The sequence below is a fragment of the Alexandromys fortis genome, unplaced genomic scaffold (assembly GCF_014885135.2).
Source record: "Alexandromys fortis isolate MF-2015 unplaced genomic scaffold, M_Fortis_MF-2015_v1.1 scaffold_18, whole genome shotgun sequence".
Lineage (NCBI taxonomy): Eukaryota > Metazoa > Chordata > Mammalia > Rodentia > Cricetidae > Alexandromys > Alexandromys fortis.
The window spans coordinates 4,248,648-4,392,826 of record NW_026067897.1 but is presented as its reverse complement, the minus strand read 5'-3'; the positions used below and the strand labels follow the sequence as shown (position 1 = coordinate 4,392,826).

The 144,179-nt window shown below is 38.4% G+C and overlaps 1 protein-coding gene across 3 annotated transcripts; it reads left to right on the top strand.

Moving 5' to 3' along the window:
* The first annotated feature begins 58,062 nt into the window (after window positions 1-58,062).
* Triqk (triple QxxK/R motif containing) lies at window positions 58,063-112,500 on the top strand. Of its 3 annotated transcripts, none has more exons than XM_050119160.1 (5): window positions 58,079-58,169; window positions 66,218-66,369; window positions 91,521-91,599; window positions 103,493-103,578; window positions 109,059-112,500. In XM_050119160.1, the coding sequence occupies exons 3-5, from the start codon at window positions 91,539-91,541 to the stop codon at window positions 109,170-109,172; spliced, it is 261 nt and encodes an 86-aa protein (XP_049975117.1). In that variant the 5' UTR covers window positions 58,079-58,169; window positions 66,218-66,369; window positions 91,521-91,538; the 3' UTR covers window positions 109,173-112,500. The 3 variants fall into 3 exon arrangements, with proteins under 3 accessions (XP_049975108.1, XP_049975117.1, XP_049975127.1); XM_050119170.1 differs by lacking the exon at window positions 66,218-66,369 and adding an exon at window positions 60,146-60,304 and having other exon boundaries at window positions 58,128-58,169; XM_050119151.1 differs by lacking the exon at window positions 66,218-66,369 and having other exon boundaries at window positions 58,063-58,169.
* The last annotated feature ends 31,679 nt before the right edge of the window (window positions 112,501-144,179 follow it).

The window sequence follows — 144,179 nt, the reverse complement described above, 5'->3', positions numbered from 1 at the left end:
GGAAATGCCTAATGTTCCAACCACTGTAGATAGGATCACCTGCCAGCACACAGTCACCAGGACACCCCTAGACAAATGTCAGCCAATCAGGGGTCCTAAACATCAGAAACCCCTCACCCCCACCTTTACTACTATACAAACCCAACTCTAACTGAGCTCGGGGCTCTCCATTTATTCCAATACGTTTTACATGCCGAGAAACCGAATTTGCAAACTTGCATAAAATAAAGGCTCTTTGCTTTTACATGTGGAACTCGGTCTCCTTGTTGGCTTTGCAGATTTGGGCTTAACACCTATTTATCTAACACAAGCTGCCCTGGTTCCTCCTTTAGGCTCCTTCATATCAGTGTCTTAGCCTTCTTCCTGAGTTCTTGAAAACTCCTAAGCTTTTCCATGGTCTGGGCCCTTTTCCTATTTAAATAAAAAAGATCTGAACCAGTCCCCAAATCTTCTTGTTCATTTTTACTTTTTTCTCTGATTTTCTGCCAACTCTTTCCTCTCCCCTCCTCTCTCTCTTTTTCTGAGCAATTCAGAGCACGTAAGAATCAGCCCTGAAAATCTGCAATTTTCCCAAGGGTGGAATAAATGGGGATATTAGCTAGCACAGGCAGAGTGTTCTGTGACAAGAATCAGAAAGCAGAAAGGCTGAGAGACAACACTGTTGAAAGTGCAATTCGGGTCATAAGAAAGACAAGAAAGATGGGAAAAGACCGGTATTTTAAGATGCTTGCCTTCTAGCAAGGATCACAAAGTTCCCCACTGAGAGGGTGGTCCTGGACTTTTCCTGGTGCAGTCCTAGGTGTATACAGCAAGCTCTGGACCCAGTAAGTAAACTGGCTCCCAAATATGCCCTTTTGTGTTTAAAGGACAGGTCACACATAGACACACAGGCACATAGACATGCTGTTACATACATACATATATGCACATACTCAATTAGTATAGCAAACCTTTACTGTGGAGAACTGATTTTCTGGCATGTTGGTATTCATTACCTACTCCAGAAGTGATAAGAAGATTTATGGAGAGCAATGGCATGTAAGCAATTAGTACTCAGAGCAGCAATGCAGCTAAGACTCTAGCTTATTATTAAGCGTAATGGGGTCATGGCTTCATATAAAACCTTCTAGAGAAGTCCAGCCCTTGAAGAGAAGAGCGGAGCGTACACTTACTGGACAAGGACTGCTTTCCATTCCACTTATTTCCAAGTCTTTCAGAGAAGCACATGGTACTAAAATTTATATTACTCCAGGGCTTCTATACCCATGAAGATGTAAGACTGGTTGATTTCTGAGGTCCCTACAAAGATTAGCAATGTTTAATCAAAGGAAGTTAAATAATAATTTGTCTTCTGCATTTCTTAAGGACAAAGAAGTAAGAAATTGAGCAAACTTTTGAAGCTGGTCATGTCAGTGCACATAAAACACCAAAGGGACAACTTTCCCAAGTTCCTTGTCCACAGAAAGGAGAGCATCAGAACATGTAAAATGACCTCCCGACTGTTTGTGCCTTTTAGATGTGGGAGGGCAGGGTGTTCAGGGCTCGCCCTCCAGATGCATTGCGTTTTAAAGCACTTCCCTGCAGGAACTTTTGAAGTTTGGCTGGTACTACTTTACTCACTGACTCATGTTTAGATTTCAGAAACAAATGATCAAGCGGAAAGTCATTCTGCAGGAAACCCCCCCCCCCCCGCAACGCAGTCCATAAACCGAGCTGCAGCCCTTGCATCTTTCACCATCTGGTCCACAGTGTGAGATGATATTAGTAGCATGTCAGGGAATCTTCTCCTCCTCCTTTCAAGAGAGAAAGAGAGAGAGTGAGGGAGGGGAAAAAAGAGAGAGAAAGAAAAAAAATAATCCCAATCTATAACACGAAGCATATGAAATGAAACATCTGCCTCCCTGAACGAGCCGATGAACTTTGCAGTCTGCAAGCTGCTGGTGTTTGCCAAGCACATGTTTACATTGCTGACTGCTGTAAATTTTCAAGATGGTGACATGAAATTGATTTACTAAAATATCTTATTCAAATTTTTTAAAACACATGTTTCATTTTAATTTTTTTTTTGCCATTTTCCTTCTTTAATGTCCTTGTTGCTGATGAAAGGGTTTGCCAAACGAGACAGCAGGATATTGTTGAGAGCCCCAGGATGCTGACATGTTTGATCAGAGGTAAATGATATAATAAAGTCGGCCGAGAACTGGTACATGCCTCCTGATATAACCCTAAAGGCTAATGATAACAACAAAAGATAGAATATAGAGACAGGATGGCGTTACCCGTGTTGTCAAGGAAAGTTACTTCTGCTTGATGACTGATTATAAACTCCACAAACTAAGTCATACACAGTGAATAAAGAGAAATATGGTACTTCAGACAAACAGCATACAGCTTCATAAGGAACTTCAGTCTGACTAAGGAGAGGGCTTAATCCATCTGTAAACACATTTCTTTGTGAATGCCACTATCAAGATACAAGTTTGAAACAAAGAATTCTTCCTCTATACAATTTAGTACCCACAAATCTTTGTTCTGTTTCCCTTTCTTTCATAAAGTCTAGATAATAAACACAAAGCAAGCATTAACATCATCAGTGGAGATATAACTAATACTTGTTCCCCTCTCTACTCTTGATCAGGGTGACCTATCAACAATCCCCAATACAATTCACCACAGAAGACAGTTTCTTGCTGGACATGCATTCTAACAGTCTATGCATGCCATGTTCTACTATATTGCCTTGGGTCTAATAGCTACTTTATTATGCTCCCTGCTCTGTTTTTCCCTTCATGAAACACAAATTAAATCTCAGTCTTATAGATTGATGTGGGAGTGATTTCTTATTAATAAAGAAACTGCCTAGGCCCCTTAATAAGGCCCACCCTTAGGTGGGTGGAGAAAACAGAGGAGAATTCTGGGAGAAGGAGGTTTGGTGGAGGAGTCGCCATGATTCTCCTGCTCCAGACAGATGCAGGTTAAGATCCTCCCTGGTAAGCCAGCTCGTGGGCTACACAGAATATTAGAAATGGGTTAGAACAATATGTAATAGCTAGCCAATAAGAAGCTGGATCTAGCCGGGCCAGGCAGTGTTTGAAAGAATACAGTTTCCGTGTAATTATTTCGGGCATAAGCTAGTCATGTGGGCGGCCGGGTGCCGGGGACACAGCCCTGCCGCTCCTAATTTCAACAATAGATAATATAGGCAAGGAAAAGAAACAAAATAAGGCAGAGCTATAGAGTGGGCAGGAAAAATAATTGTAAAGAAATTGTAGGATCCCCCCACAGAGACCCCAATATGACATGCTCTACTTTACTAAATGTACTCTAGGAAGATGCTTCTGCTTCCCCTGCCTCTGCCTGGTCACACTCTGGACTCTCACCAGGGATCCTCCCATTGGCGCATCTCTCCAGAGATCTCCCTATCAACCTCTTTCTTTAATGGGTACTTTGCCGGAAGACATTCTGTCTTGTCCCCCTCCACTTCCTCATGTTGCCCTGCTCTCCTAAGCCATACTCTGACTCAGCTGTGTCTTTCATCCAAGAATGATGTGGGAAGTCTTTCTGTACGTGTTGCTTTTATTGGTTAATGAATAAAGCTGTTTGGGCCAATTTTAAAAAAAAGAAATTGTAGGATCCCAAAGGAGAGGAAATTAATCTAGATATGGATGCCATAACAGGTCTATAAAAATAAGTAATATCTAAAGAAGGATACAAAAGACAGATGTGTTTTGCTATCCAAGTAGAAAGATAAAAATATAAAGGTTTTACGTGAGCATATAATTCAAAGGACAGAATGAAGAAAGAGTAGGAATCACTGGGAGAGTCAAAAATAACCCAGTGTAGCTGTGTACCCTGGCATATATGCAGAATAACTCACTGTAACTATATAGCCTGGTACATAAGTAGAAAAATGCAAGCGATAAGTTTAGCAAGCTACTCATTCAAAGGTGACTGAAAGCCATGGAATATTATTAATGTAAATATTGTATAATTAGGCATTCAATTGTTCAACCATCATTGGTAGACCTTCTGTTGGAATAACAAGTAAGGAAATCAGCACCAGGATCTAGAAGTAGATGGTAGGTGAGTAGGATGATGTTCTAGGAATGGAGACATGGAGAAGCATGAATTAACATTGGAAGTGGTAAGGTTGGATAGGGTTCAGCCTTGAACCATGCGAACGAGGCTGTATCTACGGCACTGCTATATGAAGAAGAGAGAAGAAACAGAGTCTGAGTTACCCCTGCCACCATCATTCTTCGCTGGAGTCAGCAAAGCATTGCCCCTCTCCACATGTGCTTCCTGAGACACATGAAGCCATTCCCTCCAGGCAACCCGGTGGCAGCTCAGTGAGCATGTTATTTGAGGGCCAAGGTGAAAACATCTACGTGTCCCAAGGACCACTATTATGGAATCTGCATACGCATTTGTCAATATTACATATGATTTTGATTATAGCAATTCTACTAGTGCACTTGTTTTTCATGTTCTTTTCTCCTTCTACACCAGTGGCTTCTGAAACTATGGATGCTGTACAATAATATGAGTCTTCCTGATCTTATAGAGTGGGCAGGCATTGAAGCTGTAAGCTGTAGAGCAGATTATGAAAAACCTGAATAATGAAAGAATTTGGGAAATTTGGGGAAAATGCAGAAATTGTTCTTTACCTGATTATAAAACTTGACAAAAGAATTATGCTGAAACAGAAAGAAGCTTGGCTATGATGAATAAAGTTTCTGAAGAACCTATGGCTTTAGGGTTGACTGCCTATGGCATTATAAATCAAAATTAGAATTGTGAGGAACAACAATGGGAAGGGTACGACAAGGGAGTAAAACCCACTGAACTATGCTTCTGAAGTGAAAGCCTCAGAAGTTATTTTATGATTAACTCAGCTAAGAATTAAGAATATAGTGACTGGCATGGGACTTGGGAACTGGAAAAATGTCATAATGAATGAAGATGTTCTGATTTCAAAGAATCTTTATACTTCTTGTGATCTGCTTTGCCCATGTAATCATTAACCTGTGGCTAGAAAAAAAAGAATCATTTTCCTTGTCTAAAATTTAAAAATTTACAATAGAAGACTGAAGTTTGAAGCTTAGAAGAGGAGGAGGAAGAAGAGGGAGAGGAGAAGGAGAAAGAGAAGAAGAAGAAGAAGAAGAAGAGCAACAACAACAATCACAACAACAACTTTCCCTGCAGCTGATAACTTGCATCAGAATCCTGTGTTTGTGTACTCATTTTGCCTTCCAGACATCACAGATTCAAGACTCACTTCCCTGCTGAGGCTGGTCCTGGCAATCAATGCTTCCAATAATTTCTTGAAACTCTTGAAAAGCATCAGATATAAGCAGTAAGTTAAACCATGCTACAATATAAACCAACATGGTAGCAAAACATACTGAAGTCTAATCCATAACAAACCTGGGTTCTTTTTGTTTACAGCTGGTCTTCAGGTCTGGCTTGAATACTACTCTGGCTTTTGCCATTCAAGAGTCATCATTTTCCAAGAGTAATGCTTAATGCATTGTGCCTGGTAGTCCATTATTTCTCACAAGTTTCTGAGACATCCTTTAGAGTCCTATTCTATATGTCTTACCCCACCAGCTTGTACAGAGTAGGTAATCAATGAGTGTTTGTTAGGTGAATTTTGATGCTCCTTGAGGTCACATTCTATAGGAAACACAGCTTAGAATAAGCACACAGCCTATTTTCTTCAACAGTCACCTGAGTGCCAGAGTTAAAAGTGTCCAATCAACCTGGTGATTCTTTGTTCTGTAAGGAGCCAGCCTCCACCTGAATGCCTCAATATCCTGACATTGTGCAGGTCCCATAGAACCCATCCCTAGGAAAGAGATGTATGTACTCTGCGTCCTCTGTAATCAAAGACTGCACTTTTGTTTCCCAGCTGCCCAGACCTGAATAGTCACCCAGAAACTATATTAATTGCAACATGGCTTGGCCTATTAGCTTATGCATATTTCTAGCTAGCTCTTACATCTTAAATTAACCCATTTATTTTTCTGCGTACCGCCATGTAGCTGTGGTGTTACCTCAATTTCCACATGTCTTGTTCCCTTGGCAGCTGACTGGCATCTGCTTGACTCCACTTAGTCTCTCTATATATCTCTTTGTTCAGATTTCCACCTGACTTTACTCTGATTAGCCATTGACCAAATCAACTTTTTTATTAATAAATGATAATAAATCATATCCATAGCATACCCCTCACCAATTGAATCTAGCCAATAGAATTCATTTGTCTTGTAAAGGTTACAGGTCATGTGTTTAAATGTCTAAGGAAAGCAAACCACAAGGTCAGTCCTTCAGAGAGTGACTCATTGCTCTCAGAGATAGCATTGCCGCAGTACTGTCCACAGTTCAAGTTTCATTTGTGTGCAGAAGGAGTGGGGTGGGGAAGGTGTGTGTGTGTGTGTGTGTGTGTATGTGTGTGTGTATGTGTGTGTGTGTGGTGGGGGAAGTGTCCCTGACAGCATTTCCATAGTTGATTTTAGGAAAAGCTTATTCTTTATCTTTTACTTTTTTTCCTATCCAAAAGACTAACACAGCAAGGAATTGAACAATAACTGGAAAGGATAGAAATGACCAATAAAGCGGCTATGTTCACCCACTAGGATTTACTCTATTATGTTCTGGACAAGTGAAAAGTGTGCTCTAGCCAATGTGAGCTGGAGGGAAGTGGTGGGAAGAACAGGGGTGTGGATTATTTGCTAATGATCAAATGTTGTTGTTTCTACTCATAGCATCTTTTGATTTCAAAGACTGAGTTTGGTATTTATGTCTTTTCTTCTGCTTAAAGAAAGCCTTCAATGGCCATACTTCCTTGATCACATCCAATAATGTCTTAAAGCAGTGGCTTTGTCTTTCCATTTGTGTGGAAATGTGTTTATATCCTCCAACTGAGAAGTTCAGTGATGGCCAGAGGAGACAAGCACATAGCTTTTTATGTAAGCCAATCAATGGCCACACCTGTGGCAGTGAAGATGCTAATTTCTTTTCACACAATACTGGAAAATACTTTTCCATAGCAGCTCAAAGTTCTGGTGTTTCCAAAGCTTTCCAGAAAGTCCTACAGATTTGAGAGAGTTGCCCCTTGAGTTTGTTCAGGAAGGAAGGGTTGTGATTGACAGGAAGACTATAAGATTCCCACTTGACTTTCAGCCAGACCATCTATTTCTTAACTTACATTTTTATTACTTTGAAGAAAAACTTGAGGGTGTGTGTCTGAACTTTAATTGAAGCTACCCTTCTCACTGAGTGATGTAAATGTTGCAGTCTGGACAGAATAAAGTTGAAACACCATGTAGGACTATGTAGCAGAAAATTTCCGAATCTGATTCCGAGCAAGGCTGCTTGCCAAACTTCTTAGTCTCTTCTAGGCTGCAACAACAAAATATCATGAATTATGTGGTTTACAAATCTCATGCATACAGTTCTGAAGGCTGAGGAGAAACAGAGAGAGTGTGGTGTGCCAGCTCTGGAGAGGGCCACTATCTGACTTATACTTACCACATGGTGGTATTATGAAAAGATTAGACAAAGTAATTATGCTCCATAGGGACTGTTATATCATTAATAAAATTAAGTCAGGCTTGCAACTTTTAGTAAGTAAGTGCATGTTACATGCTCACCACAGAAGTAGCATTAGCTGTTGTGGTAAATGGAATACATGACAAGCTCTATGTGGTAGCAAATGTCTTCTAGCAACATGTAATCACTTGGGTGGTACGATATAAAGGCGTAACTTAGGAGAGTGCCATACCGGGATAACCAATGTTGAGGTCTTCTATTAACAAGAGCTTGTTTTTAGTCAAGAAGGGCTTGTGTTCATCTTCAGTTTACATCTCGAGTCCGTGCAAACCGTCAGTCCTATGCTGCACTTTCCTCCCGCAGAGCCTCAGTGTTTGCCTGAGGATTGGTGAAAATGAATCAGAACTCCTTGGAGAACTTAGATTTCCGAAAAGTAATATTGAAAGATTTAGAAACTTAAAATCTCTGCTTTGCTTTGCTCTGGACTTATGTTCTCTGCGCATTTTAATAAGTGATGCCTATTTTTTTTATTACCGCAGTGAATTAGCTTTGCCATTCTAGCAGAATCCTTCCACAGTTTCATCAAGGAGCATTCATTTAGCATCATCTTTCAAGACTAGCGATGCTTCAGATACCGTATTGAAAAGGGAGTGTATTTAAAGAAATGACTTTGATATTTTGAATGTAATCTATATATAACATTTCATTCTCCCAAGGAGAGAAAAACGTCTACAAATTTATTGAGTTTATATACACTAGTAATAAAATTGGTATAATTAAGCTTTAATCATATAATTAAGTTTTAATTGGTATAATTAAGTCATTTTTACACAAATTTGAAAATCCTTGTATAAGGCACCAAAAATGTTTTTAATGGTGTTGTTTTGAAAGAATTTATTGAGGGTAATATTTGACATGTAAAATGTATTAGTCTCACTAGACGTTCAAAGTAAAAAGCAAAAATGAATGTCAATTTTTTATAGGGCATATGTTTGCCTGGATTATGAATGATTAAAATTTCCAGATAGACTCAAGGCTTGTGTCAATGTTAACGTTGAGTTCATGTACACCCAACAAGCTGAGGCAGGTAATATTTCTCCCACAGCATTGTTCGAAATGGAGTGTGCTATCAAAGGTTGAAATGTTGAATTCACTGAAGCAGAGAGCAGAGTGGCAGGGACAGACCAGGTGAAGAGAATCTTGGAACTAGGAGGATGTTGGTTAAAGGTAATACACGTTTAGTCATAAGATACATAAATTTTGTAGTTCAAGACACACTTCAAGAGGACAGCAGCTAATAGGAATCTATTGGATGCCAAGAGGAGCATCTCAAGTGTTGTCACAAAGGCAAAAATAAAACAAATCCAGGTAATTTAAATCCGTGTGGGATGGTGGGTGTGTCTGAGCTTGCTCATGACCATCATTTTGTAGTATATCTGTGTCTCAAGATGGGGTTCAGATCCATATCCGCTACCTTTATTTTGCTGACTGAACACTTAGGGCGAGAAAGGTTTCAGGAAGAAGACACATGTGAGTTCGAGGTAGCAGGAAGGGCAGATGCTGCTTTCTTACACTGACCAAGGGGCAGGAGAGGCCAGGGCTGTGGCCAGGGCTTGCTCTCCAGGTCTATCTCTCGGTGATCTGTTGCTGCTGTCCAGGCCCACCTCCTAAAGGTGCCCGATCCCTTAAAGACCACATTGTGAGATCGATACAATATTTCAGATAGAAAGTTTAAAAATTGAAGTAAGTGGTTTATTCCACAGACTCTCTCTCCTTCTCTCTCTTCCTTCAGTCCAATCCTATGGCTTATTTCTCTGAGTGTCTATGACACAAAAGCAAGTAAAGTTGCTTGGAGATTATCCCAGATATTTCCAAAATTTGAGAAAGAAAAGAGAGCTGAATCCTCAGTCAGAACCATGTATATAGCCACACACTGTATTAATTGTCAGGGTTATCTCCTGACAGAACAGGAAATGACCCTGATTCTATCACCCAATATTCTAGTCTCAATAAGAGAAAAGGGACAATATAAACATTGCCTGCAATAAGCAGAAAAGGAAAAAAAATCAGTGAAAATCAATAAAGAAGTGGTAAATTTCATTTTATAAAACCAAATTTAATTCCAGATAAATTAAAAAGTTAAATTGTGTAAAAAACTTTAAAAGGATATGTAAAATATAAGTGGACATTGTTTTGATCTTTGAATATATAAAGCCTATATAAACATAAAATAAAATTGAAAATCCCTAAATAAAATTATCAACACCTTGTGCGTTATAAACATTAATAATCTCTCCAATAAAATTGATCATGTCAAAGCACAAATGGAGATATCATGAAAATACTAAGTGAAAATAAAAATATGAAGGAAACACATTCATAGAAAAGATTTAGTATATATGAATAACTACTAAATTACCCAAGTAACAAAGTTAACTTCCTTATAATCAAGATGAAAAGTTAAATAACTACAGATCCAGAAAAAATTTTTAAAAGTATACAGTCTCACAAGACAGTGATAAGAGGAACAGTTTTACTTGAGGCAGAAGTGTGAGTCGAGCCTGTAAGATGGCTTAGAGGGTAGAGGCCTTTGCTGTTAGGGCTGATGATGAGGCTTTGATCCCCAGGACACATAACGTGGATCAAGAGAACAGGTTGAGCATAAATCAGACCTCCACATATGCACACACATGGTTTGTATGCATGTCTACACAGAGAACTGATTGCACATAAATCAGACCTCCACATATGCACACACATGGTTTGTATGCATGTCTACACAGAGAACTGATTGCACATAAATCAGACCTCGACATATGCACACACATGGTTTGTATGCATGTCTACACAGATGGGGGTGGTAGTGGGGTAAGGAGTAGAAGAGGAAGAAAGAAACCTACTTTTCAAAAGTATATAAAGAAGTAATTGGCCAGGAGTCAGTACTGTTCACATTACAAAACCTTACCGGACCTGGAGAGATGGTTCAGTGAATGAGATCACTTGTCTACTGAGCAGGAGACTGACCTTCCATATTAAAAGCAGATTATGGCCATTGGCCTGCCTAGGTTCTGTTCACTGACCATTCCCCTACTCCAGGTGTAATCAGAGATTCTGCCTCAAGAGAAAAAGGCAGAGATGCAGGACAGCAAACTCCTTTTGTCCTTTGCTGGCCTCTGCATATGCCCACACCTTGTGCACCCACTCACAGTCATGGACACGCTTCACACCACACAGCCCCATTTTCTTCTTTCCTACTAAGGCTTCTGAAGTAGGACCAATGATGCCAAGAATCACCATGGTGATATTGATCACAATTCAAACGCATTATAGCTGAGCTAGAAGATTCTTAGTGACATTAATTACCTTATTTTATTTCATTTTAAATAATATTTTTATTTATTGTTAAAAATTTCATACATGCATACATTGTATCTTGATCTTATCCATCACCCTCCAACCCCTCCAACAACTTGGTTGTTGGTGTCAACAACTCAACTTCCTCGGGAATTCATTTCATGTTTTCAAGATATAATTATAATTTCTATAATTGTTAAAAGCTCACTGAGTCCAGTTAGAGCTGACTATGTGAAAATGAATGTAGGGGCACCTACTGGGTAATGTACCTACAGCCTAACCACCTCCCTTGCCATCACCTGTCAGGAGAGCCTCAGCTAGGTTGTGTTCAGAGTGCCTTCCACTCCCTGCTTGACCACTGCTTGGCTTGATCTTATGCAGGTCCTGTGGGTCCCGGCTGCAGTGAAGTAACGTGCATAACAGCCATGCCATGTTCCGTTTCTGTATTTTAAACATCTTCTGCAAAGCCTTTTGGTATCACAAATAATGAAATATAAGATGGAAAAGTAAATAAAAACCCAGAGGAAGACCAAGAATGTAGGAGAAGGGTGCAAACAAGAAGAGAGATTTGTTTGCGAGCCTTTTCCTGTGCTTTCAATCAGAGATGTGGTCAGCCATTAGGAAGAAAACACTGAAGTTTCTGAGAAAAAGTGACACTTGGCCATGAACTCACAGTTAGAAAACTGCTGAAGGGCTCATGCATCTCAGCACAGCCTGGGCAGGCATCTCAGCGCAGCCTGGGAGCTAACATCATGGATGGCTCCCCTGAGACAGTGACATCATTCAGGGCCGTTGGAAAACAGGCATGATGGAAACCTGGGGGAATTCAGCTCTCCTTTCTCCCTTAAACTTCAGAAATTTCTGGGAAGATCTTTAAGCAACTTGACTTGCTTTTGGGTTGTAGACACTCAGAGAAATCAGCCTTTGGGTGGGGTTGAAGGAAGAGAGAGAATCAGTGGGCTAAACCACTTTTTTCAATTTTTAAACTTTCTATCTGAATTATTGCATTGATCTCATCATGTGGTATCTTTTGGTACTTTACCAGATGATTTTCTGATTGGCATTTAATTCAAGCAGAGCAGCTAGACTGATTTCCTGTTTGTTTCCTCTGGGTTAAAATATGACACAGATCGAAGAGCTGTCTACCAGCTTGTTTGTCTTCCTTCTTCACACTGAAGGAAAAGAATTACTGTTTGGTTTTAGGATTAACAAGGATTGATCTGGTAACTATAAACACAAGGACAATCTAAATGTGCCCAAGAATAAATATAACTTTGAAATCAAATATTGGTTTGGTTGTGTAGAGCTTAAACTATCTACAATGCCAAAGGAATAAATAAAGGCTTCAGTTTAATGTACCATCTACCAAACAAAAACAAACAGTTAAAGCAACAAACTCGTGTTTTAATCAGACACGGTGGAGTTAAGAAAAGAGAAAGACACCAGCGTGGAGCCAGTGAACATAAAACATGGGCCCTGTGGGAATTGGTAGTCACCAAGCAGCGTGGGGGCCGTGGAAAGAAAATACCAGGAGGGAACACCGCAGGAAGTACCACTCTGTTTAAAGTAAATGCAGAGGATTCTTGCTGAAGGTAGCTTTGGCACATCAGCCATGCACTGGAAATGGTCACAGATGAACAACCTAAAGAGGCATGATGGGATCTGGGAAGAGATGAACTATGAGAGTCAGTGGGGCCTAGGAAGAGGTCGGGAGCCTCTCTAAACCTCAGACAACCTAAGAACTTATACCAGTGTTAAAGTATTAAAATCAAGATTTACATCTAATTGTTTCCCAATTTAAGTAAAAGCATTGTCTTGATATTTTTAGCATACTCAAAAAATACACACAATTTGTACTATTAAATAATACGATACTGATAGAAATATGTCCGGAATCTCAGATTTTTCAAAGTCTCTATTTGCACAGTGGAGCGTTTCCAGGTCAGTGCTAGCGGTGTTTGAGGGTTCTGAGCCCGTGTTTACACATTAAACAGGATCTCTCTGGCACACAAGCCGATTCCTTGCAACCTGGCCTCGGTCCATAGTTTCGGAGAAGCTTAATGGTACCATCCACAGGACAGTATTTCTGTAGCATGCTTCCTGCAACTAGCTGAACAGCTGAGATCACTTACAATTGCCTTACTTTAGGATAAACAAAAATTCAAGAGTTTAGCTCCTGGACCCTTTTCCAATCTGTCAGAAAAATATCAGTGAAGTATGCCATGGCTTCGTAGTGCTCTCCGCACTGCCTCTCCAGGTCATTCACATTTCTGCCTAGGGTTTCTGCCTTCCTTAAAGCTCACAGCAGCAGCTTCCAATGTTCTGACGAAGCATCTATTCTGCCATGGCGGACTTTTCTCTCTGCGCACTCCCGGTACCAGAAATACCAGCAATCAGCACCCAGGGACAGTGTAAGAGCCCAGATGAAGGGGAAAGCTATGTGTAAAATCAAAACATGGTGATCTCACAGAATCTGAGGAGAAGGCATCAGGGCTTGCAGTTAGTTGAGGAGGGAGAAAGAAATGCTGACCCTGGATACTAAGAAGTTAAGTAGAAATAAGGTCTAGAGGGTTGGGGTGAGCACAGTCAAAAAGTGAGAAGAAAAAGTATTTTGAATGTTTTCATCATAAAAATGGTAATCATTTGAAGAAATATGTTTAAGCTGATTTAAAAATGATACAATTATACATGCTTGGATATGGAGCGCAGCAACACGTGTCATGTTTGTTTTTATGCATCAGGTAACGTTAATGTAAAAATATATCTGCAAGTGGGCACAGCAGTAAGGTAAGGCCCTGCTGGGGTGCAGGTTCGGGATCTTTCTCTACAATGAGGGAAAAGCAGATGGGAGAGAGAAATCAGCTCTTCCTCACTGCCATTAAAGAATTTCAACTTAATTTTTAAATAGTTTTAACTGCACACATTGCATAAATTCTGTTGATGTTTTTTAGGAAGTCAATAAAAAATAGACTTCAGTATAACTGTGAAAATATAGATGACTTTTTACACATTCTCTCTGGTGTATTTTAATAACAATATGATTGAATAATATATATATACATATATATTTCATAATTGGTTATTTTCAAATCTAATCTCCAGCACAGTACTAAAATTCAACTAGAAAAATAAACCCTTAGGGAAGCTTGTTCAGTTTTACGAGTCCTCTTGACAACTGTTATTCCATTCCAATTACTAGTGTGAGATAGAGTCTGTGCTCACCACAACACCGAAAGCTTAATGCCTGCCTTGCAGATGTGCAGGCGAAGTCCAGGGTAAATATTCCACTAAGCGCAGTTTTCTTAGCAGGCTCCACTCAAGTTGTTCCTGGTTTAAGAGTTTATCTAAAAGACACATTCTGAGAAGCCTCTTCCTCGTGTAGGAATTTTTCTGACCTGTTTACTTTGGTATCACAGAGCAATGTTCTTGATACAGATTGGTTCTGTTGGAAAGAGCTTTGCCAAAGAAAGCAGACAGGCAACTGTTTGTACAGTGCATATTTTTTTGTGTTAAATATGGCTGCACCTGTGTAAACATAAACTTTCTTTCCAAGAAGTACCCACGCAGCTGCAGAGACTTTCAGACCTAGCTCGAGCAGTTGTTTTTATTAAACCATATAACGTATTTAATAGCTTTTGGTCAGTTGTCGTTTTCAAAAATTATATAAGAAGGCTCATTTATTTTAATATAAACCTTTTATTGTATTTTCTACAATCCTAATATGGGGTTGACTTTACTTCTTATTCATGCTTCATGGTGACCTAATTATACAAGTTAGATTTAATGAGCCGAAATGCTCCAGTCTTGCCCAGAAAATGACACAAGAAAGAACATATTCTTTACTTATTAATGAATCCATCCATTCTTAACTTCTTTTATTTTCCCCAACGTACAGTTAATAAATGCAGTTCTTGTCTACATAGCATGTTGGTAAACACCTGTCATATTTTAAAGTTGACTTTCATGAGTATGGGTCAGGTCACTTCCTGTGTCAGCCATGGTAGTCAGAAGACGGTCACGCAGCACTACTGGGCTCTACAGAAGGTCTGCGAGAGCAGCTGTGTGCAGTGAATTGTTCATCGATACTGAATTATTCTAAAGCACTAGAAAAAACCTTTAATTTTAAAATTTACTGTGTTTACTTATTTAAGCAAACTCATGTACTGCTTTCTCAATATGTAAGTTATTCCCTCTTTCATAATTTTCCCTTCAATCTTATTGAGGTATAATTGACTAATAAAAATTACATGAATTTAGCAGGGTGGAGGTGGTGCTGTTGCTTCCTTTAATCCCTGCACTCTGGGAGGCAGAGGCAAGCAGATCTCTGAGTTTAAGACCAGCCTGACCTACAGAGTTCCAGGACATCCAGGGATACACAGAGTAATCCTGTCACAAAACACAACAAAAAATATATAAAGTTAATATGTAAAAAACATTTTTACATACATTTAAAAATGTTTTCCTCAATGAAGTGTCCATCACTTCAGGTAGTTACAGTTTGTGATAATGTGTGACTGTGTGTTTATTTATGATTTTATTTATGTGTGTATGTGTGTGTTATGAGAATATTTAAGATTTTCTCCCTTAGTAACTTTCAATTAATAATATACACTACTGTTTACTAGATTCACCATGATGCAATATAAAATCTTCTGATCTAATCTTATAAATTAATGATTGTAGACTTTGACCAACACTCTATATTTTACCTTACCCCATGAGTATAACTATAAGTATACTCTATGAATTCTACATATAAAGGAAATGATGCAATAGTATAAATTTATTTTTTATTTTCAGGGCCTGACCGATTTCAGTTAGCATTCCGTATCATTCAATATGTACTAAAGTGCATTTTCTCATTTTAGAGATGAGTAATATTCAACTGCATATATTGTGTTTCCTTCCTACCATGCTGATGCTGATGGACAGTCAGATCCACTCATTCCTCGCCTACCATCAATAAGACTGTCTTAAATTGGAAGAGTTGCTTTATCTATGAGACACTGATTTAATCTCTTTCATACATGAAGGAATTGTTGAGTCATTTGATAATTCTACATCTAAGGAAACTCCATATGACCGCAATGATGGGCATTTCTACCCGCAGTGTACAGAGGCTTCTTCATCTTGACATTTTATTGACAGTTGCCATCCTTTCTTATTATTATAGTCATTCTAATGGCTGTGAAGTAATGACTCTCTCCCCTCTCCCTTCCTCTCACTATTTTCTCTTCTTATTACATAGCCCTAACTGACATACAGTTAACTATGTAGACGGTGCTGGATTTGTGCCACTTTGCTTGCCTCAATTTCCCTTCCCATATGCTCATTATCGGCTGACCTCCATGTCTGGCTCTCGCCTTGCCTGTTTCCATGACTGTGATGTTGAGCACCTTCGACATGATGGACAGTTGTCTGTCCTCTCAGAAGAAACATCTACTTAAGTCTGTTGCATATATTTAAATTACATGATTCATTTTTTTGTGTGTACATATGTTAGGGCGTGTTTGTACCTGTATTCAAGGATGCATGAGAAGGACAAAAACATTTAAATGCTTCCTTTTACACTTTATATTTTGAGACATTGTGTAAATTGAGAACTCACTACTCTCTCACTTGTAATCTTGAGGGAAATATCAGGACCACATGGTCTCTACTGGCCTTAAACTTGAACTCGATCCACTGGTCTCTACTGCCTTTGTGTAAAGGTGGCATGGGAAAATGAAACTGCTCCTTTTGGTGTATCTATATACAGAATTTTTCTCTGGGACTGCTCAGTTTAGATATCCAGGCTCCTAAAAATGACTTTTGCCTATGGGTGATTTTCAGAATTGATGTTCTCTTGGGAGAGGAATGGTGAGCGGTAGAAACATCTACTCAGCCGTTTTGCTGGCATGTCCCTTCATATTCCCATACCTCCATACACTTTTTTTTATTTATTTTATTTATTTTTTTTCGAGACAGGGTTTCTCTGTGGCTTTGGAGCCTGTCCTGGAACTAGCTCTTGTAGACCAGGCTGGTCTCGAACTCACAGAGATCCATCTGCCTCTGCCTCCCGAGTGCTGGGATTAAAGGCGTGCGCCACCACCGCCCGGCCTCCATACACTTTTAAACTTTCCACCACATCTTCAAACATATTAAAAATCATTTTTGGACCTGTAAGAAAATCAAGAAAAAATACTTAAAACATGTTTTCAATGATTTTTATACTCGAGAAATTCAGTATATATAAGAACAACAATCAGGCAGTGGAATAACTTCTCTGCTTTAGCATCTAGAATTGATTTGGTGCGTCTATGCATAGTTGAGGGTATGATAATCTGCTTCTTAGAGAAATAGCCTACTCTTCCGTGTCTCAGAACAGAACTATACTTTTAATTTCATAAAGACCTCAAGCGGAAATGACAATTCATCACTTCTCCAAGAATGGGCCTGTCACCACTGCTGAGTCTCCCAAGTTACACTCTGCTTATAGTAACACAAGGGTAGTATTTGATGATTTTCCAATGCAGGATAGTATAAAATCAACTATGTACTTAAAAAAAAGTACCTAAAGCACAAAAAAGAACCAACCAAAGAGTTGCATTGTAACATGGGGAATATATTTTATTGATATAGTTTATATTCTATACTACAATTAACCATTAAGAAAATATTATTAGGTACAGCAAAAGAAAGCTTCGCCAGCGTAGAGAGACACCCTACCAAATGGGTGATGATCTTTGGCAATTGTGCATCATATTAGGGATTAATATCTAGAATACAGATGAAGAAATGCAAAAATCAAATGCAAAAAGACACTTTTCAAATCATCCAAGTTGATAAATAGGCCACTGAAATGAACAAGACATACAAATGGCCATCAGGTATTTGAAAAAGTGTCCATTATCCTTAACTATCAGGATACCTACCCCTAAGAAAACAAATCACAGCAAATAGTGTTAAGAATGTAGAAAAGGAAGTACATACCTTTTTTACTGCTGAAAATGTGAAGTTGAGCAGCCACTGTGGAAATCTCAAAAAGGTACACGCGGAACTATCAAATGACCCAGCTCTCCCAGTGTGCTGTACATACTTAAAGGATTTTATTTGCCAGAATATCTGAGAGAGTTGCATATCCCAGCAGCTATTATGGAACCAGCTTATGTTTCTGTTTGCAGAGTGTCAGTAGAATGCTAAAGATGTACACCCAATCACACAAAATAATGCTCCTAAAATACTCCTCCTCCTTATCGTCCGTGTGGAGTGAGATGTTGTTATATCCTTCAACTAAACAACAGATCATTAGCAGATCAAATGTAGACACAAATATGTAATCCAGCTGTTTCTGACTGGCCTAGATATGAGCGAGCTCAAACATTCTCAGCTGTTTCCATTTGCTTGTTTAGAAGAGTAGAGTCACCTTACCATACACGTATAATTACTTGCAATAGCACAAAATTAATAAAATTGTAACAACACATAGTATTGCTTTCTAAAATTAGTAAGCAAATATTTATGAAGTTAATAACAATTATCAATAGACACAGCCACATGGGAAAGCAATGCTACCTATAAGAATTTTAAGAGTATTATCTTCAGAACAAGAATCTGAAAACTGCTATTATACATCACGATTTTCTATTTTAAAAATTAAAATATTTGAAAACCTCAAACACTGTGCTGACTTTTAGTTTTTGAAGATTTCTGTTTTATCTTATAGGTGTGGTTCTTTTGACCATGAGTATGTATGTGCACTGTGTGGGGTAACTATGGAGACTAGAAGAGGGCTCTGGGTCCCGTGCATCTGGGGTTCCTCATGGTTGTGGGCCTCCACGGGTGCTGAGAAGTGAATCTGAGGCCTTTGTGAGAGCAGCAAGTGTCCTCAATCACAGACCCTCTCTCTTATAAATAAAAGTATAAAATCTAAGAGCACATGCTAAAAGTTGGGTCGTCATAAATTATGCCATTGTTTATATACTCCAATCTCCCATTCACAATTAATTTTCATTTTATAAAATTACATGGCTATCATAACTTGCTGCTTTCATTGGGGCTTAAGTAAGCAGTGATACTGGCTAACTGTGTCACTAATATAAAAATAACTATAATATTACCGAGAGTATTACAGAAAATACCTAATACAATTGACCTTTGTTTATCTTAACATTTCGTTCAGTTCAGTATCATGGATTTAAACTGTGAACCAAGGTTAGCTTGGTAAATTACTTCTCTAAGACTGGAGAGAGATTTTGGGTTTTTTTTTTTTTGGCTCTCAAAATGACAGAGGATTTTTGGCATAAAATCTCTAGCTATGTATACCAAAATTATGATCTTTTCATTATTGTTAATGTTTTAACAGAGATTTATATTAGTGTCTATATGTCATTGTTATCATAATCAACAAACTTGTTCTCAGGCACAGAGTATAATAGGAAAACTCCTGAGAGGAAAAGTCATAGTCATTCATAAATGATTATGGGTGGAACTGTGCTCGGCCCTTTGGATCGGGAGATGGCCCTCGCTCTGGAGCATGCATTTCCTCGTTATTTGTTGTCTTCACTAGGATACTCTCAAATCAGATTTCCCAATAGGAACGCTGTCTCAGCCTTTTTGGGGGTCAAGCAAAACCTTTCTACAATGAGATCATCCTCCATATGTCTAAGCGTGATGCTCAACATCTTGTCTGCTTTTGCTCGCATCACTTCCTATGTTAGCCTTTTCCACATTGATTGCAGTTTACCATTGACTTATACACAGCAGCTTTTCAGTACTCCCTCTGTGATTATACTGGCTCCAGATGTTCTCACACTTCTTCGGTGTTTTCCATTACTTTTCGTTTCTATAAACTTTCATCTGCAGAATACATTGAGGGCATCCAGAATAGACCAAATGTGTTCCAGACCAGAGTAGTGGATGGTTCTCCGGGTACAAAACTAAAGTTCTTAGTTCTATATTATTTAGATTTACTTTTCTTCATTTTTAAAATTTTACTTTGATATGTATTGTAAAGATAATGGCACACAAACTGAGGAATACATGTGCATCAGACACTGAGAGAAACAATTAATAAATGGAATCTCCTGAAACTGAAAAGCTTCTGTAAAGCAAAAGTCACAGTCAACAAGACAAAACAACAGCCTGCAGAACTGGAAAAGATCTTCACTAACCCCACATCAGACAGAGGTCTGATCTCCAAAATACACTAAGAACTCAAGAAATTGGCCATCAAAAGAACAAATAATCCAATAAAAAAAATGGAGTACAGACCTAAACAGAGAACTCTCAACAGAAGAATCTAAAATGGCTGAGAGACACTTAAGGAAATGCTCAAAATCCCTAGTCAAAGCTATTCCATCTTACATCTGTAAGAATGGCCAAGATCAAAACCACTGATGACAACTTATGCTGGAGAGGATGTGGGGTAAAGAAAACACTCCTGCATTGCTGGTGGGGGTACAGCTCCTTTGGATAACAGTGTGGTGATTTCTCAGAAAATTAGGAAACAATCTACCTCAAGACCCAGTAATACCTCTTTTGGGTATATATCCAAAGGATGCTCAATCTTACCACAAGGACATGTGCTCAACTATGTTCATAGCAGCATTGTTTGTCAGAGCCAAAGCCTGGAAACAACCTAAATGCCCTTTGACGAAAGAATGGATAAGGAAAACGTGGTACATTTACACGATGAAGTACTACACAGCAGAAAAAAAACCCGACATTTTGAAATTTGCAGGCAAATGGATGTATCTAGAAAACATCATTTTGAGTGAGATAACTCAGACACAGAAAGACAATTATTGTATGTACTCACTCATAGGTGGTTTTTAAACATAAAGTAAAGAAAACCAGCCTACAAATCACATTCCCAGAGACAATGAGAACCCTAAAAGAGACATATATGGGAAGTAGAAAAAGACAAGATCTCCTGAGTAAATTGGGAGTATGGGGACCATGGGAGAGGATTGAAGGGGAGGGGGAGAGGCAAGGTGGAGAACAGAGAAAAATGTAGAGCTCAATAAACATCAATAAAAAGCATAGACAAAAAGAAATACATGTGCATTTCTTTAAGTATGTATTGATATATGTGAATGTGTATACAATCCTCGGTTTCAGTGGCATGACTCTCAGAGTATTTTTAACGCAGTTGATTATATTTCTTGTGTTTTCTTTAAAACCGATCTCGTGGGTTTTTGCGATCCTCTCAAATTTTGTTTTATTTTTACTATATACCTGAAATCTTTGCTTCCCAGACACTAAGCACTTATTGCTGGTTATAAGTATTTTATTAAGTGTTGGTTAAACATCTTGAAGCATTTTTTTACATTTAAAATGGATGATGAGAGTTTATCAACAAAGTTGGTCGAAAGCTGAAATTGGTTTATTGAAATTCAAAAGTATTAAGTCTGAAAATCATCAGAAAGGTACAAACTCAGAAGTCTAAGCTTATTTCCCACAAATATTATTGCTGATAATTTTGGTGTGACTTTTCTGTGGTGGCCGATAACTAATTTTTGGCTTTAGTAATGATCTGAAAATTTTTACTGCAATTCATCCTAAACTTGAAGAACCTGTCATAGATCACCACCGCTTTCCATGCTATACACAGAGTCGTCAGTTGTGATCAATTATTCATCCAGTATGCATTTTCTTAGCTCTGAAAGTCTTTGTACAGGCAAAACTGACTGGAAACTTGTATTCTCAAAAACACAAGTCTCAAGCATTTTTGATAATATGTAGAGTTTAACTAAGCATTTTATCACAGTATTTGGACATAGGCATGATAGATTGTAAATGAAATGATGAACCAGACGGTGTTGGCGCACACCTTTAATCCCAGCACTCCAAAAGCAGAGGCAGGCAGATTTCTGTGAGTTCAAGACCAACGTGATCTACAGAGTGAGTTCCAGGACAGGCTCCAAAGCTATGAAACCCTGTCTCAAAAAAAAAAAAAAAAAAAAAAAAAAACATCAAACCAAAACATAATGATAGAGTGAGATGTAACCTCAAAGGAGACATGATCCCAATTTCTGCTTTTCCAATATAGGAAACATTAATTAAAACATTAGTGAGTTATTAGAGACAGCAGGGCAATCTTCGTATTACTGAGTAGCAGGGCTAAAACTTAGAATCTCCACTTCCTAATTTATCAGACTTTTGTTATGCTAGGGCTGGAACTAATATTGCTTAGACAATATATTTCACTCATAATTTATTGTTCTGTTCTCTGCCTTGCTCAATTACACAGTCCTAATCTCTCCTAAAGGTTTAGAAGTTCTAAGACATCTATTTATCTTATATTGTAGACAAAGCACCATAATAAAATTGTACTGCACAATAATTTTGAAAGAATGAGCTCAAAACTCATCATAATCATGATTATTCCAAAAGAGGCCTAGAAAGATTAGATAGCTTTTTAACACAAGTAAGCTTGGAGACAGTGGCGCCTGCAACTCTCTCCAGCTGCTGTCAATAGTTCTCTTCCCCAGTGTGAGGTAGGAGGCAGAGAAAACCCGAATGATGGGGGTGTGTGCGCCTTGTCCAGGTGACTCATAGACATCCCTCATCCCATAGTCTGTGCTGCATCTTTCAATGCCAGGACCTCAATTAGTAATAAGCAATAATAATTCTCTCACTGTGTAAAATAAATTTTGTTAAAATAAATGAATGAACAAATAATTTAAAATAAACGAAATTAAAAGGGTTGTTTTTTTTAATAGAGTCTCAATTGTCTTTTAAAAGATAAAGTTATTGGAAATTCAACTCATAGGAAATGTAGTTACATTTTATTTAAATAATTATAAAGTTGTATCCCTGAGCTCATATTTTGGAACTCATAAATGAATCCTTATATCAAGTTTATTGCTATCTGAATGCTTCAGCAATTTCAGTTTCAGGATATACTGTAGAACCTTTTTATGTTTAGAGCCGTGTAGCTAAACAGCCAAGTACATTGTCCATCCATGCATGATGATTAATTTTTTATTGAACAAAGCCTTCAAATATAAAGCATTAGTTGATTATGTGTAACCAAATGATGTTAGATGTCCAGAGGCAATTACCATAAAATATTAATGCAATTTTATCTCATGAAAAAGATAAAAATATACGGCCACATACTTTTTGATTCAGTTCCTTCATTTTTTTTGCTTATTAAAAATGTATATCAGAGTTTCCAACTCAATAGCTTCAAATATGAAGTTACTTTATTATTTTTTTTTTGAGAAGCTCTAAGTTTGCTCAAGCGCATTTGCGATCGTAGGAGTCACCCAAAGTTCCTACGGTTAAGCTTCCTGTAAGCCAAGGCCAGCTCGTGTTCCTTCCTTTAATAATACATTTAGAATTCTTATTAGAAAATGTGCCACAGTGTCGCACTCAGAGATAAACTACGTTGCAGTAGTCTCTTGAAAAGAAGATAGAAATAAGTTGCTTAATAAAGTCTAAATCATTCCTTAGGTTAGCTAATAGAAGCACCCGTGGTTATAAAATTAATCAGTCCCTGCTATTACCGCAAATTGGTGAAGATTGTATTGACACATCTTCATCTGCATGTCTCATCAGAGGTGTCCGTGCCATTTAGCTAGGAAACCCTGGAGGCTTCCTCTGCACAGAATCTTATAACACTTCAATTAAGGGACACCAAGCTGCCAGGCAGACAGCAGCACATTTATTTTGTGAAGACTCCTTAAGATGTGCCACAGGCCTATCATTAAGAGAATATTTTTCACAGCAGGTTGCAAAGATCCTCGTGCCATTAAAAGGAATTGAAAAAGCATCAATTTGTTGCTTCCACCTAACGCAGATATTTTTCATTGCTGGAACAGCCATTAAAAACAATCTGTTTTATTGCATTCTGAAAAGATCACATGAAGTACACATAATGATTTATTCTAAGGGTGACATTAGGATTAAAACCACTGTGAAAATGTAGTCTTTGAAATAAATATTTAGGAAAACAAAGTCTCAAATATGCTTTTCTTTTTGTACACCAAATTATTAGTAGTCATCTCTTGATACCTTCGATGAGCGTGTGAAGCTGCCGGGAAGAGAATAGCTTTTTGAAAGGATGGGGACACGAGAAGGCACGTCACAGAAGAATGCATACCTTCACACTGCAAATGGAAAGTCTTCGGAAATTAGCAAAGCAGAAGAGAGCTCTGTGGAACCTAACAGAGCCAGTGCTTCCTTGGGACATCGGTGTGGGGATCTTTAGGAGGGAGGGGCTCAATGCCATTAATACATTGTAAAATTCTGATTTAAGAACTAATTTTCAGTCCCTAAGTGGCAGGAGACACTTGATTTTAGTTGGTACTGAGGCTACTGGAGACTGTGGTACCTACTTGATGCTGTAGGAGACAGTCCACTTTCTTTTGAAGCTTCTCTTATTATCATAGTTGGCCACCGTTGTACAAAATGAGGAAAACATTGCACTATGGTGTCTTCCTACTCTTACTGTTTACAAAACTTTAGAAGCTTTTAAACAAAGTCTTTAAGGAAAAATTAAAAGAATAGTTCATTCACCCTGGTCAGGGTTAGACAGAATCTTCAGGTAATTTTCTAAACAAAGCCAATAACAAAGCAGAAACAGCTTCATCAAAATATGTTTTATTCAGAACTTCTCTCTATCTAGTCTGACTTCTCTCACAACAAAATGTTGACCTCTTGAACACAGGTGCACACCACAACAAGCTTTCTACATGTAAATCTCCATGTCAAGTCATGTCCCTAAGAACAGAGTGAAGACAATCATGCTACCTGCTCAAGGTGTAGGAGCTGGTTTGTTATTCCTGAAAGGTTATGCGTATGAGGAGAACACGCAATGATGCTTCCGTAAATGTACATGTATAGAGATACAAAGGAAAATCTATTATAGGAAATACATTCACATCAAAACTCCATTGCTTCCAGAATATGTCTGTATCGTGACGTGAGGGCTGGGTAAGAGTGTGAGAGGAAACTGACCTTTTGCATGGAACTGCTCAACAGAGTTACAACTGAAATCACAGATGAGACCCAGGACAGAGAAGCATTGCAAACAGGGTGTTACTAACTGACAGTCTGGGATTATTGGATTTTAAGAGGGGACTCTGATTTAACATGCGCTGTGCAACTAAACATGTAATAAAGCTTACGTTCAGGGGATGGATCTATTCTCTCCTTAGGGGATTTCCTTCCTCTCCTCCCCCTTTATTGTCTTATTAATTCTTTTAGGAATAATGGAACATTATTAACTTGGCAATTTAAAGTCTCTGATCCTCAATTTTCTCATGGGTAATGAGAGGATAAGAATTTATTTCACGGGATCACTTCCATCATTTCCATTAATTCATTCATAAAAACCTGATAATCACAGCTACACCTGAGGCTGAGGCAAGAGAATCACAAGTCAAGGCCTGTTAGGACAATTTAGTAAAGGTTTTATTTCAAAGTACAAAGGAGAGTGGGACAGACTGGGCATGTATTATAGCTCAGTGATACAGTCTCATTAAGCCTTGGGTTCAATCACCTCAAGTCTCTAGAACTGTGTAGAAAGGAGAATAGGAGGAGGAAGGAGGAAGGAAGGCAGAATGTATTCCTAAAGAAAAAGGGAGGGGTAGAGATGGAGGTGAGGAAGAGAAGCCAGTGAAAAGAAAACAGGACCTAGAACTTCTGCAGACACTCTGGCCTTGGAAGTCTGTACAACTAAGAAACAAAAGAAATGAATCCTCCAACAGGTTCTAAGCTGAGGAGGTAATGGATCTGACATCCAAACAACACTCGCATTTGACTGGATGAAAATGGAATTCTAGAAAGGCAAATGGGGAAAAGCATTGGCTTCAAAGAATAGCTCACGTGCTGAGTTCGTTCAGTATCTGCAGGAGCTAGTAAAGTCGGCTGCAGTTCCTTCGGCTTCTTGTGTTACACCCTTATCTCCTTAGCCTTCCTTTCTCCTCCATCTTAGTAGCCATTAGCATGTCTTACGGGAAAACCTTAGGGAATAAGATCGCAGTATTCATAAACAAAAGACCATCATACACATTCCGCCAAGCTCCTGGGAAATTGGTGATGTCTAGAAAGACAAAAGGAGGCTTCCACACTGTTCTGCTAGAACCTAAGGGACAGCAGAAAGGAATCCTGGTATTCATGGCAGTGTTGGAGGGGAGGAAGGAGAAATTAGGGGTCACCTGACAGATGAGGAGACGTCAGGGTGTTTGGGAAACCGGAACAAGTGACTTACAGGTGGGAAGGGCAATGAGGCAGAGAGTGATGGATAAGCACCAGGGCACCAGGCTGGGAAGTGCACATGCTCTGTAAAAAGTCCTTTCTCAATAAAAAAGAAAAACATAAATATATAAACATTGCAAATGTGAGGATATTGGTACATCAAATGCCTACAGATATATGTACATACTGCAAACGCTACTTAGTATAAAATTATTACTCCAAATCAGAAATATTATCAAAATATTTGGTTTAAATGTTTTAAGGCAAAAATATTAATGAAGTTACATTTGAAGAGAGATAAGACAAAAGTGAAGAAATTCTTGGATGCAGTGTACAGAAGAATCACAATCCTGATTTTTAATGAGAAGAACAAAGAACATTTTTACTTCTGGTTATTAGATTTATTAAGCTATTCTGAGCCTATTAAAATTGCCTCACTATACTTTGTTTCTTTCAGCTTTATTAGGCTACATCATTTAACAAGTATGTTCAGTGTATATTTTGATAACTCTGATATCACCGTACTCTGTGAAACACACAATCCTGTCATCATGTAATTCTCTGCCCCCCATCTGCAGCTGGTTTCTCTTCCCACTGCCGTCCGCAGGTCAGCACTGACAGACTTTCTGTGGCTGTGCATGAGTTTTCTATGAGTAGAATAACACAACACAATTCCAGCTTCTTCCCTTCAGTGTAATTATCTTGAGATTCAAGATTCTGTTTCATGTACCATTAAGTACTTTTATGTTCTGCTAAACAGTATGACATGCTCTGACTACCTCACAAATTGTTCAGTTCACCTGCTAATGGACACTGGGTCATTCCCACAGTCTCTCTATCACTCTGCTGTACAAGATGAATATGGATATATGCTTTAATTTCTCTGATAAACATTTGAGCATGATATGACAGAATTAAGTTTATTTTCATCATTAAATAAATTTCCAAGATAGTTCCCAAAATGATTATACCATCTTCTGTTTGCATTTGTTTTGTCCCAGGTTTCATAGATAAACATTCCACAATTTAGCCTTGTCAAGACAAAGTTAAAATCCACCTGGAATCAGAATTTCCACATTATAAGGAAGGAAACCAAAGTTTAGGGATGTCAGATAAACTGCTGCTGCGTCCATGAAACAGGTGGAAGAGCTAGATGCCAAACATGGATCTTGTAGAGCCTGAGAACCCTTTAGGAGACCCAGGCCGGCTCATAGGAATGGAGGGTCTTGATAACTTTCACTTTGAATAGATATGATTCTTGTCTATGCATTTGGTAGCTTTTGTTTGCTTTGGAGAAATGAATAGAAGGGTAAATTATTTTTAGTTTAATAGATGGCTCTTTGGTTTACAAGGTCAAGGTGAAGCTTTCTATGGTTGACTAGAATTCAAACTGGGACTGGGAAGAGATATACAAGACCCCGTGATAAACTAACAATCTCCTTAATTTAAGAGAGTTGCTCTAATTCAGATGAAGTGCTACTTAAATTTGTAACCATATCCCTTGTTTCATCGGTTTAATGGCTCCCCCCTACCCCCATTGTTGATTTTTGTTTCAAGGAACAGATAAAGATTCAAGGGCTGGCAGGGGGAAAACAGCTGGAGAAGAGAGGATGGAGCACCTGGAGGAGGTTAATGGATGAAATGCTCTCTCTTTGTTTCCATTTTTAATAAGACAAACACATTATGTAAAATTTAAAATGTGAGAAGTGTGTGGAGATGCAAGAAAAGCAGCCTCCAAGAGGCACTTGCGGTTTCTGATGCTGCTGTTGGCACCGCTTCCTCTAACAACTGACCAGCCCTTCGATGTCTATAATGATCCCTCTCAACGCTTGCCGCAGCCTAAGACAGGGCAGAGGCAAGGCTGGAATCACTGTGCCTGCCTAAGCATTTCAGCACTGAAGCTAAGGCAAACTGAAGACCGTTTGCTCCTCAGAGGAGAACTAGGAGGCAGGGTAGACGCTACTTAGGTCTTAGCAACTAGAGCTGCAAGGGGTCACCGACAGGATGACCACACCTCATTCCTGTTACTGCCAACAACTGCCATAGCCTCTTAACGAATTCACCAGTGGAAACACGAGTAAGTGTTAAAAAACAAATAAACAAATCCAAACATGTATATCGTAAGACCATGCCATGTAATATTTAGTAGAGAATTGCAGTAACTTCTTATCCACCCATTATGGTAAGTGATTGTGAATCTTACATTTTTCCTGTGGCCATGCCCTGACCCTTTTTCCCTCTGACCTCCCTCATTGCAGCGTTATTGAACTAAAATGTCAAAGCTTGCAGCAGTGGGACAGTACATTTAAAATGAACCTCCAAAGACAGACAAACTCGAGTGCTTTCTTTCCAACACAGCCCCGGTGTCCTGCATTCCCAGAAGCACAGTATCAGCTGCCGGAGTGATGACTGTAACCAGTGCTCAAAGCGGCCATGCTGTCAGGATGGCGAGCTTTTGAGAAAGACACCGAAATAATACAAAAGCACAACACTCAACATAACCCATAATCCAAGAGTCCATGACTGAGGCTCTTTTCCGCGGTATGTATTTCAGCTGCTCTACGGTATTAGTTCTAACACAACACAGCACACTAAGTGGTACAGTAGAATAATTATTATTAAATATTCATTGCTTAATAATAAGCCAAGTAGAAGACATGCAGCCTGTCTGTTCTTTTCAAATGTAAATGACTAAATGCATATTTGTTAGGGTTTGGATGTTTTCTCCACTTATTTTTGTGAGTTTTGTTTAGTCCATTCTAAATTGGCACATGATTGTATATATTTATGAAGTACAGGGTAATATTTCAGAACATGTCTAAAAAAGCATTATGATCAAGTTAGGACAATTAGCATCTCTCTCATCTTAAACATTTATCATGTCTTTGTGCTGAGAAACTTCCAAAGACTAAATGTTTACTTCGCAGTTGTTCCCAAATCAATCCAAACAACAATGGCATTTCAATCTTCCAATCATATATCTCAAAACTTTGCAGGATTATTATGAAGTTAATCTGTAAAGATTAAAATATTTGACTAAAGGAGAACAAATTGGAGGCATGTTACCTCTAAAAAATACATGTGATAGGCACCATAAATGTAAATGTACCAATTTCCCCAAATTCACCTTTAAATTCAGTGCAGTACCAAAACAATCACAAGTGTGTGGATGCACCTGTAAATAACTTTGTAAATGTCATGGAAAACTCACATGGCTGAGATTGGTCATGGCATTATTTTCTGTTTTAATTAGTTACATTTTGCATTTCTAGAAAATTCGAATTCACTTTCTTTAACATCATCCACCATTCACTATCTTTGTGACCCACCTTCTTAATGTTCAAATGTCCAAGTATTTCATAAATGAAAAAGTAGTTTGATAGTTTTGAAATTCAAATAAGGATCATATATTTTAATTGGTAGATAGTCCATTTCTTTTCCACCAACCGTTTTGTTCCCCATATTTTTTTTTTTATTCGAAGAAACCTAAGTTATCTCTCCAATAGCATTTCTCAGTCTGGGATCTTCTAATTACGTGTTATACTCTTTTCCATTGTCCTCTGTCTTTTGATTTTCATGTAAATTGCTAATTTAGATGGATTAATGCTAAGACTTAGGTAATTTTTAAATTTCTTTTGGCAAGGCAATTTTCCAGGTTCTACAATTTATACTCATGCGCTGCCCCATTGTTTCCCTTTTTGATACACTAGTATCCGCGCGTGAGCAGTCTGCTGTCACCCCATAGAAGAGCTTGCAGGATAGCGAGAGCTGACAGCAAACTAGCAATACCTCATCGTTAGCGGACGCTACTCTAAAAGGCAGCGCTTCTTCATCTGCCATTTAATCGCCCATGGTGCAGTTTGTCTAGAGAAGGCAGCACGAATGCCTCATTACCTTAGCTGAAAGAAATGTGACAAGCAGGAGGTTCATTCCCCTGGATGTGAGAACTCACTCTGAAATTTAGTAACTGATGCGGTTTAGAATTGATGTAGACCCACTGTACAAAGTCACTGAATGGAATAAAGATCCACTCAGCAAAACCCCATCAAACTTAAATTCTAATAGAAACAGTTAACATACCAGCCAAGAATGTAACTATTTACAGCTAAGAGACATCTTCTCTCTCCAGTCATGCCCTGATCTTTCCCTACTTGGTGCATTTGGAGTGTCTTCTTTAATATTTGGGTTTTTAAGTTCGATGTTACATTTACAAAATCAGTGGGGTTTTTTTTTCATACCCATTCTGGATCTTTTTGTTGTCATTTCTGCATAATAGCCCAATGTGCTAAATGCATGCCCAAGCCCCATTGGCAAGATAGATAGCAGAGAATGCAATTTCTTTATCTCCTGAATTTCTATGTCTACTGTATTGTGAATTTGGTACATGAAGATGTCTGTCCATAGGGAAACTCCAGAGATGCCATGCTGCCAGACTACGAAATAAATTTGGGACCATTAGTTATTCATCAGAATACACAAAAGAGTAGAATATTGCCTTGTGGCATTAAAAAAATTGCCTGTGTTCAATTCCCAGCCCACACAAGGCAGCTCACAATTGTCTCTAGCTCTAGACCCAGGGAGTTCAGTGCCCTCTTTTGGGCTCCATGGGCACCAGGCACATACATAATACACAGATATACATGATGGCAAATCACGATACACATAAAAATAAAATAAAATTTAAAAGCTACATGTTGAAACTGATATAAAGAGAAACAATGGTGCCTAGGAGATTTCTTCTCAATGAAAGCATAATCATTCTACTTTTTCTGAACTTTGTTCCTCAAACTTAGTCACTTGCCTTTTAAAACAGGATCTTTTAGGATTGGCACTATGTTCTATAGATATTCAGCATTTTTTTAACTGAGCACCTATTTCAAATATGTTATAGGCACTGACTTTGTATCCATGAAAATAGGCAATTTTCATAGCATTTCTATAAGAGAAATAGGAAGAAGACAATCACATAAAATAATATGTCTGGTCTCCTGAGTGCATGATTTGAAAGGCTCTGGGACGGAGTGATTGAGAGGTCCTGTTTTAGGCATACAAGCAAAGAAGGATGAGAACAAACCGGTAGAGAGACCCGAGACGAGGGATGAACAAGGAACGCTGCTAGCAGAGGAAAGATCCCTGTCAGTAACATACTCAGCATGGTTAGCACTACGTCAGTTCACAAGAGTTCACGCTCTGCCAAAAGCATTTTTCACTAAAGTAGAAAAAAAAAATAGATAGACCTTCAGGATTCCACACCAACTTCACCACTTCTGCTTTGTCAATTCTTTAAGCCTTGAGTCACACAAAGTTGAGCTTCCTTGCAGATATACTCAGTTTTATTCTTGTAATATCTCTTTCTATAGGAAAATCAAAGGTCTGATATTTCGCTGCATGTGCAGGTCACCCATTATTTTACCCAGAGTAAGCGCTTATGCTGTGTGCAGAGCACAGGGGCCTCTCTTTGGACCTCTTTCCCTTGAAATCCCTTTCTTCTCAAGCCAAAAGCTGAACGAGTATTAGGTCTCGATGAATGCTAGCAGTTACCATGCGGATTTTGCAGAGAGAGAGAGAGAGAGAGAGAGAGAGAGAGAGAGAGAGAGAGAGAGAGAGAGAGAGAGAGAGCCTTTAGACTGTTAGAGTAAGTGTATTTGAATTTTCATGAGGACTTGCAGTTGCAATGAATAATTTAAGGTTTGACTCTGTAAATTTCCAGGTGTCCCAGCCACCGTCTCCAGCCCCTCTGCCTTTGTCAGTGTCCTCTCACCAGTTATGGGCACACAAGCTCACGACATGCCCCCTGCCAAGCTACACACACTTTGTTTTGAGCCACTCTGTGTTTCTGTGTCTCTAAAGAACACCACATGGACTAAAACTGAACATCTCTTACCCAACCAAATACTCAAGTGGGCACACCATAAGAAAGGACAACCAAGTCCTAATTTATGAAAATATGTCAAATATGATTAAATAAAAGGTACAGATTAGATATTTAAGGCATCTAGATTGCAAATTAAGTGTCAAAAATCACCAGGAATCACTGGCTACTCACCATTTACCATCCTGATATCCATTCATTTTTTTAATAATTTTTTTAATTAATTAAGCATCTTCTATCTAGAGAACACGTGCTAAGCTTCTGATATTATGATGATATCATCAAAGAATTTCTCAAAGCATAAGCATATGAAAACGTAGATAATATAAACACCTAAACTGCTGTATAATTTGATGATTGCTCTGTTAATCATGTAGGCCCTTGGTTTAGGGAGTATGAGGGGGGCCAAAACTTAACCTAACTTGAGCAAGAGAAAAGCATCTGAAAGACAGCATTTTCCTTTGTCTTCAATCATAATTCTAGTGTTATGAAATTAGAGCTCTAAGCACAGAATAAGATAATTCCCTTTAATTCTGTCATTAATTTAATTCTGTCATAGGATAACCGTTGGAGTCACCACCTCTTCTGGCCATTCCCAGAAATGCTCACTTCCTCCTCCCCTTTCTTAGCTAGTGTTTTTTTTTTTTTTTTCCAGGAATAAGCAATGACATAATCTTAACTGCATAGCAATAATATCAAAGTGTTAGGGCATTCCTGGAAATAGGACATTCAGAGATTGAACGACCAGAGACTGAACGGGGCGACGATTTCACTTCATGTACTTGAAAACCCCCAAATTATGTTTCAGAGGAGAGACATCATGTCAGTTGGGAACTTTGCCAGACTTCCATAGGGGGAAAATAGTCACTGGTTTAGAAGACGCTGTTGGCTTCTGCAGCAATTTCATTCAGAAGAGTAGATGACCACGAACAAAGGCTCATTCATGCTACACTTTTGGAAATCGACTCACAAGGAACTTTCATGTGATTTGTTTTACATAAGGCAGGGTCTTAAAATACATCATTTTTCTTAGCCAGTTCATACTTGGAACATTTATCATTAAGAATTTTTTATTCAAGGCCACACACACACACACACACACACACACACACACACACATTCTTAGCGTTTCTTTCTCATTCTAGCAGGACCTTCCTGGGAAAGAGCCGAAGTGCTTCAAACACCCTCGTAATGGTACAGTAAATTACATTTTCTCCTTTGGAGCATTGTAATAGATTTCTCTACAGAGTGATTTATCATACAACAATTAGGAACCCCAGGGAATTAGATGACCATTTTAAATTTTATCAGCTTGTTTCAATAAACTGCTAATGTGACCCTAATGTTTGGGAAGCACTTTGATATAATCAGATTTTGGTTGTTCAATCTACTGACATTAATGGCTGCCTCATTAATCATGGCATTCTCCCCGAGACCTTGGAAGCTGAGCTAAGTTCAGTGGACCAATTCTTAAAACAGGCAATGCTTAGCAGGGAAACGTTCTTACTTTAACTACACATTGTGTTTTGTTATTCCTTAGCAGAGTAACTGGAATCATGAAAAGCTCATAGAACAACAATTAAGAAGCACTTAGACTCAATTCCCAAGCTAGTCAGTCAGGTCAAGATCTTTCTTAATCATTATCTATAATAATTTTTATTATCTAAAACTATAGATCTGTACAACAAGATCTAAAATTGGCCTACTGATGGATGCATAATGTGTCTGTTCCTAAGCCCTGGCAGAATCTGATGGTCTGTGCCACTCCTATAGAGACAAAATCTGCCCTGCTGTTCAGAAACTCACAGCTAACCCTCAGTGCTCTGTCCTGAGAAGCAGGGGAGCTGTGATTTATAAGTTTTTGAAAAACCATGTGTGAAGGTAGAGGCTGATTTTAGTGCTTCTGATTTGGCTTTTATTTTAATGACATCCTCCCAATCTTTTAAATGTCAACAAAGCTGAAAGAAACAATAAATATTGTTTTTATAGAAATATCACTAAGTTTCCCACGTGGATTACTGGCAGAGAATGGTTGTGAAATATATGTCAAAGCTGTTTCTAAAGTTATGGCTTCGTTTTATTAATGTTTCTTGTTAAATTTAATAGAATACGTACCTATTGGAAGCAGTTTAAAAAGCCTAGTGTGGTTAACTGGAAAGGAAAAAAAATCACATCTTCAAGTCAGCCTGAAATGCTCATTGCTTTAAAAACGATTGTTTTTCATTTCAAGGAAATCTCATCATTCCACGTGTGGTTTGTTTTCTGGATTTATGATATTCTCAAAGATTAAACTATAGAAAATACAGCTATGAAAGTAAAATATAAAATACATAAACATAGAAACAAGGTTCTTTTTCCCCAAAGAATATTTTAAAAATGTAGTACGCCTTAGTCACCGATAACATCGTAGTTTACTTTTTATTTATAATATATAATCTGAGTACACATTCTAGGCAGAGAATTTTAACAGAACTCTGATCCCATTGCAAATATTCCAGTGCAAAGAACTTCTCAAGTTGATGTGGAATTCCATTGTATATAATGGTTCAGGTTCATCAATTCGTGCATTAATATCTGTGGAATTCTTTCTGCTTATTAATGCTGTATATTCTAGAATCTGTATTATAAAAATAACTTGGTAAGCTAATTTAATAAATTTTATTATTGGAAATAAATTATATCTATTTTACTTCACGTTCTGTACTATGATTGCCTGTTTCTTAAATGACTAAATGTGTCCATAGGCTAACAAATTCTACAGAATGTGAAAATATAGCCAAATATGGCCTTCAGTTGAAGACGGTTGTTTTAGGATAGAGTCTTTGTAGAGAAATATTTCTTTTGATGAAAGCAAAAGTGAAGGTCAGCTGTCTTACAGACTGATAAAAGGGCTCAGTTAGAATCATTATGTGTCAGGTTGAACTGTTTACCACTCTCTGAAAATGCTCTTTCTGTTGAGAAAATATGGAGATCGTGGGGAAGCACTCTGCATTCTGCAGGGAGGGGCACCCTTGACTGGCAGGTCCAGCCCTTGTTCCAGTCAGTGTGTAGCCACTGCTTATCCAGGGCCACTCTTTCCCTAGGTAGATTCGGGTTATTACAAGAGTCAGGACTCCTCTTAAGGACAATATGGGCAGAGGCCCTCCCCTCCACAGAGTATTCCAGAACTTTATTAGGCCCGTGCTACACTATGATACTCTTTCTGCCTAAGTACTGTTCTCCCCCTTCTTTCTGAGATGTTAGATGTGTCCTGGGGTCTGAAGGCTGTCTTTCCAGATTCCACCCCTTCTTTGTTCCCAAGTTTCTGTCTAGTAAATTTTAACTGTGGCTTTTACAACCTGGGGGATCACAGCACAACAAACATTTCTCACTCATTTCCGCAGTCTGTGTGTGTGTGTGTGTGTGTGTGTGTGGTGTGTGTGTGTGTGTGTGTGTGTGTGTGAATACTCTCCTATTGAAAACAAAAGTCATTGCTCTCAATTTGTAACTTTTTCTGCAAACACGTAGAGTAAGTCCCTTCAATCTCATACCTATTTAATTTCTATGAGGATGAGATGTTTTTAATGGATGCAACTTACTACTTTGAAAAACAGTGCTGATATCTGTCAGACAAGCTTTAATACTGTTGTTTGGCTCAAGTTAGGGACCTGTGATATGTATGTATATTGTAGAACTATGCAGATTATCTATTTTATGGTTCTGGATTCTACCTAGATTATATAATATAAACTATAGAGGTACAGGCTCATGACTATTAAACACCTTTATCTTATATTCTGTTAATTTCTATTAGAGTCTTCTAATATAATTCTTCTCTGATTATTCCTTTTGTCTAATAAATCTAGTGATAGTCAAATCTTTTCTTTGATCATGCATTCTCCCCTGCAAAGCAAATAGTATCCACAAAGAGAAAATGTTAGTATTTAAGTGTGTAGATGCTCAGCTACTCAACCTCTCTTTCCCACAGTGACTCCTAGAATTTTACCTTAAAGTTTGAAAGATGCCATTCAGATCACTGAAATCTTTTGGCTTTATCTCTAAATTTACACTCTACATGCTGTAGGAAGGTTTTTACGGACTCTATTCCATATGGTGTCTTTTTTTCAACTGCGACAGAACCATCTATGAATGACAGTGGAAATTGCATATCTGAAGCTGCCACCAAAGTTCTTCTAGGGAGACAATTGTCTTTGTTTAGCAAAATACTTCGATAGGTCTTTTATAGAGTAGCGTCTGAGCCTCTCAAGTCATGGGCTTTGACATCACATTTGAAAGTGACAAGTTACATGCTCTGCCAAAGAACTGTGTGAAAACCAGGGAGTCTGACAAGTATGAAGGAGAGAGACAGGGGGAAAGAAGAGGCAGATAAGAGTCAAGGGGCAGAGAGGAGCAGAAGCCTGAATTTTATTTTTAAAAGCCAAAATGTGTAATATTTATCAGTATAATTGGACCACTTAGGACAATTACACAGGGCTCCCATTAGGGATGTCATCTGGATGCTGCAGATCTGTATCTTACATAATTCCTATCAACTTTGTAATCCCCCAGTATCTGATATGGTCTCATTTTACTAGTAAAATGAATAAGATTGGGGCACTCCATTTTATGTATTTATACTTTGAGACACCTATTAGTGGACATGTTTCTAAGTAATACATTCTAATAAGTGGGGGATGTGTGGAGATGAAAGGGGATGCCATTCCAAAATCATGAATTATATTTATCTCTTTTATCCTTGTGGAAAGATTCAATTGCATACATATAATGTTTCAGAAGGAAATATGTTCTAATAAGTCACCTCTTTAAAAACAAGGCCACTGCTGAAGAAGTCAGCAATCTTGGCTTTTCTTCTTCTCCATGTCTCAGAATAGACTCCAGTGGGTGGATCACCTACGAGCACTGTGCACCTTCCCATGTGTGAGTGATGACTCCAGGCACCTTTCATAGCTACTCACAGCACTTGGAACGGTGCTTTGAATTTCAAATGTCTTCTTCTGTGCTTGATGTGCCTAATTATGTCAGCACCGGCTGGAAGGAGATATTGACAAGACAGTACAACACAGCTACGCTCCCTACATAATTCAAATTCAGTGGCAGGCTTCCACTTCCATCTCCCCCTTCCACCTTCATCAGCCTGAAGTCGAGCAAACATAGTTTTCTGTATTAAATGCACACACACGCACACACACACACACACACACACACACACACACACAAACCCAAAAGGGCATGCAGGCCAGCTTTGCCATATTTTTTTGTTTCTTTTTCTTTTTTTTTTTTTTTTTTGTATCAAGGGTCTCTAGTATCAAAAGTATTACCAAAAACTAACAACTATAATAGCCACAGGAAGTGCACGTTATGGTGGATTTCAATGCCATTTTAATTTAGAGCTCTGATGAATAATTTTGATTGCTTGCTTTCTTCTCCCTGGATTGAAACACTGAGCCATCTCATCCTCGGCTGTCACCTTTGGAGCATAAGGGTCTTCTAATCCAACAGTGGCTCAAAAAGTCGTGTTTCCTGGAAGCATTTAGTTTGTGCCTTAGAATATCAACTTTGGTTTTTTAAACCATGGTTGTGTATGCCTTCTGTGTCTTCCCTATGCGATGTAACACATATCTGTAGGATGTCCACTAGGCGTATGATACTGGGGAAACAAGGCACAGGAGACACTGATTTACTCCTTTGGAACGACCAAGCTGCTGAAAGCCACTGACAAGCACATAAAGAGGCTGAAAGATATGACAACAAAAAGAGAGACAAGATTTATATAATGTGACAGGATCATCTCAAAGAGCAACCTATTCTCACATTGGACATTCGGCTTTTCCACTTACAGGTTCTTTCGTATTTGAAAATAAAATTTTACGCTCAGGCACACACACACAGACAGACACAGAAACACACACACACACATATATATAGCATAGTATATACATAGCACATCTATATGTCAATTAGAGCATCACTATATATCACTACTGTACAGATATATCCCTGTCTGCTACACTATATATATATACATACATACATACATACCTATTATATAGATGGTGTATATTATTAGATAGATAGCTAATGAAATAGTTAAAGAAAACAAGCAAAATCTCCAGCTGAAACTGCTTTATATAATTTGTCAATGATCTATATATTTAAGAACTGAGGAGATAAATCTCTTTTCTTATCTATAAGTCAAACACTTTTTTTGAAGGAAATTAATAGCCTTAGATTTCTTTAATGCAAAGTATCAAAATATGAGTATGATTTTAAGATGGATCTATTATAATGAGCATGATAAGACGTCAGACTAGGAATTGCCAGTGGGTTTTATCCTCACATAAGTCATTAAAATGTGTATTATTTCCTGGAAATATACTCAAAAATTTTAATCAAAAGATTAGTCCCAGGAAACAAACAGTAAAAAAGAGTTCTTGTGTAGACTATGAAGGGTTTCCTAGTACTACAGAACTATTACCGGGATTTCTTTCCTTACCAAACATGGTTACACTAATATATAGTATGCATGTGTGTTTCTTATTTTGAGCCCCAAATTTAAACAATTTTGTTATTTTGGTTTAAAGATTCATCAGGCCACCTCATGAAAGCAGGACGCTAATATAGGGAGAAATGAACGCTTTTCAGCAAGAATAGGGATGAATGAGTTGCCAAGCTCTCTGATGAGCGGAACACAGCCTTTGCCATTTCACAAACCACCAAGTGGCCTCACTGCTTCCGAGACTGCCAGAGGCCCACCCTTCCTCACTCAGCCTCCATGTCCACCTGGCTGACTTCCTTTGTGTGTTTGCGCTTCTGCTTCCAAACAGGACTGAACCACTTCTGTATGTGTGCCTAGTCATTCTCACCCAGGGGGAGGCTTTGATTAGTTCACGATGTCACTGTTGCCAGAGGCAAGACTTTCACATCCTGACACCTAAAAATCCCCTAGTTACCCTGATGTGAAGTATCCACCCAATTAAATTCCAGGGATAAAAATAGTGGGTCGTGTATGGAACATGATTATCCATGACTGGAATGTAGCTGTCTGGTGTCCTTTTTTTTTTTTTCAAGAGAGTTAATGAATTTACTAATACTTGCTTCTAATCCTTGCCACGGTATATGACCAGGAACCTTTGTCATTTTCTGATTTTCCAAAACAGTACTCTTGGTTCAAAGAAAAGGTAAGCTGTCCTCCAAGGCTTCCATTCTTCTAAGTAGCAAATAAATATACAAAATTGAAATTAAAAGCAAATATATCATCTTCTGCACCAACCCAAGTGAAAATTATTTAATACTAGCCTATTTATCATATTATTTATGAGATAAAAATGGGGTTTGAGGCTCTAGGGATTCCCATGGTTTGACTCTATCAATATGTAATGAAAAATAATCACTTTCTTTTCTGACTTAATCAAATGAAGCAAAAAAAGTTTCACTGAAATCAAATGGGTAGTTTTTCTTTTTTCCACTGTTACAAATATGTTTGGTATTAACATTCTGTTTTGATTGGACATAAATATCCAAAGTCATGGGTTTCTATTATTAATTTTAAAATAAAGTAACCAATTTGCCAACATTTGCGTGCTTACTATGTGTGAAATAGTCTCTTAAGTTATTGAAGCTGCGGTGCTGAAACTCAAACACAGGCACCCCAGTGTTCTAGGCAAGAGCTCTACCAGTGTGTTATACCAGCAATCCCATGTTAACGTACCCGGTGACCCTTAGTTTATAAATGAGGACACTATGCCGTAAGAAGGGTAAAATACTTAGATCCACGCACACCTATCAAGTGTTACAGCCTGACTGACTAAAGCCTCCCTGTAGCACAGGGCCACGCTGAATTTAGAAAGTAATGCTTAAAAGACTGGGTCACTGTGACCTTGAGGACGTTTTTGCTTGTCTGTGTGATCTTACTGAGGTGTGAGTCTTTCTTTTCAGCTCTTTAGTATCTCAATGTTCACAAGTTTAGCAAGTAGAAAAGAAGCTAATTAAAAGCAGGAAACATTTGAGTAAGTTAATCCTGAAGCCTGACTTAGAGGAAGATTGGGTTCTTCTCCCAGTATGATTCTTTTTTCCTTTTTCTTTTTTCGAGACAGGGTTTCACTTTGGCTTTGGAGCCTGTCCTGGAACTAGCTCTGTAGTCCAGGCTGGTCTTGAACTCACAGAGATCCACCTGCCTCTGCCTCCCGCGTGCGGGGATTAATTCTTTCAGGTTCCCACACTCCTGCAAATGTGTTCTCCTTCCATCTTTGGTATTGCCTTGTGTCCGCTATCTTTGCTTTTAGAAACATCGTCTCATCTGCAAATCAACACACCTACCCCATGTGATTTTAGTCCTGTTGAATTCTCTCTTCAGTTACTACAAATTACTAAAAGATAGTGGACTTTTAGTGAATTCGTGTTTGAGAATAATATATATCATGGAATAATTCATTAAACTACTTCACATATTTACTTATTGTGGTGAGAATCTTAAAAATCTAGATTCTTAGTAAATTTGAAATATAGACTATTATTATTATTGTTTTATTATTAGCTTGCATGTGTATGTATGCATGGTGTATGTTAATGTTCACAAATGAGTGTTGGCACATGTGCACATGTATGTCTATTCATGCAGAGGTCCAGGCTAACTTCGAAAGTCTTCCTTTATTATCCTCCACTTTACTTATTTGAAGTCAGGGTATCAAAGATGCAACCAAAGTGTTTGAGTTTGGTCTGTATGTGATATAGATATAAATAATTTGCATTGGTATGGATTTTAAGGTCAATTTTGTTATATGTATTTCTGATCTTGATTAAGGTATTGTGATTGCGTAGCTCATTTAAAATGTAAGGTATAATAGGAAATATAGGTTGTTAATGGATAATCATCGATAATAGTAAAGCTTGTAGTCATGTTAGTTAGGTTTTCTAGATATATAGAGATATACTAAAGTTAGATAGGCATTCTTCATATCTTTCAAAGACTGCAGAATATGGCATTTAAATGTTTTAATAACTTAGGGCTTTTCATGACAATGAGACACTCTGCTCCTGGCAGCACCAATCTACTTCAGGAAGAAGATGGGCATCAAAGAGGATCCTTATGGAGTTTGATAGCCATTTGGGCAAGAAACTGCTCTTGCCTGGACTATTGCATAAACTGGACACAAAGAACCCGCAGAGAGAGGACTGCTGAACTTGCCTAAAGGTGAGATGATCTTTCAGGGTTCCTGATTCATGAAAGAGTCTGCAAGACATTCTGCAGGACACAGCAGATAGTGACTGAACTGTCTTTGAAATTTCCTGCTTCATGGAAATATCTGCTGGATACTATGGGCCTGAAGGCTGAAGATGGATGCCCCAACGGTACAGAGGAAATTTGGGTGACTGTCCAGGCAGCGAGATGTCTCTGTCGTTTATTTCTTATTTGCTTAGGTAATATTATATCCTTCTGGATTCTTTGATGGAGTTGAAGAATGAATAGATAGGTATAGTTTTCCTTAGTTATGATAAAAGATAAAATAGATATATTGTAACTATAATTCTTGCTTGATAACTGTTTTGCTATATGTAATTTTACTATGTTAAAATGAAAGCTTTTCTTTTTTGTTTAAACAGAAAAAGGGGAAATGATGTGGAAGTGATTTCTTATTAATAAAGAAACTGCCTAGGCCCCTTGATAGGCCAACCCTTATGTGGGTGGAGTAAACAGAACAGGATGCTGGGAGAAAGAAGCTTAGTCGAGGAGTCACCATGGTTCTCCCACTCCAGACAGACGCAGGTTAAGATCTTTCCTGGTAAGCACACCTCGTGGTGCTACATAGATTATTAGAAATGGGTTAAGAGGCTGAAACTAATGGGCCAGGCAGTGTTTAAAAGAATACAGTTTCCGTGTAATTATTTCGGGGCATAAGCTAGCCATGCGGGTGGCCGGGTGCCGGGGACGCAGCCTCGCCGCTCGTACTACTACATGTATGGCCATTTGCTCTGAGCATTGGAATCACCAGCAGGCTGCAGTGAACACCAGGCCTTTGCATGGGTGCTGGGAGGGCTAAACCCTGGTTCCATACTTTGGGACAAGTGATTTTCCCACTGGGCTAGTTCTGCAGGCCTGGGGCAGACACTCTTGACTGTAACTGTCATGCTCTGCTATTGATCTCACAAGCCTGTCCTTCCTGGAAGAAAGGTTGTGCTTTCTGCCTAATGTTTCTGATGTGGGATTCCCTCTGCATGCTCTGAATATCATTGGTTAATAAAGAAACTGCTTTGGACCTATAGCATAGCTATAGCAGAACAGAGCTTAAATTAAACAGAATGCTGGGGGAAAGAAGGACAGATTCAGAGAGAAGTCATGTAGCCCCACTGGAGACAGATGTCGGAACTTTAGCGGGTAAGCCACAGCCACGTGGCGATACACAGATTAATAGACATGGGTTAAATTAATATGTAAGAGTTAGCCAATAAGAAGCTAGAGCTAATGGACCAAGCAGTGATTTAAATAATATAGTTTCTTTGTCGTTATTTCGGGTCTAAGCAGCCGAGCAGCCGGGAACCAACAAGAAGCCTCCTTACAACACATTTCTTTATTGCTTATCTGTCCATCCTAATGTCCATATTCTCGTGGCTGCCATTCTTCTCTATATAAATTTGACCTTTTAAGATTGTATAAACAAACAAACATGTGTTTACTTAGACAGACAGAGCGACAGGTAGATAGCAGTGTTTGTCATTTTCTGTCTTCATTCAGAAAATGACATTGAGCAAAAAGTCCCTTAGAGTCATCTGTGTTTAAAAGGATAGCTTCCTTTTAAAACAATGAATAGTATTTCAATGTATATGTAAACCACACTTGCTTTACTCATAGGAAATAAGATCTAGATGGAATGAGATACATTGAGATCCTACTGTATGCCAGCCCCTGTTCTTGGTGCCGGGAAATCTACCAGGGAACAGGACAACCCCAAGTGTGTATTCTTTGGGAAAGCCTTTCATCCTTCTAGAAGAGAAGTAATGACTCCTCGTCCCTGGTGCTTCCTCCTGATAGAAGTGAGTTCCATTAGCACAGCGAAGCAGTGCCTCCAGCTTCTGGCATTTCTTTTCAGAGGAAGGTGTTTCTTTCCAGAGGAAGGCGTTTCTGTGAGGTGATCTGAGGAGCAGCACCTGGATATGATGGGGGAAGGTCATTGGCTAATAAAGAAACTGGCTTGGCCCATTTTATTGGTTAGAACACAGGTGGGTGGGGTAAACAGAAGAGAATGCTGGGAGGAAGAGGAAGTGAGGTCAGAAGTAATGCAGCTCCTCTCAGAGCCAGACGCCTCAGACAGAGAGGCATGCTCTGCTCTCCCGGGCAGATGCACGCAATGAAGCTCCTCCGACCCAGGATGGATGGAGGCTAGAATCTTCCCGTTAAGCGCTCCTTGGGGTGCTTACACATATTATTAGAAATGGGCTAGTCCAGGTGCGAGAGTTAGCCAAGAAGAGGCTGGAAATAATGGGCAAGCAGTGTTTAAAAGAATACAGTTTGTGTGTTGTTATTTCGGGCATGAGCTAGCAGGTGGCCGGGGTGCTGGGGATGCAGCCCTGCCGCACTTATTTCAACATGGATAGTCCATTCTTCTGTCCCAGTCAGTTCAGAGAGCTATGCCCTGGGAATGCAGACATTGCTCCATAGTGATGGAGTGTTGAATGCAGAGGAAGCAACCATTCCCCTGCGTAGGTGACCTGGATGATCCCAGAGCTGTGGGGACTGGTGTCCTGTCACTAGACAGGTCTGTTCTGCCATGCTCCTGCTACACTTTCAGTTGAGATCTGAACAGAACTGTGGCCAGACTCGATATCCTGCCCCATATCTGTAGTTTGCTTGTCAGACTGAAGACAAGAGTCTCCAAGGGATCTCATCATGCACCTTGAATCCTGTTTCTCTCCCATTCTCTCAAAATCAGCTTCCCTGGTCTGTGTAGTTTTCACATTTGTGATTAACCATAAGACAGCATTGATCTGCTTAGTATTTTAAATTTATATAAATGTGTCACATATTTATTATCCTGAAGCCAGTTCTCCACTGCACTTTTTTTTTTATTAAATGATGTCCACACTAGTTTGTGAATAACAAGTTTATCTCTAACTTCTGCATAATATAAGCCACAGGAATGTGTGGCAAAGGCTTCATCAGCCCCCTTGGGGTAGATGTTTCTCCAGTCTTAATCTTTCATGGCTTAGCACACTTATTCTCCTGGTCTGCTAGTGGCCAGCTCTGGGCTTTTCCACCTGCTGGCTCTGCAGGCACACTCCCCCTGCTAACCTTGTTCCACCCATATCCCCAGCACCCACGGCCAGCCTACTCCCAGTATTTAGGTTTCATTGTCGACATTCTTCCTGTGTGCATCCTTCTCTGCTCCTCACCGTGGCTTGCTTCGCACTGTATTTCAGCACAATTAAAATTCAAAACAGACATTTAGCTGGCAGATCAGTTTTGTTCATCTGATATTACCTTTTCTACATGTTACCGTGCACAACTTCTGACTAGAATAATAAATGACTACTGCCTTAAAAATGTCTTTATGAAATCGATCCTGGAGGACATGTATATCTATTGTCAGTTAGCAACTTGGCATTCTTTTTAAAACTGAGGGCCATTGTTTTGCAGAATGTACTTTGTTGATTGTGATAGCTCCTAGAGCTTCACGGATTGATGAAAGGCTCTTGTTCTGTACTTTATGATTATGCCGGTTAAACCCGTGCCGAGGCTCTTGTCTATGCCTACCTCTTCACTCACAGGTAGTTAAGATCATCAGTTCTCTGCGAGGATTATTCATTAGCAAAAAATGAATAAACAGAAGCATGTATCACATGTGCTAAGTTTAATCCTGAAAAGTACAGACATCAATCATATCCCAAAATTTTGCTTTGTTTTATTACTTACATTGAGGAAAAAGGTGAGGGATTTTTGTTTCTAGTACACATGGTATTTTGAGGGTAACATGCATTAGGGTTACTGGGACTGAAATAGAAAACTGGCTCTGGTTTTGTGAAACATACAGGCCACATAATGTTTCCAGGAGGGACGCTCTGAAGCCTTCATAATGCCCAGGACACATAACGTTTCCAGGAGGGACCCTCTGAAGCCTCCATAATGCCCAGGACACGTAACGTTTCCAGGAGGGACACTCTGAAACCTTCATAAAACATTCATATCACTTGGATATGAAAAAACAAGCAAAGAAAAACCTCCTTTAATAAAACATTTGCCCCTATTACTCTTCACTGCTTTAGAATTTTATTTATTCAAGCATCACATGCAGTAAATTTGAATGATATGTGCATTTTGCACAGAATGAGAGTGAACCAGGGCTTTCAGACTCGCCTGGTTTCCCTGTGTCCTGAATGTATGTGTATGCTTTTCCTAGCTTGGATTTAAGTTATTTTTTAAAATATATTTGCTGAAGAAGGAATAATAATAACAACAACAAGAGATTATGTCTCTATAATTTTCTGGATAAGGGTTTGTTAAGATTTGAAATATATAAAACAAATAATGACTTGATAACATTGACTTTGATTATATTAGCACAGAGCTTGATTGAAATTGAAAGGCGTGTTAGAATTATAAAGGAATTTTAGTCCACGGAGAAGTGCATTTGAAGGTTTCTACAGACAATACAATGTTTTAAGGCACAAAGGGATAAACATATGCATATGTATGATAATTTCACAAGTTCTAACAAAATGCGATGTCTGACCAGCTACCAAAAAGACTGTTGATATCCTGATAGCCTTAAAAGGTTCAGCTGTGTGCAATTCATGTTTACATATCTTGGGCGAAATACGCCAGCCTTCTAAAGGAAACGTAAAATGTCGAACATCTATGTTTGCTACAAGTAAATAACACATTATATGGCTACATTATGACCAGATTATATCTATTAGTTACTGCTGTGCGCCATGTAAATCTCTAGATTCCCCTGGGAAGTGAGGAAATCATTTCAGACTTCAATAACTAACAATCAGTTATTGCTCTGGGCAATAATAAAGCTGAATGCAATTACCTAAAGTGAAGTTAGCAGTGTAACAAATGAAATACAGAGGGCTTTCCCCCCTCTCTCTTAAAACAAATGTAGCGTCTCCTCATCCCAAGTTACTGTGTATTCTAACAGGATCTTTCCAACTGTGCATCGCTTGAATGGCTGATTTGAGGTTTGAAATATATGTGATTACAATTTATGAAGTTCCTTTTTTGATATTATTGACTTAGTTGGTATTCAGAAACATCACTGACAACAAGTAATAACAGCAAAAAATAAAAACATCATACTAGCAAGGCCCACAAACTGCATACTATAAAATATTTGCTTGAAAGATTTACTCCATGGAATTGTGTTTTTATCTTTTTTAAAAAGCATTATTTTTCTTAATAAACATGGTCATCTTTTTTTTGCTAGTGTTTATTCATGTAGCGAAAGGCCAGAACAAGCAGTACTGATAAAATTACCTTTCTGAGTTGGCCTAGGCTTACATATGTTTATTACCCTTTATTGTTGAAGTATTTACTGAAATGAACAGTGAAGAGGAGGCAGTGAAGAAGAAAAGCTAATTTATAAGTTTTACTCTTGGAATTACTTTTTCTCTGACACCATTTACATATCCAAAACTGATTTCTAGTTCATTATTTGCATATATTTCCTATTTGTCATAACAGAATGCAATTATCCCGAATCGGATTTCCCAGTAGAAAGTTAATCCTGCTGTTTCCCATTTTGTTTAACCATTTTTTTTTATTTATAAATGTAGTCTTGCTTTGGCATTGATGCTCACGAAAAAGTGGCTTTTCTGGCAATTCAGCTGTTAGCATCCATTCTATGGCGAATATGGTCTTTCCTTAGCTCTGTGTTCATATAGCTCTGCCAAAGTCTTTTCCGTGTTTTTTACCCATTTCTGTTTATAATAAATCCTTGGACATTTGACACTAACATCTGCTTTCTGAAGAAATCCTTTCCCTTCCTTTGCAAAGGCATATAGTGACTTATTACTGTCCAGTTGTTTATTAGAGTTAGGTTGATAGCAATTATTAGTGTTTAAGCAAACTGATTGTTTCACAGGGAAAAGCATGTAGGAAACTGCATGAATAATATTACTAAAGGTTATGTAAAATTGTCATCCACAAACATTGAGAGTAGCTGCTTCCCTACAGATTTATATTCTGCAGTTTTATTATATGTTGAGTGATTGGAGGGAGGCTCCAACTTCACATTGTTGGGAAATAAAATTCATGTATGAGAGTAAAATCATTGTTGGGGTTTCTTACTTGCCTAAATATTTTATTTTAACATCTTTTATTTTATTCTATTTGGTCTTTCTGTCTCCTTTTCCTACTTCTTGTCCGTCATTCAACTGATGATTATTGACAACATACTCTGTCTTGGGTCCATAAATCATAATTCCCATTTGCCATAATAAGTGAAAGGAGTACATGAACTGCGGAAGATGATTGTTTTTATTTGTCTCTGTGTTTATAGTGCTGGCATTAAACACAGGGCCTTATGCATCCTGGTCATTATCCTATCGCTGGACTCCAGGCCAGACAATTATATTTTATACTGAATGAGACTCAAACCAAATATTCAAAGAAAATCTCATTGAATATTTTTCTATTTATTAGCAATATTTTGAGCATGGACTATTAAACATATTGTACATTATTATTATTTCCTTTGACTTCCACTGAGAGGTTGAACTCATTTAATGCCAGAGAAGTTTGCAGAGATTTAGCAAAGCTAGTTTTGGTTCACCACTCCTGTGTAAGATCTCGCATTTCTTACTTAAACTTTATGCACAAATACACAAGCACACATGCATGTACATGCAATCCACGCGCAGAGCAAGTACACGGGAGGCTTTCAGATTTCACATGCATCTGAATCATTAAGAAAGCATAAAATACTGAGCCTACATGTGTGCATTTCTCTGAGCAGATCTAGGAAAAATCCACCTCTGGATTGAAGACCTACATAGTAAAAACTGCAGCATTTGGGAGCCTGCTCCATCCTCTGCTCCGAGGGCGGGATCAGTAAATCAAATCTACTGGTACAAGCTATTAACAGCGAGCTCGAGAGGGGGCCAATTCATCTGTGTCACGTGGTACGCCGTCGCTGCTGCTCTGCTCCGGTCTTTGTGTCTGTCTCCAAATATTAGCAAGTCCCGGAATAGATCTCAATTTTGGAATAAAATTGAACATTTGAATGATAAAACAAAGTGAAAACCCAGGCCCCTTTTGTAATTTGTGTGGCCCAGGTGATATTATTCATCTGAGTGTGACCTAGTAGGGCACATTCTGTTCATAACTGAAAGAGAGACCTCACCTTGCCGAAACCCCTCTTTCTAGGATGGCACCTACTGTCACTATCCAGATGATCTACCGACGAGAACAGAACATGGACAGAATTTTAGACACTCAGTCATTAACACAGACAATTCCTATGCATTTTCCTAGGTTAAGATATTGTGTAGTACCAGAAAAAGACAGAAAGATAGTTATGTTTTATATGAAAAGCAAAACTGGACAGGTAAAACTGATTCAAGGCTTGTGAAAGGATAATTGATTCACTCAGTTTTGAGTCCCAAATTACTTCTTGCCATCCTGCCTCTAATTTCGGGCTCATCAGCTTTTGCTCTCCCCACTTCCCACTTCTTGTCTTCATCCTCCAGCAGTAGATACTCTTCCCGGTCTCCCTAGATTCATTCTCCAGGCCATGAATATTCCCCTCTCCTTCCCGCGCTCCATCATCTACTTCAGCTGCTCGCCCTCAGCATTTGCCTGCACCTTGGCTTTGATAGACCTGCAGCGGCAGCTCACGAAAATGGACGGGAGTCTGAATTTCGGCAGGGCTTGAATCCCATCCCTGCTTATCAGTTGCATTGCCCAGCCTCTACTTCCTGTCTGGTGGACCGGCTTATACTTTCTGCCTGGCCAATCAGCGTTTATTTTAAACATGATTGACAGAATATAGACAATTATCCCGCACCACTTTCCCATCGTTTTTTTTTTTTTAAACAAAGGAAAATATCCATATATGTGACTTGTACAATCCTTCCATCCCTGGCTTTTACAATCCTTCTGACTCCAGGAGCTGGCCCAGTGCTTGGCTTTCATGCTTTCTGATGTCATTAGGATAGTCTCCAATCTGCTTACATAGATGGCCAGTTCAGGAAGCCTCCCTTTATTGCTGTACTAGGTCATTCTTATGGATTTCTGTGGGTTTCCATCGCGCCAGGTTTCTCCTTAACCCCCAATTCGCCCATCAAGATATCTATCTCTTTCATTACTCTTCCCATCCATTTTGCCCCCACCTGCCTAATCCGCTCCCTCTTGTTCCCATAGCTCCACCCCTGACCCCCACTTGACCCAGGAGAGCTCTTCCATTCCAAGGGAAATCCATGTGATTATCTTTGGGGCTTCTTGTTACCTAGTTTTTCTGGGGCTGTGGATTGTAGCCTGGTTATGCTTTACTGTACAGCTTATTGTAGAACCTGGACTCTATCATTGGAAGCCCCTCCCCCTGGGAGTTGTCTTGGTCCAAACTCCACCTCCGGGAAAGCCTGCCATGCTTTTCACTTGTTTGGTTAGAATTATTCCAAGATATTTTATATTATTTGGTACTATTTTAAAGGGTGTTATTTCTCTGATTTTTTATCAGCCCATTTATCATTTGTATAAAGGAGGGCTACTGATTTCTTTTTAGTTAATCTTTATATACAAGCACATTACTGACCTTTATCAACTGCACGAGTTCCCTGGAAGAATTTTTGTGGTCATCTTTAAGGGTCTCTATCATTTTCATAAAGTTATTTTAAAAGTAATTTTCTTGTCTTTCTACTGTGTTGAAATGTTCAAGTCTTGCTGTTGTAGGATCACTGGGTTCTGGTGGTGCCATATCCATGGTTTTCCAATGTATTCTTACACCTGAGTTTACTCATCTGCTATTCCAATTTAGACACTGGTTATTCTTTGCCCTTTCTCATTGTGGTGTGTGTGTGTGGGGGGATACCTTTTGGGAACTCAAAAATGTGAGCCTGTCCCACCTGTCTGAAAGTCAGAGAGTCTGAGCTTATTTTGGCTCTTTCAAAGTTGTTGGCAATAGGAGTGGCTACAAACCAAAATATTCTGGCACAGGGTGTGGTTACTCGGTGTTTTGGACATTAAAATGGCCCTTGGAGATGGATCCACTCCAGCCTTACAAAATAGGAGATTTGACATAGGGAGTGGCTGCCTACAGAAAACATGGTGTAAGGTGTGTTCACTGACCCAAACATCAGATACTTTTTTCAGGAATTAATGGCTTGATATCTCAAGTATTGAAGCAAGTAACTGTTCTGTTTGTCCTTTGTGTCATGTTAAAGCCATCTTTGCCTTCTCCCCCCCTTTTGTGTTGGGGTACAAAAGTGTAGGGAAAATAAACATGGATGAACTCAGAACTCAGATTTCAGCATTCAGTGTCTTCTGAGTTGCCCTCCCAGTACTATCCTGTTTCTCTGTGTTTCTTTCTTTTCTTTGTTCCTCCTACCTAATGTTTCTAATCCTCACGCCCTACCCTGGAACATACAAATTTGCCACAGCTAAGATTGTGGGAAAAGTTCCCCCCAAAGAGTGGCTCATGACAGTAACTTTTCATATCTTGAGTGGGACAAAATTGGCCCACTTAAGAAAACAGAGGAAACCCATCAAACAGCTTTGAGGCTTGAGCATGGTATTCTCAGATAACTTATTATTTAATATTTGTTAATATGACTAACTGGAAAAAAATCAGAATGTCATTGATAAGACTTTACAGGTTGTTGAGTTCCCTTTGAGATGGATCCAAAGATGATGTTGAAAAGTTTACACAAGGAAGTTTCTAAAAACCCTAACTGTAAAACCACAAACATTCACTAATCAGGGTCATCTTTCACAAAGCCCTGGCTGCTTTTGACTACGGGAATGAGAGGACTTGGCTGTCCGAGTGTGCTGTGCTGTGTAGGTACAGACCAAGACAAAACCATCTCAGAGAAACATGTATGAACCTGCGATCTGGAGACTGAAAGTCTCCTTCCAGGAGCTCGATGAGATGATCATCATCTTAGTCACCGGATGATCAGGGTATTTCCTGAGGATGGAAAGGAACAAAGGAAAGGGAAACGAAGGAACGAGTAGAAGGGACCCTGCGTGAGAGCGGGGTTGTATGAGCAACAGCTAGCCGGCTGTTTTGTTTTATTTTATTTAGAACTGAATATATTGCTGGAAAGATAGCAAAATTAAATGCCTAAGAGTTTAAGAACTTCAGGAAGCTTCCAAAGTTTAGTGCAGCAAGTCCATGAAGTACTGATCAATCAGAAATAACGATAATGACAAAGCTGCAAACAATGATTGACCAATCAGAATTAATGATAATGATAAAACTGCAAGCAATGGTAACCCTGAGGCAGGCCCATGGCGTAGGTAGAGATGGCGTAGGTAGAGATGACGTGGTTCTGTCCACTCCTCCCTGTGGGTCTCATAGCATGCACAGGGGTGAGCACGCTGGACCTCAACTTTAGTGAAGATGGTGTGGATGTTGTTCCTGATGAGGCATACTCTCAAGAATAATGGAGCAGCTTCCTGGCTCCCAGTATTGTGCCCCCTCCTGCTGTTTCCTTTCTGTTGATGTTGTCTGAGTTCCTTCATGTCCTTTCTGTCTAGGTCTAGCATTTGAGAGCTGGAAGCCCTGCATCTTTAACTGATGTGAATTGGAGATGTTAAATCGTGAAATTTCCTATATTGTCTTCAAAATTCATATGTGAATAATAAAGAGAGTGCAGTCCTATGCAAAATAGTAAGGAAACAATTTGTTCACATGAAAATATGTAGAGAACATTGTGATAATATGTGTAAAATTTTTTATTTATTCTTTATATTCTTAGTCAATATAGAATAACGGATGCAAGAAGAATTTCAACAACGTAAAAATGTAACATGCTATAGGATACGTACTATAATTCCAGAATATGTAATAATGAGAAAACATATCTCTATTAAGTATAATTCCTTTTATTCACTATAATGAGTAGTTATGAATGAAGTATTTATGAAATTGAAACTATAATTATAAGCTAATAGGCAAAGTGCCACATTGCACATAATGCCCTAAACAAAGCTAAATGTTCTAAGAGGAAATATCATAGATATAAAACCATTTTTATATTGATAGCATACCTACCATAAAAATAAAGTAACACTGAATAAATAGAAAAGTAGTAGGATGTTAAATAATACAGGATATATATAATAACAAATTCTAAGTTGAACTTTATTCTTTGAAAAGAGAAGGTAACTGCATGTCCCCTGAAAGTAACAATACTTACTACGATTTGAATATGAGCATGAAAATAATTGCAGATACAAAAACAATAAATATTTGTAATTAAAACCTTTGGTATAAAACTGAAAATTTAGCAGAAGTAAATGCCTTTCTAACAAAATACATGGTATTAGTGTCAGTAGGACAGGTGAGTAGATCATAAGAGAAACTGGAAACCATGAAACCAAACAGTGAGGTACCAATGTCAAGTACAATGAAATACGGTGTGAGGTTTCTCTGTGACTCCCTTAACCTGTGAGTGCTGGTGTTTACCTGCGTTCTTTTGACGACGGCCCGCTTCTACACACACAGAACCTCACAGAGCTCGGTACTATGCTAGGTTTTGTATAAATGCTAGCTGCTGTTACTAGCGAAGAAGATTGACTTCTAAAGCTACCTACATATCTGGCATGGAAAAACTTAAAATATTATTAATGAAAAGCACTAATTTTGATTAAATTAAGACAAATATAAAATTTGATAGCACATACTGACTTTACTTACCAAAAGAAACCAGTGAAATATTAGTTAGATCAATTTCACAGAAACACCACTCATTCTAAAGGGTGAAACTCAATTTTTGAAATTAGGAAAAATACGGGGAATCATTCGGGTATTTTTATTTTCAACTCACTTGAAACAATGCCCATGCCTTTCCATACTTTATTTTTGTTATTCACACATAAAATACAAAACATCCTGTATGCGTTATTTATTTTCTAGTTGCCTCTTGGCATCTGATCCTCCAGAATGTGAATTTCAAGAGGACAGAGAGCTTTCTCTGTTCTATTCTTTGCTATATCCTCTAGGCTTTGATTGGCACTTAGAACAAGAATTAGCAAGGCTGAATACTTTGATCAGTTATCTTATTTACTCCGTGTTACATTTGAGGTGATAGTTAATGCAAATCATGAGAAAATAGCATTGGACTAGGCAATTGTACTCAGGGATTCCTCCCTATGTCAAGAAATCCTGAGAGTTTTAACAGATAATAAATAAAACTACTCAAATTAATGACTATTTGCTCAGGAGTTGAGTGCAAAGGGTTCAGTATCTTCACAGTTCTAGTGCTGCAACTGGAGCTGAGCTGCTTTTAAGAGCATCCATGCATCTGCCCAGGTGCTCTGGCCCACCAGGTCCTCGGATTTCTTCTCTGTCCTAGTTCTGTTCTGCTGCTATATTGGTAAAAGAACTGAAAAAATATTTTTTGTTGTATTTTAAGTTAAACACCAATGATACAAATTCATCTTGGCCTGTCTCATCATACACACCATAGTGCAGACACAAACAAAAAGCATAGGAAGCGAAAAAAGAGCACTGATGCAAAAATAGCATCCGTATTAGTTCATAATTGACTGGATTCTTAGAGCAACAGATGTTCTGGCTAATTTAATTTTCTTATAAATTGACAAATAAGACAAGAAGCTCCCAACACTTGAGGAAAATCTCTATGAACCGTCTCACTTCACTTTGTTGTATCAGAAACCAAAGAGCACGCTGCAGTGCTTTGTGGGTGACTCCAGGTTTCTCTCTACCCTACATCATTCTGACTAAGACTGAACACAGTGACAAGTTTTCTATTTTAAATCTATATTTTAAACTGCCTCTTGTTGAATTGCTAGTGGTTCCTTAAAAAATCATCCATGTGATGGTTAATCTAGATTATCAACCTGACAGGATTTAGAATTATCTAGGAGACACACCTCTGGGTTTTGAGCCTGTTCCCAGGGAGCAGTAACTGAAGAGGGAGATCGTCCTTTGAGTGTGTGTGCATTCATCTCATGGAGGGCTACCTGAACTGAATAAAACTGGGAAGTGGAGCTGATACCAGCATTCGCTTCTCTCTACTTCCTGACCGTACATGCGACATGACCAGATGCCACAGTGAGAGACACTCTTCTTAGCATGCTTTCTCTGCCATGATGAACTATATCCTTTTATAATGGCCAGAATACACTCTTCATTAAGTTACTTTTGTGGGCATTTTATTTCAGCAACAACAGCAGTGATTAATACGGAAAATTGGTACTGGGAACGGATTGTTACTTTAATAAAGTCCTAATAAACACAGCATAGGCCTTTGATAAAGGTTGCAGCTCTGGGCTAGAGAAGTTTGAGAATTCCCTAAGAAAGGCTTAATGGACCAGTCTGCTGGGAAGCCCAGAATGCTAAGAGAGATGATAACAGTGAAGGCCTGGCTCAGTCATGAAGTTCAGAATCGAGCAAGGATTCTTTTAGGAGCTCTGCTAGTATTACACTCTGGCAAATAATCTGGCTTCATCATTTTCATATTCTGAAGACAAGATAGAAACTGAACTCAAAAGTGAAGGATAGATTTGTTTGGCTGAGGAAATTTCAAGACAGAATAGCCCTTGGGCTATGTCATGGTTATGTCTTAGTGCTCCTATGCACGTCAAGGTGAGAGGGAGCAACCAGTGGAACAGAACTTCATGAATGAGAACATGGATGTATGACTCTGAAGTTGTAGTTGGAAAGGCTGTAGAGAATGAAGCTATAATTGTTAGAACAATTAGCACAGTTAAGGAGAAACCTGCTTTAAACTGAGACAAGACGCTGCTCACGAAAGGCTGCAGCTCATAAAAACACCAATTCCTTTGGAAGTAGAGAGACTGAGCAGAGAATACAGCTTAGTGGTTCTTTGCTCAGAAGCCACCACAATGGGTGGGGTAGTGCTTTTCCAGGTTCCCCCAGGTAGGTGCAGAGAGGCTATGGTGAAAGGGAGACAGGCATCTGCAGGTGGCTACAGACCTCGGCGCTGCCGTGATGTTGTACTGGCTACGGAAGTACACAAAGCACAAGAGCAAGGGGGCCCTGGGGAAAGAAAGCCACTGAGGACTTTGTTTGGTGTCCTTTCCTGTCTCTCCTTCTTCCCTCCAAACCCTCCCAGATACTCCAAATTTCAAGTTGGAGCTATATACATATATCCTCTTTTTCTTTGATCATTATTGTTATCTACATATGTATGTATGTAACATGCACAAATATATAAAAATATAATTTGCTAAGTCTGTTTTTGTGGCCTGTGTATATACGGATTCAAGGCTGAGCCCTCTGTATTAGATTCCCAATAAAGGGGTTCATTCCTGGGAGAGGCCGATAAGGTCAACTCTACTGTATCATCACGCTCACCTGTGTGCTGCCATGTTCCCAGCCATGATGATAATCGACTAAGCCTCTGAAAGTGTAAGCCTGTTCCAATACTTTTTTTTTTAAATAAGAGTTGCTATGGTCATGTTGCCTCCATGACAACAGGACACTAACTACGACCCTGACCTAGAAACTGCAGCAATTCTTCTGCCTCAGCCTCCCAAACGCTGGGAACGTGAGTGTGTACCATCACACTGTCTTTTGGTTTATTTATTGTCTGTCTTTAAAATATATTTATCTATTTATTTGGTACTTTGTCAGGTATGTTAGGTCTTCCATAGATGTGTGTGTGTTCTTTCAATATATCTTATGTCTACGCAAGAATCACAAGCATTGGAGTAGAAATATCAAATGCAAAATAAATAAGGTCTACACAGAAGTTCTTCTACTATGAATATAGGAAACATTAAGTTGGCTGGGGACGGTCCTTTTAGCTTAATTGGTTTTAAAGACTAGAGTAAAGCTACTTTGTAGTAGTTACTAAACACTGTAGCATGGCCAGTGCCAGTTCATACAGCAGTAAATGCTTACACAAAAAGGAACTTAACCAAGCCCAGCTCATAAGGATACCTAGTTAGAAATTCCAGTGGCAGAGACTTATCATTTGTTGTTCTTTGCATATGGAGCAGGGTGTTTTCTCCTGGATGTGTGACTAAATAAAAAGGTGCAGAGTTCCAGCAATCAGAATAGCTCCCTCAAACATCTGCAGCTATCCATATGCGATACATACAGCTGTGTTTATTCCAAAGATAACACATTCGCATGCACACAATACATTTACTTAAATGTATATTTTATGCATGTGAGGAATTCAAACAAAGGCTTTTTTCTATTTTAATATGCATTTGAAAAGTGACTGAAAGTCTCCATAGTTATTTAAAGATGCTGATATTCTACAGCATATTTTTCAATACACAATCATAACTCTTTCAGGCTAAAATTCATTGTAAGATTAAAGAAACTTAAACGGTGGGGTCACATACATCAAAAAAATTTTGGGGATAGTTCTATCTTTCAGAAGACTGAAAATCCAGCATTATAAAATTATCTTTTGTAATTAGAATTTGTTTTTTTTTATTCCAACAATTTTGTCACAACATGGTGGGCATTTTATTTGAAAAAGGAAGCTGTACCTTGAGGTATTTAGTTTTTGTTCTACTTTCACATCTGACAAGATACACATTTCTTGTTTTTGATTTAATAAATGATAAATAGAAGACTTCATCATTTTAAGCGCCTCCCTGATAAGAATAGTTACACCAGCCTGGCTAAGAACATTAATATAATCTCTTTTAATTGTACGGTTGCTTAGGTTTACAGAAACTGAATACCAGAAAGCAATCTAGAAGTACAGAAAATAAAAATACTTTTAGGTTTCATTCCTCAATGTGGAATCATGAGAAATTTCAGAGAAATCTGTATGTGTTTTCATTCTTTCTGTATGGTATTTTGCCTTTTACTAAAGACGTGATGGGTTAGCCAAAGGATAGCAAACTTTTGGAACAAAAATTACAATGGAAGGGATTTTATTTATTCATTGTTATTATTATATATTTTTCTTTTTTTAAATTAAAAATATATTATCCTCTCATACAATACTTTCAAACAAGCTTCCCCCCATTCCCTCTTCCCTAGATGCCCTATCCCTACATTAGCTCTTCAGAAAAGCATAGGCCTCCAAGAGACCGCAGCCAAACTAACAAAACAAGATACAGTAAGACAAGACAAGAGCTCTCATCAAGGCTGGACAAGACAACCCAAAAGAGTCAGGTGTGCTGGCTTCCACTGATGAGTCTCACAGTAGACCAAGCTAGCAGCTGTAACGTATAAGCAGAGGACTTGGTGCAAACCTTTCCTGCTTCAGTGAGTCCTACTTAGTTGATTTGGTGGGTCATGTTATCCCGGTGTCCTCTACCCCCCCCCCATTCCTACAGTTTAGAATTTAATCAGTTTACATGAGTATAAATAAAGAACATCACTGCTGACCTGTAGATTTGTGATGAAATAAACTTAACCACTTCTAGTCTGTCCCATACACTGTAGATAATAATATCTCTCAGGAGGGCTTGTCAGGATCGCAAAAATAGCATAATTAGGAAAGCGGTCAGTTGCCATATGCATTCCAAAAGGTAAAACCTCAATATTGTTTGCTCCTATTCTACAGATGTGAAAACTGAGTTCCTGGAACACGCCCACAATCATAGTCATTGGTCATGTTTCAACAATTACTTTTCCTAAATTGATTGTCCTATTAATAGCTAAAAATTAAAATAAGAATTTCCATCACCACACCCCCATCACAGCCTCTTGACTCTCAGGCACACCTTCTCACTGTTGGAAAGTTTCCTAAGAATATCCCCTGACTAGATATGGGTGTGCTTGCGTGTGAAAGGCTGGCCACTCACTAAAATAACTTTTGGTTTCGTTTTATGTTGGTTAACTCGTCCATCCTCAGCAGTCCCAAAGCCTTCTGGCTTGGAAAATGGATGGGCCTGAGAGCTCGCGCCCTCCTGCAGGCTGGCGCAGGGAAGGGCCCAGCCAATCAGAGCACAGGCTGAGCGCCGGCCCCGCCCCTCCTCCTGCGCGGCTCCTCGTCCCGCCCCCGCCTCTGAGTGACAGCAGCGTGGACTGCTGCCCGCCCGCCTGGACCCGCGGTTGGGCCGCCCCGGCTGTGCTACGCTGAGGTGTGTTTCGGCGAGGGCTGGGGGTTCGGGGTCACAGTGCGCAGGACGCGGGCCCGCGGCGGTCCCCGGCGCGGGGCCTGGGCATCGGGAGGCTCCTCCAGGAAGGCTGGGCTCCCAGCCCTGCAGGGCGGCCTCCTTCTCCAGGGGTCTCAGCCTCTGGCGCCCAGAGAGGACGGCTGGGCTGGGGCGGGTGGGCGTGGCCGCCTCGGTTGCCGAGCAACGCGGGGTGCGTCCTGCCAGCGTGTCCCGGAGCTCCTGGTCCTGAAACTCTCAGTCCCACCCACTCCTCCCCCTCGGACTTACTCTAGGTTGGGGATTTGCTCCTGGTGCTGCCCATTAACTCTAGAAGCCTTTTCTTTCCTGCTTGTAACTCTGGTTTCTACAAACCCTGCTCGCCTAGGCCTCCCTAGTCTGTGTTTTCACTCCTAGGTACTCTTTTCCTCTTTCCCTTTTATAGGAACAGAACAATCTCTGAAAACAAAACGTTTGTAGAGAAGAGTTGCTTTTTTGGTTAATGGTGGTGGTGAAATGAGGTTACTTTTACTGATGCTTCGTGAATCCCTGAACCTAAAGGAGGTTGCTGTCTATGCGGATGACTGGGAAAGGGGGCTCTGGGGTATAGCGTCTTCCACTTGACCTTAACGAACTTCTTCTGCAAGTTGCGGCTCATTACAAGAAGGGCTTTCGCCTCTGATCTTCCTTGCAGTCTACTGTGAAGCATATTAAACCTCTAAGCACCTACTATTGGATCCATATTTCATGTAACTACAAGATAGCAACACCGATAACCCCTGCAGGTTTCTCTTCCCCTTATCTTTTGACCTCTCGTGATTCAGCAGAACAAACATCCTGTAGGAAAACACAGAGGAGAAGGAAGTTGGCCTTTCCGGTTCTGTACCAGGTTTCCAGAGTAAATCTCTTCAGGAAGGGAGCATTGCTTGTTCTGCTGTTTTTACCCTGCCAGTAAGGCAAGACTAGTTTTCCTTAGGTGAGAATCCTCAGCCGTTTTTTCCTCTGTAGAGTGCTCAATCTAGTATCTACCCTAGCAGGATTAACTGATTTAAAAATATAATTAAAATAGTGATCTGTAAAAAATGATGCAAGGTGTTACTAATTACACTTTCCATTCGTTTAGCTTACTGTACTTAAAAATCCTCTTGACTTTCCTCTTATTTCTTTGGTTAGTTGAGAAATGAACATTAAGCTGATTACTCTCTCCTCTATTGGTTCAGTGTTGTTACTGCTTAGGTAGCGCCTGAAGTGTCCTGCTTGGCAATTTCTCTGCCCTTAGCAGCCTTAGTTCCCCACCTCTCAAGGATACACAGAGAAGTGGGGGTGTGGTCATGTGGGGGCTCTTGGAAAGATTAGGAAATGTTAATATCAAATCTAATCATTTCCAAACTTTTGATGTCTCCATTTTGACCATAGAAAGATGTAAGTAATCCTTTAGCTTACTTAGCAGAATGTAAAGATTACGTGGGAGCTGTATTGAGACCAACCTGTTTTGGTTTGTTTGTTTGTTAAATTTAGGGACACGATATTTCCTTTCTACCATGTCTGACCAAAGAAAACTTGGAGCAGAGATTTTTAAAACTCATTCTTCCACAGAGCCTCTTACCCCATCTAACTGTCCAAATAGAGTCATTATAGTCTGTCTCTTTTTAAATAGTAATCAACAAACAGAAACAGCCAATGTTGAATAAATGTGTTAAAGAGTAAGCTGTATTTCATCCCATATCTCATTGGTCTTGCCAATGACAGCATATTTAGGTATTTAAACAAGTAAAGAAAATTTAGTGTTATATGGCAATACTAAATTGCATTTTGAGATAAATATAATATGTGTAAAATTTCTCTGCACCAGTGTTCATTTGGACAAGAAGATTGATTATGTTTAGGTCATGGAACTGTATAATCATTGCCTGATTCTTACTTACAGCCCAAGTAAAAGGTCTTTTGTGTTTTAATTTACATAGGCAAACACATATATCATGGCTGTCTTCACTGGTAGCTGTTTTCCTGACTTTATTTTCAAATAGAAGACTTTAGATTTTGATATCACTCACAAAAGTGGACACCAGTTGTAGGCATGGATAGAGAAAGCATCAGAGGAGGAAGTTTCTATTTCTTTTGTGGTAAGTGTTGAGAGTACAAAAGAACTTGGTATTTCTTAGAACTGATCATATGAACCCTGCCTTTCTTTACTGGACTCTCAATTTTAGCAGAGAAGCTGAATCCAAGAAAGATACACTAAATACAGCATCAAGGCTTAAACATTTTCAGACCTAGTGATAGATTGTTGCTTCTTGTCTTGAGTTTGTAAACTATATGAACATTGTTGCTACGAACAAGCTGACTGGGTTAGTGCTTTTGAGGGGATAGCAAAAATGGCTAGTAGTTCCTCCTAGCCTCCCTAACTCTTTATTCCCTTTCCCAAAGACTAGACTTAATCTTTGAAAAAAATATTGAGTTTTCAGAATAGGTATGCTTACTCAGACTTACCATTTTGCATCACCCACGGTAGCTCCATCATCAAAGTGATGTCGGCTGGTGGATTACAGTCACTGATTAGATATTGCTGTCATAGTTACCTTGTTCCTGAAAAAATACCTGACTACAGCAAATAAAGGACGGGAGGGTTTATTCTGGATTAGTGTACCAGAACAAGTGAATGATGGGAAAGATGTGGAGGCGGGATCATGGGGCTGCTGGGTAATAATGCATCAACAGAAATAAACAATAAAAGATTGTGCTAACTGACTTCTTTTTATGCAATCCAAGACCCAGCCAAGGGAATGGTGCTGCCCACTCTGAGACTGGGTCCTCCCACCTTAACCTAGTGACAGTGATCTCATAGTCACGCCCAAAGGATTGTCTCCTAGACGATTCTGGGTCCTGTCAATTTGATAGTTGATATTAGCTGTCTATCACATTCCCTTATTTAACTGAGTGGAATCTGAGGTCAGCATCGTTAACCTAGTGCTCTGGTTTCTTATAATGAGTGACATTTCTTGGTCATTGGAAGTATGTAATCACATTTTACATCATTATAATGTATTTAAGGAAGCTATTCTTGACTTTCGAGACTCTGACCTTGGGTAACAGTTGAGGAATAATATCCTTTACTTACTGCAGTGCTAAGTGATCCATCTCAAAGCATCCCCCTGGGAATGTTTCTCCTTGTCAAAGCATGAAGTAAGGCAGCATTTCTACAGACTTGGTGCATATATCCTTGTTCTGATTTCAATAACTTTGGCTCTATGAAGGTTTTAAATGTACTTTTTAAGAATATAGTATTTTTGTATTCTCTCAGAACAGCCAAAATAATGCTAGTTGAAAATAGTGATATATATTTACTAACATTTGATTTCCTCAGGAAATTTCTTAATTAAACAATAGGAATCATTTAGTCCAGGAAATAATTCTTTTTCAGACCTCTGAAATATACTTAATCTTTTTTTATGATAGAAATGCCATGTGTCTAATTTGTGTGTGTATTGTAGTGAGAAAGAATTCTTTTACCTCATGCATTGAATAATTATAAAAAGATAAACATTCTGTACTCAGTGATATAACAAACCATTGCATTGAAGCACCCAGTAAGATAATTTCATAAAATAAAGTTCTTGTCAACAGTATATCTTAAATCATGGATCAAGCAAGAACAAAGTAGCTTGATGCTTTTAGAATTTCTCATAGTTCTATAGTTGCAAAAATAGCAGTCCAGTGAAATTGTAAATATAAAATTTTAGCTATGACAAAAAAATTGCTCAATCCAGAGAACACTTTGTCTTACATAAAAACGTTGTATTTAGAATAATAAATTATAAAGCTACCCATGACTAGATCCAAATTACAGATTATAGTTTATACCCTGGTTCAAGTGGGAAGCACACTGGATGAAGAGCTTTACATTGGATTCTGGTAGCACACATATTATTTATTGGGCTCTAATACATTTCTGGTCATCACGTTCCTTCTGTGCAGGAAGGGTTGGAGGTTTTGGTCTTTACTTGCCCCCATGTTAGAGCATTGCCGTGTGTTCTTCACAGTGACTCAGGGTAGCACGCGGTTTCTCTGCGCACGTCATAGCAGATGATGTACTTTCTGATGCTGTCCCTCCTCTGCTTCTTGGTGTCTCATTCTTGTTTCACTCATGTCCTTAAATCTGTTTTCCCTGAAACATATGGGAAACACTGGACTATAGAGAAGTGTCCTATAAAGGCTTTTATGTGCTTGTCCGGAAAATATAAGATTTGACAGTGAGATCAAGTGAAACAAAACACCCCATCAAATCAACGAAGTTAATGAACAACTCAGAGGCTTGCCTTAAACCAAAGAAGACGAACTGAAGGAAATCCTAGATGCTGATGAGTTCATAACGCATGGCTTCAGTGTTTAGAACCCCACCCAGAAGGAACAGGCAGTGATACAATGATAGTAGAGAGATAGCAGCAAAGATGAAAAGATGACAAGAAATGAAACATATGAGAAACATCAAGTCTTTACTTGTTGGTGCAATGATACTAGTTTGTGGTTTATAAACAAGGCAGTGTTATCATTTTATACTCCAATATTTGGGAGTTAGATATGTATTACATTGGATGGTAGTAACAAGGTTATCGGGGCTGCATTCCTTTGTGTAACCTCCAGTAGACAGTCTTGGTTTTTGTGCCTTCCCAGTCTTACAGCCACCCATATTCCTATGTATCTGACCCTCTTCTTTTATCTACTAAGACAGCAGTGTTGCACATGTCTGCCTGGTCCTTATTCCATTATGTGACAGTCTGTGTATTATGGATGGGTTTCTCTTTGCGGCTGTCAAAATGACACTGTTCTGAAGACATATGTGCATGTTTCATACAGAGATGCTTTTATTTCTCTTGAGTGTGCACTTAGGAATAGACATGTTGGTCATATGCAGTTCTATTTTTGGGTTTTTGAGAACAGTTGCAAAAGGTGGACACTTGAAAGAAATCCAACACTAGCTCATAATTGAGTATAATAGAGTATTATTTATTTAGGGGTAGCTCACAGATCACAGTCCAGAGGAGAGGCCGGACATGTGCTTTACACTGGCATATATAGTATAAGAGGCCCCCCACCACAGTTAACCCAAGTGGGTGGGTAACTTAAAGGCTACTGGCTATAGGAATTCCTACAGCATCCCCTTTTGCTTAAATAAGAAAGTTTTAAATCTAATACAAACTTACATACAATAAGAGCAAATTTCAGGTATAAAATTTAGAATTACAACAGCATAAACAATATCAAGTAAGAAACATGTGATAAATGTTTTAATAATTATCCTGTCCTAATGAATTTAAGTCTTGTATAATAAATAGCTTGGCTAAATCATGAGAGAAAGTAACTACAATTATCTAGTCTTTAACCCCTATCAAAGACCTGAGAAGGGAAATAATATTACTTGAATAAGCATGAAGTACAATCAAGCAACTTCCAAAATGTACAAAAAATGACAGAAACAACTGGCTACCAACTTTGGCTAAGGCCTAGAGTAACTGACAGACCATTTTTAGAGGCAAGAAATTTTTTGAAACCATATTACCCTATCTTGGCAAGATTTGACAGTCTTTTTTTTTTTTTTAAATCCTGCTTGTCTTGTCTGAACATTGTGCATTTTATCAATGGTCGATACATGGGCAGTTCCTTGCTCAAAGCCCAGTTTTGTCAAGAAGAAAACAAGCTCCAAGTGGAGTGTCTTTGGTGCTCAACATTCTCTCAGGAATAGATCATTGCTGCCAGGAGCAGTCGTATCTCACATCAACAGAACCCTAAGTTATTTAAATGTCATATTTTACAACTCTTTGAAGTGGTTGAGGATTACCTGTCTGTGCAGACTGATTTCTAATGCATGAGCTCACTCCTTCACTTTCCTAACCAATGCACCAGGGTTCTACTCTCCCTTCACTCTGGTCCTCTTCTGCTGTCAATGTTTATCGTTTGGTATAGTCGGCTATGCTGAGGTGAAAGGGATGTGCCATTGTTCTTAGTTTCTGTAATAAATAATGATGCTGAAGGTTTTTTGTGCTTGCTGACAATTTGAAAAACCTCTGGAAAATGTCATTTCAAATATTTGATCATTGGAAAATTAGACAAATAATTTTTTGAATTCCTAAATAGCAAGAATTCTTCGCATAATCTAAGTGTGAAGCTTTAATCCAATAGCTGATTTGTAAATGTTTTTTGTATTGTGTAGATCATCTTTGTACTGTTTTTTTGAAGTATATAATATTTTAATTATATTTAAATTTTTTGGTTACCCTGGTTTTAGTCTCTAAGAAACTATTATATAGCTCAAAATTATGAAGTTTATCTCAGATGTTTTTTTCAAGTATATTCTAATACTAGCCCTTTCCTTTAGGGCTGTGGTTTTTTGTTGTTGCTGTTGTTGTTGTCTTTATTCTGTGGTTTGAGATAAGCAGCAAACTTTATTCTGTAAGTGAACTGTGTATTTAGAGCCATTTTTTCACGGTGTAACTCTTGACTTGAATTTGTATCTGTATTTATAAAAGGCCTTCGGGCTGGATTGATGGCTCAGCAGGTAAGAGGGCTTGTAGCCTTTGCAGAGTACTGCAGAATAGTCCTCAGCTCCCATCCTGGGGTTAACTGTACCAGATTCACAGGCAACCTCGGGCAGTCTCACATGTGTGTGCTTGTCTGCATGCATACTTGTGTGTGTGTGTATGTGTGTGTGCGTGCACTCATACACCCGCCCAACCCTACACACACACAATTTAAAAGCACAAACTTTAGAAAATTTTAAGGTATTTATATTGGTATATGGAAGCTAAAATTTATATTCTCAAATATATTGTTTTTAGTTTTCAGTTAGTATTACTAGAAAGCAGTTTGAAGTCATAGAAATTTGATTCTCATGTATACAAGAGTAATATCAGTGTAAACTAGAAAAAAACTCAGAGTTTGATGCAATATATATATATATATTCAATGAACATGTATATAATTGAAAAATAAATTACATATATATGGTTATTTTTCATATTACTGTTAGTAAGTGTTTAGGAACTAATATTCAGTTTAAAGCATATGATTAATTACTATAGTTTTATGAGTTAATGATAATAAAATTGAAATAGATAAAAGCAATATGAAATTAGTCTTTTACAGGCATGCATGAGTCTAGTGGTTCTCAACCTGTGGGCGTCTGCTTCTCTGATGGTCACACACTAGAAATCCCAAATATCAGATGCTTACATTGTGATTCATAACAGCAGTGAAATTACAGTTATGAATTAGCAACAAAATAATTTTACGGTTGGGGTCACCACAACATGAGGAACTGTATTAAAGTGTTGCAGTGTTAGGAAGGTTGGGAACCACTGCTCGAGAACATCAGCAGAATATCTCTCACGGTTTCTCAGATGACTTTCGCACTCTACTAGGTCAAGGAGATTCTGTGATGATTTTCTGTAAGTCTCCCAGCCATTGTTACAGGATTGTGTCTTATGAAGGTGCACTGTTTTCCAAATTCCTTGGGAAAGTTAAACCTGTTTTAAGTTGAATAGATAACAGAGAACCAGGAATCAGAGTGAAACAAAAAGAACCATAAGAAACTCTAGCCGTTCTCATCTTTTCTGTTACATTTTAATTTTTGAACTTTCTTTTGGCCATGTGCATGTATGTGTTCACATGGTCGTCATGGTTTGTGTGCGGGGGTGCATCTGAGACCCAGGGCTAATGTCAGGTGTGTTCCTCAATTATCTCCACGTTACCTAATGAGCTAGGGTTGGGCCCTGGAGCCCAGAGCTCACCCATTTGTCTCACCCAGCCTGCTTCTGGGATGTCCCTTCTCTGCTCCCCCAGCATGGAGATTTCTGCCAGGCCCCATCCTTCCTGGCATATTCCCTATCCTGGAAACCTGAACTCTACTCCTTACGTAGGCACAGCAAGTTCTTTACCAACTGAGCTCTCTCTCCAGCCCTTCAGCTTGTCTTGTTTTCAGTCAACTATGTAACTGGAAACCGTTCACTTAATTGTTCATATATTCTCATTTTAATTTACAGTAAGAAAAGTCAGCCGAGAGTGTAATTTTTGGTGACTGGAGTTGAATTTGCCAGGAAAGCAGTGCAGCCTCGGGGGCCTTGCTTCGGGAAACATCTCTTTTCTGGCCTCTGTCCAGAGTTTAGGCTTGGCAGCATCAAGGACACAGTATAAGGTGTGTTTTCTTGACTGAATGATTGGAAAAGGTGTTTTGATTTGTGGCTTGTTTCCTTTTACTTTGTTTTTCTTGGTTTGAATTTTTGCTTCTGGCACTGAACATGGGTTATGAACATGACTTTTTGTTAGAGAGGGCACAATTATAATGAGAAAATGTTTTACATGTTTTTATGTTGTGTAATTTAAACATATTTAAGTAAATCAAGATTCATAAGCTGTGAATTTTTATCTAACTTATTTTAAAAAATAGTACTGTACTATTGTGTACTGACTTATTACCACATTTAGCATGTAGTCTCTTGATACTTGGTACATTATTATACGTTAGTAGATTGTAATATATTGGTAATTACTTATTGGTTTTAATCAATGTTGCAATGTATTAATTAGTGAACATAAAATTAGCTATCCCACATAACGCTTACTGTTCCTTAATTCACTGACACATTGCTCCAAAGGCGGTGTGGAGAGGAAACCCAGCGTGAGTTGTCCTCTTAGGCTGGCCCACACCTTTCCTTCCTCAGCCCCAAGTCAGAGGCTCTCCAGTTCTTTAGGCTGAAACCCGAGACTCTGAGATCCACAAGTCTTTCTTTATAAAACCTGTCCCCTTGTTTCCTTTCTATTCCATCTCTGTTCTTAGACCCATTTGTTTGCTCCAGCACCCCCCCCCCATTTCAGCAAACTTGAACTTGCTGTTCTGTTTCCTTAGCACTGATTAGAATGCCGCCATCTATTTGTATTAAAAGGTCCCTTTCTGGCTAGAAACCCTGCCATCAACCTATTGTTCTCTATCCCGTACTTTTAATCAGTATTTAATAAGTCCCATATTTTATACTTACCTGGCTTATTATGGTTGTCACCATCAAGAATGTAAGACATAATTGGGGTTTACTGTGAAATGTGCCACAAACCCTGCTGTGTTTGAACACTTGGTGCTTTGTTGGGAGGCTGTAGAATCTTTGGGAGTCGAGGTTTAATGGAGGAAGTCACTCAGTGGGCCATAGGGTGTGCAGGTTGGCCATGCTCCCTGCCCTGTCTGTCCTTCATGATCCATCACGTTCCTGCCCTGCGGCCAGCTGCACCGTGACATGCACCTCCCACCATGCCTGCAGGGATATGGGGGCCGGTGTCCTTATTACTGAGCCAAGATAAACCCTTCCTACTGTCGGTCTTTTCTTGTGAGGTTATTTGGCGGCAGGAAGAAAAGCAGAGAATGCAGCCTGTGATGTCTCTGTACTCAGTCTCCGCTGACTGGTGTTTGGTTACTAATAACTGAGCCATGAGTGAATTCATAATCATCTGTAAAGCGCATACTGCGAGTTAAACACTGCTAGATCATGATGAAACCAAAAGCTGTACACAGTTCTTGTCTTGATAAATACAGTTTAATAAAGAAAACATAATTACAGCAGCCATTTTTTATTTTTTACCATGGTGTGTTATAAAGACATGCAGCAAAATGCTGTATTGACCTGAATCAGAGTATGGTGTATTCAAGAAATGTTTCCTGGATAAATGATTAACAGTTAGGGTAGCCTAGAATATTAATATATTCATATATTCATGTACACAAACCCATATGTCAGTGTCTTGAGACCCTAAAAATTTATTTCTTACCGAGGCAGTATCCTAAAATGGGTTAGTGGGAAAGCTTAAGTACCCCAGCACCTGAGCAAACCCCCATGATCACCACAACCCCTGAGCAAACTCCCCACGATCACCATAGCAGTGAGAGAGAAGAACATCTCCATGATCACCTCAACACCTGAGCATACCCCTTACAATCACCACAGCAGTGAGAGAGAAGACCATCTCCATGATCACCTCAACACCTGAGCATACACCCCACGATCTTCTCAACACCTGAGCATATCCCCCACGACCACCTCAGTGAGAGAGAAGACCATCTCTATGAGAACTGAGTTTAGACTTTTACTGGTAGAAGCAAATGGTTTACTGCCAGATGAGGCCTGCTGAACACTGCCTTCTATCAGGAGACAGGATGGAGAGGAACTGAATCAGGTTATTAGCTGCCTACCTTTCTGCCATTTTGTGTGTGTGGGGTGTGTGTGTGAACTGTGTGTCTGTGGCAGGGCAAGTCGTCTTCTATGTGTGTCCTAGGGACATGCCAGGCTGTCAGGCATGATAGCAATGTGTGTCTCCACTAAGCCACCCCACTGGCTCCTCTTTTCTCCTGTTTTGATGGGAGAACATTAGATTAGTAGGTAAAGATGTATTTAAAGACCTAAAAACCCTATTCCAAGAAGAACATGAGCACAATAATCAGTTCTGTAAGTTGATAAATTCAGAGCTGCACACAGCTCAAAATAGATGGAGCACGGTTCACATGTGCATGTGTGTGCATGCCTGTGTGTGGACTGGTGGGAGTTTAAAAGGTAAAAAAAAAAATTGACAAGAGAAGAAAAACCAGACTGTACTTACAAACAAAGGGAAACATTGAACTATAACACTATAACCCCAGGGATCTTGACTAAGTTTTAGCATCCAGAGCTTCCTCTAGAAGTGCCACGAAGATGGATTTGAGGGAAGGGAGCCCAAGTTAGGGAAACAATTAGCATATGAATTTAGTGAGCAAATGAGGTTGCAGGTTGGAGATCTGCATCAAAGGAAGAAAGGAGGGGACAGAGGTGGAAAGGCTGAGACTGGGGACATCTGAGCACAGAAGATGCCTTGGTGGAGGGCAGGGTGCTCTTTGCTTTGCTACCCAAACAGAGGCACCATTGCAGACACACTGTTTCTGAAGCTGTGTCTGAACTGGCATGTATGGGAAAGAATGACTTCCGGCAAGCGTGCAACGTGAGCGATTACTACTTGGTGTTCTGTGTGTGTTCCTTTTACCAGGGGGATAAGCCCATGTGTCCAGACTAGACTGAAGGTGGCCGGGGGATTTGGAGGCACGGGAGTATAGTAACTGTGGAGTGAAATGGAACCAACAGAATAGAGGCACAGAATTGCAGCCCAGCATTTGGCATTCATGAAATCGGATTGCATGTTGACTGCAGAATTGTCTTGGAGAGATTGTTGTTCTTTACGTTGTTATGAATTCAGCAAAATTTGAAAACAGATTTCTTAAAAGAATTTGGTTTGGTTTTTGTGAGAATGACTCATGCGATAGAATTCAGCTCAGACAAGAATCTTGAGTAATTAATAATAAAACATCTTAATAAAAGAAAATTTTCAGAAACTTAAGTAATTATCTAGTACTTTCCAGAAGAATTTTCTATGTGAGGCTTTTCTTATAAGATGTCTTTGTGGTCAGTTTTAGGATTGCAACAAAGTAGAGAAAATGATACAGAGGTTGCCCATGTTTTTCCTATCCTAACACATATGCAGCCTCATCTGTGATCCCCATGGCACAGCAGAGTGGTGGGGTTCTAGCCCACGGAGTGCACAGTAGTCCATCCTCACTCCAAGTTCACAGCTCTGGTGACCTTACTGTTGGCGCCGTGAATTCTATGGGTTTTAACCTCTATGTCCCTTTGTCTCTATTTGTACAGACATATGTCCACCAGAATAGATTTGGTGCCGGGAAGTCTTCTGCATCCTCATCTCTCCTAGGGTTTACAACTCCTAGACACCTCCTTTCCTTCTGTTGTCTCCATAATTTTGCTTTTCCTGATGAATATCATATAGCTAGAGTAGCGCAATGTGGAAGACTGAAAATAAGATCTGTGTTTGCTCTTTCTGTTTCTACTTCTGAGTACTCTTTATTCTCTTCCTTAGCTCATGTATTGGCAGACAGATTGTTTTGTGTTTTTAATTTTTGGTGTTATTTATATATTTTATATTTAAGACCTCTCTGAAGTATAGCCGGAAGAGATTTTCATTCATCCTATAGGCTGTCTGTACTGCTGCTAGTTTCTTTGCTGTACAGCTTTTCAGTTTCAAAGTAAGCCTTAGGATTATTTGCTGTATAATTGGAGTCATCTTAAAGAAAGTTTGTCCTACCTCTGGATCTTGAAATGTTTTCCTCCAAAGTTTTAGGGCTTAGTGTCCTATACTGAGATCTTTGAACCACAGGAAATTTATTTTTGTGCAGGATTGGAAATAAGTATCTAATGTCTCCTGCATTTGTTTTTTTTTAACATGGCCCAATTTTTATTAAGCATAGAGAACTATATTTTGAATATCTTATTAAATATGAAAATTGTCATCCAGAAATTTTCTCAACCATTATTAGGNAGCGAGACCGGTTTTAACCCAGGCTTTTTCAGACCCAGGCCAGCTGGCCTTGGTGAGTTCCCAATAGGACATCCCCATTGTCTCAGTGTGTGGGTGCACCCCTCGCGTTCCTGAGTTCCTTGCTCGTGCTCTCTCTCCTTGTGCTCCTGAGCCGGTAGTGGTGTCTCCTGCATTTGTATATGTCCAGTTTTCCTAGTTTCATTTATTGACAAGGCTGTCTTTTGTCCTAATGTATATTTTTGACGTATTTGTCAAGAATTGCTTTGATAATTAGTTTCATTCCTTTCAGAATGACTATTATCAGTGAAATGACACATGCTTGTGAGGATGTGGTGTCAGAGGAATCTTATACACTGTTGGTGTGAGTGTAAATGAGTACACACACTGTGGAAATCAATATGACCCAGCTATATGCCTCCTGTGTACATACTCAAAGGACTGTCAGTCCTACCACAGAGACCCTTGGACATCTGTGTTGACTACTCACATATTTATATTAGCTAGTAGAACCAGTGTATACGTCTATTAACAGATATGGCAGATCTACGCAATGTGGTTTTATTGATGTATATGGAAAAACTAAATTATGACCTTTGTAGAGAAATGGACGGAACTCGCGGTTATCATGTCCACTAAAACTAGCCAAATGCAGAGAAACAAACACAACATGTTTTCTCTCATATGTAGGAGGAAGAGATGAAGGGGAGGGAGTGGGAGATCAATAAGAGCATAGTACACATGTACACGTGATAGCTATGATAAAACCCATAGTTGATGTGCTAATTAAAAATAATGAAAAGAATAACAGCTTTTCATGCAAGTTTCTTTCACCAAGCAGTTTGTTTCTGTTCAGCTGTTTTGGGCTTGGATGTATAATTTTTCTTTTGCATTTTACTCTTCTGTGAGGAAGTATCATCTTTTAAAAAATATCCTATTAATGGGTATATTGGTTGCTTCTATGTCTTAGCAATTATGTACAGGTTTTTGTGTGAATTTAAATCTCTGGCTCCTTTTGTTACCAAATGCCATGTGTGCTGATTCTATGGTAAGTGTACGAGTAAGTTTATAAAAAATGCAGTGAACACCGCAGTGAGGGTTCCTGTTGAGTAACCAGGCAAGGACTCATCCCTGGGAGAAGCCACTCTTCCTCCTCAGCAGTCGTCAGGTGCTTGTAGTTGTGGGTCGTTTTCCCCTCCCATGTCAGCACGTCTGTTGAATTACCATTGTGCAGTTCTTGTTTATGTAGCCATTTCCACGAAAACCTGTTTCCAGCAGGTTTCCTGGTGTTCTCATGGTTACACTTATCTGTGGTGTAAGAACTTTGAGGATGTAATCAAGAATTATGTTGGCTAACAAAATGGCAGCATTTTATTCTCTTCAAAGGTCCATGACCTCACTAGCCCTGCAGCATTGGCTAGGTTTCTGCTAGGCCTTCTGAGCCTCCTTTTTCCCCAGGGAAAGGTGAGTGTGCCATCTGCCCATTCACAGCCCCATGACACAGCAGGACAATCAGATGCGAGAGGGAGTCGATTCAAAGCAGGAACTCAGTTTATTACTGTGAGCATCAGCTTATATAGGTTATGTGACATCGTGTAATTGTGGGGTACCTCCAGCCAATGAGATACAGCCAAGCCCTCCCTCTGGCTTGGAGGGGCATCGACCTAGTTTTTGCTGTTTCATTCTCAGTCGGTTCCCTCAAACCCAAGCCTGGCTTCTCTCTGTCCTAAGGCCTCGAGGATCAGGCCCTGAGATAATTTTGGCCCAACAGCTATGGTTTCTTTCCTCTTGATTGGGCTTTATATCCAATTAGACAGCAGTTGGCTATCACCACGTGTGAGTGGCGCTCACCACATCTTTATGGTTATCTAATACATATCCGTCTTTATGGATATCTTCTCATACTGGTCATTGTTATGGTTCACAGTTGTTACAGCTGTTCCCTCTTCCTTTTAGACTCTCTCTACCCACTATTCAGCAGCATTTTTAGTAAAAGAAAAAGGAAAGAAACCTCTGTGCTGAGAGACGAGGACGGGCTTTCTGCACAGACAGAACGTGTATTAAAAGGAAGTCCTGCTGTATTGATGTCTTCATTTATGTGCTGTGATAGATAACATGCAAATTTTTGAAATAAACTTTGTTAATTTTGGAAAAGTAGAGGTAACAAAAGGGATTCAGAATAAAAAAATAAAATAAAAATGAAAAATAAATTCTAACCAGAGATAACTCTGACTAATATTTGAACAGTTTTGAAGGAAGCTTTATTCCTTGCTGATTTATGTAGTTTTTTTGTGGATAAAAGTTACTTTTACGAAATTCTTCTTTGTGGTCCTAGCTACTGAAGGAAGTGGAAAGACTAGGGCTGGAAACAATCCATAGGCTTTTGCTACATTCATTTTTAAATGCTGTATTTGAAAGGAATGCCCTGCTTTATGGTTTTCGTGGTGTTCCCTGTTTAGAAAGAAACAGATGGTATGAAAACTGGACTCCCTGATTTAAAGGGAATGTTGATATTTATAACCCAGCTTATCTCCAGCAAGATTTGTTTTTTGCAGCTGTTCCAGGTTGGAAAAAATATGATATTAAAGTCCTGGCTTGCTGTTCTTTCCACATTTAGGGGGGAAATTTTCAAAATGTGAAAAAGTACTGTTTAATTTTAAACATGAATGTGATGTAAACTGTGAGATTTCTGTCTAAATGTGAATTTTCTGTTTGTGTGCTGGGATATTACTCTTTTTGTTTCACTGGTCTTCTTCCTCCATATACCACATTCAAGAAATAATTTACTCATTTTGCACATATCATCAAAACATTCTAGGAAATCAGACGATTTTTAAGAGTTAGATTGTATCATTAAACACACATTTTTTTTCCACTGGGAAATTAAGTTTTTTTTCTCATTATAGTTACTTAAGATAAATATATTTATCTTTATCTTTTGCTATTTGCTTCTTTTTAATTGTAAATGGTACTGTCTATCATTTGACATAGCTTAGATACCGTTGTTTATAATTTGGTTGAGAATTAACTGCATTCTATCCTTTAAATAATACACGGAGCTATCCCAGTGGACAATACTGTCATTAAAGTCTAACTTTCCACGCCTACATATGCATATTATCTGTGAACATGGGTATGTCTGTATATATACCAATACATACATAGTATTATATAAAGAGTGGCTTTGGATTTAATAAGATATGAATATATACATTGATTATTGATGAATGTGGTACTATGCTTATCAAATGCAAGTAGACTCTACTATTTACATAGGAATTCTTTTCCTAGAATATGAAAGATTATACAAATTTTGGTTATGAAAAAAAATCATTTTTTTCTTTTAAACTTTGAAACATGAAATTTTATTTAAAAGTTTCTGTTTCTTGTTTGTCATAACTGAGTTTCACTATTCATTTGGAAATCAAGCAAATTAGGATATTACTTCAATCTACAAACTGACTACTACCAGGAGTCATAGTTCCCTATTGTTTGTCTCTTATGGTTTGATGAGTAAATCTTATAAACATGAGTCTTCAGCTGAGAAAGTGAAGACTCAGTCCTTATCTCTGTAGTCAGAGTACTTGTATGTTTTTAGTTCACCGGTGCAGACTGCTCTGTATCTTGTGTTATCCTTTCTTTGCTCTTTGTAAAATGTCCATGGTTTCCAGTGGAAAAGGAAGATTACTAATCTTGTTGAGTGTGTTGTCTATTTTTTCTGGGGTGTTCTTATTCTAGTATGATACTGTATTACTCAGATACTGTTCTTTGCTTGTACAAGTATTTATTTTGTGAGCTTAGAAAAATTTAAAAGAAATTTTCAAATTTGTGAAAACAGGTAATGATAGTTGAAGCATCTAATATTCTGTTTACTGACAGAATAATGAATCTCATAGTTCTGTGAAAGGTACATGACTTTATAAATAAAATATTGTAGATATTTTACTTCTAGTTTTGCTGTTTATGCTGGTTTGAAAGAAAATGGCCCCTAAAAGGAATGACACTATTAGAAGGTGTAACTTTTTTTTTTTTTGAGAAAGTGTGTCACTGTGGGGGCATGCTTTGAGGTCTCTTTTGTTCAACTTTCCCTCAGTGTGATTGTCAGTTGACTTCCTGTTGCCTGTAAGATGTAGCTCTCTCAGCTCCATCACCATGTCTGCATGCCACAGTGCTCCTTGTTGGGATGATAACTCTGAACCTCTGAAACTGTAAGCAAGCCACCCAATTAAATGTTTCCTTCCTAAGAGTTGGTATTGTCATTATGTCTCTTCACAGCAATGAAAACCCTAACTAAGACCTGGAGTGTTTGGGAATATCCATGGGACTCCTTTAGACAACAGCTCACTTGAATGTAGTCCCACCACTGGAAGCCTTACCTGACTACAAGAGATGGCCAGTTCAGACTCCATATCCCCCATTACTGGGAGTCCTTATTAAGGTCACCTTTATACATTCCAGGAAGGTTCTATGCACTAGGTCTCCTCACCAACCCCGAAATGTCTCCCAAGTCCTGCCATCTCTCTCCACAGTCTCTTCCCACCACTTGTTCCCATCCAGCCCCCACCCACAACAGTCTACCTACAGAATCCCAGGGAGATGAATGCATCTACTCCATACCTCCTCTTTACCCAGCCTCTCTGGATCTACAGATTGTAGCTTGATTATCATTAGTAAACAGCTAGTATCTACTTGAGAGTCCATACCATGCTTGTCTTTCTGGGACTGGGTTATCCCATGTGGCCTGAGTTTTTCTAGTTCTATTTATTTGTCTGCAGATTTTATGATGTTGTTTTTTAACAGATGAGTATTACTCCATTGTGTAGAGAAGATTCTTTTAATAAATGACAGGCTGAACAGATGCTGTGTCTCATGAAATAAATATAGAAGTATCAGCATATAAAAATATATTTAAAGCTATATTAATTTAATAATTATATTATTCAATTCAATTCAGGATACATTTGAAATTCCTGTGCTTGTAGCTTCTCATTTTTGAACATTTGTAATTGTTATTCTGTTAGTTTACTGGAGCAAATAGCAAGCCACTGATAATCTCTTTCGCAAATATCCCGTAGAGCCCAACTCAGATGTTAGACATTTACCTTCCTGGTAGATTGGATCATCACTGGCCTGGCTAGTAATGTAGATTTTCTCATATTTATTTGGAATTTTAAACTTCTCTAACTGACTCTTAGATCAAGATTTAATGTGTTGATGAGACTGGATCAGTCCCGCTAGGATAACATCTATCTTTTAGTATATTCTTCACTGTAGCTTGAGCTCCCTCATGCTATTTACACATAGCTGCAGGATTTATGCCGTACAAAGTGAGGATGAGGATGCAATTAAACTACATTGCTGTGGGACAATGGTCTGTACTCTGTCAGTTGTATTTTAATAACATGCTGATTGGCCAGTAGCCAGGCAGGAAGTTTAGGCATGGTGATCAGGTAGGAAGTAGAGGTGGGGCAATGAGAACAGGAGAATTCTGGGAAAGGAAAAAGACTCAGTGTGTAGTTGTCACCCAGAAGCAGAGGACGCAAGATGTGACTGCCTTGCCAAAAAAAGGTACCAAGCCAAATGGCTAACACAGACAAGAATAATAGGTTAATGTAAGATGTGAGAATTAATTAATAAGAAAGCTGAGCTACTAGGCCAACCAGTTTATGATTAATGTAGACCTCTGTGTTGTAGGAGGAGGGAGGGCCGCTTGTTTGTCCTGGCCGTGCAGAACCGAAATAATCACACAGAAACTGTATTAATTAAAATACTGCTTGGCCATTAGCTCTAGCTTTTTATTGGCTAACTCCTACATCTTAATTTAACCCATTTCTAGTATCTGTATATCACTGCATGCTTACCAGGAAAGATTCTGCATGTTTGACTGTGACAGCTCCATGGTGACTCCTGACTCCACCCTTCTTTCTCCCAGCATTCAGTCCAGTCCTCCCCACTTACCTAAGTTCTGTCCTATCAACAGGCCAAGGCAGTTTCTTTATTCATTAATGGTAATCACAGCACACAGAGGGGACTCCCTCATCATTGTATGTTTCTTTGGGACTGAAGGGCTGCAGGATTGTGCAGCACAGAAACCTCTGTCATCACTACATATGATGCAGTCCACTCATAGCAGCGATTTTTTAAGAAAATAATTATCTAACTTAAATTTTTAAAAATTTCCTACATGAATCCTGTGTTTACATCATTTCCACTCTTTCCACCCTCCCCTCCACTTTTCTCCTGTACCACAACGCCCACTCAAATCCAGGACTTACTTATTAATGTTTTATATATGTGTATGTATATGTGATATAGTTATATATAATATATAGCAAACATACATTGTATATACATAATGTATATTATGTATACATGTTATATTACATGTTATATGTGACAGTATTTTTTATTTCTCTATCTCTATATATAGCATGTGTTTAGGGTTAACCCTTTGGGTTGCATAATCTATCGGGTGCTCCTCCCTGGATTCTTTCTCAGTGGCTGCTCATTGCCTATAGTTCTTCAACTTTTAGTGGGAACTTGTAAGATTTCCCCATCCATATTGACATGTCAACTGGTGTCATTGTGCTGGTCTTATTTAAGCAGCCAGAATGCTGAGATTTCATGGATGTAGCTCTCTTGTCATGTCTATATGATACAGTCTTGTGTCAGACTAAGGTCCTCTGGTTGTACAATCTCTCTGTCCCCTAGTCTATGATATTCTGTGAGCTTTGGATACAGCAGAGGTTCTATAGTTGCATCAATTTGAGTTGGGTATCCTATTGCCAGTTATTCTGTACACTGTGCCCAAATGTGTGGATTTCTTTGGTAGACTCTGCTTTGTTTTGGGATAATAGAAATGGAAGCCAGTGTCTACCAATGAGCTGTATCCCTGCCCTTAGACAGTTTTTTTTTTTTTTGAGACACAATTTCTCTGATTATCACTGGATGTCCTAAAACTCACTATGTAGAGGAGGCGGGTCTCAAACTCAGAGATCAACAACCTGCATTTGCCTCCGGAGTACTGGGATTAAAGGCATGCACCATCACTGCTGGCGCTTATATCTTTTTATACTTAAACATAAATAGGCAAGAGTACCTGTTTTTCTGGTTAAGTTCTATTAACATTTAAGTAACGATAATTCCTATAAAAATCCAGTAGATGTGAACTGACTAGTGGTTTGAAGCACACAGACAGGAATAGCACTTCCAAACTTACCTCTTGGGGCTGAATCAATTTTTAAATAAAATCAAAACAAACACATTATAAGAATGAACACAATCTCTTTTAAATATTTTTAATCTTTGTTGATTATCTGTGTGAAATGGTGTTTCCTATCTTTTTATACAGCTTTTTAACTCATTGTTTTATTATCTGTGATTTGAGACTTTATACTTGTAGCATATTCTTTCTAGCTCATCATTTCTTAATCCTTTACTTTTTCTAATAGAGTTTTTCTTATGATTTTATATATGCTCATTTAAAAAGGCATTTCCCTGATATATAATATATATATACACACATATATATACACACACATATGTGTATATATGAGAGAGAGAGACTAGCTTGCATACAGCATTATAGGGTAAATATAGTAGATAAGGCATATTTTCATAAAATGAGCATTCATATAACTAAAGTCCCGATTATTTTAGCCATCGTTTTAGACATTTTACAGTTTACCATCTCCTCTCAACATGGCTGAAATTTGAAGTCATTTTGCTTTTGGATAATATATTTCAAATCTTTATATATACCATATTTCATTAACTATAATTGTATTGTTTCTGTTTTTAAAAGTAAATGCTTCCAAGAGGTCCAGCATCACTGTCAGCCAGTTCTTTGGCTTCTCCTTCAATGAAAATGTGCTGTATCTTTGATGAAATAAAAAGGTTGGAATAATAGTTGGCAACTAGGAACCAATGATGGTACAATTTCCATTGTTCTTATTCTTATATTATTTTATATGCGATCAGTCCTTTTTTCTATGACATATTTTAACAATAATTTAATTATAATTTTTAGTGTTTTTTCAATATTCAATACTGTAGTTATATTATTGATGTCATAGTACTTCTCCCTATTAACTTTTTCCATATTATTTTCCAAGTTTTATAAACTCAGTTCTCATTATTTCCTTTCTCTAGTATAATTTGGTAGCTTTTAAATGTGTAATTTGCCTCATGGTTTGTAAATATTAAATTTAATATTCCAATATGTGTGGAAACTACCACTCTGAGAAATTCTTACATTAGTGAATTGGTAATGATGATATCACATGGGACTTCCATGTAATGAATGCCTTTAATGTAACTTCTGTCCAATTGTGTGCACACTAGTTTTTTTATACTTTTGACATCTACTTACTAATAAAGTTGTTTTTAAATAAGTCACACAAAATTACAAACTTACTAAAGGCTAAGTAACCACAAAGGACATTCTGTTGGTTCACGTGAGCTATTTGTTTCCCCTTGTACTCTTAGATTGTATTTGCGTCATATCTTTCATTTGTTTCAGAAGATGTATTTTAAAACATTATATATTGGTTTATTAGACTTTTCCTACTTTGCAAAACATGTTTCTAGGCATTAAAATAATTATTCTCAGACTAGTACAAATTGTACAAAAGGATTTTTAAAGGAATATTATATGAAGAAAATTTGTCAGGTCATTTATTATTTTATTGTAAAGAAATAGCTAACCTAAGGCCTTCAACCTTCTAGTCTCTGTGCTTATATATTATTCCGTATTTGTTAAGAAACATATGATGTATGTCTTGGAAGCTATTCAAGAACATACCTTTAAATTTGTTTCAGTTTATTCTCCCTGAAGTAGTCAGGTGTAAAAGGAAATGGGAAAGGTATTATCTAGGTAGTTAGATAGCATTGATAAGAAAGGAAATGTTACAGCTGCATTTCCTGTGCCCCCAGTGTGGCTCTGCCTAACTCCTCAAGTATAGTTGTCTGAGATTTGGACACCTGGTGATTTGAAGTAGGTGAACACATGTTAATTCCCTCACTAAAAATAAATCTAGCAAGCTCAGTGTAATATAGTCTCTATATTTTTTAGTCAAAAGTATGAGAATCATGTTTTAAGATCACAGATTGTGATAAAATATATATATTTATAATTTTGCAATAAATATTTTGAAATTTAGCAATTTGATATATGTAATTACTTTATAATTTTACTTATATATACATAGTAGATAATTATTAAAGTCATAACTTCTTTTTTAAAATAGATTTCTATACAATATATTCTGACTGTAGTTTCCCCAACACCTCCCAGATCTGCCCCACCAACTCAAATCTACATCTTTTTTTGCTTTCTTTCATTACAAATCAAACAGGCATCTAAAAACAATCAAATAGGTTAAAATAAAAACAACCCTGAATAGTAAAAAACAAATAAATAAACAGAAAAAGAAAGAGCTAAAGAAATAGCAGAAGTAACACATGTAGATGTATAGACACACACTTTTCACACATAGAAATCCCCCAAGAACACAAAGTTAGAAACCATAATAGATATGCAAAAGATTTGTAGTGTAAGAAAAAATAAAGAGCCCAGACAAAGCATTATGAGAGAAAACCAACCAACTTCCAAAATTACTATTGAGTTTGTCTTGTGGTTATCACCTACTTCTGGCATGGGGCCTGGCCTTAAGTGAGACTCTGTTAGAGAAAACTAGTTTTTCATTTGCCAGTGGTAACCAGCTGGAATTAATTCTGGGTTGAGGATGGGGTTTTGTGTTCACATTCACTCTCAGTTCCAGTACTCTGTCAGGCCCAGACCTGTGCAGACCCTGTGCGGACTGCCTGTTTCTGTGAGTTCATGTGTGTACTGGCCAGTCCTTCTGTGCTTCAGAGGCCGTGTTTTCTTGGTGTTTCCATTCCATCTAGGTCTCATAGTCTTTCCACCTCCTCTTCTGCAGGGCTCCCTGAACCTTGTGGGGGTGGGGATTTGATGGAGACATCGCATTTAGGACTGAGAGTCCCAAGGTCTTTCATTAGTACATTGTCCGGCTGTGAATATCTGCATGTATTCCCATCTACTGCATAAGGAAGCTTCTCTGATGGTAGCTGACAGCTCACTGACCTATAAATATAACAGAAAGTCATTAGTCGTCATTTGTTGCCATTTTCCTTCAGCCCAACAGTAGCATTTGGTTTTCTCCTAAGTCTCTTGTCTATCTAGTCTCAGTCTCTTGGCTACCAGAACACTGTTGGGGATTGGCTCCATCTCATGGAGGGAGTCCTAATTCAGGTATTGGTTGCTTGGTCCCACATGCTTTGTGCTGCTATTGCTCTGGCACACCTTGTAGAGAATTCATCATTGTAGATCAAGGGTTTATAGCTAGGTTGGTGTTTATGTTTCTCCTTTAGTAACACACAGAATACCTTCCATATCATGAATGCGATCAGTAGGGATGTAAGCTCTAGGTAGGCACCAGCCAGCTTCTCCATGCTCAGCACACTGTTCAGGTGTTTCCTTTAGCAATAAGGACTGGCCATTAATTTCTGAAGAACAACCAGTATCATTAGCAATAGCCTAAGTTGTTTGGGGGTTCCCTTGAAGATACTTTGGTCAACAACTCAGTTAAATGTAACCCATTCCCAGAACTTGAAGCTTTATTTGGTTACAATAGATGTCAAGTTGAGGCCCATCTCCCCTGTTATTGGTCAGTTCCATTTAGATCACTATCATATATGTGTATTTGTGTGTTAGGAAGCTTCTAATTTGTTATTCTACTGCATTAAGTTTTTATATAGGCCCTTAAAATGGCCCTTAGTTTTAGCTACTCATCCCCATATAACAGGGGAGAAAAAATAGATAGCAGAGAATTGGGCCCTTAGGAAAGTGGCAGCTTCCAGGACAGCAAATACAGATGTGCCGTAAAAGGATGATAATTTTTCAGTAGAACTTAAACCACCTTGAAGGAAGGATCTGACCCTGGACAACTGGAGCATCAAAATGATGAAATGAATTCTTAAAATTAAACAAAACAGTCTTCTGTGAATGTACACTGATAAACGTGTATAAATGAATAAGAGAATGTTTTGTGTTGATTGCCAACTAGTTAATGTAGTAGGATGAAATTAGAATGACATTGTTTGTCAACTGTCAGATTTTAATTGATTCAGTACCAATAGATGCCTAACAATAGCTTCAATTTGATGAGAAGCAAGATGAAAGACATGAAGTTTCAAGACTTATTGTGAATTATTATAAAATACAATAGTGAAAATTCTAGACTCACATTGATGAGGGAAGAATCTGTGTCCTTCCTGGGATGGCCCTGGCTTCCACATGACACAGTGTAGTGGTATTCCCTTTCAGGTTGGATTCAGGATTGTTTATATGGAAAATTGTGTGGTTGACATTTTTATAGGTATCTGTTAAAATTATTTTACAGAACTAATAGATAAACATAGCTCATAACAGTCTTTATATCTTCTTTAGTAACCAAATGCTAATTGTTTTTAGTAATAATCCTTATAAATCAGAGCCTTAATAATTAAGCTTGCTACTTCCTAAACTTTGCATAGAACAGAGTTTGCAAGATAAGTTTATATATAATTTTAAAAATCAGACAGTTAGAAATCAGGAACTGTGGTATATCCAAGCCCTTCTAGAGACTGGCAGAACACATGTTAAGACTGAGGAAGTCTTCAAGAGACTTTCAAAGTCTGCCAAGTTCTCTAAAACTGGAATTTGTTCATGTTTGTTTGAATGAATTACATGCATGTATAATAAGGAAATAACATTGTTTTATCCTGCTGTGAGAACCAGCCTTCAGCAGCTCAGGAACTGAGAGGGAGCCACAGAGTTGGTGAACTAATGACTCAATTTGACTGTTCTATCTGAGGGACTAAAACTTAACTCTCTGGGGCCAGTGAATGCGGCCAAACCTAACTGTCTGGGACGGGCAAAAAGGGGAAATGCACACATACATACCTTTAGGTCTCCCTATCATCTCTCTATTCTTCCCTTACCTCTGTCCAGGTATTTCTCTTCTGTGCATCATTCATGTCTCCCTTACATCCTATATACTGTAGCAAACTCTTTCAAGCAGTATAAAAATTACAATGTGACTTCATTCTACTTTCAAGTGAATGATGACAATGAGTACAGGTAAAAAAGAATGTTTCCCATTTGCCTTAGATGATTAAAAATTTTACATATCACAGGTGAAAAACAAATTATTCCCAAGAACCCACATGCATTCATGTCCAAGCAACAAGTTATAGAGTAACAGAGTGTAAGCAAGCAAGGTGTTTTTCTCAGCCAGTTCTTTCTCTGTTAAGCTGCATATTATGGTTACAAAGGAAAGATAAATTATTTTAATATTTGTCTCAAAAGGTAATCTCATAAAAATCTCTAATGAATCACAAATCTGAACTTTTATATATGGAAAACAACCAGTCAGATCTGCTTTAAATCCTTAGAATGCATACCCATTCGTCAACAGTCTTTTTATATCAGGAAGCTGAGAGCAAAACTAGATGCAAGGAAGTAATCATAACCGTTGATAACCAACCCATCCTAGCAAGGAAAGTACATCAGCCAGCCACAGCCAAGCTGCCGTTGTTTGTGTTCCCTGACCTCAATGAGTCCCTTGTTCAACTACCAAAAGTTTTTCTAAACTTAAAATTGTTCCTCAAGATTATCTGCCTCAAAGCTATTAACAGAAACATCTTAACCTAGCCTCAAGTCATTTAAAGCCTTGTTTTAGCTGTGGTGCACATTGAAACCACATCTCCCAATATTAAGATTAAAAGAATCTGAGTTAGCTTAGCTTCTGGGACTCAGTTGTTTTCCTGAATCATTAGCCTAAGCCACAGTCTATAATGCTCTTCAATTCCTGACCAGCTGACATTTCCTTGTTCTTATTTTCTATCCTGACAGCCTGTTCTTTTTCAGGGGCAGGGGCAACACTATATCCTATATTAACCTATATTTATTTTCCCACTAAACCAACTTCTGTCACAATCCCTTACTCTATTTATTTGAAACCCTCAATCGTCAAAAATCTATTTAAACTAACAATCAGACTTAAGAGGAAATAATCCACAGGTAAAAATGCCCAATTGAACAGGATATTTCAATCACACTACATTCAAGGCAGTTGATATCCCCCACACCTGTTCACAGCATGCCAGACACCTAAGAAAAATGGCAGCGGCAACACGCAAGGGCACAGCAGTAGCAAGAGACATTCTGGAGCCAAATCCTTCGGGGCCTTGCCTAGCCAATATTCACCCATCATTGCCTTGCATTCTGGTGGGCTGATCTCCTGAAGTCAACTGCTATCAGCTGTTTTAATTAAGAATAGTTGGTTGAAAATAGTGATTCTGATAGATTTAGAATCTTTCAGAAAATTCCATCTGCGTGGAAAACCTACTTAGATATTTCCTGCTAGGTGTACTTTCCTAATCTTTGTTTTAGAGAAATGTAACAAAAACTTTTTAAAAAGATTAATTATGTTTTTAATTATCAAAGGAAGTGGGAGAGGAGCTTTGTGAACTAAATGCAGTACCCAACCAGAAGAGGGCGTCAGATTTCAGGGTAACAGGCTGAGTTGCCAGACTTGAGCCCAGGGAGTTGAACTCCAGTCCTCAGCAAGAACAGAAAGTGCTTCAAACTGCTGAGTCATCTTTCCAGTCCCTATTAAACATCTAGTCCATTACCGTTCTCGAATATTATGTTAGAGCCTAAAATGTAGAGTTCATGTAGGATTATAAGTGGATATGTCTGCTGTCTTGGGTTGTCACTCTTTTTCTGTAGCAATGAAGTGCCCCAGGACTAGCAACTCAAGTGAGACAGGATCCACTCTGGCCCACTGTCGTAGATCACGGTTCCTCACAGTGGAGGAAATGAAGGATCGGTGCCTCAAACAGCTGGCTGCGTCACACCCACCATCAGAAAATGGGAATCAGTGCTGACTTAACCTGCTCACTCCTTCCACTTCAGCAGCAGATGGTCTTGATGCTGATGGTGGGGGAAGTTAGGAAGGGTGTCAGATGCTCTCAAACTGGAATTAGAGATGCTTATGAGCCACTTTGTGGTGCTAGGAACTGAATCCCAGTCAATTGGAGGAGTTCTCTCAGCCTCTGAGCCGTTTCCTAGTCCCCTTTAGAAACTTCTTTAAAGGAACAATTTACATGAAAAGTAACCTTTATTTAAAGGCTAGTATAATTTGGTTGATTAAAGATTTTCTTTCTCTCTTGTAAATGCTTGGATTATCTTCATTAGGTATGTCCACACCTTTGGAAGCATAGTCACACCGTGAGATACATACTGCGTATGTGTTTGAGGAGGCAAGTATGAGCACAGGTGTCCCCACACATGTCGTCTTCCAGCATGTGCAGTGGATGAAGAGAGGCCACTGTCAAGGGAATTTCTCTCTCAGTTTCTTCACCTGGTTTTTGAGGTGGGATCTCTTTCTGAGTCTGTCACTTGCAGTTTTGAACAGGATGACTGACTAGCCATCTCCTGGGATCTGCCGGTTTCTGCCTCCCATTCTTTGGTTTACAGGCATGAGTGGCCATGCCTGGTTTTGTTGTTGTTGTTGTTGTTAATGTTTATGTTGGAGATGAGAACTCAGAACTTCGTGCTTTCACAAGCACTGCTAGTCACTGAGCAATCGCCTCAGCACGGTTAATGACTTTCATTTGATAACCACAAGTTCATATGAGTAACCCAGCCAATATGTAGTTAATAACCTATCTCCTTTGGAAATGTAGAACAAGAAATTAGAAGTTCATTCTTTGCTTTCTCTAGAAAAGCTTTATTCAGTTATAATGGTTACTTTCATGTTTGAGAAAATGGTCACTTTTTAAAGACTGTCTCCCTTATATGGCCTACTCCTATTATATTGTTGCAAAGTTTAGAATTATAAAATTTACTCCACTGGTCCCAGGTAATGTAGCATCAACTTCCCTCATAGAGAATGTTATTAATGACACACACAGGCAGCTTTCTGTCTATTCTGGGCAGTATAAATTTAATGTGTTGTTTTCAAGTTTGTCATGTGTCCAGATGCTACAACAATCTGTGCATTAAAAGGCATCAAAAGAAAAGAAAGCAAAAATATTTGTGGATTTTTTTGATGGGTACTGAAGGATTTCTGATACAATTATTTTGAAATAGCCAGTTGTGTTAGGTCTGAGAAAAAAACCAAGTGCATTGTTTTCTTGTAGTTACACATGTTTTATTGGCTGGATTTATAACTCTCCTCCCTCTCAGCACAGATCCCATGTATCCTTCTCCTATATTACTTAATTTCTGTTGGTGGTGTTACCATCTGTGTAGCACAGTATTTTTCCAAGCATGGGCCATGACTACTTACATTTGAAATCTCTGGCAAAGAGGAGGTGTTTGTTGAAGATCCTTAGCCCCTCCCCCCCAGCCCTACTGCGTATTCTCTAAGGTGAGTATGGCCTCGGACTCTGTATTTTAATGAACTCTGCTCAAGGCAGAGAATCATTGCTCTTGTCAGTTGTTCTGCCTCATGGAGCCATCAGGCTGTTTCCCGGCTCTAAGGTATCACTTTGTTTCGTGGGCTGCTCCTATGGTGGATTGCCTTTGGATTTCCTTAGCTCTGCGCTACCTCTGAAGTCTATCAGTTATCCCTCACATCCCAGTCTATGTGATGGTAGGAAACAGTATCGATTTTGCTTCTCTTACGACACAAACCTCTTTGATGCTCATCAGAAAGCCTATCAAAACTCAAAGCCTCAACAATTTAGTCATGCTGCCCAAGCAGGTTTCCATCCAACAAAGAGGCTGAAGGGCATCACAGTCCCCTGTCAGGCCTCATGCTTTCTTCCAACAGTTTTACAAATGACAGCATGTAGAAGCGTTGACCCGAGAGCTTGTTAGAAAAAGCAGTGGTCGTCAGATTTCGTGGTTATACCTATACTTGGAGGTATGAGTGAACTCGCACTGGAGTCTTGTGACTCTCAGTCGCTGAGATTCTGAGCCAGCAGGGCTGGCTGAGGGCCTGGGAACCTCCTTCTTAGTGGTTAATAAAGTACGGATGGACAGACATCTTGGCAGCTGCTGTCCTAGCTCCTTTAGTCCCTCGTGGTTTATAATGCCCCTGCTCCTTGAGACCTGAGACTTTCTTCTGGGGGACTGACTTCTGTATAGCCAACCTTTCCCAGGAATGGATTTCCCTATTTTACCCAGCCCCAGATAACTCGTGAAAGGTCCTAGTATTCTGTGTCGTCTTGAGATAAACCTAATTCAGGATCGGACACATTTGTTTACTCACTTTTCATTATGACCTATTTGGTGGTATGTCCTCCCGTGAACATTCATGTCCCATATACACTCCTGGTAGTTCATGGCTCCCCCTGTATTATTTTATTGTCGAAATCTTTCCATCTGTAAACATGTCATTTCACCTGTTTTCATTTAACCAGATTCTCATCATTTTTACAAAGTCTTTTTGTTTGTTTTTTGTTTTTGACATTATTCAGGTACCTTAGCCTGACTTCAAGGCTGACCTTGAATTGCTGATATTTTTCCTCTACTTGCAAAGTTCAGGAATTAAAGGCCATTGCACCACTAAGCTCATCTGTAATTAATATGTGGATAATCATATTAATTCCATATTTAAACTCATATCATTTTCTTTTTTATATAGATTAAAACAAGCAAGGGTAGTCAAACAAAATTCCAGTTCATTTGTTTACCACACTTGAGTCTAATTCCTTCAGCCCTCCTTTTACTATCTGTGGATATCTCCCTCCGCCCATACTCTTCTCAGTGCGGAGTCTGTCCAAGCGTACATGTATCTCCATGTCCCTTCACTTTCTACTTTCATAAGGAAAGCTTTATCCTGTCCCTCTCTTCCTGTAGTTACTTACCATTATGTTATCAGCCACGTTGGCAGTTTTGTACCAAATGTGGCTCCATCTCAATAATCAATCACGACCATTTCCACATTCACCTTTAAAGATTCTCCACTCTTCTGCAATAAGATGGACATTCAGTTTAAGCCTTTGATTTTAACGCCAAAGTTGGCTCCTTCATCTCACCAGAGCGTTAGTGTCTACCGGCGTGTATGGCAATACATTCTGATCACCTCTGCATTCTGCCAGCTCCGCCTCCTCCTATAGCTTTCGACCCCAGAGTGCGTCCCTTGGCTGCTCTTCATAGTTCATTTTGTGTGGGTGACAGTGAGGGCAGACGTTACATGTGAACGCTGGTCCCCATGAAGGTAGGAAGAGTCAGGTGGCTCTGTAGCTGGAGTTACAGACAGCTGTGATCTGTACAACGTGGATACTAGAAGCCAAGCTGGGGCCCTCTGCAAGAGAGCATTTTCCTTAACCACTGAGCCTTATCTCCACCTCCATTAAACAACACAACATATGTTTAGACATACTATTACAGAAATTGCTGTTTATACAGGCCTAGTAAGCATTTGTAAACAGGAATGCCATCTTCAGTCTTAAGTATAGAGTGTAAAATTTTAATTTTCAATTATTTTAATGTATAGTCTATGTTTTGAATAACATTAGTATTCTTTCTTTCCTAAATATGTTATCAAGTTTCAAGAATTTTAAAAAGTTTTCTGATGACTTAATCTGAAATAATTCCCACACAACAAAATACATAAATAATAAACAGTAGCTTATTAATCCATATTTTAGTTGAGCTGGGTCTCAGAACAAGTTATCCCCTCAGGGAATGCAGTGTTCTTCATAAAAGAAGGTGATGAGACATAGTCCCTAAGGAATTAAATTGTGAATATGATCTTGGTTTGTACATGCTAATATAAATTTGTTATTCCCTTCCCACATCTATCACAACACATTTTAAATTGTGGCTGATCTCACATGCAAATAGCTGTCTTATTATAAATCGTGACTGTGTGTGCTAATGTCTCCCTGGATTTCTAAGAGTTTGCTATCATGTCATCAAGCAATAGAAATGGGTGATGGTTACTGCGAGGCTTTGAAGAGGGGAGAGAACTCAGAATATTGTAGAGTTTCTAGATGACTGAAGCACTGACATTTTGTGCCATACAGATGAACAGGCATGCTTTTAGATCATTTTAAATACAACTAGTACATTTATTAATGAAGTAAAATACTTCTCGCCGTTTTCTGCTTGTTTCACCTAACAAAATTTTGTCATATTCAAATGTTTTGTATGACTTTTGTTTTTATTTTTACTCATCATTTTTTTTGCTGAAAGAATAGACTATTTTTCTAACACAAGAAGAAAGTTAAAATTTTGAAATTCTAATCAAGTATTATTTACAGCCTATAGACATTTATGACTTTAGGTTTGCTAATTTTTGGTATGATGTTATGTAAAGCACATTTGGAAATGTTCAATTTCCTTCGGTCACCTTCAGTCAAAAGATAGGGTTTTTTTTTTCTACAAGTAATGGATCAATGCAGTACTTGTCTTGTAAGTGTTACCACTGTCAAATGACCAGGAAGGGAAGGGTAGTGGATGAATAGCCATTGGGCACACAGACTTAGCAGTTTGCTGGGGTTTGTGCATTTAATGTAACCATATTCCATAAAGAATAAAAAAGCTATATTAAAGAAAGAATATGTGTTTTATGCACGTAAACTAACTTCTCTCTCGATATGGATACATCTTCAAGCTCCACACAATTAAGATTAAAATAATGACTCCACTTACTATTAATAAATGCAAACACTATGCAGAATAGAACTGCTATATGAATACATTATATCTATTGACATTATTTATGACTTGTCTTGACAGAACTATTTTTAATGTTTTGATTAATAACAAGTAAGACTGGATAGGATTAGGTGCTATTTAGTTTCATTTAGAAAACTTTAAGTATGTGTCATCTTAGATGCAATAGCCCCATGGTTTATTGGAGACGGACTTACTTTGACTTTCTGTTGTTAGTGGGTATTTTACATTGCTAAATTTTGTTATACCATCAATCTGAAGGTTGTTATTATAAAACTAAGCTTTGAGATGAGCTCATGCTTTTCTTACATGTGGGTAGAAGTTGCCTCTTTGGGAGTCATTGTTAGCTGTCTCCATCAAGATGTGTAAAGAATGTAGTTGGGCTTGAGCAGACTTCAGGTGTACTTGGTCTTTTGAGATCCCTTAGTAAAGTTCATTAGGAAAAACCCCACCAGTTTATTTAGCGCCTGAAAGAGCTCTCCTTCTAATAATCTAGTTCAAACCCGAGAAACTAGAGCAGATTGTTCTGTCTCAAATTCTGTCTAGAGCTCCAGGCTAGGAGAGTTTTTTGTTACCCCTGCCTTTTATACTATAGACAGCCTTGTTTGAGCCACACCATGACCACTTTAGAGGAACTTCCCGAGCCCCCCGGGATATCTCCTCCTTCAGTGTACAGCGGGCATCATACTGTCCAATTGCTCTCCATGGTGCAGCCTCAGCTTACTCAGGGGATGAGGACCAGGTGTTGTTTTCATCCCCCCACCTTTTTACTTAAATAGTTTCCTCATCTTTTGCTAAGCTTCTTATCACTGACATGGAGTTCCACATGCCTGTCATTTTACCACAGTTTCTTTCTTCTGTATAATTCCATATGCTTTTACTCTATTCTTTGGAAGTCTGGGCTTCTGTGTCTCATCCACGTGTCTGTTCTGAGGGGACCTGAAGTAGGAGATTCGGCACGAGAGTATTGCTCATCCTCTTCTCTCCTTTTCTCCTCACCATCTCTCTGTCCTTCTCTTTTCCCTTCCCTTCTCTCTCCCTGCCATCTCTCAGATGAGAAATATTAGCTGAACTTTGTTCTCCAAATATTTTTCTATTTTTTCTTCCTTTCTGAATTTTAGAAGTTAGCTTTTCCAGCTTCTGAAACTCCAAGTTCTTAGAATTCCCGTGTCTTCATATATATTGTCTATTTGTTCTTTTTAATTGAGATATAATTATTTAACCCCCCTGCTTCCTTTTTCCCTCTGCCCTAAATCTCCAAACCCCCAATGAATGCTTAGGGCAGGAGAGTCAGCTTCTTTCAGGGATGCTCTCCTAATTGGTATCTAGTACAAAGTAGTCAGGCCTGAAACCATATATACTCAAGGTGCACTAACCAGAAAAGACGGATTGTATTTACATATTTGTGCATATATATGTAGCAATAATAGTAGGAGGCCTTTGTGATTTTAATCCAAAGCAGACTTCTTGCTTGACCATATGTCTTTCACATAGAACCACACTAAAAGGAGTAAGGAACAACTTCTAATAACCGATGTTTGTCTTAGTAAACATTTGTGACTTCAGGAAATATGCCTACAAATATCTAGTAATTCACAGGAGAATTTAATTTCTTTCTCAAGGATGAAAAATTATTAAAAGTATTTCCTCCACCCCATGGATAATCAGGTTTCCACAAATGGGGCCTTCCAGATTTGTATGAGGGCTCACTTATCTTCCAGTGCACTAGGGGGAAAGGAAGAGAATGCGTGGACATGCTTGTGAGGATGCACACTGGGAAAGTGGGAATGGTCGTACCAGGTGGTGCTGTCTGTTGTTATGTTACAGGGTGCAGAGCAGAACACCCTAAACCTGCCCATCTTGGCCACATTTGGGAGGCTTTTGATGCAAAGTTCAAACTGTCCAACTCACCTACTGTAGCCTTTCTATTTTAATGTATCACAGTGGATAGGTGCAAAGAGAATTTCCATTTACAGATACTATTCCCTCATATTCTGGATTGATTGAGCTTAGTTCTTGATAAAATTAATGTAGCCTAGAATAAATGTGTGAAGATTTTATCACCAGTAATTGTATATCTGATGATTTATTTGAAAGTTTTCTTGTCTTTGCAGATATCTATTAAGTTAGGTCAGCAGCATTTTGCTCATTGTTTTTTTAAAAAATGATCTTAATGAACTTTTGGGGGAGTTTTCAGATAGTTTTTATAAAAAATGTTTCATTATAATTATTTTCTTTCTGTTTAACAGGTATTTTGGAGATCAAAGATGGGTAGAAAAGACTCTTCCACTACGAAACTTCCTGTTGATCAATACAGAAAGCAAATTGGTAAGCAATGAGCTTCTGTGAATATAAATACAAAAAACAATTATGTATATCAATTAAGGAATATATTTTCTGTAATATATACAGCTCACAAAAATAAAAGAATAAAGAACCACCTTGTAGGTTTTTAGGTTTTAGGAGGAAAAACAAATCTAACCCTGGCTCCTAGTAAAGAATACACTGCATGGTATCTGTTTTCTCTAGTGTAATTGTGAGTTTATCAGTGGAATAGAACTAATACTATTATTGTTTTTAGGAATAGATGCTGTTTTACAGTATTTTACATATCATTACTTGATAAGTTATTCCTTTATACATATTTAGAAAGATAATTCTGTTGCTTCACAATGTCAGTGATGTAATTATTTCAGAGTAATACATTAAAATATTCTGAATAAAATATAAGTGCCATATGTGGAACTCAGCTGAGAAAGGAGAAGAACTTTTCAGGAGTCCTAAGTGAAGACTTAGGGAGAGAGAAAAATGGTGATGAATATCCCAAGGGGTGCTGTGCTAGTATCTAAGGATATGTTTGGGTATTCATCACCATCTTTCTCTAGAGAGAAGACAGCACAGAGACAGGGCAAGAAGCAGCCGCTCTAAATTCACACTTTCTCTCTAAGTGCTCGTGAGTGTTTGTGTACAGAATGCTCACGCACAGGGAAAACCCCGAGAGTTTAGAGAATTCGTAGACTAGGGACATGTTTTTTAAAGAAATGCAATAAAGTAGAAATCAGACATTAAACAAAATCGTCTTCTTCTCAACATGACACTCTCTTCTCTCTACCTCTACCCAATTAAACAAAAAGTGATTAATAAAACCTCTTCAAGTTATTGAAGAATAAAAAAATAAATTTCAATTGAATTCAGATAAATAATTAAAAATAACTGAAACAAAAATATACATCTATTTTATAATATCTCTAAAGCATGCACTCCATAAATTAAAAATATTGTGAAAAAGACATATAAAGTAAAACAACAACAACAATAATGCATAGGTCAATGAATAAATTTTTATATTTTGTATTATGTAGAGCTACATAAGATTTGCGCATATATACATGCATAAATGCACATATAAGTACATTTGACTCTATAAAAGTCAATTAGAATATCCATTATTCCACATAATGGATTAATTTTGCATAAGCTAAGCCCACCCAAAGTGTACTGATCAATTTTCTGTTGTGAACAGTATCACTAAATGTAGCCTATGTTAGACCTTTAGATGTTAGGACTTGGTTCTCTTTGACTTTCCATCTCTGTCCTTCATCTTGGGTAACAACTAAAGATATCCATTACTTCTTTTTTTATTCTTTCCCTTTGAGATTATACTGTAATTACATCTATTGTGGAATATGAGATGAAGGTGTGTTAAGTTTGTTTGTGCTGTGGAACGTTTGTTTAATGATGCAAACTTTTTTTCTTTTTTTTTTTTTTGGTTTTTCAAGACAGGCTTTCTCTGTAGCTTTGGAGCCTGTCCTGGAACTAGCTCTTGTAGACCAGGCTGGCCTCAGACTCACACAGTTCCACCTTCCTTTGCCTCCCGAGTGCTGGGATTAAAGGCATGAGCCACCACTGCCCGGCTTGCATTCTTTAATGTAATTTGCTAGTCTAAAACACCTGATTGGTCTAATGAACTGAACTGCCATTAGCAATAGCAAGACAGGAGAATAAGTGGAAGGAGAAATCTGGGATGAGAGGTGGAGGAATGAGAATATGAGGAAGAGAGGAAGACATCAGGGGCCAGGCACCCAGCTACCCAGCAAGCCATGGAGTAAGAAGTAAAAAAAAAGTATATTTAGCAGAGAAATATAAAAGCCCAGCAGCCAAAGGTATATGGATAATTTATATTAAGAAAAGATGGCTAGAAAAAAAAAAGGCCAGGTACTCATAAGAAAGAATAACCCTCTGTACACTTATTTGGGAGTTGGGTGGCGGGTCCCCAAAGATCAAAGAGCCAAAAGAACCTAAGAGTAGAAAGAGCAAACAACTACATACATCATGTTTCCCTTCCTTTGCCCCCTCACTTGCTGTATTTCAAGGCCATGCTATCTTTTTTTCCACTTATTTTTGTGATCTACATATTACTTCTTATTCAGTTGACTCAAGTATCAGATTGTGGGAAGAATGCAGTAAGATTCCTTCCAGAATGCATCTTAACTGGCCTCAACCCATCAGACAGATGATGTGTTGTTTGAACTTCGTGAGCTGGGCTTCCTCTATTCTCACTTCTCTCAGCATTCTGGGCTTCTGAGCTCTACCCGAGATTATCAGTTAAGCTCTACTCCAACATGGACGGCTCTCCTTGCCTGCAGATCCAAACTCTTTCCTATTCCTCCTATAGATTAGCTCCAAAGGCCCCCAAACAAGTGAACCCCTCTCCTGGTACCAGTTTTCTGGTACTTCCTTTCATCATTGCTACGACAAAATACCTGGCAGAAGCAACTTAAGGAAGGGCTTATTTCAAGTCACCATTCAAAGGATACATTCTATCATGTGGGAGAGGGCATATTGATAGGGACATGTAGTAGTAGCTAGGCGCATTGCGTGCACAGTCAGGAAGCAAAGTCGAATGAATGCTTCTCAAGTCTCGTTCTTTTATTCAGTCAGAAAGCTCAGCCAATGGTGGAGGGCTGCACAGTTCACTTTGGATATCCCCTCTCCAGGTAAACCTTTCCAGAAACGTCTTCACAGACACCTCGAGAGGTCTGTGACAATTAAAATGAACTCCAACAGTGGGATGGATACAGTTTTGTCGGTGTGGAATGGTACTTTGAATTAGTATCAAATTCAGCCTTCCACTAATTTGTAAATGATTTTAGCCACCATTTTTTTCTAAATTTGACAGTAATTTTTGTTTTGTGATGTCTTTGTTTAGATTTTGAATATAAATTAAAGTGGCTTAAAAATAAAATGTCCTCTGCTCTTTTGTGGGAGAGTTTGAGAAGGAAGCTGTTTGCTGAATGTCTGGTAGAATTCATCAGGAAAGGCATCCAGCATTGGGTGCTTTTAGTCAGGGACTTCTGATTCCTGATTCAGTATCTTTATTTCTTATCTGTCTCTTTAGGTTTTCTGTTTATATCTGATTCCTTCTCTGTACCACAAGTTACCAGCCATTTCTAGGAATATATCCATGTTTACATAAATATCCCCACTTCTTCTAGTTATTTCCTTTGTTGGCTTATAATTATCCACAGCTATGCTATGAAGTTTTATGTCTGAGTTTATTTTCTGTAATTTCTTCCCCATTTTCATTTTAATATTTGTTCACTTTCCTTGGTTTAGAAAACCCCTACTCTCTTATATTAATGTTTTTCCTACTGCATCTTAGTCTGAATTTTATGTGTTTCTTATATAGTATTTATTATTTTTTTCCTATGCTTACTTAGCACTTAGTTTACTGTTTTATAAGTTTTGAGCTATTTCAAGTTGTTTGGTTAGAAAGATTCTTTTCAGTTCAGTAGTTATTATCATAAACAGTGCTCTTTGCTGTGTCAGTCCAGTTTTGCTGCTTTAACAAACTAGACTAACCCAATAGTATGTAAAGCAGAAAGGTATGGGAAGCAGTGTGCTGCTGGCAGCTTGTTGTGCCTCCCTGATGTTTCTTAACACACCATCAGATATTGTGTGGAAACTGAGAGAAATCCTGTGTCAGCTCAGCCTGTGTTGCTGTTATTACAGCCACCATCTCTCTTGGCCCTGCATAACCCCGACTCTCTCCTACCTCCAAATGTTAGCAACATTTGGATTGCGAATTACATCTCAGTGTGAATTCCAAACTGTGGCACCTACTTTTGCTGCATGTGGGTAATTTGTTCATTTTCATGTGTCACAAAATGTTTCTTTCCATCAGTGATTATTTAAGAGTTGTTTACTTTCACATCATATTTGTGAATTTTCCCATTTGGCTTGTGTTACTGATGTCTAATCTCATTGTATTCAGAAAAAATATTTTGAGGAGCTTAATTTTTTTATGTTCCTGAAGAATTGTTTTGTGCTGTAGCACATCCTGGAGAATGCTAGCATGCTCTCAAAAAAATGTGTGATCTCTTACAGCTCGACTGGACACCCTGCCTTATCTAAGTCCGCTATTTACATCTTGTTGATCTATCCATAAATAAAGCTGCATACTGTCAGTACATTGTCTCCTCTTCATAGCCATCTTTCGGTTCATGATCTGTTTGTGTGTCATCTATCATCTGTCTACCTATCTGTCCATCTTTCTATCTATCATCTCTCCATATATCCTTCCAACTATCTGCCTACCTCCAAACACATATATGCATGTGTAGGTATAGATGCATATGTATGTATGTATGTACTTCAAAGTTTAGTTCATATAAACAATTTGCCTTTCATGGGTTTCAAAGTGCATGGATTCAATTAATCTCAGAATGAAGATACAATAAAATTGTATCTGGCCTTAACAATACCAGGGTTTGTTTATCATCATCATTTTCTAACCAGTGCAGCATTATGTAGGCTTTGAATTGCAGTAGGAACTACACAAGTCTAGAGATGTTTTGAGGTCTACATATTAGCTCTGTGTTATAGAATGTGTAGGCACCATGTGAGCTCCAGGAAGTGCGCGTCTCCTGAAGGTCCTGGAACCACCTTCTGAAGACTAAGGAACAGCTACACACTTTTATAATAACGACATCATTCTCTTTAATTGGCTCATTCATAATTACATTATGACTTTTTCATTGTCAAAGTTTATTTTTGTCAGCTGACAGCCGAGTCCCTCTGCTTGCCCTTCGTGGCTCAGGTGCTCTCTACTGCCTCTGCTCCAGTAGCCTCTGTTCTGTAATGACACCGCTTCTGCATCACTAAATCTAAAGGACTCTCATCTTGAAGGAATGTAATGTGTCTCTTAGAAGTCCACTCAGCTACTGGTTTCTTTATTGGTACACTTAATCCATTTACATGTAAAATAATTGTCAATATAACAGAAATTACTTTAGCCATTTTGGTGTTTTTATTTTTTTTTTCATTTTTCCTCCCTTGCTGTTTCTTTGCAATTTGATAGCGTTTTTTAATGCTATAAAGCCTTTATCTTATTTTTGAATCTACTATTTATATTTGTCTCTGGTTTCCCAGAGCTTGCATGAAACATAAAAGTCTAGCTAAAACTGGTAACGACTTAAATTCCTACAGAAACTGTGAAGAGTGTTTCCTGTGTTATCAGGTTTTGATAGACGCCTTCTTCTATGTTGTCAAGTTTGGGAGCTTATATTTAGTTACAACACTACTTATGCTAATTATGGTTTTCAGATATATTTTATATGTTATATATACATATTTAAATGTGACTGTTTAAGAAAAAATTAAAATGTTCTAAAATTATGGCATTTTCTATTTTTATTTAATTTCTTTTTGTCACATAACATTGAAAAATTAATGTTTATTCTTATTTTATTATTTCATTTTTCTTATGACTTAGAAAAAATATTTGAAAAGTTTTTCTTCTGAGCTGTTTTGCTTTTAAGTAGTATTGGTAATTCCCTTTGAAGCTTTTTTAATTCCCATGTATGTTTTTTTATTCTTCCTTTTTACCTGGACTGTAATATTTGTTTTTCTCTTGTCTATATCTCTATCTCTATCTCTATCTCTGTTTCTATCTCTATCTCTATGTCTCTATATATATATCTTTATTTTGGAGAAACAAACTTATTTTACAACATTTATGGTAACCAAAAGTTCTTTATTCCTCCAATTTCATCTTATATTTATTTAAAGTTAATTTTCCACTAGTTTGCTCCCTATTCTAAATCTCTGAAATATTTGGATTATATTTGTTCATTCTTAAGTACTTAAAATCTTGAATTTCTCTCTTTGTTCTTGGGATTTTTCTTTATTCCCTGTTTTTTAGTATTCATCGAGTTTTGACCACACTGAGTATTGTTCTTATTTCTCATATATAATTATTTGTATATATTGCATTCTAGTATTCTTGAAGGCAGATGCTCTTATTTTTTATTTGTATGTATAATGATGTTTAAAGGAGGTCTTTAATAAAGATTTGCTTATATATCTTTAAATATTTTATCTTTGAGATTATAATATAATTAGAATATTTCTCCCTTCTTTTTCCTCCCTACGAGCCCTCCTGTTACCCCTCCTCCCTGTCTTTCCAGTTCAAGATGTCTTTTTTGATTGTCATTGCATGCACATATGTGTGGATGCACATACATATTTCTAAACGTGACCTGCTGAGTCTGTAGAGTGTTTGTCATATGCAGGTGTTCATGGCTCAGCTTTGGTGCTGGGTGACCCCTGGTGCTCCCTTTCCTGGAGAGGGCGGCTTGGGAGCCTGTCTGTAGTTCTTTGTGAGGGATGGAGGCCTCGCTGTATCCTTTTTCTCTTTGGAATGTTGTTATTTTTGTCCTTGTCTGTTTAAATATTTTTAACTTAGAAACTTGCTAAAAGATATAGTTAGGTAACTTTTGAGACATTTTTGTCTTTTCCCATTCCTATGCATTTTTATCATAAATCTTAGTGAGTGTTTGTTTATATGCTTTTAAGTCATGTTGTGGCCTTTGCAGTGTATGGTTAGTGTCAAAAGGTTCTGTCCATCATGGAAAATTATTTGAATGACCTATAAAACATCATTAAACTAAAAGTTTGACCTGATATTTACATGTTTCTCTAAATTAATTTACCAGATTATTTATTATAATCCAGATGTCTGTAAAATTTTGAAATTTTAAAAAAAAATTTACTATTATATTACTTTTATCTTCTAGGAAACATGTGGTATTTTATGTGACGTTCATTAACAAAAGTGATATATGATCATGGGTCAATGTTTCTAATATTTTTTGTTATGTAATAATATCACCAGCATGTTTATTATTTTAAGTAGATATTTTCTTATGAGTATTTGTAATTTTGTTTATTTTTAAGATATCAAAAAATGCAAATTGTTTGCTGATGTATCCACGGGGGGTTTATATAAATACCCTAAGAAAGACTGTTGAGTTTTGGTTTCATAGTGAAACTTCTGCATCTGCACATAATATGTACATGTAAAATTCTACTGTGTATACAGTAAAAATTCATTTTTTAGTAATAATTTATCTTGCTCTTGTATTTAATTCTGTAGTACTAGAGGAGATTATAAAATATTTTTGACTTTTGAATAAAGGAGGAAGGATTTGAAGCAGTTGAAATTATTCTAAAAATGTTGAAGTCAAGATAAATGTCTTTACTGTTGATTAGCAAATATTATTTGTCAGTACTTTTGGCATGCTGCAAATAACTCATCTTCCAATAATTCATTTGAATAATTAAATTTAGATTGCAAATTTTTCTTTTCAAATATTTTGACTGTTATCTCTCTTCTTTTCTATTGTATCTTAATTGGTGTGATCTATATAAATGGACAATAAATTACATATCTTTGTAATAGAGATCAGACAGTGAATAGAACTTGGTATTCGTCCCAGACAGAATTATGATTGAATGTATTTGAAAGATTAAAGCACTGAATTTACTTTATTTCTAATTAAAGGCAATTAAAGATTTGCAGGCACAAATAAAAGACAATGAACTGAGGAGGAAGTGCAGGAGCAAGTCCATCTGCAGGTGAAATGGATGCGCCTTTGAGCAGAACCAGCTGCATTTTCATCACAAGAATAACGTTTAGGAGGCTTTTCTGTGTGTGCTTGTTTGATAGCATAATGTAGTCATAAGCAGCTTAGGCCATATTCAGAAAACAGAGCATTAATGTTTAAAGCAGCAAGGCAGAGGAAGAGCAGGCTGCCTCGGGACGATAATGAGCACGGCCAGTGTAGGGGGAAAGAAAAACAGTTTGCTGCTAAAAAAGTGGTCACCAGATGTTCACATGGTAATGACCGAGCAACCACCTCGACAGAGGGCACAGGTGCAGTCTTCTTCTGGCCCAGGGTAAATAATTGAATAGGATAGAGCCAAAGACAGGTGTCTCTTTTTCTTTGTTTTGACTGAACTAAGACAATACCTACTTAAAACTATGTAATATTAAAAGAAAATCCAACTTTAATATGAAATAAAGTACATAGAGTTTATTGATTTAGATTACCATATAAATTACTGTATCCTTTCCTAAAACAATGTGATATGAGGAGTGATTATTGATAATAAGTATAGTATGAAAATTTATGATTTTTATTAAAAATATTTGAGTATATATTTTTATTTATTTCTTTTAAAGGAAAGTGCTTGTTCTCAAATATATTTCAATGTTATTGGATATATAAATGTAATTTTCAATAATACTTTATTAATTCTCTGTTAATTTCATACAAAATATTTTTATCATACTTACCCATTAACTTTTCTTAGATCTGATGTGGGAATATCCTTCTGTATATGTGTTTTCTTTTATTGGTTAATGAATAAAGCTGCTTTGGCCTATATAGGGCAGAATATAGTCAGCCTAGAAGAGATATAGAGGAAGAGTAGGTGGAGTCAGAGAGACTCCATGTAGCTGCAAAAGGAGACAGATGCCAGATGGAACCTTACCAGCAGGCCACAGCCACATGACAAAACATGGATAAATCAAAATGGGTTAATATAAGATCTAAGAGCTAATTAGGAATACACTAGAGTCATTGGCCAAGCACTCTTGCAATTAACATAGTTTCTGTATGGTTATTTCAGGCCTGGATGGCCGGGAAATGAACAAGCAGCCTCTGCCTACGTGGATCTGTCTTCATCTCACTTCCTACCCTATTTCCATTTCTCATCTGTATCCATTTCTTATTCTCTGTACATTGACCAATTGAGGCAATTCTTTATGCTAATTGTCATCTACTTCCAGAAGAAGCTTCTCTGATGAAGGTTGATAGATACACTGATCTAGGAGTATATCAGTAAGCCATGAAGATTGTATAAATACTTTGTCCATTTAGCAGAATAATAGTATTGGCTTCTCCCCATGGGTCTATAACCTGTTTTACCACAGGTTCTTGGTTCCATTAATAGTGCAAGATATGGTTTCTGTCTTAAAAAGCTGGCCTGAGATCATTCCAAAATTATTGGTGACTCCCATAACATTTATGACACCATTGTACCACTGGGTGTAACTTTAAACATAAATAATGAAATGATGTCCTCTGTAGAAAAAGGATGGAGCTGAGGATTGTGATGTGAAGCAAAGGAAGTTAATGGGAAGCTAGTGCCAGATGTGTTGTTTGGAAATGGGCCAGTCCCGTGCTCATTGTAATAATATCCATTTTAAGTGCACCTTTAGATGTTTGTATAATAATTGAGAAGTTTTCTTTCGTAAAGACTACAGGTGAATGAAGAATGGATAAGGAAATGTGCTACATTTACACAATGGAGTGCTGTGGGACAATGGTCTATACCCTGTCATGTGTAGTTTGATAAAATGCTGATTGACCAGTAGCCAGGCAGGAAGTAAAGGTGGGGCCACCAGGCAGGAAGTAGAGGCAGGGCAACCAGAACAGGAGAATTCTGGGAAGAGGAAAGAGTCAGTCTGCGGTGGTCACCCAGACACAGAGGACGCAAAATGTGACTGCCTCACTGAAAAAGGTACCAAGCCATGTGGCTAACACAGAAAAGTATTATGGGCTAATGTAAGTTATGAGTTAATAAGAAGCCTGAGTTAATAGGCCAATCAGTTTATAATTAATGTAGACTGCTGTATGTTTTTCTGGGGACTGAATGGGTACAGAACCAGGGTGGGACAGAAACCTCAGTAAGCAATGGAGTACTACACAGCAGAAAAAAGTAACGACATCTTGAAATTTGCAGGCAAATGGATGTATCTATAAAACATCATATTAGTGAGGTAACCCAAACCCAGAAAGACAAATATCATATGTTCTCACTCATAAGTGGCTTTTAGACATAAAGCAAAGAAACAATGAGGACCTTAAGAGAGACATCCATGCATCTGATCTACATGGGAAGTAGATAAAAACAAGATCTGAGTAAATTGGGAGCATGGGACCTTGGAAGGGGGTAGAAGTGGGGAGAGGCAGGGAGGGGAGCATAGAAAAATGTGTACCTCAATAAAATTAAATAAAAAATTAAAAACAAGACCATAGGTGGAACAGAGTAACTTAAGCAATGGTATTATAGTGCCACCGGTTGACTGGTAAATTCTTACTGTTATGTTGACTCTGATATCTATCTGGTGATGTTATGATGGACCATGACAGAAACCATGACTATCACTCATTAATCATGTTTAAAATCATCATTCACGCTTTTATCTCCACTTTACCTTAAAATTCTTATTAGGCATATACAAGATGAATCGAGGGGTTTCTTTCTGCTGGTATCTGTGATCTCCACATTTCTTCTAAGATTTGCATTGGAAATGTGCTTGGTGGAATGGAGTGGAGGAACGGTGTTGCGACTTCCATTGCTCCTAACTGTTTACATCGCAGCAGGATGGACACAGGAATAGCTGGACTATTGAGATGTGAAATCAGAATGAACACTTGTCAAGGGTTTTTTATCTTTTTTTTCTAGCAAAATTAAATGTTACTAATTTAAAGTGAGTCACAGTCATGTTTTTCTGCTAATTATTTATTTAAATTTAGAACATTTGATATACATCTTTTACAATTGACTCTTTTCTGCATCATTAAACCCTATCAACAAATAATACTTATTAAGCTTCAGCCGGTAGAAGCAGCGTGGCTGCTGTGCAACAGTGCAGCTCACTCTCCGGCCCCGAGAACTTGCACACGGCCCTTCGACCGGAGAAACGCTGGTCTGTGACTAATGAGCTCAGCTGTCGCCTTTCTCCATCACCGCTGTCCACTTACCTCCGTTCTCTGCCGTTCGCGTTTCTAAAACTCTATGTGGAAGATAAAGGCACTTTTGAATCATTAGCAGACGCATTAAGAAACAGATGTGTTTAGCATTAAATTTTTATGACATCCTTTAGATCAGCTTCTTCCAGATTTATCTGAGTGTGAATAGGATGTGGAAATTTGGGGTAAAAAGGGCAATGTGTAGGTAAGCTCCGGAAACACTCTGAGAGGAAAGGCTGAAAAGAGAACGAGAGCACAGGGTGAGGCTAGGAAGTATGTTGTCCTGTCTGTTAGCTGCCGCTCGGAACGCCACCTTAGAGTTTTTCTTACGACAACTCCCACTTGTTTCCTTAAAGAGAATTTTTTAAAATACATATTTTTCTTGATAATCTTTTGTTGTGAAATCTAGTATTTTTCCTGAGGCTGAGTACTGCTTCTTTTGTAGCTTGTTAGTGGGGTCACCAGATGGTACACCAACACCAGAATTTAGAGACACTAGCTCAGCTTCGCTTCTCTTTGGCTGGGAATGCAGTAAGGAAGATTGAGTGTCATATCTAAATGTCGCTCGCCTCTGTCTGACGTAGTCCTCTGCTGAAAGGATGAAAGTTGGACATATTTTGTTCTAATGAATTTAGGGACTTTAAAGTCAATCTCATGGATTCCTCTGTTGGTCTCAGGAAAAAATGAGCAAATATTTCTTAAATTATACTCTTGTGTATTTAATGTATCCACAATGTTATTAATTTAACAGGAGTTATTTTTAATTGCTAAAGCAATTTATTTAATAGTCGATTATATATAACTATATAATTATATATTTAGTTTTTATATGTAGTCTTATAATTCATATATTAAGTTATTAGTGCTTTTATTTTAAAAGATTCACACTTACTGTAAGTATCTTATTCTCTAAAAATAAAAGATATAATTTTGTTTTGGCATTCTGTGCATCAGGTCATGATGTCTGTCAGAGTAAAAAGAGATCTGTCTTGAGTGACTTATGGAGTCTTACCTGTGAATGTCTACTTTGTGTAAACATCCTTTGACACTGTATTGGTGATTGTGAACTTTAAATTATCCATAAAACTAACTCATTGTCTGAAACTGTTTCTTTCTAGGCAAACAGGATTATAAAAAAACCAAACCTATTTTACGGGCAACCAAATTAAAAGCAGAAGCAAAGAAAACAGCAATAGGCATAAAGGTATACTTCCGTTTGATCAAGTTATAGTTTGATGTATGCACACCAGTTCATTTTACACAACTCGGTTGTATATGTGTTAAATCTGAGTGTCTTAAACTACTCCAGTCTCAACAAAGTGTTAGTAAAGTTTTTGTAAAATAATTTTCTTATTGGAAAACATCATTTCTGTCTTGAAATTTTGAGGACCCTTAAGATAAAGTTGTAATTAAAGTTTATAGTATATACCGTACATAGAAAACAGGTTTTTTTTCTCAAGCTATTGTTCTAGCTATTAGAAATATTGTTCAAACACGTCAGTCATGTATGTGGGTTGTCAGATTCTTCCACTCAGTGAACCCCACTCTATAGTTGTTTACTTTGTCTCTAGAATCTGTGTAATGAAATTCTAGTGCTATCCTCAAACTTGCCCTTTGGGCAAACCAGTGCCTATCTGCCTGTGGGGGCGGAGTGCTACCGAGAAGGGTGTCAGCAGACACTAGTTTAATGTGCTTACAAAACTGAACGTGTTTTACTGTTGCTCATGGCAAGTGTTCACCAGATATTTAGCACGGAGTAAACTAGGTAGGAAAATCCACTTGGAACTAATGCTACCAAATGTGTAGATTAAAAATGACCAGTACAAATATTTTATTTAAATATTAAACTGTTAAAAGAAAATCTGGGTGTTCATCTGGCAGATAAAAAAATCAATTTTTCTAAGTTATAGCTCATAACAAATGCCAGGGTATTACCAGCAAGCTGTAGCAGCTGTTGCCTTGCCAGATGATGTCCTTGGTGAGCGTCCAGAACTCGCTGTTCCGATGGTGGAGCCCTGCTTTCCCCGCCTCTGACTGCTGACTGTGATCAGCTCTGCTGTGTGATGTGCCCTTCCCACAACAGTCTCCTCCGTTAGTGCTGTGCGGCACGTTTTAAGGAAAAAGGAGATTTTTTTTTAACTTAAAAGATTGGTTTGTCTTTTAAGTTTTTTATAATTCACACCAAATTACATTCATGTCATTCATACAAAAGACATTCGGTGGCATCAGCTTTAAAGAACCATGTTTAGCTTTTATTTTCTGTTTGGCCACGTGATGACTGACTTTTGTAATAGGAACCATTTCAATGGTATCCTCCAAGGAAAGAGTTAATATTTGCTTTTGTATTTCACAGCATACTAGGAGATTATAAGGGAAATATTAGTGTAACAAAATGTATTTCTAGCATAGTTTAATGAATAGTTATATATTAGGATTATTGAAATAATTCAGTCTTCTATATATTTATAGACCACACGTGTGCTCACCCCTCATTTAATTTGCTTTGAGGAAATAGCAGTGTTCTGGTTATAGGTTAAAGTAGTGTAGAGTGCTGTTAGTTAATATGTTTTTCAAAGCTATGAAGAATTACTTTTTTAGCTTTCTTTCGCCATAAAAACATTCGGATATTAGAATATAGATCTATTTTAATAGTCTAGTATATCATTCTGTTTGGTAAGCCTTAAGAAACAAAGACATTAACCACCATTATCTTTGCATGAAAGTGTGTATTCAAAGGCTATCGCCATGACATGAAACTTCTAAGAATCAAAACCACGAAGGTGTCTTGCATTTCAAATCGAGCATACTAATTAGTTTGCCCAGTCAAACTTTGATCGCCTTGTCATTTTGCTGTAGGATTTTTAAATAACAGAGTTTTCTTCAGCAGTTGTCTTTTAAAGCTTTTTAATTTCCCTGGTGAGCGATTTTATCCATGTTGATAATGTCAGAGAAGCAAGTGAGAGCTAATGAACATCAACCATGTTTGACTCTTACTGAGTTGATGCAAGATGACCAGAAAGTCGTATTGTGTTACTACTTTACTACTTTTGAGTGAGTTAGAGTTGCACTCTTCAAATATTATGAATCTACAGAAAATAGGAAGAGGTGCATAGACTAGAAAAAAAAACCGCCAGTGACGTCAAAACTGAATATGCCATGAGAGGCCTGAGATCACATCCCTTGTGACCCTCACCATTGGCATGAATGAGCTGACTAAATCTTCTTAAGCTGTGTTTGTAGTTAGAGACTGTTTCCTTCACCTCAGGGCTGAAAGTAGAGGGAGAAGATAGAGCATTGAACTTACCACATCCACGGCACCTGCAACTATTAAGTGGTTGGGAAAACCCCAAATTAGCCACGCCTCGTTTGGGTAAATACGATCCTTGAATATTTGTAAGGGCCGTCATTACTTCCCCAGTGCCTGCCTTGTGTAGCCACTGTGGCAAAAAGAGCTCTGGGATTTGCTGTGGAGTTGGTATTATGAGTATCAGTGTCTTAAAGCTTTTCGGGCCATCACACATTTTTAATGTGCTTACTGTGCAAGTCACATCGGTATAATCGATCCAGTCTTACTTACAAATCAGTATCAGAGATGAGTAAGATGTGATTGTCTTGAAAACAGTGCATTAGACGTCACCTCCAGGTTGAATTATCATGTTAGGACCAAGCGCGCCGAGCCTTGAGATGACTGGCTGAGAAGAAGGCATTTGCCCTTTACGAGTTCTGGCGCCTTGAGTAGTAGAAAATGTCTTGGAGGAACGATGAATGGTTTCAGCTTTAAAATAAAATTATTTTATTTTTTTCTTTTATTAAAAATAATTTTTATACAATATATTCTGGTTATGGCCCTGTCCCCCAACTCCTCCAAATCCACGCTCTTTCTGTCTCTCGCTAGAAACCAAACAGGCTTCTAAGAAATAATAATAAATAAGATAAAACAGAAACCAACACACACACTGGAATAGGACAAAACAAGCAGAAGAAAAAGACAAAGAAAAGCATGAGAAACATAGATGCCGAGACACAGTTGTTGTCCACATCGCTGAAATTCTCATAGGATGCAGATACCTGTGCTCCCCAACATGTAGGAAAAACAAATCTGTGTTGGCTACCTTCAAAAGTCCTCACAAAGGCTAAGGATGGAACACTTAGTCTGTCCATGTCAGCCAGATATGCAGTGTCAGGCGGACCCTGCCAGCAACCCTTGGGAGGAACAGCTTGAAATGTTGTTTTTGCTTTTTATTATTTCTGGTTTAAACCTGGACAGCAGCCAGATCATGGAGAGGACGTTGTCCTCCAGGTGTCTGAGGTTATGGCCACAGACTCTGGGATCCTGAAAGCTTCATTTGAGATTTGATCATGGCAGATTCTTTACAACAGTCACCCTCCATGGTGTCTGCCTCCACCAAAAGGCGTTTTGAAGGAAAGTGTTTGTGACATTGCCCTCCATGTTTTTTTTTTTAATTTTATTTATTTGTTTATTATGTATACAGTATTCTTCCTGCGGGCCTCATTACAGATGGTTGTGAGCCACCATGTGGTTGCTGGGAATTGAACTCAGGACCTTTGGAAGAGCAGGTAATGCTCTTAACCGCTGAGCCATCTTTCCAGCCCCAGCCCTCCGTGTTTTTAAAGCCATTTGCATGTCGTACACTGACCAGAGAGCATTGAACTACAGCATAATCTCTGCTTTCTACCCTTAACATCCTTCTTAATACCTCTGAATATCCCGAACAAATCTGACGAGGGCTGGCTGCTCGTCTGAACAATCACGAGTGGGAAAGCAGTAATTAGGAGTGGCTATCAGCGAGATGGGGAACACATCCTGGAAACAAGACTACAGATCTCTTTCTCTCTCTGCGCTGCGGGAGTGATGGCCGCTGTAGGTGGGTTCTGCTGTCCACTCCCCAGAGCAGATGGAGCTTGTGGTTCTGCCGCTTGTTCCCGTGTCCTCTTAAAACGGGAAGCGCTGTAAGCAGATGGGCCAGGAGCACAGCTGTGGCTGGAGGACATAATGAGGCCTGCGCAGTGCTGCCCTGTGCGGAGCCCTGCCCCTCGGAGGTGCCAGAGCCTTCCAGCTGACATTACATTGATATAGTAGATTTTAAATATCAGGACCCACAAAAATTACTGACACAGTTTTCCATGCTGTAGTCTCTATCAATATTTATTTTCATAGTTTGGATATCTAAATAAATATAATCAAGAAACAGAAAATCTGTACATAATGTGTTTGTGGTTTCAGCATTCACCTGAAATTTCGTGTTGATTATATATCAAATTCATTTAAATATTTTTTAAAGTTTAATAGGTGGCACATGTTGAATTATTTATTTTGCATTCATCTTAAATGTAAAATATATTCATACGGATGCAAATGAATCGCTTCCCCATGAAACAATGCCAGGTAGGGGACGCACAAGTGACAGCAGGGTGTGTGAGAGCCTTGTGGGTCCTGCAGTGTGAGCAGGGTGTGTGAGAGCCTTGTGGGTCCTGCAGTGTGAGCAGGGTGTGTGAGAGCCTTGTGGGTCCTGCAGTGTGAGCAGGGTGTGTAAGAACCTTGTGGGTCCTGCAGTGTGACCAGGGTGTGTAAGAGCCTTGTGGGTCTTGAAGTAGCCTCTGTTCCTTTTCTGTGCAGTAAAATAACTCGTTAACATTGAGAAAATTTCTTTGCACACAGACCACACGCACACAGACAAAAACACTGATAGTTTTGAAGTGAACTGTAGTTTTATCGTATGTTAAATTTTGCCCATTACTAAATATAAGTGATTGATATAATCAGTATCAAAACACTAAAGGTAGTTAGTATCCAATCCCTGTCTTCAGTGCTAAGATGAACCCTACTAGTTTCTACCTCATGCACTCAGCGTTCACTTTGTATCCCACTGTGTAAGTTACAGAGTTTAGAGTTCTAAACAGCAGAATCTGTAGCCAAGCCTCTTGGGGCAAACCTGCAGTCCCTGCACTGCAGTTGGAGACTAAGGTAGGAAGTGCGGGAGCTGGAAGCCAGTCTCTCGCAGCCACACAACATGTTAGAGGTCAACTTTTCTCCAAAGAAAAAAGAAAAAGAAAAGGAGTGTTGGGGATTGGAGGAAACAGAGAAAAGAAAAAAGAAAAAGCAACAGTTAGTGGAAAAGAAGCCATGAATTTGAAGGCGAGCAGGGAAGGGTTTATGGAAAGGTTTGGGAACAGAAAGGAGAGGGAGATAATTTGTAATTCTATTACAATCTCAATAAAATGAGTGTGAACAGTTGCGCTTCCATTGTATCTGTTTATTGGAATCAAAATCGATGGCATTTCCTTACAATAGAAAATGAGGGGTAATTTCTAAAATATCTTCTGATAATCACTAATAAGTAATACTTAAAAAATAGTTACATGTACTCAATAGAGACTAATTCAAATACATAAGCACAAACTACATTGACTGACTTTAAAATTTTGATGAAAAATTAAGAAAATATATTGAAACATTATATTTCAATTTTGCCACCAGAAAAATCTTAATAGAAATGCCTCATCCATTTATGAATCTGCTATTACAATATGTATTGTCTTCTGAAAAATAGATTACTTATTAATAATTATTGAGTTGACAGTATTTGTCCTACACCATGAAGTGATAATTTTATTGTATCTGATGAAGCCTGTTTCTCTTCATCACTGTTTTCTCTTTCCCAGGAAGTTGGTCTCATGCTTGCAGCTCTCCTGGCCCTCCTACTGGCTTTCTATGCTTTCTTTTATCTCCGACTGTCCACGAATATTGACTCTGATCTGGACCCAGATGAAGATTAGCTGAGCAGCAATCAATAAATGAAGGGAAATAATTCCGACAAGAGCATCCTTGGGGAGAAGTACTTTGACAATTTCCAAAACTGAAACATTTTGAATATTTTCTTCTTGGTACTGTCAGTTTGCAGAAATATCTTTGTACCTCATGGCATAAGGTATCTGGAGACTTTATCCAGCAATCCTGAGTCACGTATGCTACTCAATACTTTGTAAATGTTTCAGCTTTGGCAGATACCCTATTCATGATATAGCTGGATAACACAGTTTTCATGTCTTCCAAATTTACATGTATAACTCAGCCACTTAAACATCATTAAATCTGTTTTATTCCATGTATATTGTAAGGAAAAGTTTGCATTTTTATTTGAAAACGCATACTCAAAATCATATTCAGAACCTAAGAATGAGCAGAAAGTAATGGGAAATTTTTTGATATTTTTTATTTCACTTTATTATTTTTGTTTATGTGGATACAGTTAATTAGTCATGTGTGTACACATGTATTTTGGGTGTGTTCATGGGTACCCATGCCTGTTGGGCTCAGGGTTCAACCCTGAATGTTGTTCTTTTTTTTAAAAAATCTTATTTTACATGCCCATCCCAGTTTTTACAAAGAAGCATGCTTTCTTTCCAGACATATTTGATATCATTAGGGAGACTATCTGCACATGCATCCGCAGGAATCTTTTCCTTCCTTGCCAACTGTTAGTGCACATGTGCTGTGTCAGAGATAGCACCTGGATGACAGAAGCTCACAGAGTCACATATGCCCCTAAAGAAGAGTTCCTTTCCTCCTGGGCCGTCTGAGCTGGTGGAAACAGAAAGTTCAGCTGATCTCATTTTTAATTAACTTATTATTGCATTAATATAAAATTGGAATTCTATATTAATTATGTTGCTGTGGTTGCCTGCAGTATCAGCTCGCCCCTCTTGTTAGGGAGCTGTGCAGCAATCTGCTTCTAATTGCACAGGGTTTCTCACGGTGCAGAATTAGCAGGAGTGCACCTACGCAAAAGCATTTTGTTGGGGTGTCTCTTAATTCTGAGCATTACAAAGCCTTGTTTTTTAAATTACATTTTGTCTCTTGAGAACTAATTCATACTCAGTAGAGAAAAATAAATGGTAGAAAAATATATGCCACATGTTGCTTTCATCTGTACTTTTCTAAAAATTTTGTGAATATCATTTGTGTTGTAGCATAAATACTATTCAGTATTTGATTGGAAGTCAGAGGTTTAATAAAGTGTTAAAAATACATGAACTCATAAATCTTAGGAAGTTTTGTGGATATATGTGTACATTTATGCATATATGTGTATGCATATACATATATATGTATATCTATAGAATTGACATTAGCTTCTATCTACTATAAAGATGTATAGAAAATGGCTATTTTGAAATACGTGCAGAGTTTTAGAGTGTACCTTGACTTTCTGAGAAATGAATACAATTCTAAGATCATTTCTGTACTTGCGAGAGGCAGGAAGCCCTGATAGATACTCTGGGGTAAGTCTGTCTGTAGAGCCTGGGTTCTAAAAGCAAAGACAGCCCTCGTTACTGTGCCAAAGCTGAGTATGCCAGTGTAGCATTTGTCCTGTGGAATTCATTTCATCAGGGCGAGACAGCCTAAGTTCCCAGCATCCTCACAGATTATTTATGCCAAACATCTGAGGGCAAAATTTAGCCAGCGTTATTTGCTGGATTTTTCCTCCTGAACCCACAGACTCAAGAAACAGAAGAGGAGTTCTTGTATACTCACCACAGAGGGCCCATCCAAGTGGCATTTTTAGGAAAGGTTGCAGCATTTTACGCCATGTGGTATGTCTGTTCGTGAAGTGAGAGGCAAGGGAATATCCAAGCTGGCATTTTGGATTTGATGGGCCTTTTACTTTCCTGAGTGACATGCCACATGTCAAGAAATACTGTTTTCTTCCCGTCTCCTCACACTGACGTGAGCAATTTCGTTTAGTTATTTCCCTCCCATATGGTGCTAAACACAGGCACACCCAAGGCAGCTTCTTTCTGTGTCTCAGTGGTAAGTGAAGCGAGAGCAAGTGTAACAGTCGTGCACCAGATACCTATCCAGGATCTAGAGTAGCACAGTCAACAGCGCTCAGAAGAGATGTGTGCCTCCTGGGAATGCTCGACAAGTGGCTGCTGTGAGAAAAAGCTGCACCATTCTGTTCTGTTCGTGAGGTTTGCTGTGGAGAGAAAATGTTGTTTCTATCATAATAAATACAAGTTGAAGTGTACTGTAATCATAAGCAAGTTTTACCACCTGAATTTCTCCATGTCCTATGTCCATTTGTGTAGCTGGTTGATTTATATCATTCCCAGAAAAACAAATCCCAGACTAAAAGCTTTGATTTCAGTAAATAGCAGGTAAAGCAAGATGATAATATTTTTTATATAATACTGTTTTCATAAAATGCAAATTTCATGAACTCATATTAACTGGAATCAGCCATCTCATGAATAGAAACACCAGGCTGAATGCCTTAGTTTGAATATTTCAAGACAGAAAGATGTTGGCTCCCTGCTGTTTCAGAGGACCACACTTTTGAATAGTAGGTAGCATTTGTTATAAATGTGGGGTTAGAATCAGGTGTAACGTTTAGACATGGCTATTTCCCCATAATAACTTACTCTGCTTAGAGTGATGGAGAACAAAATAGAAGACATTATAATGGCCTGGAACTTCGGAATCCCTTGACGTATGATGTGCTGTAAATTTCCAGCCAGGGCCAGAGAGCTAATCCATAACCAGTGGAGAGCTGCGAATGAGGTGCAAAGGTTGTGATGTCCCATGCAAGTTTAGATAAAATTAAATGTATTTGAGGAGAAAAATGTAAAACTATAACATCATTTAATATTTCTTTCTAAAAAAATAAAAGCTATTTTTGGTGAGAATATAGGGTGGTCTGTTTTGTGACTGCGAAATATACCAAGAGTTTACGAAGACTGATGACATACTCTAGCCCCAGCCCATGATGGGGAAATCTTGAGAATATGAGTCTGTTTCCTTATGCCTTTCCAGTGTGTGATCATCTACCCATGAATTTAAGTGCATGTAAGAGTTTTGTTTTAGTGTATTTTAAATGTCTCAGCGTAATTGTTTTATATAGTAGATTAATCAGAATTTAGTATTTATGGTTGTCTGGTATATTGGAAGATTATATATACATATATATATTCTATAAGAATTAATTATATATAACTTGTGTATGTATAAATTATATATTAATTGTATGTATAATTAATTGTTGCAGAATCAAGCAATTGGTACAAAGTCAATATGAACTAGGAGTGCCAGTTTTTTTTTTTTTTTTTTTTTTTTTTTTTTNAGTTCACATCAACTTACCATACATATTCACTACAAATGAAAATAAAATTTTATTGTAATGTTTACATGAACACTAAAGCACTCAATCTTCTAGGCTCTAAAAGTGCATAGTCAATAATATTTCATTGGAGTGAATTGTACCTTAGATAAGCTTCATAAATAAATGCTTAGAGATTAAACACATTTATATTTTAATGTACTATATCTGTAACAAACTTCTGATCCAGAGATGACCAAAGCCGATTCTTTATCCTCTCTCTAGCGGCAGCGACACTTCTTTACACTTACCTGAGCCTCTCTGAGGGGAGCTGCCCACTTCTCCCCCAGCAGCCTTGCCTTCTCTGATTAGCGCTGCGGCGCCAGAGCAGCCTGGGTAGAATGATGTCAGCTGTGTGTTGTTGTTCTGGCACCTTACTTAGGATCACTACACCTTCAGTAAACGCGGAATTGTAGCGGATGAAACCGCACCTACAGAGTCACCCTCACCATGGTCCTCAGCTGGAATTGCACAGAGAAGTACAAAAGAGTTGGAGAATCACGTGAAGAAGTGTGTCACTATGGAACCGTCCTAGCTGATCAGAGAATCTCTTAAAACAATTGAACTGCAGCCCTCGTCTGCATAGTAACGCCTTGTTACACAATTTCTGTATCCGTAGCAACAGATATGGGATGCTTATTTCAATAAAATAAGTTACTTTACGTGCCAGAAGATTTTTGATGACAGTACCCCCTCCTATTTTTCTTTTTTTTTAAACAACAACCAAATTGGTGGGGAGGCAGCCAAAATCTGAGGTACCAGTGTTTCTCGAACAGATGTCGCGCCATTATTTTTTAGCTCGTTTGGATGAATAAACATGCGAAACTGTGAAGTATTACATTTTAGATTTTTCCATTAAAAAAAGAGACAATCTGTTTACTGTCCTAATTGAGACAACAATCCTCGTGGTTGCCAGTTTTGGCAGTCATAACAATGAACTATAAATATTTGGACCAATCAAGTAAATGGTGAGCATAAAGGCTATAGCATGTGTAAAGTTCTATTTTCACGGGCACCCATCTTAGTATGACTTTTTTTTTTTAAACTTCATTAAATAAAATGTTTGCGCGGAGCTAAAGTTTCATGGTACAGCTAAAAGAAGTGGATTTCGAGATCTAATTTCATCCTGGTTTGTCTTGCTCTTCCGGGTACAGCTGTTTCTCTGCTGAAGGAGGAGGGGCAGGTTCACTGTTGCCCTTCCTGTGGGACGTTTCTGACCATAACACAAAGCTCGGTTGTTTTCTCTTAATTTTCTTGTATTTGCAAAAATACCACACGTGTTTTAAGGTAAGGCTCTAGAGATAGAAAAAGGTAAGACGGAAAGAAAATAAACCACGGGAAAGTTAGTAGACCAGACAGCTAGCCACCGCAGTAATCCAGTCATCCGTGATCCACAGAGAGCTCTTCAAGGGACTCTTGTTTGAGTTCCCTATCCTCCATCTCTGACTGCCCGCCCTCAACCCGATTTCCTTCCTTCTCTGTTTGTGTAGTCTCTAACATCCTTCGGGTTGTGTGTTGCTTGTTCTATTTGACCCCCACTCACATATAAATATACAGTGTGAACCTGTCTTATAGGAAATGCTTGGTTTTGTTTGTTTGTTTGATTATTTAACTGAGTGTATATTATCAAGGTACCGTTACTGCAGCTGATGTAATTCAAGATTCTTTCTTAGTATCATCTAATACCAAGTCAATACTCAAATGTTCCTGATTGTTTCCAAGCTATCTTTTTCTTTGTTTTTTTTTGCTTATTTATTTATTTATTTATTTATTTAAGATTTCTGTCTCTTCCCCACCGCCGCCTCCCCTTTCCCTCCCCCAATCAAGTCCCCCTCCCTCGTCAGCCCAAAGAGCAATCAGGGTTCCCTGCCAAGCTATCTTCTTTAATGAACCCCGAGGGAGGTCCATGGTACTCTTGGTTACTTTTTAAAGTTCTTATATAGCAATGAATTTTATTGTGGTTGTTTTTATATTTGTTCTGTTTTTCTGGGATTTTTTATTTTTTTTTTTTTTGCCAATGACTTACAGGTTCTAGTGACATTGATTATCCCTGATTTAGAGTTTGTCATTGCTATTCATTTACGATTCTATTTTGATATTTTTATAAAATGTGATAGTTGGATATTACATCTAAGCCAAGAGTGTACATAACACATAATGAGGATTATATGTCATTATCCCACTTGGTTAACTATGATTTATCAATGGGCTCGCATGCTACCATTGTGATTCCTCCTTAAATAAAGCTTTCACTTAGCATTTTAGCTGTATCTCTTAGTATGCATTGAAATTGTTTATTAGGTCCCTTGTCTCTTTAAGCACTGTAAAATGCAGTTTTCTGTCATTCCTTTGTTTTTTTTAAGTGAAATAACATAATTATTATTGTTGCCATCATCATTATTGTAATTATTATTATTGAGACACTATATCTATATGGGCTAGAATTATTGTACTTCAATGCAAATAAACAATTTGTAGTTAACAAATTGATTTAAAAGCAGGTTTATCTCCTTGATTGTGTCTATGTATTGGTAACTTTGTAGTCTTTATTTTTTTGAAATATAACATTACATGAGAAAATGGAATAGAGATTGTGAAAAATAGAGCGTAGGGGAACAGAAGGAAATTACATACAAAAGGCCAAAGAATAGAAGACTTAGTTCTCATTTTTGATAGCACAATAGAATACAATTACAATTTCTGATGTAAAATTACCTTTGTTTAATTATAATTGAAATATTTATATTCTAACCTGTAGCTCATCTAAGACAGAAGAGATCAATACATAAATCTTTCCCATTGTCAAATGTCATAGCTGTGAGTTGCACTCTCTAAGGTGGCCAGTGCATGTTTATGTTGTTGTTGTCCTCGTCATCTGTTATTGCCATTGCAAGTTACAGAATTTTATGTATTTGATATATTTTAGCCTATGGCTATCATCATTTTATTACCAAAATGAAAATTCTATCATGATTGACATTAGAAGCACTTTCATGAAAAGAATGGATTATGTTCCTCTGCATTGACATTTTCTAAAAATGAGACCCAGTGCAATAAGATTTTATGTATGTAAGCCAGTATGTGCGTACACATGTATTTAAGTATGTGTACATGTATGTATGTATGTATGTAAGCCAGTATGTCTGTGCACATGTATTTAAGTATGTGTATATGTATTATGTATGTATGTATGTATTATATAATCCAGTATGTCTGTGCACATGTATTTAAGTATATATGTATGTATGTGTATGTTTTTATATGCTATATATTTGTTTATATGAGAGGAGCCCACATACCCCAGGCAGGCCTTCAGTTCACTATGTCTCTAAGAATGACCTCGAGTTTCAGATTCTACTGCCTTTGCCTCCAGAGTACAGGGTGTTCAACTTAATATTTTTAATGTAGGAAAATATTGAATGATATATATATTATATTCCTTTAGAATATAAACATATGATGATAGCATCTTCAATCTAGGTTAATAAAGATAATGTGAAATGTAAATTTCCTAATGTCAATTTAAATATTGGCACATATACCAAATTAGGAAATATGAGTCTTTACTAAAACAACAAAAACAAAAAGTCTTCAAGAGACACAAAAGAAATCCCCAGTCATCCTGAATGTATTGATTCAGTTGTACTAACATAAACATTATTTTAATTTGAGTACAGAGAATTTAATATGTAAACCATTATTGTTTAGCATAACATTATAGTTAAATTATAGTATATAGTCATAGTTAGGAAAAACTAGACCAGCAGGACAAAAGATGCTTTATGTACTTTATGTACTAAACATAGCTATTTATTTAATAAATAGTATATAATAATAATAAAAATAGCCATTAAATGTCTTTTTAAAATCAAGTAACTTTTACAAATTAAAATATGTCTGTATACCAAGACTTACAACTAGATTAATTTCCAAAAATTTGCAGTCTCTGAAAAAAATGAAATCATGTAAATTATGAGGAGAAATCACAGACATTTTTAGAATCTTTTAGTAGAAAATTATTTCCAGACATTGATATGAGGTAGAAATCATGAAGTAAATACTCTTAGATAACCACATACTAACCCAGTCTAACACAAGAGCTTTGATCTTTAAGGATCTGAAGAAGCAGTGTCTTTCACACACTGCTTGAGAGCGAGAATTGAACATGTTTTCCAGAAGGCTCTTTTACAGAGTACCTCCAAGCTGTAAATGCCACACACACTTGATGCATTCATTACAAGATGATGATGACACCAGTGATATGCAAAAAATAAGCAAAGCATTTTAGCCACAGCACTGTTCATTATACTCAAAGTACTAAAGGCAATGATGGTGCCTACCTAGCACAGGATGAATGACCCATGTCAGCCCATAAAGTCAGCGTGGTATGGTCTGCACGTGATAAGTATTTAGCTTAATGATCAGAGGATGGAAAGTTGCTTGTAAAATTACATGGCACACAATTTTATTTTGCTTAAATGTGTCTATCTGCATATCTGTATTTAAAGGCATAAAAAGGGCATTTAGCGAGAAGTAAGGGATATTTATCTTTATATACAAGTTAAGATTGATTTACATCATTGTAGCAAGCTGAATCCTGCATCTCTTCAGACACAGCTAGGAGGGAAATGCTTCACTGAGCTACTTAAGAATCCAAGCACCAACTAGGCATGTTTCTGTTGTTTCATTTTCTTTCCTTCTCGGTCACTTAACAGTTATGACTACCTATCTACCTATTAGGTATTAAATCTGCCATGTCCGCTTTCACAATCCTCAGGATAAGCATGAGATCTGAAACAGCTTTGCTCTTCACCGTGACAAAGTCATCTATTGTTTATACACAAACTGTTCATTATTCATTTTCTATATTTTGCTCACTGCGCTTTGCTCTTATAAGAAAATCAGTCTTCAAAAGTGAAAAGCCATACACTCATCTCATGACAAGTAATACTGACAGAAGCCAATACTTTGATCATGGAACAGGTCATGGAAAAAATGAATGAATTGGTAAGATGATAAGAGATTGGATGGAAAAAATCAACAAAAGGGCACAAATGTATTTTGGTGCCCAGTCCATTCCCTCAGGAATCCATCAGGAATCATAACTCACCATGTAACTGGTGCTGAAGGCCTGGAAGGCTGCGAATGTCCCATTGTGATCACTAGTCTTCCCTAGTTAACTCTAGAAAATTCCTGTATGTGTATCTGTTAAGACTGATCACTTCACAGGGTTTCTGGAGTTCTCTCACCCAAAGCCAAGCAGGTGGATTCAATGAAAACTTTCACGTGATAATATCTCGCGCACATTATCTGTCCTCTACCTGCTGGTCCTTCTTACTCAAGTCCACTCTGCTAAAGGGAAAAATAACCTGCTGTTTCAGTGCTGGCTCCTCGGTGCTCAGCTCTGCCCCTAACCTTTCAGATACACAATAAATGTCTTTGACCGCCTAACACTGACCCCCCCCCCATTCCTGAGAATGGGCCCTCAGTAATGGCATCTCTGGTCTAAAGGAATCAGAGTGGCAGGTGAACCTTTGTGCAGATGTCTGTTCTGTGTAAAGGTGGCCTAGGTTAGCACAGTTTCCCATCTTCTTTTCCAGAACCAAAGTGTTGAAATAGGAGCGGCGGGGCAGCGTCCCCAGCACCCCAGCTGCCTGCTAGCTTATGCCCGAAATAACAAGATACAAACTGTATTCATTTAAAGGCTGCTTGGCCCATTTCTATCTAGCCTCTTCTAGGCTAATTCTCACATATTAATTTAGCCCATTTCTAATAATGTGTGTAAGCACCCCAAGGTGCGCTTACCGGGAAGATTCTAGCCTACATCCATTCTGGGTCAGAGCTTCATCGCGTGTGTCTCAGAGAGCAGAGCTATCTCGCGTCTCTCAGGAGACAGAAGCATGGTGTCTCTGCTCCACAGAGCTCTCCGGGAGCAGAGCAGAGTCTGAGCTCACTTCCTCTTCCTCTCAGTATCCTATTCTGTTTACTCCTCCCTATCAGGGAGGATAGGGTTTAACCTATCAGGGCCAGCCAAGCAGTTCTTTATTGCTTAACCAATGAAATCAACAGATTGATATATGACACTCCCACATCACCAAAGCACGAAAAGTCGTAACAATTCCAATCCTACTGATTCCTAAGTGAATATTGGAAAGCACGGGATGACCATTTTCAGTTCCTTTCTTTCAGGAGAGGCATTTTGTTTGAGTATGAACATGCTTAATTTTGTATTATTCGAACTTGACTCCTCTACTAAAGATGAGGTATGTGGGTGGTGGGACACTGAGGGTGTCATGTATAGAACATGGCTGTCCAAATTCTCAGGATATTGTAATTGTATTGTGTTTTTGTTTTAATCTCAGATGGGGGAATAGGGAGTTTAAAATATTCATTTTGTAAATTAAATAAGCTAATGATTTCATCAAGAAATTTTAGACTTTCAAGACAAATTTGAGACCCCCCCTAAAGTTTTCTTTAAATGGTTGTTATTCTGATATTCTGGGTCTGATTAGCAGAATATTGTTCACTGTGAAGACCTGCATCTCTATCTTTAGTGGTGAGTCTTGACTGTCAACTTGGTAGCACTTAGAATCACCAGCAGAAGGGACTTCTAAACCTGTCTATAAGGGGACCCCAGATCGGGTTAACTGTGGTGGGGGGGCACCTGCACTGACTAGGGTTGGCCCCTGGCTGAACAGAAAGGGGTAAGCCAGCTGAGCATCCACATCATGCAGTTTGTTTCCTGGCTGTGGACACAGTGTGGCCAGGCTCCTCCTCCTGACATGCTAGTCAGAGCCTTCCCCTCTAGGGTTGCACCTTCCCTGCGACTACAGGCTATACGTAGGACTGTTGAAGACAGATAATCCCTTGCTTTTGTCAGGTATTGTGTTGCACTTGTGTGGCAGGTAACTAGCAGAGAAGTCAAATGATGAATCTTAAAAACAAGCTTGATTCTTAGAGAGCCTTTTGGAGCTTCCTGTGTGAGCTTCTTATCACTAATATACTGATTATGTCTAATATAACTTTATTTAACCACAAATTATTGTATTTTAAAAATTCATAAATTGTATATATACCTACATGATAGTGAAAGAATTATTTTAAAAATTAAACTCATCCATATTATGACCAATATGCCAATATTTAGTATTTCCTCTTTTAGTTTTGGCTATTTGGAAAGTTTTTATGTGTATTTCTACTCACTTACATTTTACCTGTTCATGTTTTGTCCACTTAAAGTTTTGGGGACTAGGGAGACAGTTCAGTAGATAAGAGCTTGTACTGCTCTTCCTGAGGACTTGAGTTCAGTTTCTAGCCCCCACATTAACAGGCTCACAATTGCCTGCGATTTCAGATCCAGAGGCTCACATGCACCTGACTTCTGTGGGCGCCTGCACACACGTGCACATGTCCATAAATAGATATAATTAAAATGAATAGAAATAAGTCATTTAAACATGTTGCTATTTCTAAAAATAGAATTTTTGTGATTTGTTAACATAAATTTTTATCATCCATGTGTGTGCTTGTATGTTTAAAGAATATTCTGAGGATTTATATGTTACAGTCTCACTTTCTTTGAGGTGTCTGCTGATTTAAAACAGTTTAATGTGATTAAATGCAAATATTGAGATCAGAGCAAGTCTTCCTCCACAACCAAGCAATAATAGATTGTTTAAAAAAAAAAAAACTGGTGCAGTTTTAGGTGCCCCATCCAATTGGCTTAAATACTTCCTTTATATTTTCAGTGATGTCTGCCCTGAAGACGTCACATGTTCTGAGAAGTCCTTCCTTGCCGTGTTCTGACTTTCTCCCCAGCACCCCTCAGTCAGCCTTGTGTGCATTGTCCCAGTGCTATTCCGGGATGCAGTTCCTTCCCCTGTGTCCTGTGCAGTCTGCTCCAGTGGGTGTCTGTCAGTCCTGGGGTCCGTCCCTGAGCCATGACCACGCAATCACCTTGAGAGCAGAGAATTTGTATGCAAATGTCCGCAGAAGCGACTGTGTGACCTGTGCTCTTTTCAATGAGTGTTTGAATTAGAAGTGCTTGTTCTCTTTTTCTGATAAAATCGAATCATTTTTAATGTGATTCTGTTAAATCCATATGAGAAAAGTCTCTGCTTTAATGCAGTCCACAGAGCATTTTCATTTATTTTGTTCATTTCATTAAAGCAGTTGTGTAAGTTCTGCCTAAGTGTTTTTGTTCGAGATATTCTTAGATGCATTTCGGTATGTATAGTGTTCTGTCCATATTAAATGAATTTATTCATTAGTGTTTTCACACATGTCTAATGCATTCCGGTCACATTCAACCACATACCCTCCTTTATCCCCATCCCACACAAATGCCCAACAAACTTGCCTTCCTCCCACCAAGTCCCCATCCCATTTTCATGTAAACATTTAAAAATTATAGTTTTATCACTATGGAGAAATACAAAGAATGGTTGCATATTAATCCTATTGACATGATAGTAATAAACAATGCATTCTAATAGTCTAATAAGTACTGTAAAGACTCCGGAATTTTATTTAGACATATGGCATTGTATTCAAATAAATAGTATCTTTGTCCACTCCAACTTTAGTGCTATTTAATTTTCCTTACCAGCTCAGGTTCGGTTAGACACTTCAGTACTTGGCAGCACAGACTTTGACTTGTTTGTGGCAGAGCCTGCAAAACTCCTCGCAAATGTTATCTCATGAAGCCTGGCCAGCTAAAATCCAAATCCCATTTATATTCGGGCTTCTTAGCCGCCTTCCATTTCTGTTTGTTTGTTTTCTGTAACAGTTATTACAACCTGAAGTAGTCATGTTTTCTTACGTTAGTCTGTTACAAGTCTATCAATCACCACCATAGAATGTTCTGGATTGTTGCCTGAACTGGTTTGAAGTAATTAGATAACAAAAATTATAGATATTTATATTGTATGTTACAAAACATCTTTATGGTTTTATTTTAGTGTTGATTCTGTAAAGATTTTCAAGTATGTAATCCTGTTTATTAAAGGGCATTAAGATTATCCAGTCGATGTGAAACAGAAATAATGATTTTGTTCATCCTTATTTCTCATTTTCCTTTTCTTTATTCTTCTCTCATACAATACATCCCTACTGCAGCCTTCCCTCTTTCCCCTCCTCCCAGAGCCCCTTTATACCCCCTCTCCCTGAGATCCACTGCTCCTCCTTTTCCCATGAGGAAAGAGCAGCCCCTATGCAGGGATGTCAGCTGAACTTGGCATAACAAGATGCAGCAAGACTAGACATCAACCTTCACATCAAGGCTAGTTGAGGCAACCAGAAAGAGGAAAAATGTCCCACGAACACATGAAAGAATCAGACACCATCACTCCCTCTGTTAGGAGTCCAACAAAAACCTCAAGCTAAACACCCACAACTTGTTTGCAGAGAACCCAGTACAGACCCATGCAGGCCTTATGAGCCTTGCTTAGTTGATTCTCTGGGCCACGTTCCCCTCATGTCCTTCACCCCTCTGGCTCCTGCAATTCTTCTTGCCCATGCAATCCTACCTCCCCCTCTTTAGCAGGGTTTTTCAAGCTTGGCCTAATGTTTGGTTGTGGGTTTCTGCCTCTGCTCCTGTCAGCTGCTGGAGGAAGCCTCTCTGACGACGACTGGTTTAGGCACTGGTCTGAGTGTAGCAGAATATCATTGGTAATTATTTCAATAACTTTCTTTCCAATTCTGCTTGGTTCTACCCTATGCCAACTAGCTTCTGGATCCTTGCCACCCAGGGAGTGCCAGGTGGGCACCTCCTCTGGCTTACAGCAGTCATTCATTGGTTGGCCTCTCTCAGCTCTTAGCCCCAGCACATCCTTCAGGTGGAACAGGTTGTGGGTCGTAGGGTTTGGGGCTGGGGTTTGGGGCTGGAATGGTGTCCCAGTCCCGCCAGTTACAGAAGATAGCCTGTTCATATCCTCTGTCACCAGGAGTTCCCAGGGGAGTCGCTCTCATAGGTTCCAGGAAGTTTCCACTGCACTGGCTGCCCACATTGGCCTTCCAATCCACCCCCCATTTCAGTCGTCTCTCCCCCATCTCTCTCCATCTGTCCCTGCCCTACCTGATCCCTCCTGTTTCCATCCCCACCCACCTGCAGTCCTACAAAATCTATTCTATTTCCCGTTTCTAGGGAGATACATGGATTTCCCCCTAAACCTAACCCCTCTGGGTCTGTGGATGGTAGCATGATTACCATTTACTTAACAGAAAATATCCCCTAATAACTGAGTGCTTATCATGTTTATTTTTCTTGGCCTGGGTTACTTCACTCAGGATAACTTTTTTCTAGTTCCACCCATTCACCTGAAAATTTTATGATGCCGTTGTTTCTAACTGCTGAGTAATACTCCATCATGTAAGTGTACCACATTTTCTTTACCCATTCTTTTGTTAAGGGACACCTAGGTTGTTCCCAGTTTCTGACTGTTGTGCATACAGCATCTGTAAACGAAGCTGAACAAGTGTCCTATGGGTAAGATGGAGCATCTTTTGGGTGTGAGCCCAAGAATGGTGTAGCTGGATCTTGAGGTAAATGGATTCTCAGTTTTCTGAGGATCTGACATATTGATTTCTATAGTGGCTAAGTTTGCGCTCTCACAAGCTATGGGAGTATCACACCTTGTATCACACCCTAGCCTACATGAACTGTCATTTGTGTTATTAATCTTAGCTATTCTTGCAGGTGTAAGATGGAGTCATCCTTCTTTGTAACATTGTTAAATCATTCTATTACACCATCATGAAAAAGGTTTATTGAATATAAGCATGATCTATATCATCTATTATGTATCACTTATTTTTCTCTATCTCTCTCTCTTCCCTATTACAATTTGAGCACACTTTCTCCAAAATACTCAGAAACTGACCTTCTTTAATCACATCTTACCAGATGAGTCGGTCATCTAGAACGGTCTTGAGCTTGTCAAATGCGCTAACGTGAAATTTTTCCTGAAACAAATGAGTTAAAGCCGCTTTCTATTTGAAAATGGCTAGCATGTGAAAATGGTTAGTTTCAGGTCTTCCTGTTGTTTGTTGGGAGTCTATGTCCGTTCTTGCCAAATAATGTTTCTCTGTCTGTTGATGCTTTACTATCTAGTAAGAATTTTTGAGTTCCTGCCCTGACTTTTATCAGGCATCCCTCATTAACGGGCTGTGGTCAGGATCTATAATACAAACCAAATAAAGCCTCGCCTCCTCTACTTGCTTTTGGACAACATTTTATCACCACAGCACAAAGATAAAAGAATGTGATATTTTATCTCACTTGTGTTATCTTGATTTTTTTTCTCTTCAAAGTTCTCCCATTGAATTTTCACTGAATTCATTAAACCTTGGTTATATTTTAACTTCCTTCTAAGATGGACTTAGCCATCTGTTTGCTTCAGTTTCTGTAGTTACATAATTTTTCTTATTCTATTATGCCTTTTATTTTACTTATGTTCTTTTGCTTACAGTTTTATTCTGGCTTATGCCAACATCCATCTATCTACTTCCCTACCTTCTTATCATAAATCTATATCTGTAGCTAATTTTCAAATGATTTTTGAGACATTTAAATTAATACAGTGATTATGTTTGAGACTCTTTTAGATCTTTTTCTAATTGTTTTTGTAGACAAAACACCTAAGGTATTTTCAGTGTTCTTATTCTGTTACCTTTGTAAAGGGTTGTTGGTTAATTGTTTTCAAAGCTACTGACTTAAATTCTCATTTCTGCCTTCTTCCCAGTAGCCAGTGTTAAGAAATATCAGACCCACATTTACTGTTCACCACTGGAGTCTGTAGCTTGAGCATATACTCCATCATTTGCTTGTACTTTCTGAGCTTCCTGTGCACCTACTGGCTTACAGTCCTGTCAGGAGTTTTGATGCAATGTGTCATTACATACCAGTTAATAATAAGCTGATGTCTGTGGCACTTTCCTTTTTTGTAGCAAAGCAACTGTTGAATCATTTCTAGTTTCACTTGTACCTTTTCATAGCTTGGGAACAGGGTCTTGCTATATAGTTCAGGCTGGCTTAGAACTCATGACTCTTGTGCTTTTGGCTGCCAGATGCTGGGATGACATCACCTAGTTTAGTCTAGTTTCTAGTATCAGTGTGAGGCAGGAGTGTTATTTGAGATGAGATTCAGGTTCAAAGGGGCACTATTATCCTCAGTCCCAGAATTTTATTAGAAGCAGAGGTTTTCATTTATCATCTCCAAGAATAACTATATACAATAAAATTGCCTTGAAATTCCCCCCACAGGTTTGAGTTTTTAAGGTTTTCATAGGTTTGAGTTGTACTCAGTACTTTGAGAAAAGGTCTTGTCGTACTGATGTTCATGCTATTAGTTGGCATACTATCATGCATGTAACTTTCCCATGAAAACACAGATGAAAACTATTACTGCTTTAGAGAATTAAAGAAATTATAACAGCATATTTGGCTTACCTATATTATGTGCCATTTTAAAAGTTTCTTAAATAGATAAATATTTTACAAAACAAGTGCAGTATAATCCAATTTCTTTCAAAATCCTTTACAAGAATCTTCAAGAAAAATGATGCACAGAAGTTCATATTCTCCTGACAAAACAAGAAATAATGAAAACTAATTTCTCCAATTGATATTTTCTCAGTGCTTTTTCAGTTAATAAAATACTAATAAAAATAAAAGCCCATGCATTTTTCCTTATTGTAGTTCATATGAAAATTAAGGGAGCAAATAATAAGAAAATATGATACATTATTTTAATCTCTAGTATTTATTAATTCATTTAATTTAAATGCAAATTATATGTTTTAATAATCATAAATTTCCTGGCATCGGTCTGGTCCTCCTAATGAGCAGCGTGAGAGATGGTACTTTTTGAAATTCTAATAAAGCATTCTATGGAACGTGCTTCCTTTGTGAACAGCACTGTTCCTTGAAACGTCCTGAACTGTGGAGCTGAGATGATTGACAGCCAGAGAAGGTGTTTAAGGTTCGAACAGGAACCACCCTGACTGCATGGCTCAATCTGAACGCTGAGTTAAGAAGCAATCTCACATCAATGTGTGGAAAGATTTCACTTGTGATCACAGGCAAACAGAGGCCCTCTCGCCGGTAGGTGTCAGAAGTCATGTGATGGACACTAATGATGCCCGCTGCCTTTCATCGTCTGTCACAGACAAGTCACAGTCTTTTCCACACCAACAGTTAAGAGCATTTAATGAAACAAAACAGCGTTATCGAGCTTTGGGTTCCTTGTCTTCTTTGGTCCTAGAAACGAGGCTTCAGTTCATTAAATTGTGGCTTGTGGAGGTACACCACAATTAGAGTCTGTCCACCGAAGCAAAAATTATAATAAGATCCCAGGGCGAGTCTTTAATGTACACTGACCACCCTGTCCCTGTCTCAGAAGTTTAGAGAAATTCAGCTAATATCACAGGTTTACTTATGAATATATGTATATTTATCTTGCTTTAGTATGCAATAATATGTTCTTTATTTTAAAATATAAAAAGAATAAATATGGCAGGCCCTATTATCCAGATAGAACCTGTGACATTATTTGATAACTTTTATTTGGCTGTGTGTCCTTCCATCCTAGAGGAAGGATTCTTAGGAATACAAAACCTGCAATTGATTTGTTCCTTGTCCTCTGCCTGTTACTACAGGAACATCCAGAGGGGTTTTTTTGGTTGATGCTGTTATTTTGTTTTAAACCAAAAGATGTACAAACGCAGGTAGAAACTGGCTCACGATATTGCTATATTCATTAACTACACACACTGGGTTTCTGTGAGGAAGAGGGCACTTTCTCATGGCTAGGAACGGAGCAGCAAATGAAAACTGAGTCCCTCCCCGACAGAGCCTTTGGGCTGCCTGCTCCACTCTGCCTTCTCAGGTCTCTAACATGTGTTCAATAGCAACTTCTCAACCAGCTGCACACAAACCCGATGCCTCATTCTCCTCTGAAACCCTCAAATCTCATGCCACAGTCATTTCTTCACCCCTTAACAATACCGCTTTTGAACATTATGTGTACTTTAGTTATTAAGCATACTATTTCCAGGCTTCTCCACTGGAGAGTATATGGGCTGTGGTGCTACCTTGTTTGCAAAATTAAAGCTTGCCTGATGGTCAGAGGACAGAGCTAGCCACTGGCTAACCATAGAGCTCTGGAGGTCTGCACCGACAGAGAGGAAGTGATATGGCTGGGCAGAGAAAGGAAGTGATGATAAGACAGGAAGACTTATTTGTACAAACAAGATAGCACCACAGCGGGTTATTCCCATACTTTTATTTTTTTACTATATCCTTTTTTTCTGTCTAATCAATAAAGTCTATGAAGTGCTGAAACTAGCTCCTAGCATGTGTGTGTTCCACAGATATTTGTTGGAAATTTGAATATTGAATAGAACACTCAAAGTGTGAGGGGATGTCAGAATGGAAATAAGACTCAGGAAGTTATAAAGGGTGAAATTTTATTTCAGACAATTAGAATCAGGTCTGTGGGAAATGTTAAAATGGACAGAAGCAGAGGTTGTTTGTTCCTGTCAATGGTAAATGAAAGGCAGTGAAGAAACCCCAGAGAAGAAGGCTGAGGAAAGTGTCTACACAACAAACACGAAAATCCAGTTATTATGTATGCTGTGGCCCAGTCAAAGGCAGGACTTCAACAAGGATCAAACCCCAGTGATCAAACTACAGAATCTTCTCCTTTTGTGATACATTGGCTTGCAGCCTCGCGTTAGGCTTTCCTACCCTTTATACTCTAACAGAATGGTGGATTTCCTGCGAGCATCACAGCTGGCAGGAAAACTTCTCTGTGAAGAGGCAGAAAGGACAACTCAGTTCTGGTCCAAACTTGACTTAGTAGGTGCTGGTCCAAACTTGAGAGTCTGACGCCAGCCAGTTTATTGTAAGCGTATTTAAACACAGTACAATTGGGGGGGGGGGGGCTTCCTGGTGTAACATAACGTCCAGTGCACAGTGAGGCTCATCACTTCAAGACTCAAAGTGCGTGTGACCACGAGGATGGGTTCTGTAGCTTAGGGCCTAGGATCTGGTGTGGTCTAGGACAGAGATAGCACAGAGTTGAGCAGCCTGCGAAGGGCAGGTGACGTCTCCCCAAGGATAGATTCTGTGGACTGAGAGTCAGAGAAAAGGTCTGTGGAGGAAGCATCCAGGGATCTGGGTGAGGTCACCAGGTCATTAACAACACTCACTCCAGCTTTCTGAGAGGAAACAGGTATTTATTTCCTCCATTGAGGTGACACTGGCAGTGGTTAAAATTTCTGGTTTCCCTGGTGACCTTGGTGCTCTCAACACAAAATAACACATTGATGTTTGGTGGTAGAAATTTTATTGTAGATTTCAATCTTATTACATAGTACTATAAGATTTTTTTCAATTTTGTAAAATTATTCGCATACATTACAAAGCATGAACTGTAGTGTAATCCAATATATGAACAAAAAGTAACTTGAATACTTTAAGAAGCATAAATTTCACATTAGAAGTCACTAACGTAGCTCCTCCCTCATGCTCCTGTCCACCCGACTCGCATCACAGCTCTACTTAAACTGACTCACATAGATGCTCCAAGCGAGACCCTCCCCCAGCTCCCTCCAGCTGCCTCCATTGTTGTCTGGCTGGACTTCATCAGAAACGAGGAGCTGTTACCCAGCATCTCCAATACCCAGGGCAGCTACAGATGGGCCAGACCTTGAGGTAGCAGGCAAACTAGTAGGACACTGAGTAACAATAATTTTTACACTCATTGGTTGGTGTGGGTCCAGCAGCTATTGGAATTATGTCTGCAGGTTTCTACCTCCCTGTGGCCTGGCTCCATGTCTAATCCATCCTTTCCTATACCGCAGTGTCTATAGCCCATATGCATCTATATTCATTAGAAGTCCGATGTGCCACCATTTTACAAGGAAGCCATCTATGTTTATATTGTAAATAATACACAAATAACCCAATGGAAATACCTAATATTATGATATCAGAGTAAGTCACTGGGCAAAGATAATTTGTATCCAAAATTGTGTAGTGTACTTCCAAATTAAGGTCACAAGAATCTCAATGAGCAGTAGATACCCACCCAGATTTATAAGGAAGTATCTATCTCTCATAATTCTAAATAGCTGGCTACTGAAATGTAAAAACACACTTAAAGTATTCACACATCAGTTACTGTCTTCCATTACGTTCAGCAAGCCATTTTATGTGCATTAATGCATGTTTTTGCAATGTTTTAGACATTTATTATGTATGATCTCGCTGCTCTCTGACTCCATTGGCAGAGCTCACCCTGAAATAAAATTAACATTAATGATTATTAATAACATTTTAATGGAGCATTATATTAACATGTGAGATTAGGGATTTCTCATGTGATAATTTCTCTTAACAGTTTAAAATTTATCGTGCCGTTACACTAGCCCCCTTCTCCTTCAGCACCGTGTGGGCTTGCCACTTCCAAAACCACCAAATTTAATTAGCAGCGGATGGTAATAGCAACAACAGCTCTCGTCCCGGAGTGCTCTGCCACCCTGGGCCCATCAGTAAGCACTTTAAGTGCATTGCATTCTTGGAGCCTCGAGGATTGCCTTGATTAGTATCATCATTATTACCATTTCACATTGAGAAACTGAAGCCTAGATGTGTGAGGTCACCTTCCCAGCATCATAATCTAGAAGTTACGAGCCCAGGCTCCCAACATGGAAGTCTCTGAGTTCCGAACAAACCCTTTCCGGATGCTTCTTCAGCTTTTGTTCCTCTCTGCTTTCTGTGAATAGTAGATTGGAGATTGTCCATCGACTCTACCTATATTGTATTTAACTTCTAAAGATACGTTATAGTTGGTGTTATAGTAGGAAACCTCTAGACTATAATGCTGTATAAGTACCCTGTGGTATGCCATGTTTGCTGAATTCCCATAGTATATTAATTGAGAGCAATTAACTTAAAAAGTTAACCCGGGATAGGTTTTGAGTTTATAGTGCCAGCTTCGTTTGCATCAACATTCTCTCACGCACAGGTGAGGGTATGTGCCTGTACATGGGCCGTGGAGGCCAGAGGTTGATATCAGGTTTCTTCCTCTGTAATTCTGCACATAATTTCTTTATTTTAGACCAGGTCTATCATTTGACATAGGAACTCATCGACCGCATGGAAATCTGGCTTGTGAACCCTCTGGTCTCCCCTTCTCAGTGTTGGATCATGGATCATTGCTGTGCAGGGCACATGTGGCCTTCTGTGTGGTGGTGTGGATTTGAACCTGGGTATGCATTCTTCTTCAGCAAGACTGTTACTCACCGAGCTGTGTCCTAAGCCCCAAACACTTAAACAGGCTGATTGTGAAAATAAAAATTATTAAAACTAAATTATTTATTTTAATTAAATTGCCTTAATAAAATTTTCATTATCCTAATGAGGATGAAAATAGGAAAATCTCTAGCAATGGTGTTTTAATTGGATTTTTGTCCAGAAGGGTCCATGATTGAAAGTTCTTGGTTTCTAGGCTTTGGCATTTGGAGGGCACAAGCCAGAGTCTCACGTGGAGTCGCTGCTCTAACATGCTTTTGAATAGCAGGCACATTTGTCTTCCTGTGTACTTCCAAAACTTTGAAATAAAGATAGAAAATCTTCATGATTTTCTTAAGGATATCCAAGCAGAGCGATGCACAGAAGAAGCAAACCTTCCATAAACTCTAAGAAAGGACTATTGGAAGTTCAGGGAGATGTCAGTACAGCTGGGATACATTAGTTCTACCCTTATGTGGGTTTTTGATTCTGTTTTCTCTTATGATTATTCACCCTACATTTTCTGTCTGCAGATTATTTTGTTTAAGGAGAAACCAGCAATGTCAGGGACTTTAACCCAACAGTGGGCAAATGCACCCTTCCCTGCCCTTCCTCTTTCTCTAGTGTGAATTATACTCTGCAATATTTATCTTTAGCAATTTTTAGCCACTCAGTTCTCTCAGGGCCTGATGTTCTCCAATGATCTTCTCTAGAAGTTCCTGATTTCTTGTTTAGGGGTGGTATGTGTTCTTTAACTTACACTGTACTTTGAAGTCCACTAGGAAGTTCCCTCCAGAGTTATATGGCATCAAAATGGGTTATTTTAAATTAGCAAATACCCACAAAATCTCTGGATATTCATCTGCATGGAATGATGCCTCTGAAGGCTACATAATCCAGGAGTTTACAAAGCATGAACTCTCATTCCCAGTTCTTTCTGGACCAAATTCCAATTAAAACCTCATTGCTAGAGATATTTACATTTTCATCATCATTAGAATACTGAAATTTTTATTGAGATGAACTAGTTCATATAAATAACTTAGTTTTAGTAATTTTTGCCTTAGGTTCTCATACATAATTCCTAACATCCTCACTGAGCAAACAGGAGACTGCTGTCCTATGGCTTAGTTATGACTACAGTTTTAAACCACAACCGTTCTTGCATTATCTGTTCATTTAGGAAATGTGCACCATTTAAAAATCTGTGCATGCCTTAAAATATGTTTATCAGAGGGTGAAAAGATTACTTGATGATCAAGAGCACACACTGCTTTTCCATGGGACCTGAGCTGGGTTTCCAGCACCTACTTTCAGTGATTCACAGTTGCCTGTACCTCCAGCTCCAGAGAGTCCTCTGACTCATGTAGGGACCTAGACTGCTGTGCTCACACACATGCACATGATTTTAAAAAATAAATATACATATATATAAAGTTTAACATATATATTAAAAACTACATAAAATCTGTACACCATAATGTTCTAACCTACTAAATATAATTAGAATTTACCACATTGTTTATTAATATGTTGTTTTTATTTTAGTTTTTAAGGAAAATTTTTATTTATTTATTTTTTATTGTTGTTATTGAGCTATATATTTTTCTTCAGTCCCCTCCCTTCCTCTCACTTTCCCTCCTACCTGCTCCCATGGTCCCCATGCTCGCAATTTACTCAGAATACCTTGTTTTATTTTTTATACTTCCCACGTAGATTATATCCATGCATGTCTCTTTTAGGGTCCTCTTTGTTGTCTAGGTTCTCTAGGATTGTGAATTGTAGGTGGGTTTTTCTTTGCTTTATGTCTAAAAGTCACTTATGAATTAATACTTATTATAATTGTCTTTCTGAAGCTGGGTTACCTCACTCAATACGACGTTTTCTAGATCCATCTGTTGCAAATTTCATGATGTCATTTCCCTCCACTGTCTAGCACTCCATTGTGTACATGTACCATATTTTCTTTATCTATTCTTTGGTCAGTGGTATATAGGGTGTGTCCAGGTTCTGGATATGAGAAATAATGCTACTATGAACACAGTTGAGCACATGTCATCCAAAGCATCTGTGCCAGGTTTGTGCTTCCACAAGCAATGCAGGAGTGTTCCCTTTACCCCACAAGCTCTCCAGCATAAGTTGTCATCAGTGTTTTTGATTTTGGCCATTCTTACAGGTGTAAGATGGAATCTCAGAGTTGTTTTGATTTGCATTTCTCTGATGACTAAGGATGTTGAACATTTCCTTAAGTGTCTTTCAGCCATTTTAGATTCCTCTGTTAAGAGTTCTCTATTTAGGTCGTGCCCCATTTTTTTTTTTTTTTTTACTGGATTATTTGTTCTTTTAATGTCCAGTTCGGGTTATTTTACATACCGACCACAGTTTCCTCTCCCTCCTCTCTTACAATCCCCTGTCCCCACCCCTGCTTCCTGTCTACCTTTCACCCCGTTCACTCCTCTGTCTTCTCCATTGAGAAAGGGACAGGCCTGCCACGGGGGTCAACAAAACATGGCCCAGCAAGTTGAGGCAGGACCAAGGTCTGTGGAGTATATATATGCAAATGGATTTAAGGACAGCAGATTCTGCTGGAAGAAATGTGAAACTGTGTTATGTTGAATATAGTTGGATCTGTTCATCAGAGAATCTGATTTAAGGTTACAGTTTGTACTGCTGAAAGTGCTGGTAGTTGATTTAATTTGTTGGCTGAAGTATGGCTTCAAAGATAGTCTACTATGAATGAGAGGCGAACCTGGCATCCCTTGGCTTAACAGTGATAAAGAGATTTGAACATGAAAATGGGAATTCTGGGTGGATTTGCTATTTGAAATCTACTCCCCTATAATGGGAGAGTCCAGAAGATCTGCCCGTCACTAAAAGCAATCATGAAGGGAATACTGTTACTTCCCATTCTCTATTCCTGGGTCACATTCGATGCCCCTGCTGCCCTGCAGTCCTTCATGCCTTTATCACTACGATTCACTGCACTCTGTCTGATCGTGATACAAAATAAATTCTTGCCTTCTCTCATGGCTTTGTGTCAGGTATTTGGTCACACATAGGAGAGAAGCAACTGAGATACTAACTTATTTTAATAAAAAGGTATGTTCTGAGTACCAAACGTCCTGAGATTCATGTAATGCTTTCCCCCTTAGTCTGTCGATACTCAGCATCAATTTGCCTGACACCATTGTGCATTTTCTGTGAAGAATGCCAGGGAATGGCCACAGGTGTCTGGCACATTCCGCCTATGGCCAGGAGACCCATATCATTAGGATAATGACCACGAGTCATCCTATTTGGCTATGTGTTTGAAATCAAATCAAGAGGCAAACCCAACATAAGTGCAGTTAATTTAAGGCACTTTTGCTCTATTTATTAAGGCTAATTGCAAGTCTGGCTTACAATTAACAATTGCCTGAAGGATTAAAGTGCCCCTGGCACTTGACAGAACAGAGTGTCCATGGCACTGCCCCTAGATTTAATATTTCCAAGAATGGATTTCTGCCTGTGATTTTATGGCTACAAATAGCCTGCTGCATAATAAGTATCAACACTATCTTGGCAATGCCAAAGCCATTGATGATTTTTGTGATAGTCTATCCTTGGGTCTGGTAGAGAAGCAATGCAGCTGGAGGCTAATTAAGGGATGCAGGTAGGATGTTCCATCCTGTAAGGGGGAGGCTGTCTGTTTTCTCACCGGCTGGTGGCTGTAGCTCCCATACTGATAGGATGTGGTTGCCAATGTTACCACCTCATTAGAAAATTAGCTTTTAATTAACTTTGGAAGCTACTGCATGTGTTTTGATGGGAGGCATACATTTGTACACATCTTGTTGCAGAATTAAAATTCCCCTTCATGTTTCTAATGGGCCTCTCCTGCCTTGCAGATAAACAGCAGTCTAGCTGCATGTAGGCAGCTGCTCCATAGGCAGTAGTGGCCATACAGCTCCTGCCTGCTCTCAATTACAAAGACATGTCCTTTCCGGCCGGCCCTCACGAGCATCTCCTTACTCCAAGGCCTCTAGAGACATAAAACAGCGACAGAGGGGACCACAATCGGTGCTCCCCTTTCATGCTTCTCACCCCCAACCTGGCATTAATGGCACATAGTCTGGGAAGAATACGCTTTAGCTCATTTTTATGTTTAAACATCTCTGCACGAGCACAGTGGTGGTAAACCTACAGCAAGATAAATGACTAGATCATCGCCCTTCTCCCCGGGGAAAGGCAGGACTGTCAATTAGGCTAAGGGGAGGGCTTGGGGACAGCTTTGGCATGCCCTATCACCAGGGAAGACTTCTGTCCTGGGTAGCTGGAAAGCCCAAAGATGGATTTGAAACGTGGCTGCAACCCTAGGGTGGCCAGCCAGCAAGGAGGGACTCAAGGAGCCTAGTGATTAATCATCAGGCACGACAATGGGAGCGCAAAGAAGAGGCCCAGGAGAGCCGATCTGTTGAGCTTCATTATAATTAGACATTGCCTCTTTCCATTCTTCTCGGCGGCTTAAAAGGACATACGGGTGCACTTGGTTTAAGAAGTGAGGCTCCATCATTTACCAAGCATAAGCGTTCTTTTGTTATGCTTTTGCAGAGCAGTGGCTGTGACATCACCTTCGACCTTATTACCAGTCTCAGAGGGATGGAGGGCAGCTGGCATTTTTCTAGTTTTGCAGATGATAGAGCTGTGTGACACAGCAGAGGTGGGTAATTTCCCTGTGATCACACAGCCAGCTGCTGGTGGCACCAGCCTAGAGTCCAAATAATTCAATCTCCCAACCCCTTATTCCCAATTCTCTATTATTCCTCACCTTCCTTCGGCAGAAACTAAATTACCATCTGCTAAGATGATACTCTCATAGTTTTCCCCATTATGTTGTTATGCAAATGAGAAAAATGGAATAGGAAACATATCCTGGCAAATACAGCCTGATAAACACGAAATAATATAATATGAATTGGAAAGCAACATTTTAGATCTGATTTCTTCCCTAAGGCTGGAGGGGGCATAGAGAGAGGATTTATTTTAATATCAGAAGAAAGAGATGGACTTCGCAATGTTGATATTTTTTATTCAGGGATAGATTCTGTTCAGAATGGAGTTTGAATTGTAAATAGTCTTCTCACATATTCTGCCCTGCCTGCACATATCCCAGATTTCTGCTCTTGTCCAGAGACTACATTGGTTTTAGAATTTGCACTGCAAAATAATGTCACTCCAAATTTCAACCATAATTTTAGCTTCTAACTCCATTGTCTCTCTGAAGAACCCATCATCTATCTATAACATCTATTTTTGATTATTTTCAAGAAATACCTATCAGGGATGAGCATCAAGGGCTTTTCTAAGAGATGGTGGTGGCTCTGGTGATGATGACCCAGACGTCCTGCTGAATATCTCACACCTACTTCCTCCTATCCTCATCCTCAGTCCTTTGAGACAGCACCGCTCTTCCTATAGCACGAGAGGAAACTGAGGCTCGTGATGAAAACACATGCTGCTCAAGAGCCAGCAGTAAGGAAGTGGCAGAGCCAGTCGTTGAACTCAGGTTTTCTGGTTTCAAAGCCTAGAATCTGAATAGCTATGACTTTTTGAGAATTACCAAAGCCTTAGCAATTGAACCCTCTAGGCTGTTCCCCAAAGGGTTTCCTTCTTAAGAACCGTGATAGACCACAGTAAAGCCTCACTCTCCCAAGTTGATCACCAGTTCCATCTAAATGCATGCCCATGATAAAACACGTGTCTCTTGACCCTTTTTGCAAGTTGCACTTAGGAGAACCTAGGAAATTATCATATGTACATACATGTTTTATTACAAGTCTATACAATGTTACTTGTATGTGTGTTTTCAGAGAAGACCATTTGGTTTTGGATGGACGATAGGTATACTCTTCCCTAGGGAAGACTATTTCTTCTACTCCGAATTCCTTAGTTGTCTGTAATTATTTGTGTTGGGTGAGGCTTCATTGGCTTTTCCCCATCGATTTGGGCATGGCTATGTGGCATGTTGGTGAGACTTTAAGAGTACAGCTTCTGTCATTACTAGGAGACACAAGCTCACAGGAAAATTCCCTACTCTCTGGCTCTTACCATCCTTCCATGGGCCAGAAACTCAGTATCTGTCATCTAAAGCACCAGCACCAAACCAGTTTTAACATCAAAATAATTGGGAAAAAATGAGAAAACTTTAAGTATGGCTAAACAGCACACAGACCTCTAAAATAACAAACTACAACTTCCAGAAAAATTGATTGCGTAAAGTCCAGTGTAGCAATGCAAGAATGTAGCCCCACAGTCCTGGAAGAGTCAGCAGGATTCTGAGGTTTTGTGATGTCAAGACTAGCCTGCCTTACACAGAAAGATCTTGTTTCAACAGACAAACCAATCAACCAACAAATAAGCAAAGTTCAATTAGAACATTATGGTCAACAACAAAAACAATAGAGTTAGATCACACAATCTGTGACTTGTAATGGAACATGCATGTACATATAATCGATATAGGAAAAGAGAAAGAGAAGCATGGTGAAAGCATGTTAACTGCCTACTGTGGTTCTCTCAAGGGTATACAATGCCAACGTCACCCCTGAAGACATCTAAGTAAAGTACATCTATCCTGAATGAACAGATTGCTTATTTATATTTAGGAGTGAACACACACACACACACACACACACACACACACACACACACACATTAGAAGGCCATGAATTTGAAAGACATCAAGAAAAGAGTTGTAGAGAAGAAAGGGAAAAATAGAAGCATTTTTTTCTTTTGAAAGTCAGAATTGGTGTTGGGTAAGCTAAACTATGTGCTGATTATGTGAGAGATGATGCCTAAAGAATGGGAAATTTTATAAAAGAAGATTGAAAAATGAAAGTCAACAAGTTAAATTCTGATTTTAGATAATCAATGAATATTTCTAATTTCAGGATGCTCCATGGGACAGACTAATATACTGAAAAGTGGAAAAAATAGTCATTGTGTACTTCAATTCAGAGCTAATTAGCCATTTTGTATACTAAATCTAGCAATATTAATACTAAAGTAATGTTAGTCTAGCTATTTTAAATTCAAAAAGTCATTCACTTTAGAAAGATTTTTTTGAATAGAGACACATAGCAGAAGCCATATAGTAACTGATACCTTGTACTTCATTAAAAATTTAAAATAATATCATAATAAAATAAGACACTATAAAGAGAAAATGCAATGCATAGGCTAAAAGAAGACATTTTAAATTTATGTAACAGGTAAAGGGTTAAAGTCAATAATTAATAAATTGTTTATATAAATAGGAAGGAGATGGGAGAGGGGGGATGAAGGGAAACAGGGAGAAAGAGGGAAGGAGGGAAGAAGAGAAGGAAGAGAGAGAGATTAACTCATTAGAAAATAGATCAAAGTACACGAAGAGGCAATTCCGAATGGAAAGTCAGAAGCTCCACATTGTAAGTTTATGAACTCCGTTAGGAAAAATTAAGATTAAACTATCAAAGAGTTTAATTGGTCCTCTAGCTGTTAAAATCTGACCATTATTGGTCCTCTAACTGTTAAAGCCTGACAAGCCAAGTGTAGGAAAGGGAAATGATAAACAACTCTTTAAAGCTAATCTGGCAATATTTTTTAATCTATCTACAAAGAAGCACACAGGTATGACATGCTTGAACACGGATCCCCCTTGTGAGGTGTCCCTAGAACTATGCTGTCTAGTACAGTACATACTGATATTTAGTAGAAAATAAATAAAATAAGGAATTTTGATCAGTGTACTGGCCACGTCCCAGGTGCTGAGCAGTCACATGTAGGTGATGCCTCTACTGCAGGGCTGAGATTTACAATGCTCTCCCACTGTCTCTGTGGGACAATGACCTGAGAAGTTAATATAACTTCTATGAGGACATTCTTTTTTTCTGACTGATTTTTTTCTAACAACCTGGTAGAATTGTTTGTATCTTAAGCAGCAATCACCATTCTAAGACAGTTTGTCTCGAAGACATACTTCCTGTAATTTAGCTCAATAACACTTAGCAGCATTAGAGAAATGTCTTTCTCCTGTGGAAATGGATGTAGAGACAGAGTCTGGGGAGAGGAGATGAAAATAGTCCATTTACCTAAAACACATTACCAAATTTTATGGCATGAGCCTAAGGTGTTATTTTGCTGGGCCAATAGTTGTTTTTTTTTTTCTTTTTAATTGAATTTGGCCACAAATTTATAGATTCTCCTCTTCAAAATGATTGTCTTGTTTCTTTAAAAAAAAAAAAGTAGAACAATTTGCAAAACTGAGTTTCCGTCTGCTTAGAGAAAACCTTTGCTAGTGTTCTCTCCACAGTACTTTATATTGGTTTATCCTATGCCTCACTGTTTCCTTCCTAATAGCATCTGCCTGGACTAGAGCGGTTACACGACTTTGAGCCATGCTATCAACCTAGATAGATAATTGTGCTGATTTTAGCATAGTCAGGCACTCCAGTACCCCAGCCATGTTTTAGTTGTGTGTGGTTGACCACATGAGGCGACATGGAAATTAAGCTAAGATAACATACACTTTAAAAGGCAAACACATCAATTGACTGAGTTAAGGTGTTTTAGTATGAGCTTAGCATTCTCTGCACATTCTTATTTCTGGGGTTTTATATGTATGGACATGTCTGTGTTTATGCATCTGAAAACTGTTACTTTGAGGACATGAAGGAGGGGATGGTCCAATCATACTTGGCTGCTAGGTCTCAGTGAGATATTCTCAGATGCCCTAGAAAAGGCCATCACTTTGCCATTCGGTTCACACCTGAGTGGGGTAAAAAAGTACAATGTAAGTAAAGAAGCATAATATTATATTTTCAAGATTCAGAAATGCCAAAATCAAGTGCCTTATTGCCTCTTTTACGGAAAGTGAATAGCTGCTTACAATGGAGGTGCATTCCTTCTCTTAATTAAGTAGGCAGCAAAAGCTGGGATAGCAACTGCCCAGTAGAGGTTAAATAGCCATTCTTTGGGGATGCTGTAAGAAGAATTGCTAGTTCATTTTTGTTTGGCCGAGATTTAACTTAATAACTTGGTTTCTTGCAATCCTGAAATAAGAGAAAAAAGTCATTAGAATGGTTTGGGCAATTGCAAATCTAGCAGTTTAGAGGGACTGAATTCAGGGTTCAGATGCAACTGTGGAGACACATGTAAGTCCTCCTGTGGTTCAACAGGTGCCTCACGTCTGTTACACAACAATTGCCCACTCCTCTTCTTCCAGCTCTTCTGCGAATTTAACCATTTAGATACATCACATTACTGGATCCATGCAATGTTTATTGTTTGTGTCTGGCTTCTTTCAGCAAGAAGAATGTCCTCTAGGTCCATCAACAGCTTTATAATGGCAGAACAATTTTCTTCCTTAAGTTTGGGTACTTTCCTGTGGCATCTATATCATATGTTTTCTTTATCAACTCGTCCATACATAAATGTAAACATCATTGTTTACATTTTGGGATGCTCACATATTGTAACTCTTACTATAATGAGGCAGTGGGTATTAGAGAGTCTTGTATCTGTATCTATTCTTTTATATGGTCACTGGGTTATGTATTAGTTCAACTTAATTTGCTGAGGGAACTGCATACTTATTTCAGTAATAACTGCTGAAATTTATAATCCTACATACTTCCTCCAAGGATTCTAATTTCTCCACATTCTTTCTGTATGCTATTTTTTTATGTTGTCCTGAGTGACTATTGGACAGAAACTTAAGGAAAGGATCTATTTTGGCTCATTGATTGAGAGAGTACAGACCATGAAGATAGTGAAGGCGTGGTGGTAGGAGTAGCCTTGGAAGGCACAATGGGAACAGGAGGCAAATGGTTACCTGGCACTTGTGGTCACGAGGCATAGAAAGCTAGATCTGGACTAGGCTTGGCGTAAGACTCATAGGCTTGCCCCTAGCCACCCACTTCCTTCAGTGAGACCCAAGTTCCCAGCTGCCTTGTCACCTCTCAAATCAGCATGACCATCTGGACACCAGGTATTCAGACTCATGCATGTGTGGAGTATGTTTCCTATCCAAATTGTACATTCCCTAACACTTATCTCCATCTTTATATTTTAATAATAATCTTAACTGTGATAGCAATGCCTTATTGTGGTTTTGATCTTAATGTCTATGATGAATAGTAATGTTGAACATTTCCTCTGGTCTCCTTTGGAAAAGGTCTGCTGAACTCTTTTGCCCATTTTAAAGATGACTGTTTTCTTTTTAATCTTTATATTTCCATTGGCTGTGGAGATTCTTGCAGATTTTGGATGCTAACCACATATCAGAGGGACTGTGAAATATTTTCTCACATTTTTGTAGAATGTCATAAATCTCTTGATGTTTTTGTTTGTTGTACTGAAGGGCTTGTATGGGCTTTTTTAAGATTTATTTATTCATTTATTTATTTTTATATGCGTGGGTGTTGTGCTTGCATATATATTTGTGCACCACATGGCTGTGGAGTCCACCAAGTCCAGAAGATAGTGTCAGACTCCCTGGGACTGTAAGTAAAGACAGTAGTGAGCTGGTAATAATAATTGAGAAATAAACTGTAATCCGCTGAGCTATTTCTCCAGCCCTAATGTATAGGAGTGTTAAAGTTTGATTTATTGTTTATTTTTGCTTTTACTACTTGATCTCTTGACCTAATGCATAAAAAGGAAACTTTCCCATGAACAATGCCTAGTTGTCTCTTTTATGTTTTATTTTAAGAGTTTAACTTGTATAAATTTTACATTTAAGTGATATGGGATGTCCTTTTGTGTATGTGTTGCTTTTATTAGTTGATGAATAAAACTGTTTTGACCAGTGACTTAGCAGAGTAAAGTCAGGTGGGAAATCTGAACAGAGATATATAGTGAGAGTTGGTGGGGTCAAAGAGATGCCATGTAGCTGCCAAAGGAGACAGATGCTGGGTCCTTTTCCTTCTTTCCCAGTAAGTTACAGCCTTGTGGCTATACACAGATTGATAGAAATAGGTTAATTTAATATGTAAGCATTAGTTAATAAGAATTCTGAGCTAATAAACCAAGCAATGTTGTAATTAATATCATTTCTGTGTGATTATTTGGGTCTGAGTGGCTGGGAAATGAACTAGCACCCCCACCTAGAAAATGGTGCCCAGTGCATGGCCTGCCACCCATATTGGGTCCGGGGTTCCTGTATACCTGATCAAGGTTAGGAGGAAAGTAGCCAAGAGCATGCCAGTAGCTCAGCACTCTCTGCCTGGGCAACTTGCAGGATCAGAGCTCCTAGGCATACACAGGCGAGACATGGAAGATTTTCACCAACATACACAGAGCTATCTCCAGGCTGTACTGTGCACTACATGGCGGATTTGGTTGTTACTCAAATAAAAAGGGTTTATGTGCTGCACACTCCTTTCCAGTGTTGAGGTCGTGAGAACAAATCTATCTGGTGGTCCCAGAGCCGGTGGTAAGTTACCTCCACCATATTGAAAGGCTGAGAGGGGTAGAGCCAGCATCCAGGATCACTGCGACCACACTGCTTACCATTTTAAAATGCTCCGTGTCAGAAAAAGATTTTGGATACACAATAAAGACAGATTCAGACAGAAAATAGACTTTTGAATAGCTCATACTGTGTTTAAAAAATGCACATAGGCTTGGGAGGAAGAAAAAAAAGTATAGACAGTTATAAAAAGAAGTAAAGTCTTTAAAGAGACAATAAAAGTAATATAAAATTGTCATAGATTAAAGAAGTAAAGAAAAATAAGCCATGTAAAGATGGAAAATACACAGTCTGGATTATGTATATTATTTTGTTTCCTTTAAATTTTTTGACTGCAGAGAGACATTTGTTTCTGGGGGCTGCTAAGTTAAACCAACTTAAAAGTTATCTTGACTTCAAAATTTGGGTCTAAGGATATGTTGCTTTAAAAAAGAGGTTCTATTTTTGTTTCCACAGAAGATGAGAATATGTCAATTCCTTCCAGGCTAATGTGGTTTGCTGAAACAAACCCTCCCCACAAAAGGTCTCTATGAACTCTAAAAATACTTTACCCAACAAACAGGAGGAAGCAGTTTGGAAAAAACTATGTTCAAATTCCAAAAATGATTGCTTATAAATATTTGCTTTCATTAGAAGGGAAATATGATATATAGAGATGACTGCTTTATGTTATGGATCTTGGTCCATTTATACAAATTTAAGGTTAATTTTGCAACACTTTGTATATATGTGTTTCTACTCTTGTTTAAGGTTTTGTTTATGCATCTCATTTAAAATGTAATATAGAATTTAAAATTACAGATTAATTGGTAGTCATTTATAATAGTCAAACATAGTCATGTTAGTTAGGTTTTCTAGACCTACAGAGAGATATTTCAGTTAGATAATCTTCAACACTTCAGAGATCTACAGAATATAGTATTTTAATTTCTAGATTCCTTTTTTCTTGCCAGACTTCTTGAATCTAATAATAGTTGTGCACATTTTCTTTTTCACCACGAGACCCAAAGTATCGAGGAGTCATGCATTAGTCTGGGTTCTTCAGAGGGACAGAACTTTAAGCCTGAATGTAGGGGGTGGGCCTTGGACTTCTCACAGGGCAGGGTTTCCTGCCCTCTCTTAAGGAGGAAGGGAGAGGGGGGAGGGTGAGTGGGGACTGGGAGGGGGGAGTGGGAGGGGAATAGGAGGTTGGGAGGAAGTGTAAATTTTTGAATTGAAAAATAAATAAATTAATAGGAAAAAGAAAAAAGAGAGAGAATGCATATATATAAAACCAAACCCCAGAATCAAAATCCAGTAGTTATTCAGTCTACAAGTAAGACGTCTCAGCTGGTCTTCAGTACGCATCTGGAAATCCCAAAGAAGTAGTTTCTGATGCCTTTGAAAAAAAATGAAGATACTAGTGAGAGTGACAGCAAGCAGGTAAAGAGCAAGCTCTTCTTTCTTCAGTGACCTTCATATAGACTGCCAGCAAAAAGGCATGACCCAGACTAAAGGTGAGTCTTCCCACCTCAAACGATTTAATTAAGAACAATCCCTCAAGGGAGGTCAAGACTGTGATGGAGAATCCACAGAGACAGCTGAACCAAGCTCCTGGAAAATCATTAACTCTAGATCCACCACTTTGGTGCCTCCATGGGACCTAACTAGGCCATTCTTATGTGGGAGACAATAGTGAAACTTGGGCTATCTGAGGGGCTCCTCACAATAGGAACAAGATCTATCCCTGGTGCTTGAACTAGCTTGTCGGAGCCCATTCATGGAGTCCATGGTGGAATGCCATGTTCAGCTTTAATGCAGGGAGGAGGGGCTTGGTCCTGCCCCAACTTATTGTGCCAGATTTGTTGACTCCCCAATGGAAGTCCTTACCCATGGTCAGGAGTAAATGGGAGGTGTGCTTTAGGGGAGACAGGGGCCATGAGGAGAGGTAGGAGGAAGAACTGTGTTTGGAATGTAAAATGAATTGAAAAATAAATAAATTTTAACAAAGAACGGCCCCTCACGTGTAGGCTCAGTCACTTGTCTATGTGTTAGTTAATCCCAGGTGTAATCAAGAAAGCATGTAATCACTATGAACTTGGTAGCAGAGAACCAGATATTAAATTGCAATGGAGGTAATACAAAATATTGTAAATCCATTTGGAAGACTGAAGAAATAGTTTCTTGATTGAACTTTCAAAAGCCACACCAGGGATAGTTATAAAACAAGTTATCGTCTGCTATCCATGTATTACGTCAAGTTGTGCCATGGTTATAGTTACAACACTGCCAGAAGGAAACTTAATCCTACCACGTAGCACTGGAGATGCCTGGACCACTGACTAGCCACTTTTTCTGTTGATTGAGCTAACCCCTGTGAGATTTTAATCTCTTTTTGATAAAATGGACCCAGGTATGCCTCATTTTCATGAAGTACTTTTTTAAAAAAGGAAACAAGCTTTAGGAGAAGAGTTGGCATGTGAATGGTCATCACTTTATTAAAATTTGCAGTCCATGCAACACCTGATGTAGCACTCTTTTATTCTGAACTGATAAACTGGGTAGACTGGGAAAAGGAGAGGATAAGTTTTATTTGATAAGAGAAGTATTTGTCCTCATAAACTCAATGCTTTGAGTCAGTATGATTGAATTCAAGTCGGTTCAGTTCGTTCTGAGAGAAACATTGCTGGTAAATGGCGACGGACCAAAGTCCAGGCAGCTCAGATGTTCCACACACGTTAATAAGTACCATTACTGTGATGATTTGTCTTTCTTCTTGCTGGAATCAATATGGGTCTTGAGTAGGCCTCAGTCCCTGCTCCTTGACTTATTAACTAAATGACGGTATTCAGTAGATTTGATCT

Excerpts from the sequence above, each read along its gene's own strand:
- Triqk (XM_050119151.1), top strand. The coding sequence starts at position 91,539 with ATGGGTAGAAAAGACTCTTCCACTACGAAACTTCCTGTTGATCAATAC. Across the intron at positions 91,600-103,492 it reads TCAATACAGAAAGCAAATTG|GCAAACAGGATTATAAAAAA; the intron begins GTAAGCAATGAG and ends GTTTCTTTCTAG. Across the intron at positions 103,579-109,058 it reads AAACAGCAATAGGCATAAAG|GAAGTTGGTCTCATGCTTGC; the intron begins GTATACTTCCGT and ends TCTCTTTCCCAG.